Genomic DNA, 144,179 nt, shown 5'->3' with positions numbered 1-144,179 from the left:
TTTTTATGTTTTTGAGGTCGCTGAATCCGAATATGAAATTTATTTTTCTCTAGAGTGGGTGGAACATGTCCAAAAGTCAAATTTTATACAAAAATGCCAAAAATTATTTTTTTTGATTTTTCAAATTTATCTCGCTGTATCTTTGGTCTCTGTAAAAATTTCCTTTTGAAAATTTTACTGTGTCATCTTTGATGTATGTAAATAATAATGAAATTTGTCCAAAATGTTTAAACACATTATAAAAGGAGTTGTTAATTTTTAAACATTTTGTCACCATATTTCGTTAGTTTCATGTTTAGTTAAAAAAGCTGAGTGACAAACTTTACAGTATATAATTTTAATCAACACAGCAATAAAATATGATTCATGAAGAAGTGTTCTGGAAAACTTTAAGTCAAAATATATAATAGGAAAAAAGTTATGTTACTTCATAGACAAGCGGCACACCCCAAAAAACGCTTATATCTCGAGATCCAGGTCACGGTGTGGTGGATGGCTAATTTTGATCATACTTTATGATTTTAATATCAAAAATCGTTTTTTTGTTCTTCTTAAGAATTTTGCATTTTGCGCTTGCGTCATTCTTCTTCTGGACCGGCGAATTTGTCCTCAAACAACTTCTTGGGCCTTTTCTATATATGCTTAGGGTTCTAAGTTTTATAGTGGGGAGAAAAGTCAAAAATACATTAATTATAGCATAGGAATGTTAAAATCATAATAAATTGTATGAATGAGAAATATATATATATATAGATAGAAAAGTAAGCCTAACATTTTTTTTATTGTATCCCTGTGAGCATTCGAGCATCTGGTCAAGTTTGGAGCGCTGTAAAACCTATATAAATAAATAGAATTAAATAATCTTATAGTGAAAATTGTTTGCTGAAAAACCCTCTACAAAATTGATATACTGTTATTTTATTTTAAAATAAACTGAAAAAAAGTTATAACCTCCAAAAGGAAACTTGTTAAAACTTTTTTACTTATTTTTGTTTATATCTTTTTTGTTGGTCACTTGACGATAAAAAGTAATACAAACAAAATTGTAGAAAATTTAATTTTCTACATTTTATGTGCAATTAGATTTTTCGGAGGGTTATCAGTTTACGAGATATAGCGCGAAACCCCTTTGCACCCCATTTCCAAGATGGCGACCGGGGGACAAGGGTGGCGACCCCAAAAACTTGAACTTAAGCTTCTACTGATACCACCTACACACCAAAGACATAAAATTGACTCCTCTAACAAATGCAAGGTCTGGCCTAAAAAATGTAACATTTTAATGGCCTAATTATGTTTACGTTTCTATAGTTAAAAGCAGTATATTATTGTCTTTTTTTGCTATTAGTATGGCGCATCTAGCTGGTAGAACAACTGGATCCTCTAGTTGTTCTACCTTCAAGTGGAAAGTACTATTTTACTATGTTTAAGTTACCAATACCTACTTAATTTTTTTTGTAATTCAGTTTATAAATCGCACCTTGAAAACAAAAGTGGCACTATACTGAAAACATCAATTTTTATTTATAGCGATATCTGTATTACTTTTGACCAAACGCCCTTTTTGCAGAGACTCCTGTTCTAATAGCTCGCATAGTTTCTCCTAGAAGTCGCTAGTGTCACTTTTGACTTTTAGGTGTTTTGTCAAAGTGGTAATTTAAAAGTGGCACTCTGTTTCCGGCGGATTGTTGAGGGAGAAGCACGTCGTGGTAAGTAAAAAAGTGACATTTTTTATTTAGTGCCGGTTTTTACGTAAATTATGTACAGTTATTCTGCCTAGTTAATAAATGAGAAACTGACATTTTAAGTATAGTGTCGGATTTTGAATAACCTAAATGACTAAGTTCTTATTTCTTATATCAACGAATTAAAAATAGCATTTTTCGTTAAGTGCCATTTTTTCTAAGGAGTGGAATGAGATTATACTGGTTTTTGTAACTAGATAAATATCAAATTTAATTTAATGTCAGTCTTTTAGTAAAAATAATAGGACAATCATGCTGTATTTTAATAAATAAAAGATATTTACAGTTTCTCGTGTGTAGTGGTTTTATAATAATGTAACATAAATAACTGTGATTATTTCTTGAAAAAGTCCAAAAACACCATCAAAATATTGCTAAGTGCATAGACTTTTTTGTTTAAGGGGTTATAATCATGGGCAATTCACAGAGTAGAAGTAGAAGAATATTACAATTAGTAGCTCAAAACAGAGGTAGTCAAAATCCAGTACCTGAAAAAATGGAAGAAAAATGCCGAAGTTTAGTTTTTACAGAAAATAAATCCAACCATACAAACATCCCGCAACGACTTTCTTTCGTTTAACAACGAAAACTTATCCAGTGATGACAGTAGTGGCTTTTCACCCGTTTCGGACGATGACAGAACCTACGCACCCCCAAAAAAAAAGATGCCGCAAATATAACTCTTCATCTAGTTCCAGATCTTCATCTTCTTCCAGCTCGTGCTCCTGTTCTACAAGATCTTCTACATGTTCTTCAAGTTCGTCCTCACATTCTTTCACTAAATGTGTAGCTTACGTAGATGAAAAAAATTCAGAACTTTCTAATGAGAACGAAATAATCATACATGAAGAAGTAGTAAGTACAAATAGTGGTGATTTGACGACAATTATAAATGAAAATAATTCAAATTCTTTTAACGAGGATTTTAATGAACATGTTATATCTAACGATATTGGTGATGAGTTGCTAACTACAACAGATAATGAAAATGTTCGGATTGCAAATAATAATGTCGTGGAGGATATTCCATCCGCTGTTGGAAATAGGATCGACAAACCTAGGAAACAAAAAAATTGAACGATATGCCAAAACTGCTAAGTGCCAAAAAAAGTGTTCCCAGCTAAAACTATAAAAAGTTCTTGTGGATTAAGTTGTCGCCTGAAATGCCCAGAAAAAATTAATGAGGAATCAAGAAAACGATTATTCCATGATTATTGGGGAATGGCTTCGCTGATCAGACAAAGAGAATATATCGCGCGTAATATAGAAGAGATCCATCCAAAGTATCAATACAAGAAAGCAGATTCGACCAGAAAGTTAAAAAGTGCGTTCTATTTTGATATCAATAGTACTAGAAGCAAAATAGGTAAAACATTTTTTTTAAATACATTAAATATAACAGATAGATGTATCAGAACAGTTATTGAGAAGAAAAATAATATGATTGGTATACTAGAAGGTGAACAGGGAGGTAAACATGGAAAACATCGGAAAGTGCCAATTGACTTGACAGAAGGAGTAAAACGTCACATCAATAATATACCTCGAATTGAAAGTCATTATTTGCGGAAACAAACAACGAAGGAATATATAGATGGCGGAAAAACCTTAACAGATATTTATTTTGATTACAAGAAGACTGTATACAACAAAGATCACCCCATGTAATGATACACACATATCGAAAAATATTTAACGAGGAATTTAATATTGGGTTCTTTGTACCAAAGAAGGATCAATGTGAGCAATGTACTAAATACAAGATTGCTGAAGGTTGTGAAAAAGATGCACAAAAAGAAAATTATGAGCAACATTTGGCTGAAAAAGAAAAGAGTCGCGAGGAAAAGTCTAATGAAAAAGAGAACGTGTCGCACAGTTTTATTGTGGCATGTTATGACTTGCAAGCAGTAATGCCATTTCCAAATGGTGAGGTATCAACTTTCTATTACAAGTCTAAAGTAAATTGCTTAAATTTCACTATCTCTGAACTCAAACAGGACAAAACTGAATGCTTATTTTGGGATGAAACACAAGGAAATCGCGGAGCTAAAGAGATAGGTAGTTATACTTTAAAGTATCTACAGAGAAAGTCTCTAACTACTGATGAAGAACTGAATGACATATTTTATTCTGATAACTGTTGTGGACAGCAAAAAAACCAGTTCATTATTGGGATGTACATACATGCTGTCCTAAATTTAAAAATAAAATCTGTTACCCACAAATTTTTAATACGTGGTCATACTCAGAATGAAGGAGACGCTGTACATTCTTTGATTGAAAAACAAGTCAAAATATGTCTTAAGTCAGGACCAATATACGTACCTTCACAATATGTTTGTGTTATTCGAAGCGCAAAAAAACAAGGGACACCTTTCGCTGTAAATGAAATCAGCTATGGCGATTTCTTGGATATAAAACAATTACCGGTTCCGAGGCTGAATAAGAGCGTAGATGGCCAAGTTGTAAAACTGTCTGATTTAAAAGTCATCAAAGTTGAGAAAAACGAACATAAAGAGATAAAAACTAGCTAGAAAACATCTTACTTTGATGATTTTAAAGAGCTTGACTTAAATAAAAGAACCAATAGAAATAGTCGTCTTTCAGAAATCAAACCTCTGTATCAGCGTAAATTGGATATATTACAGAGAAAGAAAGATGATGTAAGAAGTCTTATTGATGCTGGCTTAATTCCCAAGTATTACAAATCCTATTATCAAAGTAGGTTTGGATAATATTTAAGTTTTTTAATTATTTTAAGTTCGAGAAAATGTTAAGTTTCATTAAATATTATTAATAGTTTGTTTACTTTTACCACATAAACGATTTTTCTTTTTAATATGACACAATTTTATTTTATTTTTCTCTTTTTTTATCATAAGGTAAATATTAACTTGACTTTTTATTCTAATAATCATAACTTTTATGTAAAACAAAAGTGGCACTATAAGGAATTTTTTTTAAAGATTTTTTTTCTAGATTATTAGTTACATTATTAAGTTGCCTTCTTCGGTAGAAACTAACTGTACTTTAATCAAACTGTTGAATAACATTAATTATAGTATTTGTTCGAAAAACTTTAAACGGTCATACTGAAATATATACATTTTGGGATAATGTCACTTTTGTTTTCAAGGTGCGAAATAATGTTTTTGTAAGAACCTCCACCATTTTTTAAATATGATGCATGCGTTCATAATGTTCTTAGAAAAATAAAATAAATTTTATTTGGAGCAGTATTTTATTCTACAGCAGTGTGAATAATTACTGCGTAGTTGATGTAAAAAACAAACAGTGACATAAGACAAATTCATATTGAAAACAAAGGAGAATAGGCCACGGCAAAATACAGCATGTCAGAGTCTACATTAGGGTGGGTCGAAAAAAATCGATATTTTTTTTTCGGATCGTAATACCGCGGAAAAGTTGCTAAATGGTATGACTAAAAAGGGGAAAAAATATTAAAATTATCGGATGTTATCTTCCGTTCGCGCATAAGCTCTAAAGTTTTGAAAAAAATAATTTTTTTTTGAAAATTTGTAATAATTTTTTTTTACGATATTTAATATGTAATAGTGAAAAATTTCATCTACGACACACTAATAAAGTAATATAAAAATACCGGTATTGCACTTCAACATCTTCCGTTCGCGCATGGACATCCAAATATAGCCAAAATACAAGAAAATCGGATTTTTGTCCTATTTTCTTTTCATGTATAGTTACAGATATCAATAATGTAATACCTAATATCTGATTATACATGTTCTGATAGTTAAAGAAAAAAATTCAGACGTAATTAGGCTTGGTTTTTCGATCGCGCACAGCGATACAAAACTTACTGTCAGCGCCACTAGCGGGTCAACGACCCACGCCGCGTCACGTGATACCCCCTCTCCGCTGCAGGCAGCCATTACACTGGTCCGCCGCGCAATTTTGTGTGCCAGTCTGCTGTTGTCTCTTGAGTGCGGTGGATGTGTTGCGTAGTGTGTGTTCCAAATTTCATATTTTGGTGTAGTTTTTTGAACAATTGTGCAATGAATGATGGCATTATCAAAGACAGTGATCACTAGACAAGAATTCCAGTGTCCGTTTTTCGGTACACCAAGAGACTTGCCGCCTAACAAGCTCCCTATAGGAGAGGACGTTCTTCGATGTATATCGAATGAGAGGTATAATTTAGCAGTTAAAGTAAACAACAAAAGAGTTAGTTTTGGACAAGTAGCCAATACAGTAGCTGGCAAAATAGTGTGTTTGTACAATAGAGCATCAATTCCCACCGTAAGTGATAAGAGAGTAGTACAACTGTTGACTGCACTGCATGACAAGTATTATAGTTTAAGAAAATCTCATACTCGAGACAAAAACAAGGAAGTCTTTAAGAGAAACCTTGATGATTTTAAGAAAAAATGCTGTTTGCTTTTTGACATTGCGGCATGCAAATGCCCCATTGCCCTTGAATGTACCTGTCATAAAACATCGGATCAATGCCAGTGTATCTGCTCAATAACTTGTACTTGTGAAAAGCTTAAAAAAATACCTTTACTTGAGCTGAAATTTATCTATTCACTACGCACTCACGGCATTGGCAAAATTGGAGGTGTGGACTTAAATGAAACAAAGAAACGTGCCAAATCTTTACAGAGGAAATCTCGTTCCAGCTGTCCAAAACCAAAAGTAGATGTCCAAGTTTCCGAAACTGAACAACGTGATGAATCCTTGACCTCCAGTGACGATTGCAGTGACAGTGACCAAGAATTCATACCTGAATCTCCAAAAAAGAAATCCGGTTGGCAAATGAGGATTAACCTTAAATCTACTGCATTAACTAGTGATCGTTACGGTGTTTCCGATCGTGCTACAGCAGCAATAGCCTCAAGTGTTTTGCAGGACGTTGGCGTGGTAACTAATAGCGACAATTCACAAGTAGTTGACAAGTGTAAAATAAGAAGAGAAAAACACAATGTTAGGGCTGATTTGTCCAGTTCTATAACAGAAAATAAGCTAATTGGGCTATATTTTGATGGCCGTAAAGACGACACTATTGTGGTACAAGAGGCACATTCAAAACGATTTAAAAGAGTGGTAAAGGAGGAACATTACGTGCTTATACAATAACCTGGTAATATATTTCTGGGTCACGTGACCACGAATTCAGGAAGTTCAGAGGATATTGCGACCTCTATTATATCCTATTTGACAAGCAATGACATTTCTTTGGACGAATTAGTCGTTATTGGCTGTGATGGCACCAATGTTAACACCGGATTGAAAAACGGTATAATACGCCGTATTGAAACACACTTAGGTAAGCCTCTGCAATGGGCAGTTTGTCTTCTTCATTTTAATGAACTACCCTTCCGCCATTTATTTCAGTATTTAGATGGTAAGTCGACCGGGCCAAATTCTTTGAAAGGACCGATTGGTGGGAAATTGATCAAATGTGAAACACTTCCAGTAGTGCAGTTTGAAAGTATTGATTGCCAAATCCCTGAGATAGACAAAAAAACTCTTAGTAAGGATCAGAAGTATTTGCTGGAAATATCAGAAGCGATTAAATCAGGTGAATGCCCAAAAGATTTATCAATCAGGGATCCAGGACCTTTGTCTCACTCAAGGTGGCTAACAACAGCGAACCGTGCTTTAAGACTCTACATTAGTCAAGAAAATCCAACTGCTGAGTTCCAGGAAATAGTAATATTCATTCTGAAGTCATATATGCCGATGTGGTTTTGTATTAAGAAGACCAAACTTTTTACTGATGGCCCTAAGCTCGTGCACCAATGTATTGAAACCTCAAGATATCTTAAAGATGAACTCAAAGCTGTAATTGACCCAGTTATAGAGAGAAATGGGTTCTTTGCGCATCCAGAACATGTTATGATTACTATGACTCAAGATCCCAGAAAACATATAAGAGAACTGGGCCTCCGCCGCATCATTAAGGCAAGAGAAAGAGACCAAAAGAGGAAAACAATTCGAACGTACGTGGCACCTAAGCTAAACTTTTCCGCAACAGACTACACGGAATTAAATTATTGGACAAACTGTGAATTTTCTTCGCCGCCTCTATTGAAAGATGTCACTGATGATGAATTGAAAACCTACATCAAAACAGAAGAAGTACCGAAGTGGGAAATCCTATCACAGAAGATGCCAGTCCATACTCAAGCAGTGGAGAGAAGCGTCAAGTTGGTGAGCGAGGCTTCTGCTAAGGTTTGCGGATCTGCAGCTCGAGACGGGTACATAAGAACGACACTTAAGTCAAGGTCCACGATGCCAGCCTTTGATAACAAAAGACAGTTCAAACTACCAGACATGTAATCTATTCGTAAGTGAAATATGTACTTTGTATTTATTGGATAATACATCAATAATATGTTGAAGCTTGTATATATTTATTTTTCCTAAGTCCACATTTTTGGAGTTTTCAACACTTTTTTGCTATTTTTACAGCCCATGCGCGAACGGAAGATGTTAAAACTCATTACCAGTATTTTTATATTAATTCATTAGTGTGTCGTAGATGACATTTTTCCCTATTACATATTAAATATCGTAATAGAAAAAATTATTAAAAATTTCCAAAAAACTTTAATTTTTTCAAAATTTAATCAAACTTTAGAGCTCATGCGCGAACGGAAGATAACATCCGATAATTTTAATATTTTTTCCCCTATTTAGTCATACCATTTAGCAACTTTTCCGCGGTATTACGATCCGAAAAAAAAATATCGATTTTTTTCGACCCACCCTAGTCTACATCCTGCAACATCCACGTCAGTAGTTAAGGGTTCATTTAATTTGCAGCAAATTAACAAATTTGGTGGTAAACTCAATTTATATTTCCTAGTATTCAATTAATTAGAAACATCAACAATTCTAATTCCCTCATATTCTGAACTTCACACACTTAGCAAAACTACCCTTAATGATTATACTGCAAAATACCCTAATCACCTACGAATATATACCGATGCTTCAAAACAAAGTAATATTGTGGGCTGTGCTTTTTATACAGGGTGAGTCAGATAAAAGTCCTATTAGAAATATCTCGAGAACTAAAGGAAACAGAATCATGAAAATTGGAACGAAGGGGTTTTGAAGAGTGATCTCTTTAATGAAAATATTTTCATCGATTTGCTACTTCCGGTTATACCGGAAGTGGCTTCTAAATTCGTTATTTTAAATGGAACATCCTGTATATTTTTATACTTTTGGATTCTCCTGGATGTCTTCTTTCTTAAAATATGAGGTTTTGTAATGTTATACAGGGTAGTTTAAAAGATAATTACGTTTTTTTCTTAATTTCCTAGCAACATTCACACCCTGTAGAATTGTAGTAGTTTGACATCAAAAACTCTATTTATGTTCAAATGATTTTTAATATAGTCTACTATTGTTAAAAATTGTTAGTATAGCTAAATGTTGAATTGTACTGTGTTGACCAACAGGGTTGGTCGAAACCCGGAAAGAGTATTTTCTGAGTTTTCTTAAATGAAACACCCTATATTTTATTATTGTAATGAAATGATATTTTATGCTACTTTTTTATTTCTTAAGCATTCCCTATACCTAACTACCTTAATTTGTGAGTTATTGGTGATTCAAGCCAAACATTAATTTCAACAAAAAATACGTGAAATTTTATTAGGTTGGCCGTGAAAATATTCAATCACAAATAATTTTTCGGAAATAAATACATATTAATCTAGGCTGATCTTTAAAATTGCCAATAATGGTTGAGCTATCAAAATACCCACGTAGTTAACATTCTTGGCGCGATTAACAATTAAGCACAAATAAAAGCATTTAGGTATAGGGAATGCTTAAGAAATAAAAAGGTACCATAAAATGCCTTTTCATTGCAATACTAAAATACAGGGTGTTCCATTTAAGAAAATTCAGAAAATCCTCATTCCCAGTTTCGACCAACCATGTATACTAAAATTTAACATTTAGCTATACTAATAATTTTTAATAATAGTAGAGTATATTAAAAATCATTTTAACATAAACAGAGTTTTTGATATCCAACTACTACAATTCTACAGGCTGTGAAAGTTGCTACGAAATTAATAAAAAAGACGTAATTAGCTTTTAAACTACCCTGTATAACATTACAAAACCGTATATTTTAAGAAAGAAGACATGGAGTAGAATCTAAAAATGTAAAAATATACAGGGTCTCCCATTTTAAAAAACGAAGTTTTAAGCAACTTCCGGTATAACCGGAAGTGGCAAATTGATGAAAATATTTTCATTAAATAGATCACCCTTCAAAACCACTTCATTCCAATTTTCATGATTCTGTTGCCTTTAGTTCTCTAAATATTTCTAATAGGCCAGTTATCTGCCTCACCCTACATACCATCACTAGATGTCAAAGAAAAATTTAAACTGAATTTCAATACATCAATATTTTCAGCAGAAACCATAGCTATCATAAAAGCATGCCAATACGCCGAAAATAAAAATCTAAAACAAATAAACATATTATCCGACTCATTATCAGATTTAGCAAGTTTCTCTAGTCAACTAGACGAAAATTCTGTTATCGTAAATCCCTACATCAAAGAATTAAAGATACTATTATCTAATAATTTATTGGAATATTTATAATCAATGATCTAATCTAACAACTATGCAGTGTAATATAGTATTCACGTAGATTAAAGCTCATATTGGACTCGAAAATAATGAAAAAGTAGTAGTCCTGTCGCCAGGGGGGTACAACGGCCTCGTTAATTCAGATGGACTTACCCAAGTTTTTTTTATGTATTTTGACCCGTAGAACACGAATTTTTTGGGTAACAGTCGATCCGGCTGTCGATAAGATTGTTATAGACAAAGAAGTTGAGGAATCAAATAACAGCGATTTTTCCCAAAACAAAACGATATTTTGTATTTTTTGGGTAATTTTAAGCAAAAAATGTGTTTACAAGTTTTTTCGTAGGATGCATAGTTTTTGAGATAAACGCCGTTGAACTTTCCAAAATTCGAAAATTTTGAAATTTTGAACCCGAATAACTTTTGAATAAAAAATAAAATAACAATTCTGCTTGCAGAATTGGAAAGTTCAAGTTAAATTACACCGGTTTTGATTATTTTCATTGCTGCAAATAAATTATTTTATTGTTAAACAAAGCTCTAAACACATAGTGTTTCAGCGTTTCGACGCGTGTCCGCTATGCATGCTACCTAGAAACTGCCTGTAGTTTTGCAAGTTCTCTACGTGGTCGCGCTACGTTTGATTTTAAATATGAGATGTACTGAAAGCATCTCGTGTAAAACCATACAAAATTACATACTAGAACAAACCTAATATGTAAACAATTTTCACTTGTTTAAACTCGTTTATAGGTACATGCATTACCAGGTATTGCATTGTTGGTAGTTTGAAAGTTGTAATATTAGAAGATAAAATTGCCCATGAAATAGAATATAGATAGTTTAATAAGATGAATAATTTAATTAATTCAGATCTTTGTATCATTTGTGAAAAGAATATAAACATTAAAGTGACTAGTACGGAAAACGGTAGAAATAAAATTATTCAGGCGGCACAAGTTCGCAAAGATGAAGTATATAACAGACTTCAAGTTTTATTAGATAAAAGTAAGTATATTTAATTTTTACTGTAGAAGATCTAATCACTTATTATTGTTTTTTAAGTGACAACATAATATATGATGATAATAAGATATTTTCTTAAAATATGTGACACTACTGTTTTGTTGTAGATACGTTTACGTTCAACTATCATTTGGCTAACTGTTATAAGAAATACACGAATGCGCAAGTTTTGCAGCGGATTCAAACACCAGATTCCATAATAACTGTAGACGTAGACTCGACTATAAAAGAAAAAATAGAACCTGAAGACGATGAACCGAATTCTACGCAAAAACGATTTAAGCGAATAAAATTAGATTATTCACTAGGTAACGGTAATAATAAATGTTTCATATGCAGTTGCAAAAGAAAAACTAACGATGAACATCTACATCTATTGTCTGATCGTGATTTATCAAACTTCATGTTTGAAGCAACTCGTCATCTTCAAGATGAAGCTTTCGTTAACACTGCTGATTTACTTTCTGCTAAGTCATTTTTTGAAAGTAACTTATTCTACCACAAAAATTGCATATTAACATATCAATATAAGTATAAGACTTTCAAACAAAAAATTATAAATTACGAATTACAAATTTCAAATTCCGAAAATGAAGACAATTTTTCTTATGAAGAGAAACCATCAAATTATCATTGTTCTGATTTAAATACATCGAATGATTCCCGCTTTCTCATAATTGAAGTTATTAGGTAAGTCGATCGAACCTCAGTTTTTATTAGGAAAAATTTTTTCCTTAGAGGATATTGCAAAACTGTTAAAGCAAAAACAGAGTGACCCAATAAAATCATCAAAAATTAAATCTTGTTTAATAGATTACTTTGGGGAAAGAATAAAATTTGTTGTACCCACACATAAAAAAGGCACATTATTTCATTGTGACAATATTAATAAAGTGATTGAAGCAGCTTATTATCACGACTGTGTAACTGAATGTGCAACAGATTTTCGAAAAAATTTAAAAGAGGTTAATTTTGAGCTAGAAGATTCTTTCTGCGACGAGACAGATTTGAGATTTTCTTGGAATAAATTAAGTATACCGGTATGTTTTAAGAAATTTTATTCCATATTGTTTGATACAAATATAGAAAATCTCTTAGCAGAAGAAAAATACAATCCATATGCAGATTTATTTATTGACTATTTAGATAGAGATGATTCATACAACAAGAATTGGTTAAAATTGTTGAAGATTAAAAGTTTATATCAGATTATGGTTACTATGATACATGGTAATAGAAAAACTACTCAGAACGTTCTTTTAGGTTTATATGTATATAGTACGACTAAAAGTAAAAATGCTTTAACTATTTTGAACCGTCTCGGTCTTTCTATTTCTTACGATGAAATTCAAAGAATAAGAGTGCGACTGGCATCATTAACAATGCTGAATTGTATAGATGATACGCCAATACCAAATCATTTTGATCGAAATACATATACTACTATTGCTTTCGACAATTTCGATCATAATGAATCGACAATTTCAGGGTTAGACAGCTCTCACGATACCGTTATCGTTCTTTTTCAAAATGAAAATTCTAATTTTCAAGATAGAAAACCAAGGGTCTCAGAAGTAGCAGTGGAAAAACGCCTAAGAGCTTTAAATTCGACACTTAAATGTCAAGAAATTATTAACTACATCAAGAGGAATGAAAAAATTACAATACCCAATGATTTTTCTCTTCATGCAGACAAAAAGGCATTATCGATTAATGATTTCCTTTACACTTTAAATGCTACTGATCTAATATGGTATTTGTTGCGAATGGATTTTTCAAAAAATCGTAATGGTACATCTGACACGCAAACGTGCCAATGTATACCTTCATGGAGTGCTTTTAATTCAGTCGTTACAGAAGATAATCGTTGCAATCAAAAAATTGGCTACTTTCCGGTCATTCCATCTCCTGCAACAGATCCTAGCACAATATATACGTGCATGAAAACTTTTGTAAACATATCCCTTCAATTGAAACAAAAATATTTACCGATATTTTGTGACGAAGGTGTTTATAAAATAACTAGACAAATTAAATTTGAAAATGATAAAGAATTCGAAAATTTAGTGATATGCCTTGGTGGTTTTCATTTGATCAAAGTTGTATTGGCATGCATTGGCAAATATTTGAAAAATAGCGGTGTTGAAAATGTTTTTATTGAGACTAATTTGTTTGGAGCTTATGTAACTGAAAAATTGCTTGAGGGAAGTAACTATGCCAGGTCTGTTAAAGCATTCACGTATTTAGCTGAGGCTCTAAGAAGATTGCAGCTAAAAGAATTTTTCACCGAAGACAGATATTTGAAATACAATAATACTATAAATTATTTGATAACACTTCAAGAAAGCTTTCAAAGTAAGGACAGCAATGAATGTCTACACATTTTTAATGGGTTACAGCCTAAAAGTATAGATTTATTGAAAGATTTTAATGATTTTGTAATTGAAAGATGTGAAAAATCGGAAATGTTCAAATATTGGAATAATGTACTAATTTTAATAAATATAATGTTCGATTTAATTAGAGCAGACCGGACAGGAAACTGGCTATTGCATTTGACTTGTGTTGAAAAGCTTCAACCTGTATTTCATGTAATGGATAGAACCAACTATTTAAAATGGTGTGCAGTTTATCTCGAAGAAATGCTTTCTTTGCCAACCATAGCTAAAGAAGTATACGAGGAATTCTTAAGTGGTAGATTTACCGTTAAAAAATCAGATGTTCCTTATACATCTGTTGCCACGGATCAAGCTTTGGAGCAGTCAATTAATCGTACTGCCAAAGCACCTGGTGGTGTTATTGGTACTACGCGTAAAAAGGAATCTGTTGCTTTGTGGAATTTAACTTATCACGAATTTATTGCTACAAACAATTTTTTTAAAGAGATTACTAATTTAAAAAATAACCAAGAGATATTTGCCCATCACGAATCATCCGAAACTATATCCATTAATTCAGAACTAGCTGTGCAGAAAATATTAGATTATTTACACTGTAAAAACGTCAACCCATTTCATGAAGGCGATCAACCTTTAAGAAATTTAATTACTGAAGAACTTGTACATGAATCAATTCGTCCAGAAATTTTAAATATATTTGAAAAAGGTATCAATCTTTACAGTAATTTTTTTGAAGAACGATTTGTAACTAAGATTAAGCCACTTACTGAAACAGTCAAAAAAAATAATTTACCTGACTTTAAATCCATTCCAAATTCAGAAAAAGTTAAATCAAAAGTAAAAAAGATGACTGCATCTGACACTCAACGTGTTTTAGCTTTAGCTCAAGAACGTAATTTTCCTTTGGAAGAACTCCTGTCATATGAACTTACTTCTCAAAATAAATTATTTGATGAAGATGATTTATTTAAAAAAGAAACTGCTAAAAGTAAGTTAGTACTCGAATTGGAGAAAATTGAAAATTACGATAGAAATGAAATTTTTAATACTAGTCCTGTCGCCAGGGGGGGTACAACGGCCTCCTGTATTCAGATGGACTTACCCAAGTTTTTTTTATGTATTTTGACCTGTAGAACACGAATTTTTTGGGTAACAGTTGATCCGGATGTCGATAAGATTGTTATAAACCAAGAAGTTGAGGAATCACATAACAGCGATTTCTCGCAAAACAAAACATTTTTTTGTATTTTTTGGGCCATTTTAACCAAAAAATGTTCCTACAAATTTTTTCGTAGGATGCATAGTTTTCGTGATAAACGAGGTTGAACTTTCAAAAAATCGAAAAATTGGAATTTTTGAACCCGAAAAACTTTTGACTAAAAAATAAAATAGCAATTCTGCTTACCGCATTTGAAAGTTCAAGTCAAATTATATCGGTTTTAATTATTTGTATTGCCAAAAATGTATTATTTTATTGTTAAAACAAAGCTATAAACACCTAGTGCTTGAGTGATGTTTCAATGATTTCTCATTTAAAATCGAACGAGTACGTAGAGGAGGTAAAAGTGCAAGCAATTCTATTTCTAAGTAGCATGCAATAAAACGCATGTATTAGGCACGGGAAACAGTATGTGTTTATAGCTTTTTTTAACAATCAAAAAATAAATTTGTAGCAATACAAATATTCAAAACAGATATAATTTGACTTAAACTTTTAAAGGCGGTAAGCAGAATTGCTATTTTATTTTTTATTCAAACGTTATTCGGGTTCAAAAATTGCAATTTTTCCATTTTTTGAAAGTTCAACCGCGTTTATCTCGAAAACTATGCATTCGACGAAAAAACTTGTAGGAACATTTTTTGGTTAGAATGACCCAAAAAATACAAAAAAATGTTTTGTTTTGCGAGAAATCGCTGTTATGTAATTCCTCAACTTCTTTGTTTATAACAATCTTATCGACATCCGGATCAACTGTTACCCAAAAAATTCGTGTTCTACGGGTCAAAATACATAAAAAAACTTGGGTAAGTCCATCTGAATTAAGAAGGCCGTTGTACCCCCCCTGGCGACAGGACTATACTGATATAGCTACTTGCTTAGTTTTTGATGTAATGCTTTCTATCAGAAAAGTTACTTGGAAATCTTGTGAAACTTTTACCGATTTAGCTAACAAATTTTTTTTTTATGTAATACAAAAGGCTTCTGCACAAAAAACGCAAAGAATCGACTTCATTTTTGACTCTTATTTCGAGCAGTCAGTGAAATCAACAGAGCACTTAAGAAGATCTAAAACAGAATGTATTATTCTTCACTCTATTGATGATCATACGAAATTACCTAAACAAGAGAACAAATTTTGGGGTTCATCTAGAAATAAAATTTTATTGCAACAATTTTTGAAAAGGCATATTGAAAAACAGACAGTATTAAATAACTATGACATTGTATTTAGTACCATTAATGAAGACCCAAGTACTTCCAATATCATTAATTTAATTGATTCTCAGTTACAACGCAGCGATGTCGAAGAAGCTGACGTGAAAATCATAATTCATATAAATCATGCCGTTTTAAATGGATTTGAAAACATATATTTAATTTCGTCAGATACAGATGTTATGGTATTAGCTTTATTCTTTTTTGAGTCATTCAAAAATCTAGGTTTAAAGGTAAATATTAATTTAATATCAATTTAAAGTTGAGTACATCTACTAAAATGTTGTTACAGACTCTATGGATTCAAGGTGGGTCTGGCAAATGCACAAGAAATATAGCCATACATTCTTTAGCACGCCTTCATGGAAAACAAGTTTGCAGTATTTTGCCTGCCCTGCATCACCTCACAGGAGGTGATTATACTAGTAAAGTGGGCACGAAAGCTAGAGCTTTAAAAGAAAATCCCACCCAATATTTAAAAAATTTTGCAAGAGGTATATATATGTACTATGTAGATATACTTTTTACCAATTATGTTACAAATGATTCTTTCATATATTTAATTTATCAATTATTTTACAGACTGTTCTCCATTTAGTATAGAAAAATGCACGAAGAATGCAGAAAAATTTTTAGTTAACATTACCAAGACTGTAGACTGCAATTGTACCTCATTCGATGAATTAAGAGTTTGGATTTATAAACACAAAAATTCAGTAATAGAAAATTTGCCACCCACTTCCAATTCAATTAAACTTCACATTTTAAGAGCTTTTTATGTTGTACACATTCAGACAAATGTTTTAAATTCAGCTATGGATGAATTAGATCCGACATCATATGGATTTTTTATGGACGATAATTTATTAATGCCACAGAAAGTACATATTTTGATTCCTCCAGCTGAAAAGTTACCAGCTGGTTGTAACTGTTCAGTTTGCGGTCCAAGATGTAACTGCCGCAGGTTGAAAATACTTTGCTGCACCTTTTGTGCTTGCATGAAAAAAAATACTTGCACAAATAAACAGTAATTATTTTTGTTTTTTGTTTTTTATTAACAAATAAAAATTACTTACTCGACAATTGAATTCACTGATGTTTTCAATGCATCTCCAATTTAAAAGTGCCTGAAAACAGGCAATTTCTTCGTAGCTTGCATAGTGGGCACACGTAAAACGCTAAAACACTATTTGGTTATAGCTTCGTTTAACAATAAAAAAATTATTTCTTAGCAATGCAAATAATCAAAACCGGTATAATTTGACTTGAAATTTTCAATTCTGCCAGGAGAATTTCTGTTTTATTTTTTAGTCAAAAATTATTCGGGTTCAAAAATTGCAATTTTTCGATTTTTTTGAAAGTCCAACCGCGTTTATCTCGAAGACTATGCATCCAACGAAAAAACTTGTAAGAACATTTTTTGCTTCGAATGACTCAAAAAATACAAAAAATTGTTTGGTTTTGCGAAATATCGCTGTTATGTAATTCCTCAAGTTCTTTGTCTATAACAATCTTATCTACATCCGAATCAACTGTTGCCCAAAAAATTCGTGTTCTACTTAGCGCAACCACGTAGAGAACAAGTCAAGCACTTGCAAACAGGCAGTTTCTACGTAGAATTCATAGCGGACACGCGTCGAAACGCTGAAACACTATGTGTTTAGAGCTTTGTTTAACAATAAAATAATTTATTTGCAGCAATGAAAATAATCAAAACCGGTGTAATTTAACTTGAGCTTTAGAATTCTGCAAGCAGAATTGTTATTTTATTTTTTATTCAAAAGTTATTCGGGTTCAAAAATTTAAAATTTTCGAATTTTGGAAAGTTCAACGGCGTTTATCTCAAAAACTATGCATCCTACGAAAAAACTTGTAAACACATTTTTTGCTTAAAATTACCCAAAAAATACAAAATATCGTTTTGTTTTGGGAAAAATCACTGTTATTTGATTCCTCAACTTCTTTGTCTATAACAATCTTATCGACATCCGGATCGACTGTTACCCAAAAAATTCGTGTTCTACGGGTCAAAATACATAAAAAAAACTTGGGTAAGTCCATCTGAATTAACGAGGCCGTTGTACCCCCCCTGGCGACAGGACTATAGATCAGTTGGCAAAAGACAGCATTTTCAGTGGCGAGGAAACATTGAATGATATTGGACTTCAAGAATGTAAAACCACAAGTAAAACCAGATTACATGATAACTGGAAACTTCAATGAAATCAATACTGTATAAATTTTCCGACAAGGTATACTCTTTTACATCCGAAAATCATACATCAATATTTTCAGCAGAAACCATAGCTATCATAAAAGCATGCCAATACGCCGAAAATAAAAATCTAAAACAAATAAACATATTATCCGACTCATTATCAGATTTAGCAAGTTTCTCTAGTCAACTAGACGAAAATTTTGTTATCGTAAATCCCTACATCAAAGAATTAAAGATACTATTATCTAATCATTTAGTGGAATATTTATAATCAATGATCTAATCTAACAACTCTAACAACTATGCAGTGTAATATAATATTCACGTGGATTAAAGCTCATATTGGACTCGAAAATAATGAAAAAGTAGATCAGTTGGCAAAAGACAGCATTTTCAGTGGCGAGGAAACATTGAATGATATTGGACTTCAAGAATGTAAAACCACAAGTAAAACCAGATTACATGATAACTGGAAACTTCAATGGAATCAATACTGTATAAATTTTCCGACAAGGTAACTCTTTTACATCCGAAAATCTCGACAGATTATTGGCATAAAAATTTAGATTTTTCTAGACATGATATTGTTACTATCTCTCGACTAAAATTTGGCCATGCCTGTTATCCCAAAATCAATATAATACAGTCGGATTTGTGCGAAAATTGCAATACAATAAGTGACTTGGATCATATATTTTTTGCATGTGATAAATATGTAACAAAAAGAAATTTGTTGAATCTGCAGCTATTGCAAGAAAACGTTAATCCCTATATAATCTGATGAACTTACTAGCTTTGAACAAACCGTCAATCTTTAAGATTCTTCTAATCTATCTTAAGTCGTGTAAATTGAAATTTTGATTATAAAATTAGTCGTGTAAATTAATAATACCCCGTATCCGTAAGTATTCCTACTTAGTATATGGTTATTCACCCTGTACAATCTGGGTGCGAAAAGTATTTTTCCCTTACCTACCCTGGATTGTTTTTGTAATGGATTCGGAGATGGATTCGTAATGGTCTTGGTGTATGGTGAGGCGTCGATTTCAAGAAAGTGTTGCTGGCTAAATGGGCGCAGTTCCCAAAGGCCATAAAAGAAAAAAAATATTCAATTACTTTTTTTTGTTATTAACAAGATTTGACATATAATTTTCCAGTGTGAGTCTGTCCACAGCAGGTTTCGATGTTACGTGAAGATCATAATAGAGAATAGGGAGTTTTTGTGCAGTCAAACACGTATACGTAACGTACCTTTTTGACATATAAGCATGCGCATTAATGGTTGAACTCCCGTATCTCGATACGTATTACCTAATTGAGTCAGGTGCTACGCAAAGGGAGAAAACTGCTATGAGAATAGTGAAAAATGCCCCCAGCGATATTCCAAAAATAAAAATATCATGTTATTTTATATCAAAGAGTATGTGACCAAAAAAATTTAGATCCCTAGACCCTAGACCCACAACTCCCAAAATATTAAAACGTGTTTTTTCGTTGTTTGCCGATGTCTTTGTTTCTGATCATCAAAACTTATTTTTCTCCCATTTTGTAGGATTTCTGATTGCCTATAGCGTAAAAGTTTTTTCCAAAATTTTTGGCACAAAATTCAATGTTTTTTTTTGCTTTTAAAATTTTTAAACTTTGTATAAAACAAATATTTAAATAAATATATTATTTTTTATTGAGTGTCATATTATCTCCTTGGTTTTTTTTCAGATTATGATAGGTGGGGTATCATAGTCAAAATAACGAAAAACCTTTTTCCTTTACCACCTATTTTCTTCCACCGTTTTGACTCCTGATTCAATTTTAAAATAATTATCATTCTTATTTTCCCTCAAATATATCCCAAAATAGATCAAAAAAATTTTTGAAATTCAAATTTTTTAACGCTTTTGAACTTTTTTACATAGTGTGTTTCTTAATAAGTGTGACTTAAGAGATTTACGGACGTTTCGCCCCCGCCGTTTCGCCCCCGACCATTTCGCCCCCGAACCGTTTCGCCCCCGAACCGTTTCGCCCCAGAACCATTTTGCCCCCGGGACTTTACCTAACATTTTTAACTAAGTATATTCAAATGGGAAATAAGCCACAATTTTACCTAAAAATGATTTTATTAACGTTTCGACGCCCAAGTCGGGTGTCGTTGTCAAAATACAAAATAATACTAAATAAACAAAAATGTTGTTGCTTAGTAAAAAATTCTTCTAATAATTTATTTAATCTGACTCATTTATATCGGCAATTCAGACACGTATTATACATTTTAAAGTAGACGACTTTAAAATGATATTGCCAATATTGATGAGTTGCGTTCCTGGGACGACTTTACTAAAAGATAGTTCATTCGATTACATGAAATCAATCCCAACTCAAGAATATCCGCCACAAAAAATCATAGCATGTGATCTGTCTTTAAAAAGACAACCAAATGCAACGGTGGCACTGAAATTCTCGCGTTAGAGATTACATAGTAAATCACGAGGGAAAACCAGGAAAAACCTCGTGATTTTTAACTAGTTGCATTGAATTATAAATACAATGTTAGTACTGCCGTGCTAAGCCCAAAGGCGGTATCTAACATTTGATAAAATGGTGGCAAAATCGATTTCAAAATTGAGTGATAAAATTTTGGCCCGTTAGGGAATTATGGAATAGCTAATAGTTTTTATGCATAGATATATGTGTCAGTTTATTAACGGAACCATTAATTATATTTTAAAATAAAGTTTTATAGAAAAAAAGGTAGATACCGCTAAAACGTCTTATCAAAAATTACTATAAAACTAAGCCTATTAGCGGTATGTGGTTTACAGTCAGGGCCTATTTTACCACTAGGCCCATGAGGCACCTGCCTCGGGTCCGCATTTTAATGGGGCCCGGAAAGATTACTAAAAATTTTTTTATTGCAATAACAAAATATATTTTCAAAATTCTTTTATTTCATTCATTTAAAATCGCATTGGGCCAATTAAGCGAAGATTCAAACCAAAGAAGGATGGCGTCAGTTGGAGCAAATGATTTATTAGGGAAAATGAATAGCTACCTTCGTTTATTCTTATGACGACGATTTGGAATAAACTTTTGGACAGAATAAATGTAACCAGTAAAAGCTACAGTAATGTGTGAACTTTACAATAGTTTTATTAAAATAAGACAAATATTTTTAGAAATTTAAAATGAAGCTAAAAAATTATAGCCAATAAGCGTTTCATATAAAGATGAGCTTTCCCGAGAACGGAAAACAATTTTTTGATGAAAATTCAAGAGTTCCCGAAACGATTTTTTTAAAAGGACATGAAACTTTTAAAATAAATAGTTTTTTACCTAAGTATTTGTGATACTTTAATTACGCAACAATTTATAGGAAAAGATGTTTATAATTCAGTAAACGATATTTTTAATATCTTGTTCACAGACAATAGTGAAACAGTAAACTTAAAAACTATTACTGAATATTATAGAACTATATCGATGTTGATGATTTATTGTAAGAAAGAGTCACATTTTAAAGAAATTTGCAGCACATCTAATATCTTAAAAAATTCGCAAAGTATGATGTTTTTTGATTGAAAATAACATCATATCGACATTTACAAATGTAGAAACGTTGCTTACAATTTATTTAACTATACCTATTAACAATAGCAACTATTCAGGTGAAAAATCTTTCTCGGTACTGTGGTACTAAAAAGAGTAAAGTCGTATTTAAAAAAATTCTCTAAATCAACAAAGTCTCTCATCTTGGGCTATTTTAAATATAGAAAATGATATTTTACAAAAAATTGATATAGATAGTAGGGGAGTCTTCGATGCTAAATTTGCAGTTACTAAAGCGACATGGGGACCTAATGGGGTTGTGAAGATTAGGTTCTAAAACCAAAAAAAGTTGAGTTTTTCATTTTGGTAGGGATTTTCCTTGTGTTACCACGCCATCCGGGGTGGAGCTAATACTATATTATTTATCTATGGAGGTGTCGTGTTTGACACTTTTCAGTTTTTCGATGTGATTTTTATTCCGTCCATTTCGTTTATATTTAGGGCCCGATAAATTGTGTAGTGCCTCGGGCCTGCTTTGAACTAAAATAGGCTCTGTTTACAGTTCTGATAGCTATGAAATCAAAAGCTTTTCTGTCTATTAAAGTTTATTAAATTGAAACAATTAAAGATAATATACGTCAGTTGTTCTCATCATTGTCTGTTTCATCATTTACTACCGGAATTGTTGACCAAAACTCTAGTCTATTTCCAGGAATTATTTTATTGGTATTATAGCCATAGTTTCAAAAGTTATGCATCACTTAAAATTATGCTAAATTTAAAAGAATTATAAAAGAAACGAAATAACAACAAGTATTATTAAATGTTATTATTTTGTTGAGCCACAATATGACAACAACAAATTGACAATCTTTTTTAATTGTCGTTATTTCTGTTTTCCTTCAAGAGTCAATAAATACATGTAGACCTGGATCCCGCGTACCAAAAAAAGTTGATTAATAGCCAACTAAAAATTTCTTAATAGCTTAACGATGTCTAGTCGGGCAAACTTTGATGTATGGGAACACTGGAACAGGAGAAGTTTTAATTGTAGAACAGGTTAAAAATTTGTAGCGTCAGACTACGAAAAATGTTTATGTATTTTGTCGGACAGAACTTATAATTAATTTGATACCATTTCATTAAACGCTCATGCAAAAATCAGACTGGTTTTTATCACTCACTGGGCATTTTAATGAGTGGAACACAAAGAACATGTCAAATGACAGGAGTTATAATGGTGATTAATAGCAATCGAATTTTTGCATGAGAGTTTAATGAAACGGTAACAAATCAATTGGAAGTTCTGTCCAACAAGTCTTAATCTGACGTTCCAAATTTTTAAACTGTTCCACAATAATTAAAACTTCCCCTGTTCCAGTGTTCCCGTGCGTCAAACTTTGTCAGACTAGACACCGTTAAGCTAATAACAGATATTCAGCTTGCTATTAATCACCTTTTTTTGGTACGCTGGATCCAAGCCTAATATTGGTTCATTAATAATAATGTTCTATTTGTGATAAAATATAGACAAATAAATTAAATAGACAACCAAACAACATACCTTGTGTCTGGTACATACAGAAAAAATATTTAGTATTAGAATGGTATTACCTCATAATTATTAACATTTTTTTATAAAATCTTTTATAGTGCGTCTAATAATTTAGCCAGAAACTGTATTCTACGGACTACGGAAAAAAACAGAATCTAGTCCAAATTTTATCAGCTGGTAAACATCTCAGGTTATGCGTTTTAAAGAATTTTATTGTTAAACTCACTTTTATTTTTTTTATAACACAGCTTGATCATTTTACGACACCATATTTTTCGTCCAAGTTTTGTAAATTTAAACTATACTTTTCACTTTCTCTTCTCATCTATTATAATTTGTCAGCGACAAAGGTTTCCTATTTTACGATAATTTATAGAGCTTTAAAAACTTTATGATCGCCGATATCGGCCCAACTATTATTGTTGTGCAGGTTATAATCTCATTTTAGATAAGAAGGATAACCAATAATATAGTATTTGTTATTTCGCAGATTATGTTTGGTAAAATACCGTTAATTACAATAATCAGAGCAAATTTTAACATTTTATTAGTTGTATTGTACAAACTAGTTATATTATTTTATGATTAAAATATGATCACATTGTCTTTCAGACCAAAAGATACCTAATTATGAGATATATGTATAAAAATTTTTAAATATTCAAACTGCTCTACTGAAAAGTTGCTTAAAATGACATAGTGTAGTTTATCTTCGAGGTCCATAAATATTCTCAACAAAGCTCTGATTTAAAAACAAATTTAATCGAACTGATTCATAGTTTTGAATACCATCATTAATTTTTGAACAAATATTTGTATCATTAATCAGGTACCTAGAAAATTTATAAAGGAATAAAACCAGTTAGTAGTCCTGGATCCCACGTACCAAAAAAAAGTTGATTAATAGCAAGCTGAAAATTTGTTAATAGCTTAACGGTGTCTAGTCGGACAAACTTTGATGTACAGGAACACTGGAACAGAGAAAGTTTTAATAGTGGAACAATTTAACAATTTGGCACGTCAGATTACGAAAACACCCCATGTATTTTGTAGGACAGAACTTCCAGTTGATTTGTTACTGTTTTATTAAACTCTCATGCAAAAATTAGACTGCTATTTATCACCAATATAATTCCTGTCATTTGACATGTTCTTCGTGTTGGACTTATTAAAATGCCCAATTGGTGATAAATACCAGTCTGATTTTTGCGAAAGAGTTTAACTAAATGGTAATAAATCAATTGGAAGTTCTGTCCGACAAAATACATGGAACGTTTTCGTAATCTGACGTTCGAAATATTTAACCTGTTCCACAATTATTAAAACTTCCCCTGTTCCAGTGTTCCCATACATCAAAAGTTTGTCTAACTAGACAGATAGAAGCTACTAAAACATTTTTAACTTGCTATTAATCAACTTTCTTTTTGGTACGCGGGATCCAGGACTACAGGATTTTTGTATAAAACTTACGTAAAGGATTCTCAAAAGATTACTTAAAGATGTCCCAAAGCTACAATGCCGTGGAGAGAAATCCTGAGATAGGTAGATTTTTATTTTTAAATTATGACTTTCTGGCATATACATCATACTAGTGACGTCATCCATCTGAGCGTGATGACGTAATCGATTATTTTTTTTAATGAGAGTAGGGGTTGTGTGGTAGCTCGTTTGAAAGGGAATTTAATTCTGTATTCACTAATATAAACATTAACATAGATATTTATACAGGGTGTCCAAAAAATGGTTTTTATTAAATTAATTTACACAAAAAGAAGAATGTAAGCAATTTATTTAATGCAAAATATATTTTACTACTGTCAGATTAACGGATAATAATGTTTATTTCACAAATATAAATATTGCGTGTAGCTTAAATTCAATATTCAAACTGCTGAGATGGGTGGGTGACAGTTTTAACAATTCGAAAACAATTTAAGCGAAAAACAATGTTTATTTGTCAAATAAATATTTCTTTCTGTTTTATGGCAGCACTTAAAATGTATTTTGAAACAAATGGATTTACATACATCCTTCTTTTTGTCTCAATGTACTTTAATTCAAAAAACAAATTTTTGGACACCTGTATAAATAATTATGTTAACGGTTACATTACTGAATAGATAATTAAATAATATTTCAAATGAGCTATCACGCAACCATTATTCTCATTTAAAAAAATCATCGATTACGCTATCACGCCGAGATGGATGACGCAACTAGTATGATAATGACAAAAAGTCATAATTCAAAAACAAAAGTCGACCTGTCTCAGGATTTCTCTCCAAATTCCTCCCTTCTCGAGATTATGAATTTATTCCTACTCAAACGTCTTCACTGTATATAAAGACTTTAAAACTCAATTAAAAAAAAAAGAAATATTTTTTAACTATGAAAAGCTCTTACCCCCTAATTCAAGACATAAATTATCCACTTGGCCCAGAGTCATAATATCATCCAGGACAACATAATTGGTTAGTTCTTGAAATACTATAAACAAAAATAAAAATAAGTTTCAATAGATATAATAATCTCGAAACGTTCTTACCATCCTCGCTAATTACTTCTCCAATAGGCTGTATTGTACTTAATAACTGGGCATCAATATTATTAGAATTATCTGGCACCTCTAACTGACATTGCGAACCACTAGTTGTTAACTTTTTAGAACTTTGTTCAACTTCATTTTGTTGAAATTCATTACCTAATGAATTATTTTGCAAAATATTTTCTACGGTGTTTTCACTAGCGGAATAATCCTGGCTTTTACATAGCAATAAAGCCCGTTTTAAAATGTTTCTCGATCTACTCGACATTGCTAGGAAGGCACAAACGTAATAAAAAATTAATTATTTTCTGTTCAAACCAAATCACTTTTTAACTCGCCAAAACACACCAAAACGAACTCTGCGAACAACTCTCTTAACTAACACAATATAAAACACAATATAACACAATATAAATAAATATAACTCTGTAAAGTTAGTCCGAATTTACTTTGTAATACTAAGACGATTTGGCGGTTTCTAACTGTAGGCGTGGCGTTTTTGAAAGTTTATTAGGGGTAAGTGCAATATGCTAAGGTATTTGGGCGGAAACTGTAGCAGATACCTACAAAACGCCATAGTATTTAACATTTGCCGCCAAATGGCTTAGTATTTTAACCGAAAAGTGTAGAAAATTACAATTTTATTTAAAATATAATGCTTCTACAAGTCAAAAGACTTTGTAAATATATTCTAAATACTCTCTCTTAACTAAAAATACCAAAATCTCATTTTCGATAAAAAATCAGTTACGGCCTTTGGGCTTAGCACGGCAGAGTAATACATTTACCTATAGGTAATTTTTTTGTTTGTTTTTCTTAGAAGTGCTTTGTTACACATATTTATAGTAGGTAGACAGGATTAATACATAATTGTTCTCAGAAATAATTTTACATATTTACTTACACAAAGGATTTTGTTCTCAGAAAACTAATTTTGCCTTACTTACAATATACGGATAAAGCAATGACTTCTAAGAAAAACAAACAAAAAAATGATCAATAGGTAAATGTATTACTAACATTGTATTTATAACTCAATGCAACTAGTTAAAAATGTTAGGTAAAATCCCGGGGGCGAAACGGTTCGGGTGCGAAAAGGTTCGGGGGCGAAACGGCTGGGGACGAAACGGCGGGGGCGAAACGGTCGGGGGCGAAACGGCGGGGGCGAAACGGCGGGGGCGAAACGTCCTTATCCCGACTTAAGAAGGGGTACAGTACATGAAAAAATAATATGTATAAACGTATGTCCGCAAATGCTTCGTTTCCGAAATACGGGGTGATGCAATTTTTCTTACAAACATTCGATTTCTTTCTCGCTCTAAACTCTAAACTAAAATCCGTTGAGATATCCAAATGGAGTTTGGTACATTTAAAGGGGTAGTACTTTTATATTTTTTGATATACAGGTAAGAATTTTTTAAAAGAAAAACGACAGAAAATCGATCTTCCCTTTTTTCATACGACGCGACGCATCGTTTTCATAAAAAAAATTTTTGGTCGAATACTCTTTGATGTAGGACTATTGCTGGGGATATTTTTGACTATCTTAACGGTCTAGACCATTTATTTTGCATTTGTGTCAATTTAAATATTATATTTTAGCTCTTAACTGCGGTTTTATTGTTTGCAGATTGGCTCAAAGTGTTCAAGCATTAATTTCAACAGGAATATTTTTCACCTTTATGCTCCAATACTATGTGCCACTCGATATCACATGGAGAAGAATGCAACCTTATGTGCCGAAAGAAAAAGAAAACTTAGTACAAGTAATATGGAGAACCATAACAGTTTCCTTCATAGTGGGAATAGCGGCTGCAGCCGGAGATAAACTAGGGCCCTTAATAGATGTCATGGGAGCAATATTCTTCTCGACTTTGGGAATATTTATTCCAGCTACTTTGGATATTGTTCTATATTGGAAAACTTGGGGCAGATTTTATTGGATTTTGCTTACAGACTTTCTTTTGATGGGTGTCTTTGTGTTCGGTTTAACGGCAGGAACTTATTATGCTGTTCTTAATTTTATGGTGTAGACTAGAATTTTAAATACCTACGCAACATTTTTATATATTTTTTTTAATGTTGTAAAACATTGTATCTATATACTTTAATAGGACATAATACTATAAATACTTGTCAATGTTTAGTTAAAAATGTATTATGCAATTTGGTAGGTACTACATATTCGAAGAATCATTCATCACTCTCTTTATATGTTTGTGTACAACACGATGGCTTCCCTAACTACATTTCTCTAAAAGGCTGTATTTTGGCTCATCTTCTTCTTCTTCAGATACAAATCCACTAATGGATGTTAGCGATCACATTTTCCATTAACTATCTGTTTCTTGCAATGTGTATCAGAGATTGTATGTCGTTAATCCCTGACCATTGCCTTATGGTTCGGACCAGGACATTTTCTTGCGTCCTATTCCTCTCTTGCCTTCAATTTTACCCTGGATTATAAGTTGAGGGAAATGGTATTTTTCGTTTCGCATGATGTGACCCAAATACGCCGTTTTCCTTTTCTTGATGCTTTCGAAAAGTTGGCGCTCTTGGTTGATTCTTTTAAGGACATCTAAATTTGTGACTTTCGCTGTCCATGGTATCTTTAGGATACGGCGATAAAGCCACATTTCGAAAGCTTCTAATCTGCTTATATCCCTAGTTTTGAGTGTCCAGCCCTCTATGCCATATAGCAGAACCGATCACACGTAGCATTTAGTAAACCTTAGTCTCATTGTAAGATCGAACTCTGAACAGGTAAGTACCTTCCTGAATTTTAGGAAAACTTGACGAGCTTGCTCAATGCGACATTTCACTTCCCTGTCCGATGCCCAGTCTTCAAAAAGCCACGTTCCGAGGTATTCAAATTTGCTCACTCTTTCAATGAACTCAGTATTCAATGTTATGATGGAGTTTTAAAATGCATCCAAGTTTCTGGAGATGATCATGAATTTGTTCTATTTGGTATTAATCTCTAATCTCATTCGCTTACTGTATTCTCCGATTATAGTGACAAGTTGTTGAAGATCTGCTATTTTGTCACAAAATAAGACAGCATCATCAGCATATCGTATGTTGTTGATCAATACCCCATTCACTTTGATTCCCATCTCTGCATCTTCCAAAGACTCTTAAAATATGGCTTCCGAATAATAGTATGGTATAACTAGATCCAAACCCAGACATCCAAAGTGAAAGTTATCCTCCAACACCAAATTGTTCGATATGGTCCACATAATGTTCAGAAAAAAGTCACACCATTTTGAGCGTCGGGTTTGGGGGGAGAGGGGAGAGACATCGGTAAATTCGTAGTTTTTTAAGTTTTTCGTCAATATTTCTAAAACTATGCGGTTTAGCATGAACAACTTTCCATACAAAAATGTTCTACATTAAATTTGAAACAAAAAAGGCTCTATGCATAATCCTTCTAAAATGAACGGTTCCAAAGTTACGAAGGTAGTATAGTCTAATTGGTCCAAAAAAGGCCTAACCCAGACATTAAATGTAAAAGTTTTCCTCCAACACCAAACTGTTCTATATGGTCCAGATATTGTTCAGTAAAAAGTTACACCATTTTGAGCGTCCGGTTTGGGGGAAGGGGAGATGGGGGAGAAATCGGTAAATTAGTAGTTTCTTTAAGTTTTTCGTCAATATCTCTAAAAATATGGTTTAGCGTAAACAATGTTCTATACAAAAATATTCTACATCAAAATTAAAACAAAAAAGGTCCTATACATAATTGTTATAAAATCAACGATTCCAGAGTTACGGAGGGTGAAAAGTGGAGGTTTTCGATACTTTTTATATTTTTGGACAATTTTTAATATTTTTACTGATTGAAAGAAATTTTCTTGAACAGGATTTGCTATTTCAGTGGCCAATGGTATGCTAGTGATAATCCATTGAAGAAACGTCAACCTCACCACCCAAAATCATCATTAATTGCCCAAAAACTATGAAAAGTATCGAAAACCTCTACATTTCATCCTCCGTAACTCTGGAACCGTTGATTTTATAACAATTATGGATAGGATCATTTTTGTTTCAAATTTTATGTAGAACGTTTTTGTATAGAACATTGTATACGCTTAGTTTAGCTTAAACATAGTTTTCGAAATATTGACGAAAAACGTAAAGATACTACTAATTTACCGCCTTCTCCCCCATCTACTTCCCCAACCGGACGCTCAAAATGGTGTAACCTTTTACTGAACAATATGTGGACTATATAGAACAATTTGGTGTTGGAGGAAAACTTTTACTTTGGATGTCTGGGTTAGGCCTTTTTTTGGACCAATTATACTATACTAACTCCGTAACTTTGGAACCGTTCATTTTAGAAGGATTATGTATAGGGCCTTTTTTATTTCAAATTTAATGTAGAACATTTTTGTATAGAAGGTTGTTCATACTAAACCTTATATTTTGAGAAATATTGACGAAAAACGTAAAAAACTACGAATTTACCGACTTCTCCCCCCTCTCCTCCCCAAACCCGACGCTCAAAAAGGTGCGAATTTTTTTTTTGAGCATTATATGGAACATATAGAACAATTTGTTGTTGGAAGATAACTTTCACTTTGGATATCTGGGTTATGTCATTTCTTGAATCAATTCTATCATACTATAAATTTAATGTTAAATAAAATAGGGGAAAGCACACATCCCTGCCGAACACCCCTTCTTGTATGTATGGGTCTGGATATAGAATTGTCTATTTTTAATTGTGCTGTCTGATACCAGTACAGGTTCTCAATGCATCTTATGTCTTTTTGGTCTATATCAAGCTTCTTGAGGATCTACATTAACTTGTGATGTTGGATACGATCATGCTTACGTTTATGCTTTTTGGTAATCTAAAAAGCCCAGGAACACGTCATTCCTCTGACCGTAACAATTTTGGACCAACATCTGTGTTGCTACTATTGCTTCTCTTGTTCCTAAACCTTGCCTAAACCCAAACTGAGAATCACTGATGTCCGATTCACATTTTTTGTATAATCTTTGATGTAGTATTTTTAAGAATATTTTTAAAGTGTGACTCATCAGGCTAATCGGTCTGTGATCCTCACACCTTTTTGCATTGACTTTTTGGGTAGGTGAATAAATGTAGAGAGCAACCACTGTTGAGGATAGCAACCAGTTTTATAAATAAAATTAAATATTTTATGTAGTGCTGAAATTCGCCTTTCATCCAGCAGTTTGAGTATTTCTGAAGGAATTTCATCTGGTCCAGGTGTCATTGTTTTTTGAATATAATATTGCGTTTTCTATCTCCTCTTTAGTGATTGAAGGGCCAGTCAGCGGGTCGTCTGTATAAACTTCACTCATGGGTCTTTCGTCATGAAAGAGCTCCTGGATATAGTTCTCCCATATATGAATTTTCTCTTTTTCACCTAGCACTATCTGGTTATCCTGATTAACTGTGGTAGTTGGTCTTCATTTTCTGTATATTCCAGCAGTCTCCTTAAGCTTTTTATGTAAATTACGGTCGTCGTGCTGTCGTGTAAATGTTCTAGATCGATACATTTTTGCTTAAGCCATTCATTTTTTGCTATTCTTATCTTTGCTTTTATTTGCCTATTAATGATTTTATACATATTGCTGCCATCTGGGTCATTCTTGTGTCGTCATTTTGGATCATACCAATACCAAATTCTATTTATAGAAATATTTTCCTGTGGGATCTCCCGCCAGGTCTTTTCTTTGTCCCCTTTCTCCTAATTTCTTCGAAAGCATAAAACTCGGATACGTTTCGTATTGGGCAATTCTCATTTGAGCATTAAACATTATGAACATCCTTTAATTATCTTTACATACTGTCTTTCTCCTATACTCGTTCATTGACCTTGACTTTTTGTAACATATTTCGAGGGTATACCAGCAGAACACACTAAGTCAATTTTTTTAGTTATTCAACTATTAATGCAGTCGTATATAAAAAGGTATGCTCTATATACTGCAAAGACACACTAAGTCGTACTTATTATAATAACAGAAAAAAATTTAATACTAAATCAGTTTGATTGTTTCATTTACTAGCAGAATGCATTAAGTACTCTTAATGCAGTCTGCTTGTATTATTTTTGCGAAAACCGAACATACAACACTATATTAACTTTGACTTAGAACATTCTGGTTGTACAATCTGTATACCTATAAAAAGTCTCCAATAGAAAAATGAATGGAAATGTATAATTGCATTTTAAACTGCATAAAATGTATCCAAAAGTGCATAGACATATCAAGATAATTAAGGGCCAGATTTTGTCACTCGGGGGCTTTTGGGGTCGCTGAATACGAATTTTGTCACTGCTAAGGCACATCATCTTCTGGAGTTTAGAGGGTTTTCGGCATTAAATTGATGCAAATAGATTACTCAGGGAGTCTTTGGGTGTGCTGAAGACGAATACACGTTCAGAACGGACACCTGGTGTCTGTGGTCACGCCATCTTCGAAGTTTCGAGGTATTTCGGCACTTAATGCAAGCAAATAGATTACTAGGCGGTTTTTGGGGTCACTTAATACGAATAAGCCATCAGAGACGAATCCGGACCACCTGGTGCCCAAGGTCACTGCTAAGGCATGTTACCTTATCGATTTTGGAGGGTGTTTGTTTATCGGGGGTCGGTTCTGATGTATTCTTATTCAGCAGTCCAAAAAACCCTCGAGTAATCGTTTGCATCAATTTGCCGAGAACCCACGAAACTCCAGATCATGTGCCTTAGCAGTGAGCCTGGGCACCATGTGCTCCGGTGGTCGGTTCTGATGGCGTTAGCGACAAAAGAACCATCGAGTGACAAAAACTGACCCTCGATACACTTATTTGGATATGTTTATGCACCTTTGGATGCATTCTTTGCACTTTTAAAATGCAAGTATGCATTTTCATCTATTTTTCTATTGTAGATTTTTTTCTGACATCATCTTGAACACAATTCAAAAAGTTACAAGTTTCTATGTGCAGTATTTAAAAATCCTAAATGCCCTGGTCTAGATAAAGAAGACTAATCATATATTTGCTTTTTGTATTTTTTGTATCTAGTAATTAAATTTCTGAAAATTTCTGTTATTCTTTTTATTTTATTTTCAAGAGGATTTTTTTAATGCCGAAATTCTAGTTGTCTAGTTTATAGGATAAAACATTAAAATGGTAAATGATACAACCAAAATTAACATTAAAATGGGATTAGTTGTGTGTCTACTTGTGTAAAATAGTAATATTACGAACAAGCAGAATGCACTAAGTCATTTCATTATTTATTTAAAAAATAATTACTAATTAACCAAAAACAATAACTGTTGTTGTAATATACCACATTCTTTAAAATACCATTACTATTTCTACACAAGAAATAGAATTAAACTAAAAGTAATACTTTTTGTGTAATTTTGATTTATATTTAAAAATTTTACTAAAACTTAATTTTCTCAAAACAGTGATTTTTGACTTAGTGCAATCTGCTCGTATACCCTCGATTTATTTTTAATTTTTTTCCGTCCACTCATCTTAATATTGCTATTAGACAAGGCGAAAACGGCGGGTTCTTTGGACAAAATATGCCCATGAGATTTTTTTGCATAATCACATTCGTGAGACATTCCCAAGAAGTCGCCTACGCGAAAAGTGGTCCAAAGTTTTTTTTAACAATTTTTTTTAATCAAATTGCAAAAATTTATATTTTTTGCCAAAACAATTTTTTTAGGTTTTTTGGACCATTCTGGATAAAAAAGGTCTCTTATAATTATTTTTCTCTAAAGTTAATAGTTTTCGAGGTTTTTTTTTAAAGTTATTTTGCAATCTGTTGAGTGTCAACAATAAACAAAAGTAATTACATTGACTAAGGACAAGAAAGATTTTACCCACTGGCAAAATCAAAAGTACAATTTTTATAAAGTTGTGTACAAAATAATTACATTTCATAACTACTAACTCATTAGTTTAAAAGTTTACTCTAAATGGTAAGTCCAATGGTTTGAACCTCTTTAACCTACGCTGTTCTTGGGAATTGTCTAGGAGGTTAAGTGCAAACTGGTTTTTATGATCCTCCAACTTGGCAATGTAAGCAGCGCTACGTTTTGTGATGACTTCTTGTACTGTATCAGTTTTAAGGTCTCGATGAATAATTCTGTTGTTGATGTACCAAGGTGCATTAGTGATGGTTCTGAGGGTTTTTGATTGGAAGCGTTGGATGATTTCGATGTTGGAGTGACTGGCTGTTCCCCATAGTTCCAACCCATATGTCCAGATTGGCATAAGTATTGCCTTATAGAGCAGCAATTTATTATCCAGAGATAGTCTTGATGAACGGCCCATTAACCAATACATATTTCTGAATTGGAGACCTAGTTGCTTTCTCTTGGTCCAGATATGTTTCCTCCATGTGAGACTTCTGTCCAAATGAATACCAAGATATTTTACCTCGTTGGCTGATGGTAATTGGTGATTGTTTAAAGTTACAGGAGGACAAGTTCCTCTTCGTGTTGTAAATGTAACTTGAATAGATTTTCCTTCATTCACTTTAATTTTCCATTCCAAAAACCAAATTTGTACTCTGTCTAGATACGCTTGAAGGATATGCGAGGCATAAATAGGGTCTGTGTGTGAGGCTAGGATTGCAGTATCATCGGCAAATGTTCCTAGCATCATTTCTTCTGTAAGTGGTATCTCCTCTAGTGGTTCCTGAAGAGTTGGAGGTATATCTGCGGTAAACAAGAGATACAAGGTAGGTCCCAGCACGCTACCCTGTGGCACGCCAGCTTTGATAGAATAGAGTTTGGAAATTGCATCTTGGTATTTAATAAAGTAACACCTACCTGACAAATATGACTCAAGAAGAATGTAAAAGCTGTGCGATAATGTCTTTTTTAGCTTGTATAGGAGGCCTTCATGCCATACCTTGTCAAATGCCTGCCTAACGTCAAGAAATGCCGCTGAACAGTACCTTTTGGCCTCAAAATCAGCATTTATATGTTTTACCACTCTGTGAACTTGTTGGATTGTTGAGTGATGGGATCGAAATCCAAACTGGTGGTCTGGAATTAGATTTTTGATCCAGGGTTCGAGTTTTTTTACTAATAGTTTTTCGAAAACTTTAGACGTGATTGGCAAGAGGCTGATTGGCCTGTACGATGTAGTTTCTTCTTGAGGTTTCCCCGGTTTTAGAATGGTTATTATCTGAGACACTTTCCATTGATCAGGAAAGTAACCTAAGTTTAATATGGCATTGAATATAAACGTTATAAGTTTTATGCATTTGATAGGTAATTCTTTCAATACTTTTCCACTGATCAAATCGTACCCTGGAGATTTTTTATCGTTTAAATTATTAATAGCCAAGATTACTTCGGACGATTTAAATTTCGGAATAGGCAAACTCATTTGATATGGACTTTGAAGAAATGAGAATACGTCTACTTCCACAGGTGAATTCACTTGATTGGGAGTAAATACTTCGGAAAAATACTCTGCAAAACAACTTGCTTTCTCTTGTGCACTACGAGCCCATTCTCTGTCCGATTTTCTAATTGGAGGTGACGGTTTCTGGGGTTGTTTCAGTTTTCTCGTGGCTTTCCATAGCGAATAATCGGTATCTTTAGTGGAATCTAAGTTTTCCAAGTAGTACTGAAGTGATTGGTTTTTGAGATCTTCGAAGAGCTTATTTAATTCCCTTGATGCACTATTGAATCTACGCTTATCAGCAGGATCTCTGGTCTGTTGCCATCTTTTCCTCAGTCTTCTCTTTAGCAAAATTTTTTCTTTGACAACTTGTGGGCAGTCATTTATTATGCATTTATTTTGTATTGTTGGTGTTGCTTGCCAGGCAGCTGATTTGATATTTGTAGTTAGTTGTTCCACAGCAAGAAAAATGTCCTCTTTGGTTTTTAGTGGAATGTCTAGAGACACCTTGTTCTCCAGGATAGATCTGAATTTTGGCCAGTGTGTGCGTCTGTTATAAAGTGAGGGGGATATTTCTTTAATAAGTACCTGGGTTCCAACTGTGAATAGTATAGGCGAGTGATCAGAAGATAATTCGTAGCATGATGTAGCTTTTATATTAGACCTAGGGATGTTCTTAACTACAGCAAAATCGACCAAATCGGGGATTTTATTTCTGTCCGAGGGCCAGTATGTTGGTTCGCCGGTTGATGAATAATCCATATTATTTGACTCTATGATATTTAAGAGAACTCTACCTCTCGGAGTGATTAGTCTTGATCCCCACCTGGTATGTTTGGCATTATAGTCCCCTGCTGCTATGAAGCGGCTCCCAAGTGAATTGTAATAATCTTTAAATTGTTCGTTTGTGATAGAGTGTCGTGGGGGGCAATACAGCGCAGATACTGTAAGTGGTCCATCCCAGTCTTCAACCACAATATTGGACGCTTGAATATGATTTGTTTGGTACTCGCCAGCATTATGATGTTTTATTGTATTTCTAACTATAATAGCAGAGCCTCCATGTGCTGATCCATCTGGATAATTAGTAGTATATATAGTATAGTTTGGAATTTTAAGGTAACTTTTTTGTGTAAAGTGAGTTTCGGATACTAGCAGTATATCTATTTTATGAAGGTGTAGAAAGTATTTGATTTCCTGTGTATGTTGTGATAAGCCATTGGCGTTCCATGAAGCTAGTTTTAGAAACGCCTCCATCTTAGGGTTTTTTAGCAATGAGAGCGGTTAAGAGGTTTAACATTGTGCTCATTTATTCTACCAATTGTTTGATCATATTTTTAAGTTCGAGCATGTCAGTGAATTGTTGAAGACTGGGAGCTGTATTTGATGGTATTTGATTACCAGCGGTTGCTACCTGAGCATAGGTTACATTCGGGACTACTAAGTGTTGATTTGTTTGGACAGGCTGACTTGTTGGTTTGCTTCTCAGTTGTGGAAATGCTCTTTTTTGCAGCTCTTTGTGGACTAAGCACCCACGATAGTTTGCTGGGTGATTTCCTTCACACAGCACGCATTTCACCTGGTTGTTTCTTTCTTTGTAAGAGCACTGATCAGATCTTTGGTTACCCGCGCATTTAACACATCTTGGAGAAAGGTAGCAAAAATTTTTGGTGTGGCCGTAGCGTTGGCATTTTATGCACTGAGGTACTACACGCTTTTTATGTGGAGGTTCAAAAATTACTTTATAGTTCAACAATGAATCGATCTCATATATATCTTTGTTATTCTCGGCTTGTTTTAGTTCAACGTAGAACAGTGGTAATGGCTTTTTAGTACCTGATTGACGAATGTTATTGATATTTATGACTTCGTGCCCTACGCTTTGGATTTCCGCCTTAATTTCGTTGATATCTGTAGATGGATGTACATTTCTTAGTACAACTCTGAATGAGCGATCTTCTTTGAGTTGGTAGGTATGAAATTCAGTATTTTTGTCTTCTAGTGCTTTTGTTATGACAGAGTAGTTTTCAAGGTAAAAGCATTTTAAAATTGAAAAAAAAATAAAAACGAAAAATGGCGATTTTCAAGGCTTAATAACAAGGCTTAAGTTATTACTATGAAAGTCAGAAAGTAACTAAATCAAAGTTTTAAGCCCCCCTACCAGATCCTGAAGAAATTTTTGTCATTATTTGATTACCAAGCTGTTACATTTAAGTAAAAATAATGAGCGCAATGCACGTATTAGGCGGCCGTCCATGATGAGTGCGAAAGAGATGCCATTCAGGCAGTCCAATCGCGCATCTCACTTGCACTCACATTTTCAGTCGCGTCAATACGATCTTACCACTCATTATTTAATAATTAAAAATAACAGCTTAGTAATCAATTAATGACACAAATTTCTTCAGGATCATGAAGGGGGGGCTTTAAATTTGATTTAGTCACTTTCTGACTTTCATAATAATTATTTTTAACCGAGTTATTAAGTCTTGAAAATGGCCATTTTCGCGTTTTTCAAATTTTATTGCTTATAATTGCTTATAACTCGAACACGATCAACTTTAGAGAAAAATTATTATAAGAGACCTTTTCTGTCGGGAATGGTCCGAAAAATCTAAAAAAAATTCTCTGGGCCAAAAATATTGATTTTTGAAATTTGATTAAAAAAATTGTTAAAAAAAATTTGACTACTTTTCGCATGGGCGACTTCTTGAACTTTATTCTGGGGTGTCTCACGAATGTGATTATGCAAAAAAATCTCATGGGAATATTTTTTCTAACGAACCCGCCTTTTTCGCCTCGTCTATATTGCAGCTACTATAGACCTGGATCCCGCGTACCAAAAAAAAGTTGATTAATAGCAAGCTGAAAATTTGTTAATAGCTTATCGGTGTCTAGTTGGACAAACTTTGATGTACGGGAACATCGGAACAGGGGAAGTTTTAATTGTGGAACAGTTTAAAAATTTGGAACGTCAGATTACGAAAATGTCCCATGTATCTATTTTGTTATCTAATTGATTTATTACCCTTTCATTAAACGCTCATGCAAAAATTAGACCGCTATTACTAGCCAACATGATTCCTGTCATTTGACATGTTCTTCGTGTTCCACTCATTAAAATGCTCAGTTGGTGATAAACACCAGTCTGATTTTTGCATGAGAGTTTAATGAAATGGTAACAAATCAATTGGTAGGACAAAATACATGGAAGGTTTTCGTAATCTGACGTTCCAAATTTTTAACCTGTTCCACAATTAAAACTTTCCCTGTTCCAGTGTTCCCATATATCAAAGTTGGACCGACTAGATACCGTTAAGCTATTAACAAATTTTCAGCTTGCTATTAATCAACTTTTTTTTGGTACGTGGGATCCAGGTCTACTATTTTGTGAATGTAATAATGTCGTGAATTATTAGGCACAATGTTACTTTAAAATAACTTTATTTTGACATTTCAATTTTAACTTCTGAAATAGTTCTCAAAATACAAAACATTAATAAATAAACAAGTTTTGTTTATGTTACTTAATAAAAAAATACTTCTAATAATATTATTTTTTTGACTCAGTCATATTGACAATTATTAAGACAACGATGGAACATCGACATCGACCGTCCATATGAGGTAGCTGAACCTCATGACATATGACATACCCCATCTCATGCGAGAGCCAAATGGTGCCCGGTGCTTAATAATGAAGTATTTATAACATCCCATGTTACTTAAAACAGGTTTTGTGTATGTATTCAAGACTGTATCATTTTAAAGAGTTTTTACCCATATATTTTCAATTCAATTTGGTGGCTTAGCATGTGAACATTTTGTTCAGCACTGATGATGATCTGCATTCAGATCGAAAACGTTTTGTATTTGTGATGTAGCCCTTTTTAGGGAATTTTTAATAAATTATATACCTTCCATAAAGGATTTTACTTAAATTTGTTGTTTTATTGACTTCCAAAAGGTATTTGATCATCTTATGTAAGTACTCAATATTACAGTTGAGTCCGCGAATCTTTACCCATGCGTCATCATTTAAAGCATACGAAATAAGTCGATGATAAGTCGGAAATTGAAATTTACTAAACGCATCAGCAAGTGACAGTAAGACTTATTTCGTATGCTTTAAATGATGACGCACGGGTAAAGATTCGCGGACTCAACTGTAATTGAAGTTCTAAAAATCACATTGGCTTGGACAGCAGAGACGTTCGCATAATTGCAAATTTGTATTGGAATCAAACAGCCTCAGTTTTAGTAGACGGTCAAAGGCTCTTAATATTAACAGAGGAGTACAGCAGGGATGCTCTTTGTCGCCCCTGCTTTTCAACGATAACTCGGAAAGAATTTTTAGAAATGTACTTTCTGAAAAACAAGATGGAATAATTATTGTTAACGGTGAGGTCATCAATAATTGGGGATATACGGACGACACATTACTCCTAGCTACTACTCAAGAAAATCTGCAAACATTACTTGATAGTGTCGTTGAGAGTTATAAGGAAGCAGGTCTGGATCTGAACATACGGAAAACCAAAATACTCGTAATAAGTAAACAACAGAATATAAAACCGTCTATATTTGTAAATAATTCCAAACTTGAGCAAGTTGATCAAATTGTTTAACTGGGATATCAATTAAATTGTAACGCAGAGAGTCACGGCAAAATTAGATCTAGGATAGAACAAGCCAGAGCCACTTTCAGAAGAATGTCCTAGGTATTATGTAACACAGACCTAACATTGGCATTGAGGATCCGCCTACTTCGCTGCTACGTGTTCTCGGTCTTACTTTATGGTGTCGAGTCCTGGACTGTAAAGAAAATCGATTTAAATCGGCTTGAGGCTTTTGAAATATTGTGCTATAAAAGAATTTGAAAGTTTCTTGGGTGAAGAATATTCGAAATTCCACACTAGAATCTATATTCCAATTCATGTTCCAATACTAGAACATCTCAGCAAGACTACTGAGATTATAAAATGCACCAAGAAAAGAAAGCTGGAGTATTTCGGACATATAATGAGAGGTCCCAAGATAGGTCGCTACAAAATATTATGCAAGGGAAAATAGCAGGCAAACGCAGTCTAGGACGAAGAAGAACCTCATGGTTAAAGAACTTGCGAAATTGGTATGGTGTTAACACAAGTATGCTATTTAGGGTGGCAGTAAATAAAATTAAGATAGCTATGATGGTAACCAACGTTCTGAAAGGACGTGGTACATGCAGAAGAAGGACTTGCGGATGGATATAAGTGAGCAATTAGATAAACAGATTGCTAGTGTAAGAACTTATATTCAGATGCAGACTGAGGCATCTACTATAGATCGCGCTATTTGCGCAGTAGATGACACAACATCGATCCAACTGATGAACCAGAAATTCGCATAAGCCATCTTACTAGGCGCGAAAAAATGCGCACCTGAATGGGTAAACATCTGCACGGGCGACATCCCAATGAAGTCAGTCAAGACAATGTCGACAATATAGCGTCGAACTATTAATTGATATCAGGAACGATTTTCCCTGAAACAGAAGGTTCCTTAATCATCATTCAGAATCAGGTTATATCAGCAAAAATTGCGTGAAATATATTTTCAAAAACCCTCAGATCCAAAAAGACCAATTCCGATATGAATGTGAAGCCCAATAAACTATCTAACATCTTACCGGGGGCTGCCAGGCATTTGCTGCTACTGAGTATAAGGAACTGAATGACTTCTCTAAGTAGGAAAGATAATTCATAAATGGATAGTTATCAAGCTGAGACTTTTCTAAACAAAGCATCTCCCATATTATTAATACATTCCTGAGACTATGCTTGAGAATGACAACTACAAGCTATACTCTGACCATACTGTGCTCACAGACTAAAGAGTGGCACTTAATAGACTAGGGGCCGGTTGTTCGAACGCTAATCAACATTGATCATTATCAAATACTTAATGACTGTCACAACTGTCAATGTCAACTTTGGTTGGGTTGCCGAAAACGTAATTATTGATGACAATTATGAAATTAGTTAATCAATTATGTTAATAATTGTTATGTTAATTGGCTAACTAATCTCATAATTTTAATCAATTATGTTTTCAGCAACCCAATAAAAGTTGACATTGACAGTTTTGGTGACAGTAATTAAATATTTGATAGTGATCATTGTTGATTAGCGTTCGAACAACCGGCAATAGATCTACTATTATTTAATAAATTAATGAGACCAATAATACTTATTGATGTGGATATACCTAACAACAATATCTTGCGTGTTAAATGTAACGAAAAAGTACAGAGATCTGGAATTCAAATACGGAAACAATGTAGGATGGTGAGTACCCAGAAAATGCCGATTATTCTTTCTACCACGGGAGTAATTCCAAAGAACCTCCTAGAAAACATAGAAAGGCTGGGTGGCTATAAGGCCATGCAGAAAGCTGTACTACTCTCGACAATTTTTGAGAGATACTCCGATATCATGTTACCTAGGGCTCGTTAACACGAAAAGAGTCTCACCAGGGCCCTGATTCTAATAATTGACATTTCGACTCAAAACACGTCGAAATTAATATGGCGACATCGAAATGCGACTTAGCTAGTCTTGTGGAATTCAGTGAAACTAACTAAAAGAACGTCATTAAAGTTCGATATATCGAAAATAATTTCAACTGCAAAAATGTGGTTCAAAGTTCATTTCGAGTCGAAATGAATGTGACATGACTGACTGGACTGGGAGAAATGAGGTTAGGTCTAGTTTAGTTTTCGTGTTTTGTTTGCTTCTTGCAAGGAAAACTTTTTTATTTCATACACTGCATTTATACAATCTACTCTATATGTATACAAAGTAATAAGTAAATAAGTAATAAGGGTTACTGGCGCCTTGTGCAAAAAAGAATTTTGGCGCCCTTTAAGGCATTTTGGATCATGTTTTTTTATTAATTTTTTTAAGGTAGGTAGGGGCTTGAAATAAAGTAAGAAACTGAATTTTAGAAGTCATATTTATAGTCCATTCACTCACGGTAAAATATTACAAAACCTCCTAATTTTAAAGAACTGCTTGGATCGACATTTAATTTAGCATGTACATCATAGCTAACATGTAAAAGAAAAAAGTGATATTGTGCCGTAGTGTGCTTAGTGTGGGATTTTTGTTGAAGAATGAACATATATTCACTCGCAAATAACACGAAAAGTATTGACTTGGTGAAAAGCTCTATAGAACCAAAGTTGCGTAGAATAAGTCATTCTATCCAATTCAGGATGTTTTTTGAACGTATGTTTTTTAACCCCCGAGAAGGGGTGAAACTCACCCCCAGGGGAAAATCACACATCGACACAATATCACTTTTTTTTTCATTGACATGTTAGCTATGTGTGCGAAATTGCATGTCAATATAAGCGGTTCGTTAAAATTCACAGCAAAAACCGTTAGCAAATGGATTATTTTTTGTAGACTAAAATATCAAAATGAAATAAACAGAACAAAATCATAACAAAATAAATTAAAATGCCTAACTTCTGACATGTTCTAGCGCATAAGAATCAGCAGTAACTGGATCCCACATAACAATTTCATGTTCTTAGTAGATTCATAGAACATAATTTTCAGAAAAAGTATATACTGAGAATATGCGTAATTACCATTGCGAATGTGCAGAGCACATACTGAGTATATACTACATTACAGTACTTAAACGTTCTATGAATATACTTAGAATGTACTACCGCACTTCTTTTCAGTATATACTAAGAATTTACTTTTTAGAACATTCCAAGGACGTGCTATAAACCTTCTATTTATATACTTAGAACGTACTACCGTACATCTTTTTAGTTTATACTAAGAACGTACTTTTTAGAATATTCCAAGGAAGTGCTATAAACCTTCTATTTATATACTTAGAACGTACTACTACACATCTTTGTATTAGAATAATATATTTTTAAGGATATTCTAAGAAAGTGCTGTCAAGTGCTATATTGCTCAGAAGTATGTTTTCAGCATCACCTAATCTCACCTTAGGTTCTACTGGTTCTACCAAATACCTATTATATTTACATATTTTAATGGCAAATGAGAATGTAGTTAGTACCTACATTCTGCAATATTAAAAAGTAAGTACATATTTATAAATTTTAGTTATCTATATAAACTATTATATTATAATATTTAGCTAAACTAAACTAAGTATGAGTAACTAAAATTTATATACTTATATGTACTTACTTATATGTATTTATTAAATAATATTGAGTTACCAAAATAGATTATACTTATTTTGAAGCACCGCAAACAAAATAAAGGAGATTAAGTATGTTCTTTAGTCCTAGTACTTTATCATTAGTCTTCATCCTTATACTGTGACACTGCATAGATACAATTAATGTCTATTTTCGATTTCATATTTTACCGTTGTTCAGGTAAGAAATGGTCAGAATAAGACAAAACGGGGTTAGGGGGATGGGGGATATGTATTGTGGAATAACATCGGTGCACCGGTGGTTATAGTGTTGCCAAACCGAGGGAAATTTCACTTTTTGCTGGAATTTTCAACATAAAAGGTGATAAAGGAAAAAGTTAACTCAAAAGGGAATTTTTGTTCCAGTCCAAATTGTAAAATATTAAGAAAATCAAAATATTTGAAAATAATTAAACACATCTTCTCAGATTTTGTAAACAGGAGGGAATTTTTTTATAAAAGGGGGAATTTTTAAGGTTGACGGAAAAATTTTACTCGACGGTTGGCAACACCAAAGCCGTGGGTTTTGGCCATAAATAAGGGGGTGGTTTGGCATGCTTTGGTTCTGGAATGGCCCGTATTGAATTGAATGTACCTAAATTCAAATTCCAACGATGTTATGGTAAATGGTAAAGTTATTTCAATTATGAAAACGAATTTTTAATAATAAACGTTAATACAATTAATGTTTAAACTTTTTACCATACAACAATTTTGAAATGAAATTCGTCCAATACTACCTACATACATAAATTTTATTAATTATTCTAAAATATAACGAAGTTGATAATCTATAAGGCTAATATTATTCATACTTCCTATACATTATTGCTATCCTATCCTATACTATAATTATTTTTAAGATATTTTAAAAGTATCTACTTATAAGTATGTGTTAAGAATGTACTTATAAGTATGTGCTAAGAATATTCGATAAAGATATATTCTAAGAATAGTATCATATTTTTAATGGTTTCTTCAATGTCAAAAAAACGTCAAAAGTGAAAATCAATATTTTAAATTTCTCCGAAGAAAATATTGGTTTTTAGCGTTTTTTTTTTCATTAAAGTTCTACTGTAGTTCACCTACGATTCAGACGTGTTTATCGGCAAGAGTAAAACCAAATTAAACAGTAACCGATTAAAATTGTGTCTTAAAATAGTTGTTCAAATTTGGTGGTATATAAGGAAGTTTGGATAGAGTGTTCAAAACCAATTAAATGGACCTGCAAGTCGGGGGGAAACCCCCTGACCCTGTACCCCCAGATATACCTCAAAAAAGATAAGTTTAATTAAAGATGTAAGTATGGATATTTATCCAGTCGGACAGGTGACAACCTTTAATAAAAATAGCATTTCCAATGAAAATAATCCGGTAAGTACTGATAATAATTTATTAATTAATCAAAATTCGTCAACAAATGATAAAATCGACAATATTATGTCAAAAGAAAGAGAGGAATTTTTGTATGTAAGTACTGATTTAGGGCCATACCATATTTATGTTGAAAATAATACAGCTGAATTCAAAGGCAAATTAAATGCTTTTAAAATCGGAGATATAATTCTCTCTAACTTCCCGCAAATAGACAACAAAATTATTAGTATTGATTCTATAGGTCGGAATAGGATTAGAATCAAGTTTAAAGATTATAAATCAGCGAATTTTCTAATAACTCATAAAAACGATAACATTTTTGTTAAAAATAACTTTATATTGTACATTCCAAAATTTATTCTTCATAGACAGGGCGTCATTAGAGATATTGAACAAGACTTTTCGGATGCGTATATAAAAGATAAAATAAAACCATTTGCTCAACATTGCAATTTTGAAGTTTCTAACGTCAAAAGAATAAACCGTAAAGTAGAAAAAATTACAGATGAAGGTAAGTCAATAGAATATGTAGCCACTAAGTCTTGCATTGTTACTTTTAAATCTCAAATTTTGCCAAAATATATTTCTATTAATAAGGTTATTAAGGAAGTAGAACCCTACAAACAAAAGGTATTATTATGTTACAACTGCCTTCGTTTCGGCCACCTAGGTAGTCAGTGTAGAAGTAGACCGAGATGTAGTAAATGTCAGGAATCCCACACCACAAAAGATTGTACTAGTACTGACTACCTACCACGTTGCTTTAGCTGTCAAGGAAATCACCTTACAACTAATTTATCTTCTTGTCCAGAATTTAAAAGGCAAAAAATTGTGACGGAAACCATGTGCTCTTCCAATGTTTATTTCTTTGATGCAAATAAACAGGTCCCAAAAAATACATACGCCAACATAGTCGCTCTTAATACCTCTGCCATGGAAAATAGTGTAATTTCCTCGACAAATTATCCCCAACGGATTCAATCTGGACTTACCCCATCTAGCATAATACAGTCTCATTCTTCTCAACCCCAATTCTCGCAGACCCAGAATTTACAACCCAAATCGTATAAAAATAATTTTACTAATTACATGTTTTCTTCTCCTACATCTTCAAGCCCAAAAAAAGGCACAGGCCAATTAGCCCTAATCCCATTGAAATTTCAAGACAAGAAATTCTTTCTCAACCAAACTCATCTTTTGTCTCGGGAGGAATTTTTAATAGTCAACATTATTTAAAAAACTCAGTTGGAGTAAAATCACAATCAGAGGAATTAAATTCAACAATAAGTTTAGTTTTAGAAGTAGTTCTCAATATTATAAATAATATAAAACATACAAACAATTTTAATGTATCAGAGTCAGAAATAGTTCAATTAATTAGTAATCATGTAAACCAACCCTTGCCTTCAAATTCGCAGACATCACAAATATGAATATGTTGCAATGGAATTGTCGTTCAGCAGTAGCTAATAAAGTAAATTTAGAATATCTGCTATATCAAAATCAAATTTCCATAGCATTACTCTCAGAAACCTGGTTTAAATCAAAATACTATTATAATTTTGACGGGTATGGTGGAACTGCCATTTTATTAAAATCAAACATAAGATGTGAAGAAATAAATCTTAAAAATAGACATCCTTTCCCTCATAAATGTATTTCAGTTCAAATTTTTCGAAACAAAAATCCTATTACTATTGTCTCAGTATACATTGAACCAAAAACCCAGATATCTGAAAGACAATGGTTGGAATTATTTACAGATATTCCTAAACCTTTTATTATTGGTGGCGATTTTAATGCCCACAGTATAGCATGGGGCTGTGAAATTGAAGACAATTATGGTAAAAAACTTTTAGAAACTATTGATCATTGTAATTTGATATGTCTGAATGATGGGTCGCCCACATTAGCAACTAGTAACAGTCCATCTGCTATTGACTTAACAGTTTGTACTCAAGATATTTCAAATTTTTTAACGTGGAATGTCTTACAAAGTCCTCATGGATCCAATCATCTTCCGATTATCATAAACATGGAAACAGATAATACAACTTCACTTCCAACTGAAAACTTTCACAAGATCTGGAATCTTAACAAGGCCGATTGGGACTTATACACCTCTGTACTAGAAGCTGAAAATTCTCCCGGTAATTATCAACAGTTAATAGCAAACATCAATAAAGCAGCCAATTTAGCAATACCGAAGTTTTCATCTAACGTCATACATAAGAGACAAATTTCAAACCAATGGTGGTGTGAAAGTTGTAAAACTGCTGCTGATAACCGTAAAATTGCATACGGAAAATATAAACAAAACCCTACAAGGAATAATTTATTTGAATTTAAGAGACTTGATGCTGTCGCAAAAAAACTCTTCAAGCAAAAGAAAAAACAGAATTGGATAGAGTACTGTGAAACCCTTAATTCCAAAACAAACATCAGTGAAGTATGGAAGAAAGTAAACGCCTTTAAAAACCGCAAACAGTCCAACAAGTTTCCAATAAATCCAAATTCAAGCTGGCTAGATGAATTTCATAATAAAATGTCTCCTCAGTGGGTACCTTCCCAATATTTTCCAGAATACAGCGAAACAGTTTCAAGGGATAAGTTTGGCTTAGAACAACCATTTAAATTGTGGGAGTTAGATCGAGTACTTAGTCAACAAAATAGCAGTGCTCCAGGTAAAGACAATATTTCATATTCCATGATATACCATATACCACTTCAATATAAAATATCATTATTACATATTTTTAATGAAATTTGGAATGACACGTCACAAATTCCAGAGAGTTGGAAGGAATATATTCTAATACCTATTAAAAAACCTGGAAAACCAGAAAATTCTTATAGTTCATATAGACCAATATCCCTAGCTTCTTGCTTCCTAAAGACGTTAGAAAGATTAATAAAAAATAGAATTGAACACTGGTTAGAGCAAGAAGATATTTTCCCAAAATCTCAGTATGGATTTCGAAAATCAAAATCAACTCAAGATGCGATAACTTCCTTAGTCTCATCTATACTAATAAACTTTACTGACAATGCGTATACTATGGCTGCTTTTCTAAATGTCTCTTCTGCATTCGATTCCGTTAATTTGGACATTATGTATAAAAAACTAGTAGACATTGGTTTTCCCATCAACTTAGCTAGATTTCTGAGGACACTGTACACTAATAGATGGACGGTTTTAAAAATCAACAATTCCATCTCCACTCCACGTCTTACAAATATAGGACTACCACAGGGTAGCATATTAAGTCCAATGTTATATATTTTATATAATATTGATTTAGAAAATTGTATTAATAGCACAACAAAGATTATTCAATATGCTGATGATGTAGTCGTTTACACATCCCACAAATCATTGGATATATGTAAAAATAATTTTAATGTCTCAATTAAGGCTGTTCTTAATCACTATCAAAATATTGGTTTAGCAATATCAGAATCTAAAACAGAAATTTGCATTTTCTCCAGAAATCGTCAAATTCCACAAGGTTATTTGGCAGTAGGTCAAATTCAATATCCTATTAAAAATTGTATAAAATATCTCGGTACTTATTTAGACAGAAAACTTCTATGGAAGGATCACATGCATCATATCATAAAAAAGTCTGAAAATGCAATGAATATTCTAAGAGCCTTTTGTAGAACTAATTGGGGTGCCGATCCAAATATAGCACTTTTATTTTACCGTACTATGATTCGTCCTATTTTCGATTACAGTTGTCATCTGTATGGAACTGCTGCAAACACACATTTGAATAAATTAGAAATACAAAAAAATAAATGTCTTCGACTTTGTCTAGGATATTTGAAGTCTACACCCGTTAATATAATGGAAGTTGAGGCGATAGAACCACCCCTGGAATTTCGACGACAATTTTTAAGTGATAAATTTATTACTAGAACCATAGGAAAAAATACAAACTATCTGCAGGATATACATAAGTTATCAATTTTAGATCTAACTCATAAATATTGGACAAAGAAAAAATGTCCCCTTCTTGTAGATAGTTACTTGAAAATATCTCAATACCGAAGTACTTTCTATACTTATGAAAATCAAGTTTCACCTATGTATTCCCATGTATTAGAAGAAATTTTCTCAAAACAAATTAATACTTTTTTTATGGATATTAATTTAAATCCAGCCGTTTTTCAATCATTTATACTTCATAAATGGCCACATTATCAGTTTTACTATACAGATGGATCCAAAGTACAAAACAAAGTAGGATGTGCAATAATCAATATTCAAAGTGGATTTAAAAAATTATTCAAATTGCCTTGTGAATCATCGATATACACCGCTGAAATTATAGCGATACTTTTTGCTTTAAGACACATATTTAGTAACGAACCCTATAGCTGCATAATATTTACAAACAGTAAGAGTGTCGTTGATAGACTAACTAACGTACATAAGTACCAACAACTCAATCATATAGAACTGGAAATTATGACTCTTTATATTAAAATTGCAAATTTAGGAAAATACATCATTATTTCATGGATAAAGGGACACGCAGGCATTAGGGGTAACGAAATAGTAGACAGGCTAGCCAAATCCGCTCTAGAAATAGGCGTAGAACTTCCCATGAACTTACTACCCATTTCGGATATTGATATTATTAGTAGACGACACCAAAAAGAAAATTGGCAAAGGTATTATCGAAACACGAGAACTGGTAGTAATTACAAACAAATGCAGCCTGAAATTCCCATTAAAAGATGGTTTCATTCTGTATCAAATCGCCATTTCATAAGAGTTATAAATAGATTGAGATGTAATCATGCTCTTACCCCCCTTTATATGTACAGTTTGGGTCTCACAGAGTCACCTAACTGTGAGTGTGGAAAAGAAGGTGATCTACTACATATTCTCCTCGAATGTTCACATCAATCAGTAAATATAAACAAATTTTATGATAATCTTAATATATTAAAAATTCCACTTCCCGTCTACCTGAACAAATTGATATTTTCTGAAGATATTAATATATTAAAAACAATTTACGAACATATCAGAAACTATAAATATAGATTGTAGCAATAAAATTTACCCTGTATTTAAGAAATTTTGTTAAAACAAAGCAGGCATGTTTGTTACAAGTTTGTTTTGTGACAAGTTTGTTTTGTTGTTATTTTGTTTTAAACCCTGTAGATTTAAGTAATTATTGTATATTATAATTGAAAAAAGAAAAGAACAAAAAAAGAGAAAAGAAAAGAAAAAAACAGAAAAAATAAAAAAGCAACAAAAAAAAAGAAAAAAAAAACTAAGAAGATGTAAACCTCCGCGAGGATGAATCGGGTTTACGTCTTAGCGTAGTAAAAAAAAACAATTTATAAAAAATAACAATAAAAAAAAATAATAAAAAAAAAACAAATTAACAATATAAAAAAATGCAACAAAAAATACAAAAAAAATAAAAATTTACAAAAAAAAATGAACAACCAAAACAGAGTATTATTTAGATAATAATTGTAGATAATAATGTTAGTTTGTTATGTATTTAGAGTTAGAAATATGTACAGAAAAAATTCCTCTGATTGAAAAATCAAATTTGTTTGTTTTTAAAATAACAAAATGTCTGGCTAATTGGCACGACCAAGGCCATCAAATTCACTCAAAAAAAAATAATAGTATCTACTTATAAGTATGTGTTAAGGATGTACTTATAAGTATGTGCTAAGAATATTCGATAAAGGTATATTCTAAGAATAAACTTTTACGAATATTCTGAGTTACTACGTACACGAATGTACTCAGTACATTCGGTACGAGAATATACTTTAAAGTATATGCAAAGAACATGAAATTTAGAATGTTTTTTAAGGTACATGCTATGCTTGTACTACGCATATACTAAAAAGAATATACTCCGACGAATGTTGGTAATATATGCTTAGAACATGATACGAACATCATTGTTATGTGGGATGATATTATACTAATAAAATTTCGTGTGTATTTATACGTTCTTCTTATTTAGGTACCGTGTCCGTATTCAGAGCTTGGCCGTCATTATGTTTACAACGTCCGGAAACCCTTCTCTATCGGCTGCTGCACAAAATAATTCTTCTACTGCGGCTCCACACCATTGTCTAATATTAGGCCACCATGAAATTTTCTTTCCATCTCTTTCCCTCCCCTTTTCCTTGTATTATAAGGCGAAGAAGATGGTATTTAGGTCCTCTAATTACATCGCCGAAGTATTCTGTTTTTCTCCTCTTTTTCTCCTATTTATATTTCTCAACTTTTATTTTAAAATTATTTTTGGTTTTTTTTTTGTTTGTTTTTTTTGCAATTTTTGACACCGAGTTTTGGCGCCCCTAGGGGATGGCGGCCGTGTGCATTGCACAGTTTGCACATATGGTAGCGTGGGCCCTGAGTATGTAAGTCAATTAAGGTGAGTTAGGTACGGTCCAGTGACGGTCCTCAAAGTGTTATTGTGGTAGGACGTCTGGGTCTGGCCATACTCTCTTCATTCTTCTTTCAGCAAGTGGTTGGGTGAATAAATTATTTATCAATTCGTTGGTGTGGTCAGTGGTGCGATTTTTATTTTTTATTGAACGATTATTTATTATGTCCTTGATTAGTGGGATGTCCAGATCATCGTGAAGTGTCTGGCTGGATACGTACCATGGAGCTTTTTACTTATCATAATATGGAGTATTTTGGATTGGAATGTTTGGAGTATCTTCGTATTTGAAGGTTTACTTGCAGTGTATAGTATAAGTATAGCTTTGTACAGAAGCAGTTTATTTTCAAGGGGTAACTGAGACCTTTTGTTAATTAGCCAGTTCATATTTTTAGTTTAAGATCTAATTGTTTCGTTTAGTTTTAATGTGCGTTTTCTATAAGAGTTTTTCATCTAGATGCAACCCAAAGTATCTGGGAAACTTGAAGTTTTTATAGAAACTTGAGGACATGCAGATTTTCTTGTTGTAAAAGTAATTTGTACTGATTTGTTGGCATTAACATTTATTTTCCATTGCTTAAGCCAGTTTTGTAATTGGTCTAAGTGATTTTGTACTTTATGTGATGCTACATTAGGGTCGACATCCACTGCTAAGATTCCCGTATCATCGCCAAAAATAGCTAAGATGGTATCATTTCTGGTTGGAACGTCGGCTGTAAATATCAGATACAGAAATGGGCCGAAAACGCTACCCTATGCTACGCCAGATTGTATGATGTGGTAATTTGAGTAGTTGTCTTCAATCTTGACTTGTAAGTATTGGGCAGTAAGATACGATTTTAGAATAAAGTATGGTTGGTCCGTTGTAATTTCTGATGTAATTTCAGTTTATAGAGGAGACCTTGATGCCTTACCCTATCAAATGCCTGTTATATATCTAGAAACACTCCAGCGCAAAACTTTTTCTCTTCAAGAGTTGTTTTAATTATATTTACTATTCTGTGGCATTGTTGGATGGTTGAATGTTCACGTCTAAATCCGAATTGGTGTTGTGGTATAATTTTGTTTATGAGAACAGCTTGCTCGATTTGATGTAATAGCAGCCATTCTAATACTTTCGACATTATTGGGAGTAGGCTTATAGAGCGATATGAATTTGCTTGTGTTGCGGGTTTACCAGGTTTCGGAATCATAGTAACTTGAGCCATTTCCCATTGTATTGGAAAGTAGTGAAGACCTGGGGCCCGTTTCACAAAACTACAAGTGTTGTTAGTAACAATTGTTAATATTCAGCACTTGTAATCACAAGTTGTTAATAACTAGCGTTTCACAAAAAAAATATTTAACTTGTTCGTTACATGTGTAAATTTGTCAGCAACAAGTTTACTTCACGCATGTTAGTTACAAGTTTGTAAATAAACATAACCTTAAAATAGTTTTGTTGACAATTTACTAGTTAAACGTCAGTCGTTATTTATAATTCTGTGACAATGTCGCAAAGCGTCTTAAATGGTACTAAAATTATAATTTTAAAAGAGATTAGAGATAAGAAAGCAATTCTTTTCGGCAGCTTTTCCGACAAATTAACAAAAAAAGACAAAATAGAATGTTGGAAAACTGTGCACCAAAAATCCACCAGTTTAGGGCTTGTGCCTCCAAATAAGGGTTGGACTTACAGCCGTGATGTATTTTGTCAAAATTTAAAGAAAACAACAATGGTAAGTGTTAGCGTTTAATTTGCCAAAGTGTAAGCGTATCTGAAACTTTTTTTCGTATCGCAGAAGAAAGTTGATAACAGGAGGAAAACTGGTTCAGGTGGAGGCACAGATTCTAAATTTACAGAAATGGACAATGTAGTTCTCGACATTCTTGGGCCGGATAATCCAATTCTGTGTAGTCTCGGCATTTCCGAAACTTGGGAGCAAGATCCTGAGAAGGAGCAAGACCCTGAGAACGTTGAACAAGAAATAGAAAATTCAAACCATTTGCAAGATCACGGTGCAACAAATAAAATTAAAAACACTAATGTGTTTATTTCTACTGGGAGCAGCAGTGTACCTACTGCATCTTGTGCAAAAAGGAAAAAGTCGAAAATATCTAATGAAAATGACCCAATTGACGAAGCACTAATCGATTTAAAGAAGAACAAATTACAACACCAAATTGAAATCCTTGAAAAAGAAAGTTATCTAAAAACATTAGAGATTTTAAAACTAGAACGGGAACTACATGTGACCCCTTCAAAATTCACTGCATCGTTCGATTCTGCTGTAACCTACCTCATAAATGTAGAAGAGTCACCTACCAGTGAAAGAGTGGAATATTCGACCATTGTTTGAGAAGTTATGTTATTGTTATATTTGATTTTTTAATTAATTATAAGAAAAACGTTTTGTTTATAGGAATTATTTCTTTGATTTTTAATTCATTATTATGCTAAGTATTTGTTAAATGTTTTGGAAATTATTTTTTCGTTTAAATAAAAAGTAAATATTGTGTATTATTCTATATTTATTTATTTTATATTCTTTATTGTTTTAAAGTTACACTGGAACTAGTTTCTATTTCTAAAATAATTTATTAACTCCTGTTGTCTTTGTCTTGCTTTCAAAGAAGCTGGTTGTCCGGCTATTTCGTTATCGTCTTCCATTTCTTCATTATCCATTTGTCGGTTTATATTCATTCTCTCCCGAGTAATGTTATACAGCGCTGTGCAGCATTTGAAAACATTGGCTGCATATACTGGATTCAAACGAAAGTAGTTAAGACAAGGAAATTTCTCCTTTAATACGCCTAAAGCATTTTCGACTAAACGCCGTGTTTTCTTATGTGCTCTGTTGTAGGTAGCCACAGCCTCATCCACATTCACCTCAATTGGGGTCATAAGCCAATCTAATAGAGGGTATCCAGAGTCACCTAGAATTATTCTATTTGGAATTGGATGCCAACCAGCTTCCAGTCTCTGAAAAAGGGTGCTATTTCTCAGAACTCTCGCGTCATGAACACTTCCCGGCCAATTTGCACTAACATAATAGATTTTCAAGTCTGGTCCACAAACAATCATACAATTAATAGAGTAATTTCCATTACGATCAACAAAAGCAGGTTCGTTTTCAGTTGGAGCATCTATTTTAATAAGCGTCCCATCAATACAACCTATAACTTGGGGAAATCCTGCTACTGCAAAGAATTCTGCAGTCGTATTTAAAATATTTGCCGGCCAAGCAACAACTTGATGAAATTTTATTTGGTTAATTGCGTGTACCACTTTTTTTACACATCTACTGACACTTGCTTTGCTGACCCCATGAGTATCTGCTATGACGTGATATTGTCCTCCACTGCCTAGCCAGTGTAATGCTATACACAATTGCATTTTTGTTGCCAGTGCATAAGAGCGATTCGTTGGATGCGCTAAGACAGGTGCAATGTCTATACGAAGTTGTTCCATTTGTATAGAAGTCATCCGAAACGTTCACTAAACTCGTAAATTGATGGAAAATCACTATTAATCCTTGGTCTGAATATTCTCCTCCTTCTTCTTTGAACAAATACCTTATTTTCATTTTCTGACGAAGAGCTGCTACTAGACAACATTTTTCCTACACTTATTACACTTGTCAAACCAACTACCTACCTTCAAAGTTAGGTAGAAAATGTTTAGTTCACTACAACTGTCAACTACAAACTTGTAAATTATTCTTGTGTTGAACAAGTAAATTGTTGGTAGCTTACAAGTAATATACTTGTAAAATTGTAAAATTGTAAAATTCACTAGTGGTTACAAGTGAATACTTGTGCATTCGTGGAACACTAATAACGAGATATTTTGCCAAACCTGTAAGAATTTCATTGTAACTGACAAACGTGTAGTTTTGGGAAACGGGCCCCTGGTATGCTGTTGTATATTACTGTTAATAACACCACTGCTTTTCTCCGTAGCTTCTGAAGTAATTCTCCTGTTATCAAATCATAGCCAGGGGCTTTCTGAGGATTTAGCATTTTTATTTGTTGTCGAACCTCTGTCGGAGTAAAAGGAACCTCTGTCGAACATCTGTTAAAGAACACTGAAGCAACAAAAAGTATTAATATGGCTGCGTTTTATGGACATCTGCTGATTTTGGAAGAGTGGATAGATATCCAACGTTCACGACGGAGGATAACTGCTACGGGATACTAAAAATCCTTTTTCACTAAGTGATTCTCAATTTAGGGAGTTATTCCGCCTTAATAAACAAGCTGCAAGTTATTTATTAAGGGTACCTAACGGGAGAGTAGGTATACGAGATAACGACGATGTTGTGGGACATTATGGAGACCTAGCATTCAATGATAATGGTGAACGAATAATAAATGTATGTAAGCAGTACAATTTAAAGGTTAGCAATACATTCTTCCCACATAAGCGTATACATCAATATACGTGGACACGGCCATCACTTAACCAGAAGTCTATAATTGACTTTGTTATTACAAGACAAGTATCGAAGGAAGTGGTTAAAGACACAGTGGTAAGAAGAGGGGCTAATTGCGGGTCTGATCATTTCTTAGTACGGTCAGAAATAGTTTTCCCCTTCTTTAGGCAACTACACCCCTGCAATGCTCAAGGAAAAAGTAATGATATAAATATCCCACAACACAATATACACCTCACTAGAGACGAGACTATTAAAAAGTTATATGAAAGTAGACTTCAACAGCAGCTGGAGAATCGTGAAGTGGTGGATGACTTGGAAGAAGAATATAATAATTTGTTAACAGCGTTACATCAAGCCGCCAATGAAACCTTTGGACAAAAAAGTACAACGAAATACGATCCGCTCTGGATGTCTCCTGAAATAGAAGATAAAATAAAAGAAAAGAACAGGCTTTATAATACTTGGCTATCAAATAGTACACAAGAAAATCGAATAAAATACAAAACCATCCAAAGGCTAGTTCGAAATGAAATAAAGAAATGCAAGAATGAAATGTGGTCTAGGAAGTGTGCTGAAGTAGAAAGCAAATTAGGTGGCACCCAATCGACAGAAGCCTGGAGACTATTACGAACGATGAAAACTAATAGAACAGATAGACGCCCATTCACAATCCGAACTCAAGACTGGAAAGAATACTATCAGGCCTTACTTAGTGAAGATCGACAAGAATTTATAGAGCAGGAGAGACAGGTTGTACGTCGAGAAGAAGATAGCCTTATAATAACTAAGGCAGAACAAGTTAAAGCACTTAAATCGATGAAAAACTGCAGGGCTCCAGGCCCAGGAGGAATCATGACAGAGATGATTAAATGTGGAGGGAAAATGCTTATAGAACGTTTAACTAAGTTAATGAATAGATGTGTTGCAACAAATTATTTTCCTCGAGAATGGAAAATCTCCTACATTTCGAGCATCTATAAAAAGGGAAAACATAGTAATTCTTCTAATAATTAAACGTCTAATTACAGACGCCTTTGTGTTAACAGTACTATTAGTAGACTATTTAGCAGAATAATAAAGAACAGATTAGACGTAGAGACAAGAGGGAGAATAATTGAAGATTAAAATGGTTTTACGGAGGGACGCTCATGTGTGGACAACCTTTTCTTCATCCAACAACTTATAGAGAAAAGGATGAGTGTAAATGAAGAAACCCACATTGCCTTCATAGACTTGGAAAAGGCATATGGCTCCGTCCCTAGAAACAAGTTGTGGCATGCCCTTGCTGAAATGAAAGTGAGTCCGGCTATTATACATACTTATTATCAAATCATTGTACAGCGATAATGTAGGATATGTCAAGATTGTCAAACAATTATCTGAAGGGATAAAAATAGAAAAAGGACTGACGCAAGGCTGTAGCTTATCACCGTTGCTATTTAACATATACTTGGAAGTCGCTTTAAAAGAATGGGAAAGAAGTTGTGGACTGATGGGAATCATGATCGGAGATGACTGCCTGTTTAACATTCACTTTGCTGACGATCAAGCAGTACTGGCACAAGATTCGTATGACATGGAATTCATGTTAACCGGCCTGTATTCCAGTGGCGGCTCGTGATTTTTACAATAGGGGAGGCTATACCTAACTGTAAAATATCTAGACAAATTTGCATTAGCAAAAAAATGCGCCAAAAAATGTAAGTTAAGGCACCATTTTTTGATCATTTTTTATTTACATTTCATAATATCATCCTCATTCATAATTTCATGATATCATATCATTTTAAAAATAGTTAGCCTAATTGTAAAAGTTTAATACCAAAGTTTGTGTCGTTTAGTTGTTAACAAAGCCATCTATTTGTAAATAGATACATATGCATATCAAAATAAATACAGATTTGAAGTTTTGCAGTCCATACATAATGAAGCTTCAAATTTTTTAAGATACTCAACTGAATTTTTTTAATTCTAAACGCGGCCTACTGCGAATTCAAAAACACGATAAATTACCGATATTTTGCTTTGAGTTAGAGATATCAGAAAAAGTTATTTGAGCAAGTTGTTCCATATATTATTATAATCCCACATACCAAATTTCATTACAAACTTCGCACTTTTAGATTTTTCATTATTTTTTGTCAGGACCCTAAAATTCGTTGTCCCGAGACGCACGCAACCACGCAACGGAGCCGAGAAGCTACTCTGCCTCCCTTGGTATATCTCCGGGCAGCGTGTGATGGCACCGTAGATGCCACTGTTAGGAGACCGGGTCTCCTTAAACGCCTGCTGCGCTACACGGAGCATTAGCAACGGAGACTGCTGGGCTTCTCGGCTCCGTGCTCCGTTCATGCATCTCGGGATAATCCAGGGTCCTGCCTACAATAATATTTAATAAAACTGAGACGCGATCATGCGTTCTAATGTTAATGCTCCGTACGTATGGATAATTAGTGATAATATGGAATTTACACGTTGTATAATAGTGAGAGTGATTGTTGTTTTCGCGATTCATGATAAACAAAACAGTGTAGAGTGTGTAAAAAATTTATGGGGAGGCTGAGCCTCCCTTGCCTCCTCTGACGAGCCGCCACTGCTGTATTCAGCCTACAAAAAATGGGGATTAAATATAAATATAGAAAAAACAGAATATCTAGTCGTGAATTCTGACGCCCACTTTGAAATCCTAATAACAGAGAACACATCAGTTAAACAGGTGGAAGAATTCAAATATCTGGGAGCTGTAATAAACAGAGAAGGCCTACGCAACAAAGAAATCCAAAGACGAGTTGAACAAAGTAGGAAGGTAGTAGGCTGCTTGAATTCCGTGTGGTGGGATAAAAATATATCCAGAACTACAAAATTAAGAATAGGGAAGTCATTTGTGGAATCGGTGCTAATGTATGGAAGCGAAGTGTGGACATTAACAGTAGAGTCCAGAAGAAGAATCAATGCTGTGGAAATGGACTACATACGTACAAGTGCTGGAATCTCCCGATTGGACAGAGTACGTAAGAAGAAGGATGCAGGCACACGATATAGCGGTAGACAGGCTCGAGAGAAGAAGTCTAAAATGGTTCGGTCACTTACTTAGAATGGACGACCAACGATGGCCAAAGAAACTACTGAAATGGAAACCCCCAGGTAGGAAGAAAAGGGGAAGACCAAGACTATCCTGGAATGACACGATAAGGAAGGCCATGGAACACCGAGATTTGGAAGAGGAAGATGCCCAGGATAGAAATAGATGGCGGTTAGGGGTGGGGATGCGGCGTCAGCCGATATGACACCCCGTATATATATATATATATATATATATATATATATATATATATATACTAAATTTACAATCAAGATGCAGTAGAAATAAACAAACCAAGACACTTTAAATGCTACTACTAGGAGCATTCCCGAATCATAATTTACAATGTGTAAACTTTAGAAATCATGATTTGGGATTTGCAATGTATATACATTGTAAAATATGATTTGGGAGTGCTCCTAGTAGCATTTAACGTGCCTTGGTTTGTTTATTTGTACTGCATCTTGATTGTAAATTTAGTATAGAACCGTATTTGGAAGAGAGTGGTTATGCCTCTAGGATACCCAAAATATTTAGGATAAGTATTACTAAGCTGCATTAAATTTAAAAATGTATTAGGATATGACCACTAAGTGAGACAACAATATACAGGAGTTAAGGTAAATGGAACGCCAATTAACAACATTAGATATGCGAACAATACTATCATAATAGCGTAATTATCGATAAACATCAAGAAAACTAAATTTATGAGGACGTCAAAAATCCAAAATAACAATAAAAGTCTGATGATTAAAGGTAAAACTTTAGAACATGTTGAAAACTACAACTATCTTGGCACATTAATTAATCACAGAAACGATTACTCCAAAGAAATCAAAGTCCGAAAAGAGAAAGCAAGAACAAACTTCAATAAAATGAGAAAGGTACTTTGTGCAAGAGAACTGAAATTAGACTTGAGAGTTAAGCTGGCAGGTGTTATATTTTCTCGACTCTTCTTTGCTGGATAGAAGCATGGACACTTAACGCGTCGACTACTAAAAAGTTGGAAGCATTCGAACTGTGGCTGTAGGTATAGAAAAATCCTGAAGATATCATGGACCGTTGAATTTATTTAATTCAAGATACATTTTACTGAACGACTGAAATCAGAAAAAATGTGGAAAAACTTCCAAGAGGCAGGTGGCTGGCGTTAGCTGGCTTGAACATTGAATTTAAGCGAAAAGCAATGCTTATTTGTGAAATAAACATTTCTTTTCTGTCTTCTAGCAAAAATGAAATGTATTTTTAATTAAATAAATTACGTTCTACGCCTTTCCGTTTTCAATTGCCACTCCTTTCTATTGTGGCAGTCTTCCTCTCTTAAATTTCTTTTCGACATCTCATTGGAGATGCCCTTTATCCATGTAGTTGCTGGCCTTCCTCGTTTTCGTTTTCCTGTGGGGATCCATTATGACACTTTTTTTGGGATCATTCTTTCCTTCATTCGTCTTACGTGTCCGTACCATACTAGATGTTGTTTTTCGATGTCATAATCTATTATTGTTCTTTCTATTCCTGTTTGTTGTCTATTGTCGTCATTTTTTATGTCTTCTTCTCTTCTTCTTAGCCTTCTATCGTCCACGTTTGGACATAGGCCTCTCCCAACTCCTTCCATCGGTCTCTATCCTGAGCAACATATTTCCAATTCGTTCCGGCTACTCTTTTAATATCATCAACCCATCTCATCTGTGGTCTTCCTCTCGGTCGTTTACTTTGGTAAGGTCTCCAATGTTGTATCGTGGCATTCCAACGTTGGTCTTTTTGTCTAACAGTGTGGCCTGCAAAGCTCCATTTAAGTTTGGCAACTTTTGTTGTTATGTCCTCGACTTTTGTTTTTGATCTTACCCAGTCGCTCCTCTTTTTATCTGACATTCGTATACCTAACATTGCTCTTTCCATAGCTCTTTCTGTTGTAGCTAGTTTATTCATATTTGCCTTGGTTAGGGTCCAGGTTTGACACCCATATGTCATGATAGGAAGGATGCACTGGTTGAACACTTTGGTCCTCAAATATTGAGGTATTTTGCGGTTCTTAAGTATCCAACCAAGTTTTCCAAATCCTGCCCATGCTAGTCTTGCTCTCCTATTAATTTCCGCACTTTGGTTTTCTTTGTCAAGTTTCAGGATTTGGCCTAGGTAGATATATTCCTGGACATTTTCTATCTCACTGCCATTTATAGTTATGCGTCTGGGGTCATCTGTGTTTGTCATTATTTTTGTTTTCTTCATGTTCATTTTTAGACCGACGTATTGGGAGCTGCCTGCGAGTTCCTCTATCATAATTTGCAGTTCAATTAATTTTTTATGTATTCTAGCCTAAATCTTCGTGCCGGCCTTCTCCAAATATTCATCTCAGTGGCTAGTAATTTATCTTTGTACTTTTTTGATAATTACCAGACTTCAGCTCCATATGTTAATATTGGTTTTAATGTTGTTCTGAAGCTATTTCCTTGTGGCATTTTTATAATCAACTATTTTTATGTGGAGTAAGCCACAATTTTACCAAAAAATGATTTTATTAACGTTTCGAACCCCAAAACGGGTTTCGTTGTCAAAATACAAAATACTACTAAAATAAACAAAAATGTTGTTGCTAAGTAAAAAAAATTCTTCTAATAATTTATTTAATTTGACTCATTTATATTAGCAATTTAGACGTATATTATACATTTTAAAGTAGAAGACTTTATCATTTGAAATGATATCGCCAATATTTATGAGTTGCGTTCCTGGGACGACTTTACTAAAAGAAAGATCTGTCTTTAAAAAGAAAACCAAACGCAACGATGGCAGTAAATTTCTCGCGTTAGAGATTCCATAGTAAATCACGAGGGAAAACCAGGAAAAAACCTCGTGATACTATCCCGACATCGTAAGTATTTGGTCTTACATTTAATTTACTTTCAAAAAACTAATACCAAATTCTGACCTTAATATGTTTAAATTATAAATAATATTAATAATACATAGATATACAATAAGTAATACTAAAATATAAAATTTGTACTAACTCGATATGTTATTGATTTACTAATCGTGGTATTTTCTTTCTATTGACTTTCTCTTTCAGTATGGGTAACCACATCCTACTGCATTCTACCGAGGAATTTGCGACACAATTGGTTTCATTTAGCATAATTAGAGCCGCTTCTTTGATTTTGCTCTTTTTACTATCTGATTCTTTCAGGACTATACTTGAATCTCTCCACTGAACTCTATGTTCATTATCCCATGCGTGTTGACATATTTGAGATCTATCAAATTCTCTATTTTTAATATAAGACTAATGTTCACTTATTCTAACGTTTAATGGTCTTGATGTTTCACCTAAATAAAATTGTTCGCATTCACAAGGTATTTTATAACTGCAATTTTTTGTTCTTTCTTGTTCATTGTTAGGTTTAGTTTTAGATAGAATATATCTCAATATGTTTGTTGTTTTGAATGTTGTTGAAATGTTGAATTTATTTCCAATTGTTTTAAGTTTCTCGGATAGTCCTTTTATATAATAGTATTGATATTTTCCTCGTATTATTTCTTGTGAATGTTGTAGGATCCCGATCTAAGTTGTTCTGTTCCATTCGATCCAATCTTGACAATTCCTTATTTATAAACGATAAAGGATATTCATTTTTTAATAAAACATATGTTAACAATTGTTTTTCTTCTAAAAATGAATTTTTGTTAAAACAATTTATTTTGGCTCAAGGATTTAATGATTCCCTTTTTCACGTTGATGTTGTAATTTGATTTGTAATTGAGATATCAAAGGCAAAGTGTTATTGTATTCCTTTTCCATTGTAAATTTTATTGTCTCTTCTTGATGGTTTATAATATTCAGGAATGTATCCAATAATTCTGATCTATGAGGCCATATTGAAAACACATCATCTACATATCTCCACCATACTGTGGGTTTTAAATTTTGTTTAGAAATGATATTAGTTTCGAAATCCTCCATAAATATATCAGCCAATAATGGAGATAAAGAAAAGCCCATTGCTAGACCATAAACATTTTTATTTATTTTAGTAATAGTTTGTATTTTGACAACGAAACCCGATTTGGGCTTCGAAACGTTAATAAAATAATTTTTTGGTAAAATTGTGGCTTATTCCCATTAAAAATAGTTGATTGGTTTTAATATTGTGTTGTAAATTCGTTTTTTATTTTCTGTTCTTATATTTTCCCACACTATCAAATTCAGGGCTCCTATCACCTATTTTTCCTTTACTATCCTTTCTTTAATATTTTCTTCGTTTCGTCCTGTACTATTTAGGTTTATTCTCAGAATATATGTATATTCATTGCAACTTGTAATAATTGTCTCCTGTTCCAGGTTCAGGTTCTCCGTTTCTTCCTTTCCTACGCATAGATATTGTGTTTATTTAATGCACGTTAAATAATTATTGTTTTAATACATTTACATAATACATTTTAATACATTTTTCTACAACCGTGTTAAAAATGCAATTTTTAGCACTCCATACGAGCGTTTTTTTTTTTTTTTTTTTATTTTTTGGCTTAGACTTACCGTCATACTGCCAGACACATAAGGAATACAAGTTATCAAGTTATACAAAACAGGTTTAAAACAAAGATAACAACTAAAAGGTATTAAGTAACACTAAGCTTAACAGCTAAAACTACTAACTACCAAAGGTATTAATTAAAAATGTTTAAGGGAATTATAATGATAATTTGCTGTCTTTTAAAAAGTTAATTAAAGAGTTGTATACATCTACAGAACCAAGTGATAATAAATATAGTATATTCCAAGGAGTTGCTACTTTACATTTTAATAAATCATTTATTAATTTAGATGAGTAAATTGTATTTTTAGAACAACCAAAAAATATATGATCTAAATCACTTTCCTCTTCACAATGCTCACATTTATCATTATCCACAACCTGTATTTTAAATAAATGCTTTGGATAACATGCGTGCCCGAATCGTACTCTAATAATAGAAGTTATGTACTTTCTAGAAGCTCTACAAGACTTGTACCAAGGAAATTTGGGAATATCGGGCTGAATTAACGAGTATCTATTTTGATTCACAAAAGAGTATTCCTTCCACTGGTAGCTCCACTCCCGATGCAGTGTTGACTTGAAAGAGATTATACTATCAGTCAGTGTTATTTTATGTAGAATACTGGTATCGGATGAAACGCTTTCTTTGGCTAATAAGTCGACATACTCGTTATGTTCAAATCCTGCGTGTGCTTTAATCCAAATAAAATGTACATTGATTCCTTTGGTTAAAAGATTTTGTTTAATATGTTTAATTTTATAAATGTATGGGCAGTCTTGGATGTTTGGGGGTCCATATTTACCAAGAGATTTCAATACTGCTAAGGAGTCAGACAAAATTATAATATGGGCGAAATCAAATTCAGCTACATATAGTAAAGCTTCATATATTGCAATAGCCTCTGCTGTATAAATCGAAGTCTCCGGTTTCAGTTTGAATTTCTTTTCTATATGTCCCGATGGTATAAAAAAAGGCGCATCCAGTTCCATCTGCAGATTTAGACGCATCTGTATATAGAGCTATTGACTCATTGTAACTATTCGTTATGGATAAAAGAATATTTTTATTTAAATATATGTTTTCACTATAATTTGGTACAATAATATCTGTAGGAGAAAAGAAAGAAGAATACGCGTAGTTTTTGAATAAGTCGTTCGTTTTATCTATATTTTTTAAGAGTACTATATTTTGATTATAAGCTTCACACAGTAAGGGAGATTTCTTTTTTTTGCCAATATTTATTGGTTAGATCATGGCAACTTAAAGTCACTATTTTTTGGTATAGAAGAGGGTTAATTAAGTATACTTTCATTAAATATTTTTTGGACAAAAAACTTCGTCTTAGATTTAAAGGAGGTTCCAAGGCTTCCAAATATAAAGCTTGTACTGGAGTGGATCTCATAGCTCCTAGACATATTCGTAAGGCTGAATTCTGTAAAACGTTGATTTTGTTTAGTAGTGCATTACTTGCTGATCCATACAAAACACTGCCGTAATCGAGAATAGATCGTATGTAAGCTTTATAAAATAATAAACTTACTTCAACATCCGATCCCCACCAAGTTCTATTAATTGATTTAAGAAAGTTTATTCCCTTATTACACCTGTTCAACATGTCGTCAATATGTAACTTCCAGGTCAATTTTTGGTCGAGTATCATTCCAAGATATTTATTAATTTTATTTTTAAAAGAAAATTTATGCCCACCTAAGGTGATTGTGCTAATATTAGGAAAGTTATGTCTGGTAAATAAACAAACTTGTGATTTACTGCATGATAATTCAAAGCCATTTTCAATAAACCATTTTTTATGGAGACCATAGACACTATTCAAGTTTTCAATGGATTGCTGATATTTCTTGTGTTCTGTGTACAAACAGAAATCGTCAGCATATTGTACAACATTAAATGCAATATTGTTAATAGTGATGTTGTGTAGATCTGCTGTGTAAATGTTAAATAAAATAGGGCTCAAAACGGAGCCCTGAGGTAATCCTTTATTATTAAGTCTAGGGCCTATAAGAGTATGATTATTTTTTAAATAAATTATTCTATTTTTATACAGGTTTACAATGTTAGAAGCAAACTGTGATGGAATATTAAAAAATGTAATCATTTTTTCTTGGAGAATTGAAAGAGAGACAGAGTCATAAGCACCTTCGATGTCTAAAAATAAAGCGGGCACATAACTGTTCCTGGAAAAACTGTTCTGAATGTCTACAACAAGAGTTGTTAAGGAATCTAAAGTTCCATAACCTTTTTTAAAACCATGTTGGTTAGCGGGTAAAGGATTTTGATCCCTTAGCCACCAATCCAACCTAATCTTAACCATCCGTTCGAGAGTCTTCAATATACATGATAATAATGATATCGGTCGGTAAGCTTCAGCTAATTTAGGGTCTTTCCCCGGTTTGGGAATAGGAACGACTATAATACGCTTAAAATCTATTATGCTGTTGCCTTCAATAATTATCTGGTCAAATATATTTAAAAGTAATTGTTTTGCGTTATCTGGTAAATGTTGTATCATAGGATATTTGATTGCATCGTATCCTGGTGAGGTACTAACGCGATTATCAAGGGCAAATTCTAATTCAGTTCTCGAAAAAGGTGTAAGGAGAAAATGATTCTGATCAGATGGAAGCGTTTTAGAATTAATAACATCTAACTGGTTATTTACGTAAGGTGGAGCTATTTTATCGAAAAAATCGTCTACCCATGAATTACTTAGAGGTAATGAAAAATTAACTTTTTTCCTATTCATTTTTCTTGCTTGATTCCAAATAAGACTAGATGGAGTTTGTTTATTTAATTTTGAACACCATGCAACCCAACTTTGTTTGGCCTTTAATTTCAGGAATTTTTTGACACGAGCATTTACTTCTTTGCATTTACAAAAATTTTCAGGAGAAGAATTGTTTTTATAGTTTATTAATGCCTTCTTTCTTTCTGCAACGGATTGATCACATTCCGAATCCCACCACGGAGGGGGAGTCCGTTTGCATTTAAATGGTTTATATTCAGAAATAGATTGTTTAGAAGCTTCATTAATACAGTCAATAAGGAAATTATATTTTTCTTGGGTATTTAAGGATGTGTGAGGTTTTTCGTTTAATAAGGTATCAACAAGCTGAGAGTATAATGACCAATTTGCTTTTTTAATGTTCCACTTAGTACTGGGATAAATGGTATTAGCATTAGTTCCCAAGACATCGATCACAACCTTTATAACGAAATGATTTGATCCCAAGGTATCAAGATCTACAGACCACGAAGTTTTATCAAAAAGGGATGGTGAGCAAAACGTGACATCAATCATGGAATCTGAGTTTCCTGGACTCGTTTGGCAAGTTGGTTGTCCATTATTCATTACTACATAATCTAAATTCTGAATTGTCTCCACAATTTGATGGCCTATATTATCATTTTTATATGAGCCCCACAAATAATTATGTGCATTCATATCTCCTCCAATGATACAAGGGTGTTTTAGTTGAGAAAATAACTTATCCCAATCTTCGGTTTTGGTTTTAGTTTTTGGGCACCTATATACAGAGAGTAAACTTAAATAACTTTGTTTATAGTTGATTTTAATACCACAAGCAAGCAAGTCTTGAATATAATTTTTTTTAATTGTTATGCGCTCAAAAGGAATACCAGTTTTAATTAAAATAGCAACTCCAGAATAGCCGTCATGGCGATCTTCGCGTATCACATTATAACCTCTATAAATATATACAACATCCCGTTTAAACCAAGTTTCACTTATTAAAGCTATGTCAATATCTTCGGTTATTAAAAAGTTAATAAGGCTGTTTTTGTTAGCAACAGCTGATCGAGCATTCCATTGTATTATTTTGAGTTTAGATTTGTTCGTCATTAGATGAGTTATTTTTTAAAATATTATCTAGAACATTATTAATACCTTTGGCTAACAAATTCATGTCAAGTGATTTTGCCTCTTCTAAACAATTAATATTTTGAATAAAACTTGAGAAAAGAAGTACTAAGGAATCTACTAACTTATTTTTATCATTGTCTGTATTAGGAAAACTTTCCTTATTTAAGGGAGGTAAAGGTTGAGACGGTCCAAATCTGAAAGGGATGAGATATGGTGTAGGATCTTCGGAAGTTGGAGATGATACTTTTCTTTTTTTATTTGCACTATACTCAGTGCTTGATGTACTACAGCTTGGTTGGCTAAAACTTTTGGGTTTCTGTAGGTGAGGCCTCAATGGCTTGAAATAAGGAGATGTACTAACTTCAGAGGAGTTAGTTAATTTTGGAAATTCTTTGTCTGAATTTGACAATATTTCAAATCTGTTATTAGAAATAAGACCAGAAAATGATGAGTCACTCAAATTTTTTGCCTCCAAATATGAGATTTTATGTTCAATCATGATATTTTTTATTTTTTTTTTGATGTTCGAAAAAAGGACAGTTTTTAGAGATCGATATATGCTTATCAGTTTTACAGTGTATGCAATACTTTTTTGTTTCATCACATGTATGTATGTCATTTTTAATTTGTCCACATTGTATACAGTATTCCTGTGTACCTTTACACTGTCTAGAAATATGTCCATATTTGAGGCATTTATAACATTGCGTCACTTTACCCAACAATTTTTCCACTTGGAAAAATACATAATTTATCACAACATAGTTTGGCAAACAATTGCCTTCAAAAGTAATTATAACATTACGTCTAGGGACGTATTCTGTATTTCCATCCTTTTCTACTTTCCTGTGCATTCTTTTAATATCAATAATTGGTGAACTAGAGCTCATATATTTTTTCAAATAGTCAATATTATATTTGGTATCAACATCGCGTATCAGTCCTTTGATTTCCAAGAGGTGATTTGGAATGTACGCTTTTAAATTATCGTCCTTTAAGTGACTATTATTGACTAAATTGTTTGCATCCAAAATAGATTTGAGGATTACTTTAACACGGTTTCTTCCTATACTTTTAATTTGCTTAATATTATTAATCTTTAATTTTTGATGTAAAATATCTGCAACAACCATTGGATGCAAACGGGAAATATTCTGATCATTGGTCTTCTCAACATAAACACAACAATTTTGAAAGTCGTAACTATTACAATTAATATTAAAAAGTTTTACCTCCCTTGTAGCAGAAGAATTTGTGGTGATAGTTCCTGTATCCATGTCTTGATTACTATCACTAATAACTTCAGCAGTATTTAGTTCGCACACTGGCGTCTTTTTTATATTCTCCCCCATCTGGGGAGAATATTTTCACTTTTGTATCACTATTCTACAATATGTAAATGTTTTTACCCACGATGAAATTTAAATGTTTTAATTGTCACAAAAACTGCGAGCTGAAAGTCAATATTTAGGTACGTTTAACCATGGCCAAATTTTAAACTGTTCACACAAAAGTTAAACACCGTGAAAAGAAGCCTAGGCTGTTTAACCCATAGGACTGAAACTTCTTATCAATGATAATTAAAACCACTATAAAATTAATTTAAGTTAAACTACTAAAAAATTAATTTTTTCTGGAGCTATTTTAGATGCAACCGTATTTGACGTTTATTAATGCATACGAGCGTTAAAAAGGCTATTTTAAGGCACTAGTGCTTTAAAAAATTTTAAGGAACTGCAGTTCGTATTGACCGTATATGCAATTTTGATGTAATGTCAAAAAAATATAAAATTGGAATGTCAGTCAAGTTCAAGTAAAAGTTTTTGTAGATATTGTCCTGTAATTACGTTTGTAGAAAAAGTATTGTATGATATGGGTGTCAAAAAGTACATTTTTAAGGCACTCATGTGAATTGCAGAACTCGCTATCGCTCATTCTGCAAACTTTCACATGCGTGCCTTAAACTTTGAACGTGTACTTTTAAAACTTATATCATAAATAACTATTAAGAGTTATAATACAAATTTTAACAAGTCTAAATAATTATTTTTTAAGTTTTGTATTGCAGTTGCAATACTCCTTAAAATAGAGTTTGTTGATTTTCTTTCATTGATGGGTTTTTCTAGTTTGCTGTCAATTGAGTCCATTATCTGGTTCAGCACTTCGCCAATTTAAACAAATCTACTTGCTGCTTGTTGTACTGGAGACATTTCTGATTCAACTAAAAAAATATAAATATATTATTTAAAAAAAAAAAGGACTTGACAGGTATCAAAGTAGGTACTTCTTATTGAAATACGCTTGTTTTACCTTTTATTCTCTAAATAATTCAAAAAGCAAATATTTTACCGAAAAAATATTCTTAGCAAAAATGTAGCTTATAAAATAACTAGCTACGGTTTACAAATAAAGTCTGTTAATCCAGTAAAAGCAAAGTTATAGCTCATTCGTACTCTTAAAAAAATTCGAACATAAAAAATTAAACAATTTTCGGGAAAAACTTGTAAAGTGGTAAAGTGCTTCAGAAAAAATTCATTTTTGTTTTTTTATAAAATTTGTAACATCAAAAATAAACGAGTTACGCTCAAAATAAAGTTGGTTCCTTTTTGCTAAAAAGAAATGTTTTTTTTTGTAAGCATATATGAACAATCAGAATTACATATTCTCTGAGTTAATTTGATAACAAGTACAATAACATACATCAATTATAGTATTGTACACTAATATGGCGTTATGAGGTACGGTTTCACCTGTTTCAGTGAAGATCTATGGGCCATAATCCTCGCAATCTTCTTTTGTTCAGTGGCTGCAGTAGTGGTAATATTAATTGGTTGGGGTGGCCTTCCAATTTCTCGTGATGTCTGTTGGCTCTATCCTGAATTACTGTGCTGACTAACGGGATGTTTAGGTCTCTATGAAGGGTTTGGTTGGAAATGTACCACGGGGCATTTGCGATGGTGCGTAGAATTTTTGATTGAGTTCTTTGGATAATTTTTGTATTTGATTTGCTGGCACAACTCCATAGTTCTATACCGTACGTCCATATAGGTTTGATGACTGTTTTATAAATGAGCAGTTTTTTCTCAATTGAGAGTCGAGATTTTCAACCTATAAGCCAATTAATTTCTTTCACTATCAACTCAATTTGTTCCTTCTTCTATAAAATGTGTTGTTTTGAGTTTAATTTAGAATCAAGATGAAGCCCCAGGTATTTGACGATATTCTGTTGGGGTATGTTGAATTGATTAAGGCTAATATTTGGGCATTGGTCTTTCCTTAGTGTGAAAGTTATGTGTTGACTTAGTTTCATTAGCTTTTATCTTCCATTTCTTTAACCACTGTCCAATTTGGTCTAGGTGTTCTTGGAGTTTTAATACTGCAGCTGTTGGACCCTCTTCAGTTGCAAAATTGCTGTGTTATCAGCGAAAGTTCCAATGAAAGAAATGGTGAAAATCTCCCCGTATTTAGCATCCTAAATAAAATGAATCGTTACCGCTTTACCATTTACTTTATATGTATGTATATTGTTAGTTTATACGATCTGTAAGTTTGACCGGTTCGAAGTGCTTATTTAAAAAAAAAATTGGTTTTATAGTAAAAAAATGTTTTCTAAAAATATTGGAAATTGCCCTTTTTTTAAAATGACTTAAAAACTATTAGTGATACAAAAATTCTCAAAGAGTAAAAAAATGTAGGTTTTATAAATATGCCAGTTTCATTTGGTTTTCCTGTAAGACAAAAATTGGTTAGGATATGGCTGTTCAAAGTTTGCATACACTCGTAATTGGTGACTCGTTCAAGCCCTTTAAACTATAACCCTTTTAAAAATAAGCTCTTTAAACCAATAAAATTTGCAGATTATATAAAAAATATGTAATTTTTTTGTAAAGCAGTGACGATTAATTTCATTTAAGATGCTAACACGGGGAGATTTTCACGATGTTTTTTGCCAAAAAAGGGGGCCAAATTTATTTTGACCTTATCACGCCTAATTTTTAAGCTAGAAACTTTTGTAGAAAACAAAAATAAGCCTTTTTTAAATACTATATAAAAGTTTTAATGGGTTGTTCCCAAAAAGTGCTTCACTTTTTCACGTTGAACTGTTGGATTTGGAATTTGACGAATAAAAACGTATTTTTCATGAGCTACAACTTAGATTTTGCTAGATCTATAGACTTCACGAATACAAAACTTTTTCGTTTTTTTCTATGCTACATTTTTGCTAAGAATATTTTTTTCGATAAGATCTTCCCTTTTTGAGCTATTTGTAAAAAAACGCCTGAAAACGTTTTTTTTTTGTCGAAAAATATACATTTTCAATCGCAAATAACTCGAAAATTATTGACTAACGAAAAAAACTTTATAGAACAAAAGTTGCTTAGAAATAGTCAATTTATCCATTTCCGTAGTTAAAACGCGCGTTTTTTTCACCCCCGAGAAGGAGCGACTCTCACCCCCCAAGTAACAGCAACCAACCGCACAAGTTCAACTTTGAAGTGGAGGGTAAGTAGAACCTAAATACAAATTTTCATGCAATTCGGAGTTGATCCTGAAAATTACTCTGTATAGTCGTATTTCCCATTCATTTATTGGGCTATAGTGGCACAAGATCGAAACAGGTAGAAAATTATAAGGGAGATCTATGTCCAACAGTGGACAAGCGAAGATTGAATGATGGCTGTCAAAAAAACCTTACCTAACTCTGGTTCACTGTCAGATATACCAGCAGTAGTGGTGCTCATGGTGCTGCTTGATGGTTGGTGATCATCAACATCTACCACAAACCACAAACTTTGGGGGTTGGTTAACATACTCGGTGTCCAGAAGATCATTATTTGAGCTATCTAATCCAAATGCGATTACGTCTCCAATGATCATTACAATTTACAGCTCAAAGTCACTTAAGACCTCTTTTAAAGGTTGGCCAACTTCGGTTAGGGTCATGCTATCTTTGATTGTACTTGTCTTTTGTTTACTTTATTCGTCAAGTCAATCCATACCTATTAACAAAAAATAAATATAATATGAAATATGTATTTTGTCTTATGATGTTTAAAATTTTAAAAATAAACAGAAAAAGGTTTTCTCATTATAAAGTATCTACAGCGTTTATGCTCAACTCAAAGTATGTACTTACTTTTTGTCATTTTTGGCTACTTTTTTTGGACCCATTTACACCATTTACTGTAGCTGTGTATTTAAAATCTACCACATAACCTTTTTTCCTTGCCGTCATGGCCAAGGAGTTTGCTCTTGGCAAAATCAGCATGGTCCTAGATAAAAGACACCATAATTTCACAGACAATTTAGTTCCACCATCACCGGCTGCCTCTTGAACATTTTCTTTCAATTCTAATTCGAAGTATAATCCACACCTTGATTTAGCAGCTCAAATGACAATGACAAATGAAAGATAAAACGTAAGCAAACATTCAACAAACGTTGTGTCGTTGCGTAGCCAATAAACAAGAGGACCGACCCAAATTCTGAGCAGTGCCAAAATGATGAAAGTAAATATTAGCCCAGTCGGGATTCCATTTGACCTTGCATTAGGAGCTGCCCCAAAAAATGTCGACTGAATTTTACCGTTGCGTTAGCCGCCATCTTGATTTTAAACGAGAACCGTTTTTGCTCAATATCTCCGCCATTTTCAACTTTTCGACAAAAAATATACAAACTGAAATTGTTGAAAATGTGATTTTCTATAAATTCGTTTACTATAATTTTTTTCGTGCGGTCCATATTTTCCGAGTTATGGGGAAAAAACAATGACAGTTAAAGCATAATTATTGATTTATTGAATTATCTCGTTTATTATTACTTTTACAACAAATTTTAACCTATAAAAAATGAATAGAATTAAATTTTGTACAATTTTGATTTTTTCATTTTTTTGATAAAATCAATATTTAAGGTAGTACGTATGCGGTAAAGGCGCGAGCGTAAGACCCGATTGATTTTAAAGCAATTGTTTTTGTTCAGTATCTTCCCCATTTTCAACTTTTCGACAAAAAGTGTAAGGACTGAAATTGTTGCAATTACGATTTACTACAATTTTTTGAGAGAACCAGTGGCGGGTCTAAGTGGGGGGAATGGCAAAATTTTCCCCAACGGGGTCCAAAATTAAAAAAAAATCTTGAAATATTAAAATACGTTAGCTGATATGAAACTCAATTATCTATAGACAAATTCAACCAATAAAACCCGCTAGTTAATAAAATTAAGTGAACTTAATGAATATAAGTTAATATAGTATTTTTACTACAAAAGCGATATTACGTAGGTCAAAATTTTTGACGTAAGAGAACTGTCAAAACATTAGAATGTGACTTTTCATTATTGCCATGTTTATTATAAACATGGCAATAATGAAAAGTCACATTCTAATGTTTTGACAGTTCTCTTACGTCAAAAATTTGGCAATAATGGCAATAATGAAAAGTCACATTCTAATGTTTTGACAGTTCTCTTACGTCAAAAATTTTGACCTACGTAATATCGTTTTTGTAGTAAAAATACTATATTTATGTATTGTTATATTTCTATTTGATATGAAAATTAAATTTTGATAATTATAAACAAAATTCAATTTAATATAAAATATTTTCAATTTTCTCAACCACGGGCATATAAATTTAGAACAACCTGTATACAACAAATTGTTATATTTAATGTTAAGAAGTGATTAAACGAAACTCGGGACAATGCGCTTAGAACAAACAAAGTGAATGGCGCGTACCATTATCGTTGTTCGCGGAAGGTTCGATCATTAGCCTATGCTAAATAAAACTCAAGTGAAATCGATAATAGGTCATTATCGTTGTTCGCGGAAGGTTCGATCATTAGCTTATGCTAAATAAGACTCAGTTGAAGTAGATAATAGATCATTAAATTTTGTAATTAGTAGAAAGTAATTTTAGAATGGGAATTAACTATTTTTCTTTTGAAATCCATTAAGCATATTTAGAAAGATTAAAAATTGGTTTTGAGGAATACTGCGAATGAGAGTTGGTGGTGGAAGTTTGATTTGTGAATCTGGAAGGGATATTTAGAAAGTAGGGGAATGAATGACAAATAGAGAGCAGAATGTTTTGAGCTGTCGAGAAGTGAAGTCCAGTAGTAGACGGTAGTGTACGGAGAGTGAGAAAGCCGGTGTAGTTCCGTGAGTGTGGAGTATCTATCGTGGAACGAGAGGTAGGCCAGGTTGAGAGTGAAAGAACCTCCTTGAGCCAAGAGTTCCCGGTAGCTGTTTGCAGTTTCGAAAAAGGTAGAACACAGCATCACGACAGAAGCAGGAAACGAGAGCTATACGAGCTAGTTTCAGAGGAGAACATTACTGGAAGCCAGGACGAGGTTTTGATTGCAGCCAAGGATAGCAGGAAACGGGTTTTGTGTGAAGACATTCTCAGTTCACCAGAAAAAGGTCAGTCTCATTTGTTTGGACATGAATGTATGGGTTTTTCGTATTAAATACCACATTTAAAATTGAAGAAACATAATCAATAATATCAGAAAAGCTTCATCAAACTTAAATAGAATTGTTGCTAATAAATCATAATAGTTAAATGTTAATAAAAACTTTCAATTGGAAACCAAAAGGAAATAAGATTCCCATGTGTAAATGTTATGTTTAAGAATAATAAGATATAGCAAATATTAAGCAGTGATTGCCATTTAAATAAAATAAACAATATTTTGATTACAATTGTAACCCATATGTGTTATTATTTTACTCTTTTCTTTCCTATCCCGATTAGGAACCATTGAGAAATACTTAGAAGCCACGTAAGTAAGTAATTAATTTTATAAAAAGCCCTGAGATTGAAAACATATTGATATGTGATCTGGTAAATTAATTAGATTATTATTAATGCATTGATTAAATTAAATGACATATAAAAATATTATCTCATATCAATAATCAAGATCACATCAACTGTCGTCCAACGTGGAAAGCATGGAAAAGTATTTCTAGTGGCAAATTTGAAGGATAGAAAGAGTAAAGCCGGTATTTGAAAATTTATATGCCTGTGGTAAAAAGTGAGATACTTACATTTGATAACATAAAATTTTAGATCTCTTTAGGTACAAATTTACATAACTGATTTAATATTTTATTTTTACGATATTTACATTTGATATATTTATTGACAATTTATAATATTTGGGTGAGAAAAAGTCGTCTTGGTAACATACTAGTAAAATTTCATATTTGGCGGGGACAGTACTTCTTGAAAACAAATGTCTGTGACAAGAAGCCAAAGCAAAGACAACGAAAAACAAAAAGAACATTCAGACCAAGAAGATATTTTAGACACGACAATCATGGCATCAGAACAGCAAGAATTATCAGGAATAGATAAATTATTACAACTAATGCAACTCCAGTCACAAAAAATGGATAAAATGCAAGAAAATTGGCAAGAAACAACGAAAAGAAAAATGGAGTTAATTTAAAATTTGTGGATGGATTTATCAACGAGAAACCAATTAAAATTATGATAGACACTGGATCTGAAATAACATTGGTCAACAGAAAACTAATAGAAGAAGTTAACTTAACAAATTTAATTTACAAAATACCTAGGGTAAATTTAGTGGGCGCAAACAAACGGACATTGGAAACTATAAATGAAGGCATACGAGTAATGGTACGACTGGGTAAGAAGATGTATGCACTACAATGTGTAATAATGCCAAACATGTCACATGACATGATAGTAGGAGTTGACGAATTGGCAGAAAAACATGTAGTGATAGATTTTAAAAATAATACGATGAATATAACAGAAGAAAAAGAAGAAGAACAGGACAAGGAACAGGAGAAACAAAATACGGACGAATCAGGTAAAGAACAAACAGTGGAAATGAATTTGGCAACGAAGCAAGGACAAAGAAGAAAAGGGAGAAAAAGTCAGAAAAAGACAAAAGAAAATGAAACCTGTGGCTCCTCAAAAGAAGAGTTGAGCCCAGAAGAAGAAAAATTGAGAGTATCAAAAGCAAAAGAAAACTGGGATTCCTCAAAAGAAGAGATGAGCTCAGGAGAAGAAGAAATAAAGCTAACCAATGAAAGCGAAAAAGATATGATCGAAACAGTGGCATTTGAAGAGGAGGCATATGAAAACGAGGATGCAGAATACACGGTAAAAGTATGTGAAAAATCTGAGGAAAAAGACAGAAGATTGATATGGGAAAAAGGGAAAAACAACATAATAGCCGACACTCTAACACAGGATGAGGACACTGAAAATAAGGAAACAATTACTCTACAGGTGGGACTAATTAGAGTAATACAAGAAGAAGGGGTATAAGACGTAGATTAAAGTAAGGAAATATACAGGGAGTTGATTTTGCCTCGAGAAAATTTATTTAAAAAATGCAGATAAATTTTATCGAATACAAGGCGGGGATTTGTTATATTTCTATTTGATATGAAAATTAAATTTTGATAATTATAAACAAAATTCAATTTAATATAAAATATTTTCAATTTTCTCAACCACGGGCATATAAATTTAGAACAACCTGTATACAACAAATTGTTATATTTAATTTTAAGAAGTGATTAAACGAAACTCGGGACAATGCGCTTAGAACAAACAAAGTGAATGGCGCGTACCATTATCGTTGTTCGCGGAAGGTTCGATCATTAGCCTATGCTAAATAAAACTCAAGTGAGATCGATAATAGGTCATTATCGTTGTTCGCGGAAGGTTCGATCATTAGCTTATGCTAAATAAGACTCAGTTGAAGTAGATAATAGATCATTAAATTTTGTAATTAGTAGAAAGTAATTTTAGAATGGGAATTAACTATTTTTCTTTTGAAATCCATTAAGCATATTTAGAAAGATTAAAAATTGGTTTTGAGGAATACTGCGAATGAGAGTTGGTGGTGGAAGTTTGATTTGTGAATCTGGAAGGGATATTTAGAAAGTAGGGGAATGAATGACAAATAGAGAGCAGAATGTTTTGAGCTGTCGAGAAGTGAAGTCCAGTAGTAGACGGTAGTGTACGGAGAGTGAGAAAGCCGGTGTAGTTCCGTGAGTGTGGAGTATCTATCGTGGAACGAGAGGTAGGCCAGGTTGAGAGTAAAAGAACCTCCTTGAGCCAAGAGTTCCCGGTAGCTGATTGCAGTTTCGAAAAAGGTAGAACACAGCATCACGACAAGCAGGAAACGAGAGCTATACGAGCTAGTTTCAGAGGAGAACATTACTGGAAGCCAGGACGAGGTTTTGATTGCAGCCAAGGATAGCAGGAAACGGGTTTTGTGTGAAGACATTCTCAGTTCACCAGAAAAAGGTCAGTCTCATTTGTTTGGACATGAATGTATGGGTTTTTCGTATTAAATACCACATTTAAAATTGAAGAAACATAATCAATAATATCAGAAAAGCTTCATCAAACTTAAATAGAATTGTTGCTAATAAATCATAATAGTTAAATGTTAATAAAAACTTTCAATTGGAAACCAAAAGGAAATAAGATTCCCATGTGTAAATGTTATGTTTAAGAATAATAAGATATAGCAAATATTAAGCAGTGATTGCCATTTAAATAAAATAAACAATATTTTGATTACAATTGTAACCCATATGTGTTATTATTTTACTCTTTTCTTTCCTATCCCGATTAGGAACCATTGAGAAATACTTAGAAGCCACGTAAGTAAGTAATTAATTTTATAAAAAGCCCTGAGATTGAAAACATATTGATATGTGATCTGGTAAATTAATTAGATTATTATTAATGCATTGATTAAATTAAATGACATATAAAAATATTATCTCATATCAATAATCAAGATCACATCAGTATTTTATGCACTTAATTTGGTTGGTGTTTCATTGGAAGTTTCAAAAATTGTATAAAATATAATTCTCTTTATTTTTGTTGTTTTCACCCATTTTGAAAAAATGTGAAATCTTTGTATTATCCACGTCCGTCTGTCCGTCTGTCCGTAACCACAACTCCTCCGGCAATATAGCAGCTAGAATGACAAATGAGGTGTCAAATGAAAGCTGATAATCCAAGGATGGTACTAAAGGTGAGATATTTGACCTTGGCGGTCTGTCCGTCGGTCTGTACGACCGCGAATATAACTCCTCAATCATTATACCAGGTAGAATGACAAATGAGGTGTCAAATGAAAGCTGATAATCCTAGGATTGTACTAACGGTGAGATATTTGACCTAGGCGGTTTGTGCGTCGGTCCCTCCGACCGCGAATATAACTCCTCCGTCATTATACCAGGTAGAATTACAAATGAGGTGTCAAATGAAAGCTGATAATCCAAGGATGGTACTAAAGGTGAGATATTTAACTTAGGCGGTCTGTACGTCGGTCCCTCCGACCGCGAATATAACTCCTCCATCGTTATACCAGCTTGAATGATAAATGAGGTGTCAAATGAAAGCTTATAATCCAAGGATGGTACTAAAGGTGAGATATTTGACCTAGGCTGTCTTTCCGTCGGTCCGTACGACCGCGAATATAACTTCTCCGTTATTATACCAGGTAGAATGACAAATGAGGTGTCAAATAAAAGCTGATAATCCAAGGATGGTACTAAAGGTGAGATCTTTGACCTTGGCGGTCTGTCCGTCGGTCTGTACGACCTCGAATATAACTCCTCAATCATTATACCAGGTAGAATGACAAATGAGGTGTCAAATGAAAGCTTATAATCCAAGGATGGTACTAAAGGTGAGATATTTGACCTAGGGGGTCTGTGCGTCGGTCCGTACGACCGCGAATATAACTTATCCGTCATTATACCAGGTAGAATGACAAATGAGGTGTCAAATGAAAGCTAATAATCCTAGGATTGTACTAAAGGTGAGATATTTTACCTAGGCGGTCTGTGCGTCGGTCCCTCCGACCGCGAATATAACTCCTCCGTCATTATACCAGGTAGAATGACAAATGAGGTGTCCAATGAAAGCTGATAATCCAAGGATGGTACTAAAGGTGAGATATTTAACTTAGGCCGTCAGTACGTCGGTCCCTCCGACCGCGAATATAACTCCTCCATCGTTATACCAGCTTGAATGATAAATGAGGTGTCAAATGAAAGCTTATAATCCAAGGATGGTACTAAAGGTGAGATATTTGACCTAGGCTGTCTTTCCGTCGGTCCGTACGACCGCGAATATAACTTCTCCGTCATTATACCAGGTAGAATGACAAATGAGGTGTCAAATAAAAGCTGATAATCCAAGGATGGTACTAAAGGTGAGATATTTGACCTTGGCGGTCTGTCCGTCGGTCTGTACGACCGCGAATATAACTCCTCAATCATTATACCAAATAGAATGACAAATGAGGTGTCAAATGAAAGCTTATAATCCAAGGATGGTACTAAAGGTGAGATATTTGACCTAGGGGGTCTGTGCGTCGGTCCGTACGACCGCGAATATAACTTCTCCGTCATTATACCAGGTAGAATGACAAATGAGGTGTCAAATGAAAGCTGATAATCCTAGGATTGTACTAAAGGTGAGATATTTGACCTAGGCGGTCTGTGCGTCGGTCCCTCCGACCGCGAATATAACTCCTCCGTCATTATACCAGGTAGAATGACAAATGAGGTGTCAAATGAAAGCTGATAATCCAAGGATGGTACTAAAGGTGAGATATTTAACTTAGGCGGTCTGTAGGTCGGCCCTCCGACCGCGAATATAACTCCTCCATCGTTATACCAGCTTGAATGATAAATGAGGTGTCAAATGAAAGCTTATAATCCAAGGATTGTACTAAAGGTGAGATATTTGACCTAGGCTGTCTTTCCGTCGGTCCGTACGACCGCGAATATAACTTCTCCGTCATTATACTAGGTAGAATGACAAATGAGGTGTCAAATAAAAGCTGAGAATCCAAGGATGGTACTAAAGGTGAGATATTTGACCTTGGCGGTCTGTCCGTCGGTCTGTACGACCGCGAATATAACTCCTCAATCATTATACCAGGTAGAATGACAAATGAGGTGTCAAATGAAAGCTTATAATCCAAGGATGGTACTAAAAGTGAGATATTTGACCTAGGCGGTCTGTGCGTCGGTCCGTACGACCGCGAATATAACTTCTCCGTCATTATACCAGGTAGAATGACAAATGAGGTGTCAAATGAAAGCTGATAATCCTAGGATTGTACTAAAGGTGAGATATTTGACCTAGGCGGTCTGTGCGTCGGTCCCTCCGACCGCGAATATAACTCCTCCGTCATTATACCAGATAGAATGACAAATGAGGTGTCAAATGAAAGCTGATAATCCAAGGATGGTACTAAAGGTGAGATATTTAACTTAGGCGGTCTGTACGTCGGTCCCTCCGACCGCGAATATAACTCCTCCATCGTTATACCAGCTTGAATGATAAATGAGGTGTCAAATGAAAGCTTATAATCCAAGGATGGTACTAAAGGTGAGATATTTGACCTAGGCTGTCTTTCCGTCGGTCCGTACGACCGCGAATATAACTTCTCCGTCATTATACCAGGTAGAATGACAAATGAGGTGTCAAATAAAAGCTGATAATCCAAGGATGGTACTAAGGTGAGATATTTGACCTGGGCAATCTTTCCGTCGGTCCGTAGGACCGCCAATGTAACTCCTCTGCCATTATACCGGGTAGAATCACAAATGAGGTGACAAATGTCAAAGTTTAGTAAGAATGACTCAACATTAGTAAATTCGACATTAGTCTTCCAGTTCTACTTTCGATTACTTTTGGTGAAAACCTAGGACTTACGAAGTCCAATTACTTGTTTATGTACAATTATGTCGTAAAGTTAATAATAAATGAGACAATTCAATAATTATGCTTTCCCTCCGCTTCTACTATTTTCCTCATTAGCTCAGAGAATATTGATCGCATAAAAAAATTGTGGAAAAGAAATTGTAGGGATTTTATTTCCTACCGTTCTTGTAGAAAAGTTGAAAATGGCGGAGATATTAAGCAACAACGGTTCTCCTTTAAAATCAATATGGCGGCTAATGCAACCGCGGAATTCAGTCGAGATTTTAAATTTACACTACTATTGATCTCCCCTAAAGGATAGAATTATAAAATTTGGGGCAGCTTGGAAAAAAGATTCAGTTCAGTAATTATGCTCCCTCCACCACTTTTTACTATTTTCCCACTTAACTCGGAAAATATCTACCGCATGAAAAAAATTGTTAAAAAGAAATTGCAGGAAATCATATTTGAAACAATTTAAGTTGAAAATGGCGTAGATATTGAACAAAAACAATTGCTACAAAATCAATCAGGTCTTACGCTCGCGCCATTATCCCATACATACTACCTTAAATATTAACTTAAGCAAAAAAATGAAAGAAACTAAAATTGTGTAGAATTCAATTCTCTCTATTTTTGTATAGTAACATTTTTGTCGTAAAACTAACAATAAGCGAGATAATTCAATAATTATGCTCTATTTATATATAACTGTCACTATTTTGCGCTATAACTCGGAAAATATCGATGGCACGAAAAAATTGTAAAAATAGAAATGATATAAAATTACATTTTCAACAATTTTGGTCGTTACACTTTTTGTCGAAAAGTTGAAAATGGCGGAGATATTGAGCAAAAACGGTTCTCGTTTAAAATCAAGATGGCGGCTAACGCAATGGCGGAATTCAGTCGAGATTTTAAATTTACACTACTATTGACCCCCCTAAAGATTAAAAAAATAAAATTTGGGGCAGCTCCTAATGCAAGGTTAGGCCTGTTATTCGTCTAACCCGACTGGAGTATATCTCCAGTTGTAACTAAAATCGAAATGAAATTAATCTAACTGTGACTAACTGATGCTTTAAATAGATTAGTTGTTGTGGAGAACCATTTCTTCAGGTTCTTTAACCATGATATTCTTCTTCTCCCAATTCCTCGCTTTCCAGATACTTTACCTTGAAGGATTAACCATAATCTGTATTTAGTGCTGTTTCTTATTATGTGTCCGAGATACTCTAACTTTCTCCTTTTAATGGTATACATCACCTCTCTTTCTTTCCCCATTCTTCGTAATACGGTCTCGTTGGTCATCTTGTCCGTCCATGCTACACTTAGGATTCGCCTGTATAGCCACATCTCGAAGGCTTCAATTTTTTTCTCCATCGCTTCAGTGAGTGTCCAGGATTCAACTCCGTAGTATAATATTGAGAAGATATAACATCGCAGATGCCTTACTTTTATCTTCAGATTAAGGTTGTGGTTTTTAAAGAGTTTGGCCATGTTATTGAATGCACTCCTAGCCCTCTCTATTCTACATTTTATTTCTTGTGAGTGATCCCATTGTTCGTTTACTATTGTTCTAAGATAGGTACACTGTTTTACTCTGTCCACTGGTGTATTCTTGATAAGCAGTTGGGCGTCTCTAATTTTATTTTTGCTGGTGATCATAAATTTAGTTTTTGACATATTTACTGGTAGTCCAAATCTTTCACTTACTTCATTTATTTTGTTTATTAGTTGCTGTAAACTGTTTAAACTGTCCGCAAAAATAACGGTGTTGTCTGCAAAACGGATGTTGTTCAGGCGTTCTCCATTTAGGAGTATTCCATGTTCGCAATTTTCCAAGGCTTCACTAAATATTTCCTCTGAATATAGGTTAAATAATAAAGGTGAAAGTATACAACCTTGCCTAACACCTCGTAGAATCTGGATCGCTTCCGTTGGTTCATCTCCAAGATTTGTTCTTATTGTGGCTGATTGGTTCCAGTAATTTTGTATTATACTCCTGTCTTTATCATCCATTAGGGCTTTTGTTAGAACATCCATCATTTTTCGGTGTTGAACTGTATCAAATGCTTTTTTGTAGTAAACAAAGCAGGTGTAAATATCGCAAGTCAAGCATCGCTCTGCATCTTTAAAATAATACCTGTAGACTAAGTGCATCTCTTGTACTTACGCCTTTCATGAATCCAAACTGTGTGTCTTGTATTCTCTCTTCGCATAGCTTGCACAAATTCTACGATGTATAATTTTAAGAAAAAGTTTTAATGTATGGCTCATTAGACTTATTAGCCTATATTCTCCGCATTTTGTTGCTCCCTGTTTCTTAGGTAAGGTAATAAATTCTGAAACTAGCCAATTTTCTGGGATATCGCCTGTGGCATAGATATTATTGAAGATTTTACATGGTATTCTTAAAGTAAATTCTTAGTAATTGATCACCAAGAAGTTTAAGAAATTCAGATTGTACTCCGTCTGGTCCTGGAGCTCTCCCTTCTTTTAGTGATATCATGGCTGCTCTTATTTCTGCCACATATCATAGGTGGTCCTGTTTCCGTAGGTATTGGGGACTGGTTCTCCCTCTTAACAAAAAATAAATTTCGTATGTAATTTTTCCAGGTATTATTAATACTCTCTTTGTCCACGATTATCTCTCCATTGTCATTAACAAGGTTAGTTATTCTTCTGTTTTTACATTTGCCTGTAATTTCTCTTACCTTCTTATGTACGTTGAAGTGGTCGTATTTACTTTGTATAATTTCGATTTATTGGCATTTTTTCCAGTTATTTCTGTTTGGCTTCTCTGATCTTTCTCTGTATCTCTCGTTGTGATGTTTTATACATGGAGTTATAGTTCTTGTTTTTCCTTCTTTCTTCCATTAGTTGCAGAATCTCAGTCGTCATCCTTGTCTTATTCTTACCTTCTTCGTTCTTCATAAAATTGTCTTTAATGTCGTCTATTGTTTTATTAAGAGATTATATCTTATCTTCTGTGCTTTCTGTGCTGTCACGACCTAGTCGCTGTTAAATTTCAACATCAAAATGAAATAAACAAAATCTACTTTTTATACATTCCAGTCAAACCCGCTTATTAGAGTACCGCTTATAGGAATATCCCGGATTATGGAATAAAAATTCGAGGTCCCGAAACGTTTCCATTTACTCCTTAATATATTTATCCGTTTATTGGAATAGGATTTAGTAAGATGGTATCGCTTTATAGAATATTCTTCATATCAACGAATAAATTTTTACCTACAATTTCCTAAAAATTTAAATTATGTCTGGTATTACGGATTGTCGACAAAGACCTCGAAGGCCTTTAGTGCTGTTTAATATATTTTTGGGGTTTGTCAAGTAATACCTACACTTTATTACTTTATTACTTTGTTATGAGTACGAATTCAATCGTGCGCCGACACAGGTCATAAAATAATTTCATTTGTCTGCAAATTTCTTTACATATTGCCGCCCATTTGCCTGATATAAAAACATTTTTAGAAACAGCTAATCTGCTATCCTGACCGCTCGTAGGTAAGAAGTTTTCTGAAGGGGTACAATCCAATGGAAATTTTTGTAATTTCTATAATTTAGAGCAACAACTAATTAGTGGTTTATGTAACAAAAAAAAACAGTACAATCACCTATTATTTTTCTTTCAAGACAAAATAAGTAACTCTTTTATATGTATTTTAATAAGAAAATATTTACACATCTATATTTATATTGTATACGTTTCATATTAATTCCTCTATGTATCCACATTATATAATGCAATTTGGTTTTTAATAAATAAGTATCTAATAGTTACGCTACTGTATCTATTATTGACATAAAAAGACCTAAAACCATATACATATACATGATAACATAGTTATGTACTATCATTACGTACATTCAATACATTTATTTCGGCTAGCTACCAACGATCGGTTATTAGAATATACCGGTTATAAGAATATTTTTACTTGGCACGAAGGCTATTCCAATAAGCGGGTTCAACTGTATAATATTTTAACAGTAGGTTGAGATTCAGTTTGTATACCACTGCATAACAGCAACATAACTACTAGTCCAGGGCGCATCTCTTTTGAGATGGACGTTGAGAGGTGACTCAAATTTTTTTGCAGAAATTGTTTGAAAATAACTCAAATAATAATATTTGAGTTATCCTCCCACTCAAAATGGTCCGGAACATTGTTTAAATAATCAAAATGTCAAAATATTAAGGAAAAATTCGATATTTTTATTGGTTTTTTGATTATAACTTTTAAACTGTTCATTTCTGAGAAAAGTTGTACGGACATAAAAGTTGCGTAATTAAATTTCCTACAATATAGGATTGGTTAAAAATTTAAAAAAGTCACCCTTGTTGCAAAATAGCAATAATTGCGAAAAAAAAAACATACAAAAACAAGTATTTGCATTTTACATTTTTCAACCATTTATGCTACACTTAGGACCTTCATATTTTACCCAGAAAAACTTTATGATATAGTTAAACAACACTGTAAATTTTATTAAGATCGGTTTAATAGATTTTGCAAAACAAATTTTGCAATCCAGGTTTCGCAAGAAAAAATTCATTTTTTTAAAATGTTGCAAGACTGAAAATAAGGCAGATAGCAAGTTGAATTTTTTTTTGCTTATAGAAGTGTATTGTACCTTTCATTTTCAATTTGCAAAATTAAAATCGATTATTTACCACGGCGTCAGGAAATTTTTTAAATAAACATTAATTTTTGGTGCTACGCGCAGGGCAGCGGTGTTCGATTCACACAAGTTGATTTCCACCAAAATTTCTTCCAATCTTTATCTAATATATTATTTTATTACTCTATATTTTGTTGTATTTTAATATTTTAATTCCACAAAAATCAAACTAATTTTATTATTGTTTGTGAAATATTGTTTAAACAATTGCATATGTTTAAAAATATTAAACTTTTATTCTCTAAATTAAAATATATGAACAAAGAAAATTTTTGTTAAAAAAGTGTTATTTCAAAGGATAGAGTATGTGTTTTTATTTTGCAATAAACAAATTTATTTATTTATATCTAAATGTAATAAAAATTAAAATGTATCAATCATTATCAAAGGTCATTGGAATGCCCAATCAGAGCAAACTATCCGCTGTCCTGCGCGTAGAACCAATAATTAATGTTTATCTAAAAAAATTCCTGACGCCGTGGTAGTTAATCGATTTTAATTTTGCAAATTGCTAATCAAAGGTACAGTAGACTTCTATCTGCTATCTGCTTTATTTGCAGTCCTGTAACATTTTGAAAAATGAATTTTTTTGCGAAAGCTGGATTGCAAAATTTATTTTGCAAAATCTATTGAACCGATCTTAACGAAATTTACAGTACTGTTTTACTGTATTATAAAGTTTTTCTGTGTGAAAAATAAAGATCTTAGGTGTAGCATAAATGGTGGAAAAACGTAAAATGCAAATACTTGTTTTTGTATGTTTTTTTTTCAATGATTGCTATTTTGCAACAAGGGTGACTATTTTTTAAATTTTTAACCAACTCTATATTGTAGGAAATTTAATTATGCAACTTTTATGTCAGTACAATTTTTCTGGGAAATGCATACTTTGAAAGTTATAATCAAAAAACGAAAACAAAACGAATTTTTCCTACATTTTTTGACATTTTGATTATTTAAACAATGTTCCGGTCCTTTTTGAGAGGGAGGATAAGTCAAATATTATTATTTGAGTTATTTTCAAGCAATTTCTGCAAAAAAATTTGAGTCACCTCTCAACGTCCAAATGTATTAATATTTTTACAGATGCGCCCTGGTCTATATTGCTTTTCCATCTAACACCCGATCATAACATACAGATACATTTTAAATATATTAGTGTAGGAAACAAAGGTTGAACCTTGCAAAATGGACACAAGTCCGGTTTTATTTTTTTTTCTGGTATATCAAGGGGTGCTTATTATAAAACTAACTTTTTCTGAAAAAATTTCGCCCCGGAACCTCCCTTTTCACCCCTTTAAAGGGGGTAATTTGTGGTTTTTGCGGAACGTAGCCCTTCCTGTAACTTTTACAAAAAATTTCTTTTATAGAAATATGAAGAGGACTATATTTTCTACGATTTACTTCCAACACCATATCTCTGTCATCCACCGTTTAGCGGGGGTGGCGCCCTAAAATTGACAAGTTTTTAAAAAAGATTTTTTTAAAAATATATATTTTTCCCTAACTGTAACGGAAATTAAGAAGAAATTCTGCGGCGATTATTCACAAATAATTGACTGATTTTTTGGTATAGGTTTCACTTAAGGGTAATTGCCGTTTTCTTAATTACGGGGTGCTACATTTTAAAAAACCTCTTTTTATACCATCTGAACCGTTTATGCTAGAGTAAAAAGACTTTCAGCGATTACCCATGTACTGGTGCTATTTACAAATGTGTATAATGCACCCCCATTTTTTCCCCGGAACCACCCAAAAAAAAGAAGAATTAACAAATAAATTGATTTTCTTGGAATCCTTCACACACAATGCCCTTTATTAATATGCTTCATATATCATTTTGTGCATGTTATTATTACCCATGCATGGACACCAAAAGCAATTTCCTAGTGTAACCCCTGTAGCAAAAAAAAAATAAATAAAATGGGGTGTTGAAATTTTTTTTTGTTTTTTGCTTTTTGATCTATATGAGCATATGCTTCATCAATAGTGCTTTTTAAAAATATATATGGTTATTGCAACATCTCTGCGAAAACCACCCCTATCCTTGAAAATATACTGCAGAAACTACCCCAATCCCTTGGCGAGCATGTTTTTACGATTTTCTCATTACCTATGTATTCTTTTTAAACAAAACTTATACAAGGTTAAAGACCACTATTTACTCTAAAAATTATGTCCTATTCATTTTTTCGTATAAACAACCGTTACGGCACAGTGGCGCCGTAAACCTCATATATGCTTTGGTGGGCTCCAGTTTTTGTTTTTTTTTCGTCATCTGTTCGTTTTATTGATAAAGTACTTATGCAAAATAAAACAACACAGTGTAACCTACAAATTATGACTTATGCACATTTTACATTCTTTGCTCCCCAAAGCCACAGTGGTGGCCCAAAATAAATTTTTGCATATTTTCGCCACCTACATGCATTTTATTGCATTAATGCTACCTTAACAGCACAATATTTACCCTTAGGTGGTCGCTACGCAGTGGCGGATCCAGGGAGGGGTGATGGGGGTGATCATCTCCCCCCTCTCAATCCAAGTGATATTATATTCAAAGATTATAAAAATATTCATTTATTTTTATAGAAATTTAACCAATTGGCACCCCCTCTTAACGATGCTGGATCCGCCACTGTCGCTAAAGCATAAAAAGTCATTCTTATAAAAATAATATTAATATAATATAAGTATTTCTATAAAAATAAATGAATATTTTTATAATCTTCAAATATAATATCACTTGGTTTGAGAGGGGTGGGGGTGATCGCTCCCATCACCCCTCCCTGGATCCGCCACTGCTTAGCGACCACTTAGGGGTGAATATTGTGCTATTAAGGTAGCATTAACGCAATAAAATGCGTGTAGGTGGCGAAAATATGAAAAAATTTATTTTGGGCCACCACTGTAGCTTTGGGGAGCAAAGAATGTAAAATGTGCATAGGTCATGATTTGTAGGTTACACTGTGTTGTTTTATTTTACATAAGTAGTTTATCAATAAAACAAACAGATGACGAAAAAATAAACAAAAACTGGAGCCCGTCAAAGCATGTATGAGGTTTACGGCGCCACTGTGCCGTAACGGTTGCTTAAACGAAAAAAATGAATACGACCTAATTTTTAGAGTAAATAGTGGTCTTTAACCTTGTATAAATTTTGTTTAAAAAAAATGAATAGGTAATGAGAAAATCGTAAAAACATGCTGGATAAGGTATAGGGGTAGTTTCTGCAGTATATTTTCAAGGATAGGGATGGTTTGCGCATGGATGTTGCAATAACCATATATATTTTTGAAAAGCACTATTGATGAAGCATATGCCTATATGGATCAAAAAGCAAAAAACAAAAAAAAAATTCAACCCCCCAATTTATTTATTGTTTTTGGCTACAGGGGTTGCACTAGGAAATCGCTTTTAGTGTCCATGCATGGGTAATAATAACTTGCACAAAATGATATATGAAGCATATTAATGAAGGGCATTGTGTGTGAAGGATTCCAAGAAAATCACTTTATTTATTAATTCTTCTTTTTTTTTGGGTAGTTCCGGGGAAAAAATGGGGGTGCATTATACAAATTTGTAAATAACACCAGTACATGGGTAATCACTGAAAGTCTTTTTACTCTAGCATAGACGGTTCAGACGGTATAAAAAGGGGTTTTTTAAAATGTAACACCCTGTAATTAAAAAAAGGGCAACTACCCTTAAGTGAAACCTATACCAAAAAATCAATCATCTATTTGTGAATAATTTCCGCAGCATTTCTTTTTAATTTCCGTTACAGTTAGGGAAAAATATATATTTTTTATAAACATCTTTTTTAAAAACTTGTCAACTTTGGGGCGCCACCCTTGCTAAACGGTGGATGATAGAGAGATGCTGTCGAAAATAAGTCGTAGAGAATATAGTCCTCTTCATATTTCTGTAAAAGAAATTTTTTGTAAAAGGTACAGGAAGGGCTACGTTCTGCAAAAACCATAAATTACCCCATTTAAAGGGGTGAAAAGGGGGGTTACGGGGCGAAATTTTTTCAGAAAAAGTTAGTCTTATAATAAGCACCCCTTGATATGCCAGAAAAAAAATAAAACCGGACTTGTGTCCATTTTGCAAAGTTCAACCTCTGTTTCCTACACTATATAATATTTATAAATATTACATATTAGATATATAGACTATAAACTATTAAATTTTTAAATTACTCTTTGGCTAACAACTGCTCATAAATTAATTTCTTGAACTTAATTTATAACTTGTTTATTTGTCACTAGAAAAATTTATAACATTGTAGGACAAATTATTTATATTGCATGCTTATATGAATACAAAAATAAAAAAATAACTTTAACATCGAAGTAAAAACTCCTGTTGAATTCCTACTCCTGTCCTTAACTAAGAAAAATAGGTAAATTATTATTTGACAGAAATTGAAAATTTGACCTGTAGAGGGTGATCCAGTGATCACCCTCTTTACCTAAATTAAATTGAAACAAGTTAAAATAAAAAGGCGCGTTTATACGTATCCCAGTAACAGGCGCCAGTCACACTGACACGACATCGCTGGCATGGTAGTGGCATCACAATTTTTTGCGCCAGTCCAGCGCTGTCTGTCAGCGCTGTCTCGAATAGAAAGGTGGTGTATTTTTCATACCATTGGCATTCCAGTGAGACTGGCGCCAGTTACTTGATACGTGTAAACGTTCTTAATAAAACAATAGACGACATTAAACACAATTTTATGAAGAAGGTAAGAATAAGACAAGAATGACGACTGAGATTCTGCAACTACTGGAAGAAAGAAGGAAAAACAAGAACGATAACTTCATGTATAAAACACTACAACGAGAGATACAGAGAAAGATCAGAGAAGCCAAACAGAAAGAACTGGAGAAAAATGCCAAGAAATCTAAATTCTACAAAGTAAATACGACCACTTCAACGTACCGGCGCACATGGGTTCGCTCCCAACCCCTATAAAACCACTTTTATTGTACACGAGTTCGCTCCGAAACTCATACCCGAAAGTTAAGTTATGACCGAAGGGTTAGGTCTTCCTACCTGAAGCCGGGAGCGAATCCATGTGCAGCCCAACGTACATAAGAAGGTAAGAAATTACAGGCAAATGTAAAAACAGAAGAATAAATAACCTTGTTAATGACAATGGAGAGATAATCGTGGACAAAGAGAGTATCAATAATACCTGGAAAAATTACATACAAAATTTATTTTTTGATGAGAGGGAGAGCCAATCCGGAATACCTACGGAAACAGGACCACCTATGATATGTGGCAGAAATAAGAGTAGCCATGTTTTAAACTTCTTGATGATGAAATACTAAGAATTTACTTTAAGAATACTATGTAAAAACTTCAATAATATCTATGACACAGGCAATATCCCAAAAAAGAATGTGTGTGTACTTTGTACGCACGTAAGAAGTTATACTTCTATTATATGATTTAAACGAAATTAATATACTTTTTATTTATATTTTATTTAAATATTAAACTAATTTATACTTACTACTTCTCAAACATTTTTATTAGAACAGTGCCAAAAATTAAAATAATAAAAGAATAAAACACACACAAACACATTAAACAAGCCACAAATGATGTCTGAACATTAATTGTCCAAAATTTTTTTAACTAAATACGTATTTTCTGGAAATACAATTATATAATAAATATACTTACAATCATAAAATGTATTAAAAAAAACAAAAAAGAAAGTTTCTATTGGGACTCGAACCACCGCTGATAAGAGCGGTTGGTATTGGAATTCATTCGCCTTCTCCGCTTAGCCATGGACACTATGTGTCATTATTTGCGAAGATCGACTAAGTAAACAGATTAAACTTGTGATATTTTGATATTTTGAAAATTGATCAAATTATTTTAATTTTGACTTGAAATGATTTAGAATTGAAAAAATACAAAAAAACATAGAGTAAAAAACAATATATTAGGTGAATATTGATATAAATTTTGATGGTAAACAAATTATATAAATAAAAGTATTACATACTATGTATTTTGGCAGATCAAATAGGTAGGTTTATACCTATGATACATTAACAATTATTACGTACCTGTTGCTTTTAAAAACTATTTAAAAGTCACTACAATATTATAAACTTTTTTGTTTCTGTCCTCACAACAATAAAACTAATATATTATTCATTTGTTTACCTTTACCTTTACCTCCAAACCACAGCTGCCATATCGGATAATTTTTGACATGTCATTTGAACATCCAATCAGAACAAAGTTATAATGCGCATGCGCCGGGCTGATAGGTTTTAACATATAAAAAAATCACCCTCTATCGCCGGTAAAGAAGTATAACTTCAAAAATTGGCTAGTTTTAGTTATAACAGATTATTCGAATCTTCTTGCTAGGTCCTTTACTTTGAATCTCGTCAGGAGTCGTATATCATTATGGTCATAAGTGAGGTTGCTCGTTAACTCGTTTGGATGAGGTTCTAGTCTCTTGGAATATTTTTTGTAATATTCTGTTATTGCTGTTTTTATGGATGGCACATGGAGGTCTTGCTATATCACAGGGGTGGGCAAAGTGCGGCCCACGGGCCGCATGCGGCCCTTTAGACATTTTTTTGCGGCCCGAGGAGAAAAAGTGAATTATTTTCATTTCAAGATTTTTTCTAATTATTGCTAATATTGATAATTAAATATAGATAGATAATGCAGCTATTAATATTATCACTTTCGCAGCGGGTGAATTCTCCGCAAATTTTCAACATAACGCGGGCAATGGTTTGGATTTTCGGCACAGAGATTTATCGGCTCCCTCAATGAAATCCATGAAATTTCAACAAATGAAAGTGATAATTTTGAAGTAGTCAGGAACTGTGTGGAAAATTTTGAATTAACCCGTAACCACCTAGTAAGAGTAACAACTGGCGGAGCACCAAATTTAAGAGGAGCAAATATTGTAACGTTGAGAAAATTTAAAGATTATGTTCCACAGTTTCCAGAACATGATTTATTATTCTTCACTACATAATCCATCATCAGATATTGTGCAAAAATGTTTTGCAAGTGGACAACGTCATTTTAATTATAACTAATATTGTTATGTTAAGGGCCGGTTGTTCGAACGCTAATCAACAATGATCATTATCAAATATTTAATTACTGTCACCAACTGTCAATGTCAACTTTATTTGGGTTGCTAAAAACATAATTATGGATTACAATTATGAAATTAGTTAATCAATTATGTTAATAATTGTTATGTTAATTGATTAACTAATCTCATAATTATAATCAATTATGTTTTCAGCAACCCAATAAAAGTTGACATTGACAGTTGGTGACAGTAATTAAATATTTGATAGTGATCATTGTTGATTAGCGTTCGAATAACCGGCCCTTACTGTATTAGTTCAATAGGATTAAATCATCGTGAATTCAAAGCATTTTTGGAAGTGTTAGAGACAGAACATGCTGATGTCTTATACCACAACCAACAATCATATTCGATAATTAAGTTTAGAAAAGGTTCTTAAAAGATGCTGTGAATTAGGGAAGGAAATTATTTAGAAATTAAACACTGCTACTTTGCTAAATGTATAAGTGTTGATCGCAAAATGAAACTTTTGTAATGAAATTCAAACTATTCATTGGTCATATAAAAAAAAAAAAAAAGAATAACTAGTCCAATTATTTCCCAATAATTTTGTTTAGTCCGGATCTGGATTATTCTTGTGATTAGAAGTTGGGTGGTTTGGATTTTAAATGAGAGACATCTTTGTCAAATATCAAAAAATATACAAGGTGGTTCTAAAGCTATGCTTCCAGAATGACATGGGCAAAATTGATAAAACACCCTGTAACTCAGTTATACAAATCATTGAGGCAATAAATGTAGTATATCTAGAATCGCCTTAGTGACCTCTATTCACAATTTAAGTATTCCTGTTTCTCAATGAAACACCCTGTATATTTGGGCAAATATTGTGCTTAAATAAGTGCGAATGTGGTATAGGGGGGTACGGATATGGTTTGAACATTTTGAAATTTTCGATTTATTTCAAAATTTTCAAAAATATTTTCTGAAAATTTCAGTTTGACCGTAGGAAAACTACCAGAAATACAGCATGTTTAATATCCCTACCTTCGACTCGCTTTGCAGCAGCTTGTTGAGCGTAGTGAGAAACATTCAACAGCTGTTCCATTTTCTTTTGTAAATTACTCTGCGATTTAAAAACATATTCCGGTATGCATCACTTTACGATTTGACAGACAGAAGAAATTGAAAATAAAAGTTGTCAAAACTAAACGCGTTTTTCTAAAAACTGCTCAATTGCTTTTTATAGGCGGTGGACATTGTAACTCAAAGTTCCACCTGAAAATTTTTATATATTTTCTTTAGACATTTCGTGAGGTAACAATAACAAATGTGTTGATTTTCACTATTTCGGTATTTTCACTTCTGAGTGATATCAAAGACGCAAAAATCGTCAAAACTAAAAAAAAAAACTCGACAGTGTTATCTCGAGAAACTCATAAGCTAATAAAATATTTTTGAATTTTTTGTTTCATATGATCCAATAACGAGTTCTGATGTTTACTGAAAAATTCATTTTGTTTAGGTGTCGGTAAAAATTTGCCACCGTTGGCTTATTTTTCAATAATTTGGTCTTGAAACATTTTTTACTCACAATCGGTTAGTAATTTATGGATTTCTAACCTTTGAAGTAATCATGAAGCGACTTATTACTTACTTTACTTTCCCAGCTAGCCGGGAAAGTACTTTCCCGGCTAGCATCTGTGACTTTTCTACCTGCAAATGTCAATGTCATTTTTGATTAAAAGATGGTTTAGAAAGAATAGAATCCACTCAACATTTATTTAATTAAGAAACAACAACAACAATAACAAAAAGAAAACTAATTGGAATTATAAATATTAATATTTACATTGGAATTATGATTACTATTAACGGTTAAAGTAAGACCGTGTTGCTCAAAATTATGAGTTTCAGAAATAGATGATGACGTCGACGTTTCTGGATTTTCTACATGAGACAACATATTAGCAATTTTTATTTGTCCATGTAATGAATTCTCCACATATCCCTCTGCTACGGTGTTGGATTTCCAATCCCCCAACGTTTTCAACTGTAGGATGTCTCCACCTGTATTTGCTAATAATGTTGCTGAAGTACGTCTAAAACAATGTCCTGTAAACCTGTTAACATTTTCCAACTTTAAATAAGTTGCTATTCTTTTGGGAAAACTTCCTACAGCATTATGCCCAAAAGGCTGTCGTGTAATTTTACCAAATCTTATTTGTAAAAAAAATCTATCAGAGTCAATGTTATTACGAAGGTCACAGCATTGCCTTATTATTTTTATCCATTCCGATTTTGTAATTACAAATGTACGGGAAGAGTAGGTTTTTGTGACAGGAATCACTATTATAATTCGATTTTCTAAAATATCCAGGTTACTTATTTTCATTTTTAAAAGTTCATCGCACCTACAGGCTCCGGAAATGCCAATAATTAAAGCAACCTACAAAAATTTCATATAACATATATTTAATATGCACTTAATAAATTAAAATTACCTTTTGAGGAATATATTCTATCGGGGCATTGTTTAAAAATGTATCGATGTCTGCTTCAGAAAAAACACTTGACTTTAGCTTGCTATCCTACATTCTGCCTTTTCAAAAATGCCCGCAATTTTGCGTATTTACTAATATCAACATTATGCCTAAAGTTTAATACTGCTCGCAACATCGAATATCTTGACCATAATGTGGAGGCTTTACTTTGTTTGCTCATTTCACAAAAATAAGCAAGAAGTACCGTCTCAGAGATATGCTGCACACCTTTAGCCACGCACCATTTACTGTATAGTTCATAGGTGTTTTTATACCTCTCCCTGCTTTTTTCAGGAATTATTCCTTCAGTAGCTCTCTCTGCAGCTACCCGCAGTTCTGGTGGCGTACATTCAAATTCACTATCAGACATTTTTGTAAAATAAACACAATTTGATTATATGTACAATTAATGGCGTCGTGTATCGCCTAAATGTCAGACTCAACAAACTTGTTTTGTTACCTAGCAACGATCTCACAGGTTACTTAAAATAATTCATCTTATCACATAATGGAAATGGATACAGATATTTGAAACGAAATTATTATTGGTAGATTGTGAGTATTAGAAATCCGTAAACTACTAACCCATTGTGAGTAAAATAGTATACAAACCTCGCGGGAACTCATTCTAGCCTCGCGTCTGTAGTTTACCTCGGTGCTTCGCACCTCGGTAAACTACCTTGCCGCTCGGCTGAAAGAGAGTACTTTCCCGCTAGGTATGTAATATACTATTTCGGATATTCTTGGAATTGCACTGAATATGCTTATTTAATTTAAAAATAAAATAAGTCTACCATAGTTTCAAACAAATTTACAAATTAAAAAAAAATGGCTTAACATCCCCCCCCTCCCCAAAGTTAAAAATTCGAAAACATTGCGGCCCTTGGTAATAGACCAAAAACCGTTTGTGGCCCTTATTGAAAAAATTTTGCCCCCCCCCCCCTCGCTCTATCACATAATTTGGCACGTACCAATGGGTATTCAGCATTGTTCTAGGGACTTTGTTCTGGAATTTGTGCAGTGTTTCTAGGTTTGTTTGACTGGCTGTCCCCCAAAGTTGGATACCATAGGTCCACACTGGTTTTAATATAGTTTTATATTTCAGCAGTTTGTTTTCAAAAGATAGTTGAGATTTACGACCGATGATCCAGTACATTTCTCGGAATTTTTTCTCGTAAAATCGATTTTTTTAAATATATCGAAAACTATTAGAGATTTTTTATTGAAAATGAACATGTGGTATTATTATGGCAGGAACATCTTAAAAAAATAACAATGAAATTTGTACACCCCTAAAAAATTTTACGGGGTTTTGTTCCCTTAAACAAACTTTTGTGTTTTCAATTAAATTATTATTGTGGTACCATTAGTTAAACAAAATGATTTTAAAACTTTTTGCCTCTTAGTATTTTTTCGATAAGCCAGTTTTTATTGAGATGCGGCTTCTTTTTTAATATATTTACATACAAATTTTATGGGGGTGTTGTTCCCTTAAACCCCCCAAATGTTTGTGTACGGTCCAATTAAGCTATTATCGCAGTACCATTAGTTAAACACAGTGTTTTTAAAACTTTTTTGCTTCTTAGTATCTTTTCGATAAGGTACCTTTTATCGAGAACTGGCTTCTTTTTTAATATGGTTCAAAGTATACCTAAAAATGTAAATTATAAATAAATGTTCATATTATGAGGGGTCTAGATGCAAAGCCGGACATTTCCACTTTTTGGTCAAAATTAGTTGAATACACCAATGTAATCTGTGATTAAAGATCTATTATTAACAATTTGATAAAGAGCAAAATTGGACAGTTCCTGGTAGTAATTCAGTGTGAAAGAATTAATTCAGATGCAAAAGTGTACTTTTCCTCCAATTTGAGATAGGGAACAGTAAAGTTGTAAATTGTTTTTTTAAGTTTACTCAGAATGACATAAAGTGGAAATGTCCGATTTTGGATCTAGACCCCTCATATTACCTTATACTTATCCATATACAAATATGTGGTGGATTTGAAAAATATTCAAAATATCTCGATAAAAACTGGCTTTTTGAAAAAGTACTAAGAGGCAAAATAGTTTCAAAAATAATGTGTTTAACCAATGGTATCAAAATAATAATTTAATTGAAACGTACACAAACGTTTGGGGGGGGGTTTAAGGGAACAAAACCCCCATAATTTTTTTCTGGAGTGTACAAATTTCACTATTATTCTTTTTAAGATTTTCCTACCATAAGAATGCCACATATCCATTTTCAATAAAAAATCTCTAACAGTTTTAGATATATTGGAAAAAATCTATTTTCATTTTGTAACTTCAAAGGGCTGTAACTTTTTTATGTGCACATTTGTACTAATGTAAGTTAGGTTTGATCCAACTATTTTTGTTCCCACAATATGTGATTTAATTTATGACCTGCATTTTTGTTACACCCTGTATACATGGCCCAATAAAAATTAAAACTAATATCAAATAATTTTACATCTCAATGGAAAAAAATACATTTATATAACAGTATTAATAAAATCATGGCGCTTTTTTGAACGTATATTAATAAATTTATGGGGTGTATTTGGGGAGCAGTGGCGTAGCAGGTACTCAAACAGTCAATATGTCTCAAATATCTAACCAAGCTTTATCCTATGTATCAGTAGCGAAATCGATTCCACGGCCATTATTTCCAACCAAGAGAAACTGTTTCTTAAATTCGCAAATAACCCAAAATTTCTGTACAATATTGAAGGAATGGGTATTAAGGGTAGGATGTTTTTCTATGTTAATAAGAAATTTTCCCTAATCTATAATTCCAAGATAAAATTATTATTATATATACCTGCTGATTGGGAACTAATACATACCTGTTAATCTTCGAGCCGACCTGGGGGGTTTTTAAAAATGTACCTGGGGTATTTTAAAGGAATAAAGGATTATAGTGAGCCGAGATGGTAATACCCCATATACATATATTATGTCAAAAAATCATAATTTAAAAATCGCATAACTTTTGTATTTTACATTTTTTTCTAATTCTGTAAATAAAGCAGTTTACAGGAGGGGTCAAAATATAGTGAATAACCCTGTACATTGTAATTTTGTTGTAAGATTTGTACATCGTTTCTATTAATATTTTAGAGAATGCTGTGTTACTAAGTATAATATTCTAAATCTAATCCATTTCTAGAATTTGTAGCAACTCTCAATACGTAAATATATTAGCTATTTTCGGTGTGGACATTTTTTACCCACCTTTGGGCATACATGGAACATCAATTCCCCAGACGGGAAAACCGAAGCATTCAAAAATTCGCTTCAAAACAACTTTCAAACCCCTAACAATCCGAACTTTGATCGCATATTTAAACTCAACTCAGAATTCATAGTCAGAAATACTCTCAACTTTCACGTTCCGGTCCATGATCCGATCATGGACCCTCTCATAGACAGGGAAACGGAGAGCTTTTGCCACCAAGGCAAAAATAGCGCTCCCGGACCTGATGGCATCAACCGAAGATGCCTAAAAAATCTTTCTGAGAGTATTATCCCTCTTCTCACAAAAATTTTCAATGCATGTCTCAAAAAGAGCTACTTTCCTACTCCTAGAAAAGTAGCCAACACAATCATGTTACCAAAAAAAGGTAAACCCCCCACCGACGTGGAATCCTATAGACCAATCTCTCTCATAAACACTCTGGGAAAAGTCCTTGAGCTAATCCTAAAAGAGAGGCTCAATGAATTTCTCTAAACCCACAACATCATACCTAAATATCAATACGGATTTAAACACGGTAAATCTACACAACATGCATTGATTGACTTCACCACTAAAATCACCCAAACCATCAACGATGGTTCATTCGCCATAGCCACTTTCCTCGATGTACAGAAGGCTTTTGACCAGGTCTGGCACGACGGATTTGTTCGAAAGCTAATTGACATCAGGCTTCCACTACAATTTACAAAAATTGTACACTTTTACCTTCACGACCGAACTGTTAGAGTGAAAGTATGCGACCAAAAATCAACCCCATGTACTCCATAAGCTGGAGTTCCCCAAGGTTCAGTTCTAGCTCCACTGTTGTACATATTCTACAACAGTGATCTTACAAATCAAAATATCCCAGGCACTCGTCTGTTTCTCTATGCTGACGACACGCTACTCACAACAACTGCTCGATACAATCCACAACTCATTCACAGAAGAGCTCAGGCTCTGTTAGACGCGGTCGATGAATGGTGTTGTAAGTGGAGAGTTACGCTGAAAGAGAACAAAACAACAACAATTGTGTTTCGCGGCCCCTCTGTGTCACAAAGAATCATTAGAAATGAAAACGACCAATACCCACTGAGACTGATGGGAGAAAGGCTCGTGCTCAGCCCGACTGCAGCCTATTTGGGAGAACTGTTCACCAGGACCCTCAACTGGGACGCAGATCTAAAGGCCTTTAGATAGGGTAAGGAACCGAGCCAGACTTCTCAATCCTCTCTCAGGGAGAATTGGCAAGACACACAAGAAAACTCTCATCCAAACTTACAAGACCTATATTCGACCAGTCATTGAGTACAAGGCAGGTCTCTACTGTCTTTTAAGTAGAACACAAAAAGAGAAGTTGCTGCGTTGTAGAATCTTGCCTAGAGCAAACTACGAGCACCGGAGATACCCATCAAACGAAATCCATAACCTTTCTATTATCCCCACAATTATCAGTAGTAATTGCACAAGAGCTCTGAAATTATTGAATTTTTCCCGAGTGACACTTTGACAGTTTTAATTTCATTTATTGATTGGAATTTTAGTATAAACGATTTAACCAGTTGGTAATATTTGATTTCATTTTATAAATTAATGTAATAATATTATGTTTGCTATTTCTTGAAGTTTCAGTAAAAAATAAAAAATTACAATACCTACTGTATTTTTTTGAGAATAATTGTGTAAAGGTAACTTGAAAAATCAATGAAACAAGACAAAGTGGTCAAGTGCGTCAAAAAATAGTGTAACAGTGGGATATTTTTAAATGCTAATAATAGTAACAAAATTAATAGTTGAACAATAGAATTGGTGAAATACTAGGATAAGCTGAAGAAAAATAAAGATATTTTTAAAGAATATTACAAAAAATAAATACAATACTAGGACAACTTCAACACTTAGCAAAGAAAAATTGTATATATCACAAATTTTTAAAATGTAAGAGGAGGACATGTTACAAAATCTCAGTTTATTCTCATTATTTATTATTTCAAATTTTCATTTGAACTCTAAACACACTCAAGAACAAATAGGTCACCGACACCATAACATTTAAGAAACAATGCCATAAACTTATATAAAATATTTTTTTTTCATACTTTCTATGCAGGAAATTTAAAACTCAATTTACTCGAAACTATATTTTTAAGTTGTCTTAGTATTGTTCTAGTACGACGATATAATAGGTATTCAAAGCGAATTTATTTGTTTATTCATGGTTCAAATACCTTCGTACCTGATATTTCTGTGTGGATCAAGGCATCCAGAATTGGTCATTGATATGGGAAAATTATTATGCTCAGCATGCAGTAAGTAAATACAAAGGAAACCTAATAGTTATTTATGATTTAAGTGTCAAAAGTACACGTTTAAGGCACGCATGTGAAAGTTTGCAGAATGAGCGATAGCGAGTTCTGCAATTCACATTAGTGCCTTAAAATTGTACTTTTTAACACGCATATCATACAATATTTTTTCTACAAATGTAATTACAGGAGAATATCTACAAAAACTTTTACTTGAACTTGACTGACATTCCATTTTTATATTTTTTTGACATTACATCAAAATTGTCTATACGGTCAATACGAACTGCAGTGCCTTAAAAATATTTTTTGCACGATTGATCATTTTTGACTGTTTACCGTGACAGATTTTACGTCAGTAGGTGACATTTACTAGCAACTCGACGGTAAGTAATCCAACTCGACGGTAAGTACTCCAACTCGACGGTAAGTAATTCACTTACCGTCGAGTTAAAAAATCTCTTAATTTTAATTTATTTTTTGAAAGAATAAAGAAAACTAACGAATTATTTATTAATATTGAAACTTATGGTACAATTTGTTAAATTATTTAATGAAATCCCACTTGTTTGGGCTGTGGTTTCACTTCTAACAGAAACTCCTGCAGAATCGCATACATTAGTAGTATTACTAGTATTGCACAATATTTTTTCGGCAAAATATATTTTATTTTGAAGAGAATCTTCTACATAGCTTTCTGCCACTGTCGATGAACGCCAACCTCCATATGACGCTTGAATCCGAGGACATCAACACCTTTATTAGCCAAAAGCGTTGCTGATGTCCTCCTGAACGAATGGCCAGTATAGTTCTCGGGATTAGGCAAATTTAAGAATTTGGCAATTTGAGAAGGCCAGCCCCCGATTGTCCCTTTCCCTATTACTTGAGCACATCATTTTCCTTTGGCGTATCTTAAGAACAAATGATTTGATTTTATTTGTAATGGACGAAGTTTTATATACTTTTGCAGAATTTCTAAATATGGAATTTTATCGTTTGGTTTATTAACGACTGTAAAAGTACGCTTTATGTTCGTTTTTGTATTGGGTACTTTTACAATCATTAAACCATCGGTTTGTTGGATGTCATTCATAGTAATATTATATAATTCTTCTCTTCTACAGGCACCAGATATTCCCAATATCATTGCGACCTACAAATTATGAAAAAATCTTCATTAGAGTATTTCTTTTACCTAAACTACTTTATATTACCTTGTGAACTAGAAATTCTTCATCCGGTGCTTCCATCAGAAATTTTTCAAATTGCTCCAGTGTAAAAATGCTCGCTTTCTTAGGCCTATAGCCAACATTTTTTCTCTTCAAATACGCGATCAAAGTTGAAAACTTGGAAATATCAATGCCATCATAAAAAAAAACGGTGGATTTAATCATTGAATATTCTGCCCAGAGGCTTCCAGGAGCTTTAACTGCATATGTCTTTGAACGAAATATGCCAATAGAGTGTTTTCTTCGATTCTAAAATTCTTGCCTTCGCACCATTTTTTAAAACTTTGATAGGTATTTTGATAACGGATTTTGGATTTTTCGGGAATAATTGCGGAACACCCTTCTTCCCAAGCCCGTTCAATTTTTTCAAATTCACTTTCGCTCGTATTTTAATTTATAATAATCAAAATTGTACTTAAAATTATTGACAACTAAATAAAAACTCAATTCTCCATTGTTGTTATGCACCCTAGTTACTACCTAACAACCAAAGTATCTATCTTGATAAAATGAATGAAACTAGTCAATATGACGAAAATGTTTAATTTTATAATTTATAACGGTATCAATCGTGCAAAAAACGTTATAAGCATGTCGAACGTTAAGGGTAACCGATCTCAGACAATTGTCTTCGATCGGTATAAAACCGTTACCGTTCTCCATACTTAATATACTATTAAAGCACTAGTGCCTTAAAGTAGCATTTTTACCGCACTCATGGAGTGCTAAAAATTGCATTTTTAACACGGTTGTAGAAAAAATATTTTAAATTGCATAAAAATAATCAGAAAACCAAAAAATATACATTTTTAACTTAATAGTTATTTATGATATAAGTGTTAAAAGTACACGTTTAAGGCACGCATTCACATGAGTGCCTTAAAAATGTACTTTTTAACACGCATATCATACAATATTTTTTCTACAAACGTAATTACAGGACAATATCTACAAAATCTTTTACTTGAACTTGACTGATATTCCATTTTTATATTTTTTTGACATTACATCAAAATTGTCTATACGGTCAATACGAACTGCAGTGCCTTAAAAATTTTAAAGCACTAGTGCCTTAAAGTAACATTTTTAACACTCGTATGGAGTGCTAAAAATTGCATTTTAACACGGTTGTAGAAAAAATGCTTTAAATGCTAAAATAAATAATAAAATTATTTAGTTTACTGTAGGAATTTTTTTAAAGATTCCATGCGAAAAAAAATTCCAAATAGTCCAGCATTCCAAAACTGCTTTACACACCGGTAAAAAAAATAAATTAGAATCGGGAGAGAAATAGCAAGATTCGATATCTAGGTGCTTAAAATCAACTAATCGGAAATCAAGTAAGCAAGAGACATTTAACCGTTATTATTTGTTTGAAGCATTGTTAAGCTAAAATATATTTTTGTCCAAATTATCAAACGAAAATTTGCGAATATTTCTTGGAAAATACTCTAAATGAAATATTCAAAGTGAAAGAAGCTTAAAAAGAAACGAGGTCGATTCTGTGGTATATTCTGCGGTACTGAATAACATAAAATTAGAGACAATAGGAGACAATTATTTTTATGTGTGTGTGGATGAAACAATTGATTCTTCTGGACGTTACATCGCACAATTATTAATCGGATCTCTTAAAAATGGGCAAGCTTGTAAATCGCATTTAATTGCTTCCAAGAAGTTGAATAAAACCAACGCACTAGGTAACAGTTTTAAGGTTTTTGCAAGACAGTTAACAATTTTTTCCTTCCTTTAGCTGTTCCCAACGAAAAAATTTTATTTTTCTTTCAGATGCTGTACCTTACATGGCTAAAGTAGGAAGCAATTTGAAAAAAAATTTATCCGTTATCGTTTAGTACATACAACTGGCCTAGCACATGGTTTAAATAGGGTCGCAGAAGAAATTAGAAATACATTTCCTCTTGTTAATAATTTTATCTCAAATATGAACAAAATATTTCTTAAGGCACCTATAAGGTATCAGTTGTATAAAGAACATTTGCCGAATATTCCTCTTTCACCGAAACCTATTGTTACTGGATGAGAACTTGATTAGAGGCTGCAATGTTTTATGCAGAAATTTTTGCTGAATTGAAGCCAGTAGATTCTTCCGAACCACTTATACTTTTCAAAGAATTGGTGAAAAATAAAATAGTATCTACCACAGCAGCTTTCATACTTAAAATATTATGCACATACATCCATGCATATTTGACACAAATAGTACATGCATATACATACATGCATATTTGACATAAATAAATGCATATACATGCATATTTGACACAAATAATATGCATATATATGCCCATATATCTTCCTTTTCAGCCTGAATATTTGCCTGACTTTGGCAATAAGTAATAAACTAAAGAAGGCTGCTAACGTGTATTAATCATTAAATAATACAATTTTTAGGAAATCAGAAATAGATAACAAAACTAAATCCAGAGTATATAACACCATAGTTAATCAGATAATGACATATGGGGCACAAACATGGATTTTGCAAAAGAAACATGAATCAATGATAAACGCGACCGAGATGAAATACATGAGAAAAATAGCTGGAGTTACGAAGTTTGAAAGATTTAGAAATGAAGATATAAGGAGAGAGCTGGAACAAGAATCGATAATGAGGAAGATCGAAAACAAACAATTGAACTGGTTTGGCCGCATAGAGCGACTGGAGCAAAAAAGGCTAACGAAGAAGGTACACGAAGCGAAAATGGGAAACAAAAGAAAAAAGGGGACACCGAGGAAGACATGGATGGACCGAATCCACGATATAGGTGAAAAGTAATACATGCCTATAAGAGATATGAAGTAGCTGGCCACCAATAGAAGTGCATGGAAGAAATGGATCAGAGGCGGAACCCTTCATTTAACGCCCTACTAAAGGGTACTAAGAATTATAAGAAAGAAGAAGAAGTTGATTTATCGAGAAGAATTAAACGTTTATTGTACGTAATTTCTATAAAGCAAATTGAGATATCAGGATTGAAATATCAAGATGAGATACCACGCCACACTTATTTCGTATTATTAATTAATTATTTACTTAATATTTTGTTTACATAACGGATTAAGATACTTTCATCATTAATGTTTTAATAAAAATATCAACTGCGATCAATATTCAGAATATTGTTGGTAATCAAACGGGATAATAACATGACGTACTACTACGAAACTATTGTATGTTATTTTGTAATATTAGTAAAAAACATTATTTTTATTTAATAACACTGTCATGCGTCATTTTTGAGGCCCGTACTTTTATATGTGATCTTTTATACTATTTCATGCGTGTTGAATTCAAAGCTGCAAATCATTTTTCTCAAAATCAGGTTTATTTTCGGAATGTCAAATTTTCGATGAAATGACAGAGCACAAGAATTAGGATAATGGTTATTGTTTGAAACCAGATTTTCATTTTAAAAAAATTTACACAAGAAATTCAGCTATTCATTTAAAGTTACCCTTTTACAATAGCTCCTTCTCCTTTTTTTCTCCTTCGTAAGGATGTAGTGGCGTCATGTAATTTTTTTAACTATTTCTGTTCAATTATCTCCACCTGTGCATGTTGTTTTGCTTCGGAGAATGTGTAACCAGTCATTTTCTTTATTTGGTCCGACCATCGCACTGGAGATCTTCCTCTGAATCTTTTGCCCGCTACGTTGCCTTCAACTATCATTCACTCCATGCCTTCTCTTCTTCTAGTTATATGTCCAAAATATCTCAGGATATTTTGGTTGATAGTTGTGGTGAGTCTAGTTTTTATATTAAGTTCTGCTAGAATTGAGTTATTTCTGCGATGGTGGTCCATGGTATTCGCAACATTCTACGGTAGACCCGTTAGGAAATATCAATGATTGAACAAGGCGTAATATTGTGTTCTTTATAATGTCAGTGTTCTTCAATATTTTTGTGAGTTTGGTTGTTGCCGATCTGGCCATTATGACGCGTCGACGGATCTAAGTAACAAGTTAAAATAGCTATTCGTTAATAAATCATCGTTTCAAAGAATTTCTGGAGTGTTTTTCAGTTGTAATGTCTCTCTTAAGACGCCAGCAATAGTCAGCGAGTATATTCACATCCCAGAGGTCCCGGTATTTCTCTTCCACTGAAACGAAATAAGCGATCGACTACCCCAGCTAATTGAAACCATATTCGAAAATATTACCTCAATCATCTAAGATAGCCATCGCTACACCCTCAGCCTAGCTCAGTCTCTCAGGGTGTGTGTTCGTATTGTCCTAATCTTAGAAATGAACTATGAAAGTTTGGAATGAAAGCAAAAAAACAGTATTTTTAACTAATCATGTTTATTGTTCATAAAAATATAATAAAAATACTTATGACTTAGTAAATTGCATTAACAAATATATTCAAATTCTTGCCAAAAACTAACAATTCTGGATTATACTTATGGCTTTTGGTAACTGATGGTAACTTCTTGATGTTGAATGGTACTGCTGCTGATTCTGCAACGGGCTCTGGGGTTGTAGGTGTTGTATTCCACCAGGCCTATGGATGTTGGTCGTTGCAGTTTTGGTGATGTGGGTGCAGCATGGATGACATGTCCTCGTTGTTATATCGCCGGCGATTTGAGAGTTGTTGAAACTCCCGGAGGGAGAACGGTGATCTTATTCCAAAAACTAGAACAGTAAAACACATATCAACAATCAAGAAGATAAACCAACGTGTGCCGTCTGCTATTCTAATCGTCAGAAAAAGTAGCAGATGACAAGAATAAATGAAATGAAATGTAGATGAGGAGAATAGTTCAAACTTGATTACTAAATGTGCGTATATGTAAATTAAAAAGATATATTTAAAACTAAAATATCAGAAACCATCCTTTTGACATTGGAAGTTAGATATAAAAATTTTTAGAAAAAGCCGTTAGATTTAGAAATGTAATTACAAAAAAAATAATTAGAATAGGTAGGTACACAACTCACCCAAGAGAATGAAAGTCTGGAAATACATAAGACCTTATGGGCTCATCTCTTTAAATAGATAATTTTTCCCCGTCCCTTCCATTTTCATTTTGTGTCAGCGGGTAGGGATGAAGTGTCACTTTCATGACAGTGCGACGTTTGAAATGACGACCAAGTACTATGAAGTAGCAGGCATGTTGGGTATTGAAAGGCAAATACTTACAGAGTAAGAATATACAGGGTTCGTTCAGTATGTTCAATTGATGATTTAAATGAAAAGCAAGTGACTTGCTGTTGCATTTAGTAAATTTCAATTTCCGACTTATCATCGAATTATTCCTTATGCTTTAAATGATGACGCACGGGTAAAGATTCCCGGACTCAACACTACACACATCCAAACTTATATAGAATCATCTGATATTTTACTATTCCGTGCGAATTTAAAAAAAAAAAGAACACACGAAGTCAAACAATATTTATTTTAAAGCAATTTAATAACAAAGAGGTACAATTAAATAAAACAATAAAGTATTTAACAAACAAATTGAAAGTAGTTGTTTTAAAGTCAATAGCATACAAAATTTCAATGTAAAACGAGTAATGTGTAACTTGTTTTTATTTATTTTTTTTTGTATTTTGTGGTAGTCAGTGTTATCACCTCTAGTCCTTATGCAAGCTTCAGTTTGCGTGGGCAAGTTCCTAATCAAATTATCAACATTTTGTTGTGGTAGGTTGTTTCATCCTTTAAAAGCAGCTTGTACTAGCAGTGTGGTGTTTTGTGGATTATCCCGGCGAGCTCTAATGTTTCTTTTAAGCATATCCCACAAATACTCTTCAGGATTAAGCTCGGGTGAGCAAGCAGGCCACTCCAAACAAGGAATACCTTCTGCTTCAATGATGTCTGTAGTCACTCTAATGGTATGTAGAGGTCCATTATCATGCAATAAAATTAAATTTTCTCCTGTTACACCTCCCCAGAGCCTGACTACAGGTTATTAACATACCTGTGAGCAGTTAAAGTTGATTGGATGAAAAGTAAAGGAGTTTTTTTACGGATCACAATTCCTCTCCAGAACATTATACTTCCCCTTGTATATTTGTGAACTGATCTAACAGTTTTCGTTCTTGCTTGTCTTCCTCAAACTCTAAGTACACGATTTCGTGGGTCATCTGATTTTCCATCTGATTACATTAAATCCTGACTCTTTTTGAAAATAGCACATGTTGTCAATTCCCAATGTTGTTCTCAATTTACAGAGGCGATCAATCTTGTGCTGCCTGGATAACTAGGGAACCCATAACTGTTTCCTACTGTATACTTCTTGGTACGAACTCTTCTTCTTATCGTTTCAACTGAAACAGTTACACTTGTAGCTTCCAAAAGCTGCCTTTGGAGCTGCAGGTGAGAAATGGTTGGGTGTCTTCCAGCTGATTGGACAATTAAACGATCGTGGAGAGCCGTTATTACTTTTGGCGACTTTCCCTTGCTTTATTTTTGAGCTTTCCAAGTTCCTGTTAGCTAGCATATGTTTTGGAGAGAACGCCCTGTATTACGCCTAGCTCTGCAGCTATGTCCATCTGAGAACATTACTTTCTCCACAAGACCAATAATCTTTCCTCGTTGTAAGTTGTGTAACCCCACATGAGGTATATTTTCGTTTTTGGACGCAAAAGTTAGTTTATTTATTTTCGTTCAACTTGCAACCCAAGCAAATAATCTATACCGTACCGGGCTGTTCTATCCGATTGTCTTATATATTTGTTTATTTTCAATATCTTCTTCCTAATCTTCGCATCAATAACAAGTTTTTGCAAAAGAAATAAATATTACTTTGAAATACATGGTGATTTCCATATAAGTTTGGGTGTGTGTGTATATATCTCACACGAATATACATAGTTTCTTTGTATCAAAATTTTCATATTGGAAATATAATAGATAACTACTATGCGCTTTAATTCAATAATATAGGTACTTTTTTTTCAATTTGAGATAACAAACAAATCTGACCTCATTGGCAAGCACAAAATATACAAATTCACCTTGACCTCACAAAAAAATTTTAAACGCAGGCTAGTGTAATAACTCGTCAATAAAATTTCCGGGTATTTTATCTTCCATAATATTATTGTTAAAAACATTTCAATATTTTATTCTGTTTTAAGTTTATATATTTTTTAGCGGTAATATTTGAAATAATGAGGGGCCTATTATCAAACTCAGCAGTCTCCACCATTTCCACTTTTGAGAAAACCGTAAATGAATCTTCCATGTAAACCAGCGTTATATAGTTTAGAGGTTAGGACAGTATGACTCACTCTGTCCAATGTCTTGGAGATGTAAGTATAGATGACATCAATCTGATAATCTGATCATACAGTTCAAAAGCATCCGACAAAAATTCTTCTAAAACTAATAGGTAGGTTGGTAGTAGTAGAACGTCCCGGAATAAACCCGTGTTGGTCGGAAAGATTTAGCAAAAACTGAAATATTAGATATGGTTCGTTTTAGTTTTCAATATTTCTTCTATTATGGACTGGGGTGTCACTTTTCTTGGGGGGTGGAGGAAATGCGGAAATTCCCCCAACAGGGATAAAATTAAAAAAAAATTAATGAGACATAAAAATATATTAGCTGACATGAAACTTAAAATATCGACAGACAAATTCAACCAATAAACCCGCTAGTTAAGTAAATTAAGTGACCTTAATGCATATAAGTTATTATTTTTATTTCTTTTATGTAGTTTGGTTGGTGCTTCATTGGAAGTTTCAAAAATTGTATATAATATAATTCTCTTCATTTTTGTTTATGTATAATTATGTCGTAAAGTTAATAATAAACAAGACAATTCAATATTTTTCCTTCCCTCCCGCTTTCACTATTTTCCCCTTAACTCGGAAAATATTGATCACATAAAAAAATTGTGCAAAAGAAATTGTAGAAAATTGCATTTTTGTCCAAAAGTTGATAATGGCGGAGATACTAAGCAAAAACGGTTCTCCTTTAAAATCAATATGGCGGCGAACGCAACGGCGGAAATCAGTCGCAATTTTAAATTTACACTAAACTAGAAGTCAAACAATTAGGACTACACGTCATAGATTTAATGACATCATAACCCAACGGTACAAACTTAACGGCAAACAAATTTAACAAATTTTTCGAAATTTTCCAACATATATTAGTTTTTTCGCTACCGTCACGTTTGGCACGGCAGCTCTGTTGCCAAATAAAAAACACTTTCTATTTGTTAAAGCTGCTTCAGTCTACACTAAAGTTTACTATAGACCATTCCATGGTGACGTCATTTGACAGCGACTGATGGGCAAAATATTGTAAACAAACTAGGTTAAGTGTAGAAAACCGTTGTTTAATTTAAGAATATGATTAAAATACCAGCGTTTTGTTCAGTTTGAAGGTGTTCCGGTAAAGGTAAAAGAGATAAAGTAAGTTTTTTTTTATACCAGCCGCATTTAAAGACCGAAATGTTTTAAATCACTATAATCACAATACACTGTAAACAGAACGACGATATGGGCCAAGAAAACTGATTTTCTGATTATACCGGGTTTTTGCATCCCCTACGAGAGTGTCCTATATCCAATATTTGAAATTTTTGTAATTAAAACCACAGATTTTTTATAATAAAGCGAGAAAATGGCAAAACTAACACCAAAAACACAATTTTTGCCCCTCAGCAACGGTGTCGAAAGTCACGTGACCTGGAATGGTCAATTGCTCTCCCCTAAAAATTATCATTATAAAATTTGGGGCAGCTCGGAAACAAGATTCAATTCAATAATTATGCTCCCCCCTTCTCTTTCTATTATTTTCCCGCTTAACTCGGAAAACATCAACGCACAAAAATTAAAAGAGAAAAGTAAAATTTGGGGCAGCTCGGCATACAAGGTTAGGCCTGTTATTCGTCTAACCCGACTTAGTCCAGGGCTCATCTGTTTTGAGATGGACGTTAAGAGGTGACTCAAATTTTTTTGCAGAAATTGCTTGAAAATAACTCAAGTAATTATATTTGAGTTATCCTCCCACTCAAAATGGTCCGGAACATTGTTTAAATAATCAAAATGTTAAAATATGAAGGAAAAAATCGATTTTTTATTGGTTTTTTGATTATAACTTTAAAACTGTTCATTTTTGAGAAAAGTTGTATGTACTGACATAAAAGTTGCCTAATTAAATTTCCTACAACATAAAATGGGTTAATAATTTAAAAAATAGTCACCCTTGTTGCAAAATAGCAATACTTGCGAAAAAAACCTTACAAAAACAAGTATTCGCATTTTACGTTTTTCAACCATTTATGCTACATTTAGGACCTTCATATTTTACCCAGAAAAACTATAACATATAGTAAAACAACACTGTAAATTTCATTAAGATCGGTATAACAGATTTTGCAAAATAAATTTTGCAATCCAGCTTTCGCAAAAAAAATTCATTTTTTAAAAATGTTGCAGGACTGAAAATAAAGCAGATAGTAAGTTGAATTTTTTTTTGCTTATAGAAGTGTACTGTACCTCTCATCTGCAATTTGCAAAATTAAAATCGATTAATTACTACGGCGTTTTTAAATAAACATTAATTTTTGGTAATACGCGCAGGACAGCGGTGTTCGATTCACACAAGTTGATTTCCATCAAAATTTCTTCTAATCTTTATCTAATATAATATTTTCTTACTCTATATTTTGTTGTATTTTAATATTTTAATTCCACAAAAATCAAACTAATTATATTATTGTTTGTGAAATACGGTTTAAACAGTTGCATATGTTTAAAAATTATAAACTTTTATTCTATAAGTTAAAATATATGAACAAAGAAAGTTTTTGCTAAAAAAGTGTTATTTCAAAGGATAGAGTATGTGTTTTTATTTTCCAATAAACAAATTTATTTATTTATATCGAAATGTAATAAAAATTAAAATGTATCAATCATTATCAAAGGTCATTGGAATGCCCAATCAGAGCAAACTATCCGCTGTCCTGCGCGTAGCACCAATAATTAATGTTTATTTAAAAAAATTCCTGACGCCGTGGCAGTTAATTGATTTTAATTTTGCAAATTACAAATAAAAGGTACAGTATACTTCTATAAGCAAAAAAAATTTCAACTTGCTATCTGCTTTATTTTCAATCCTGTAACATTTTGAAAAAACGAATTTTTTTTGCGAAAGCTGGATTGCAAAATTTATTTTGCAAAATCTATTTAACCGATCTTAATGAAATGTACAGTATTGTTTTACTGTATCATAAAGTTTTTCTGGGTGAAATATGAAGGTCCTAAGTGTAGCATAAATTATTGAAAAAACGTAAAATGCGAATACTTGTTTTTGTATAGTTTTTTCGCAATTATTGCTATTTTGCAACAAGGGTGATTATTGTTTAAATTTTTAACCAATTCAATATTGTAGGAAATTTAATTATGCAACTTTTATGTTAGTACAACTTCTCTCGAAAATGAATACTTTTAAAGTTATAATCAAAAAACTAAGAAAAAAATTGAATTTTTCCTTCATTTTTTGAAATTTTGATTATTTAAACAATGTTCCGGACCTTTTTGAGAGGGAGGATAACTCAAATATTATTATTTGAGTTATTTTCAAGCAAGTTCTGCAAAAAAATTTGAGTCACCTCTCAACGTCCAAATGTACTAATATTTTTACAGATCCGCCCTGGTCTAACTGGACTATTAATTTAATACGAATTTATTTAATTGTTTACAATTTCAAAACAAATTCTTTCAATGTTCTGCAGTATTTCGGAGAATGTTTAATCAACATTTGCCAATAATAATAAATGCTTGTATGTTAGTATTTCGCGATATGGATATTCCGTTTCAATTCTAAAAAAATATTGCTGATTATTTCATTCATAGAGATTCTGGCAAATATAAACTTACAAAAATACAAATTACAGCGATTATTTCATTCATAGGAGATTCTGACCAATAGAAAGCTATAGAAATCTAAATTAAACTGATAATTTTTGATAATTTCCCGTCGTCAAGTATATTACGTCAGGTGCCCTTCGTTGCTACGAAAAAATACATTCAGTGATATTAATGACAATGACACTTAATGTTTTAAAAATTATAAAATTGATGACTTTCAACCGTATAACAACTATGTGTTTAATTGTACTAATTTGTACTTACATAAATAAATTACAATAAAATTTTGGTTTTGAACAGTTTTATTCATGAAATAATCGCAACAAATTGCACTCGATCTCTAAAATTAATATAGAATTTTAGAGCTCTTGTGCAATTACTACTGATTATTTCATTCATAGGAGATTCTGACCAATAGAAAGCTACAGAAATAAAAACTAAAGTGATAATTTTTGATAATATCCCGTCGTCAAGTATATTACGTCAGATGCCCTTCGTTACTACGAAAAAAATACATTCAGTGACATTAATGACAATTAATGTTTTAAAAGTTATAAAAGTGATGACTTTCAACCGTCAAATATTTATAACAACTGTGTATTTAATTGTACTAATTTGTACTTACATAAATAAATTACAATAAAATTTTGGTTTTAAACAGTTTTATTCATGAAATAATCGCAGCAAATTGCACTCGGTCTCTAAAATTATTATCCAATTGTTGCCCTCGTGACACTTTGACATAAAACTGTCAAAGTGTCACTCGGGAAAAATTCGATAATTTTAGAGCTCTTGTGCAATTACTACTGATTTTTTCATTCATAGGAGATTCTGACCAATAGAAAGCTAGAGAAATAAAAATAAAACTGATAATTTTTGATAATTTTCCGTCGTCAAGTATATTACGTCAGATGCCCTTCGTTGCTACGAAAAAATACATTCAGTGACATTAATGACAATTAATGTTTTAAAAATTAAAAAAGTGATGACTTTTAACCGTCAAATATTTAGAACAACTGTGTATTTAATTGTACTAATTTGTACTTACATAAATAAATTACAATAAAATTTTGGTTTTGAACAGTTTTATTCATGAAATAATCGCAACAATTTGCACTCGATCTCTAAAATTAATATAGAATTTTTGCACTCGTGACACTTTGACATAATTAAAACTGTTAATGTGTCACTCGGGAAAAATTCAATAATTTTAGAGCTCTTGTGCAATTACTACTGATAATTTTTGATAATTTCCCGTCGTCAAGTATTTTACGTCAGATGCCCTTCGTTGCTAGGCAAAAATACATTCAGTGACATTAATGACAATTAATGTTTTACAACTTGTCTCAGAGAACAACAAGAAACAGGTTTCTCGAACTCTTAAAAATTATCGATTTGTTTTGCCCTCGTGATACTTTGACATAATTTCACTCCCCTTTGAGTCGTGAAATTAAAATTATCAAAGTGTCACTCTGGATAAAAATCGAAAATTTTAGAGCTCTCGTGTAATTACTACTGATAATTCAATTAAAATGTTTCTTTCTTGTTGAAATTATTTAACTAATGTAGACAACAATTTATAGACAACAATTTATAGACAACAATTACTGAATAAAAGTCTGTTTTTTAACAATATACAGTCGAAAAAATGAAAGAATACCCATGAACGAACATATAAAACACGCTGTATTTTCCTGTCACCGTGTCACAAAGAAAATTGTCCAGTGCAAGTATATGCAACAATAATTATTACATGTACTTGCGCTGGCCAATTTTTTGTGTGACACGGTGACAGGAAAATACAGCGTGTTTTATATGTTCGTTCATGGGTATTCTTTCATTTTTCCTACTGTACATGGTATTAAAAAATCTTTTAAACAAAGCGATCAAGGTATTGGGACCGTGCAAGTTCGGAAAAGCGACACCTGGTTTGATAGCTCAACAACATTTTTAGCACGTTTATTTATATTGGCCAATTATATTAGTCCTGCTTGCTGGACAATTGTCAAGGCCATAGCCCAAAAAAATTATAAGAAGAAAAAGTAATATTAAGGTTATGTTATTAAAAGGTAAACAATTGTATGTAGTAAATAAAATTAATTATTAAAATGCACTAGTACAAGCAAAATACAATTAGGTAATTAAATTCACTTTTATATAATAATTGCATATCATATCAATATTGTTGAGCAACATATAATTTTTCTTCTCTATTGACAGTAGCTATGAAATATACGTCAATTTGACAATTTCCATTGACAATGAATTATTTAAGAAAGTTGCAAGATTTCTCCGCTATTCGCGCACAATCGTTTCTCGTATCCCCTCCAAGTACTTGCACAGGGCGAATAGATCAAACTCAGAAAAATTATGGGTTGAACTAAGAATAACCAGTTCAATTAACTCCTCAATAATATCAGTTTTTCATATATTTTATTCTGTTTGATTAGAATGCTCAAGACATTTCTTCGTTAATATATTAAAATTCGTTTCGCTTTGTCCTAAGTCTTTCTACCTTTAGGTGTAAGGCTGGTGAAGTTGACTTTGGCATTGTAGTCTCCGTGCTTTCCGATCTTTTGTTAGATTTCTTGCACTTTAAAATGTCAGCCTTTCTTCTCAATTTCTTTTTTCTTTCCTGATTTCATCTACCCACATAACTCTTGGTCTTCCTCTTTTGTTTTCCCCCTGCACTCTCGTTTCTCTCATTCGACATTCTACACACCTGCCCGAACCATCTAAGTTGACCCTCTACTATTTTTTCATTTATCGGTTGTAGTTTTAGGTTTTGTCTGATAGTTTCAATTTTAACTATTTATAATGGGAAATAAGCCACAATATTATTAAAAAATGATTTTTATTAACGTTTCGACACCCAAATCGGGTGCCGTTGTCAAAATACAAAATACAGTGGAACCCTGATAAGTCGGCCCCCGATAACCCGGAAGTCCGGCTAACCCGGACCGACTTTCATCAGATAAACATTTTGATTTTCAATATTTTGTATTTTTCAATTTAATTGTGGCTTATTTCCAATCAAAATAGTTAATTATCAGACAAACCTTTCAACAATAAAAATGTATGTAATATAATATTTGAGAGATAATGTGTACTTATGTATGTAATTTGAACTATATGATATTAAAAATGACTCATAGCACACGCCGCAGAAACAACAGCCACCTGTCTGTAGTATCTATTCCTTTTTATTTCAAACTGTCAGCATTGTTTAGGAAAGACTATTTAAAAAATTCTTTTATAAACAATGGTCTTTAGTATTGTGTGTCTTGTATTGTTCCCTTCCATTTGCTTACGTTTGGGTTTGGTGTTTTATTTTAGTAATTTTAATGAGTAGGTACTGTGCATATTTATAAATATATTTCATGTTATTTCAATTCTAACGGAGTTTATCTGTAAGTATACCGTATTTTATTAATTTTTACCATCTTCTCCGGCTATCTCGGATTTTCGATAACCCGGATCGGTCGCGGTCCCGATTAATCCGAGTTATCGAGGTTCCACTGTACTACTAATATAAACAAAAATGTTGTTGCTTAGTAAAAAAATTCTTTTAATAATAATTTATTTAATTTGACTCATTTATATCGGCAATTCAGATACATATGATACATTTCTAAGTAGAAGACTTTAAAATGATATTGCGAATATTCATGAGTTGCGTTCCTGGGACGTATCTTTATACTTTATATACTTTAAAATGTATCATTTGTATCTGAATTGCCGATATAAATGAGTCAAATTAAATAAATTATTAGAAGAATTTTTTTACTAAGCAACAACATTTTTGTTTATATTAGTAGTATTTTGTATTTTGACAACGGCACCCAATTTGGGCGTCGAAACGTTAATAAAAAATCATTTTTTAATAATATTGTGGCTTATTTCCCATTATAAATAGTTAAAATTGTAAAAATGCCACAAGAAAATAGCTTCAGAACAACATCTGATTGTTTCGTTTCGTATTTTGTCGGTTTTCTTTCTGTTTCTTATTTTCCTCAAGAATCTCATTTCCATAGCATTGACTCTGTATTTTTATATTCCCATCAATATCCATGTTTCGCTACAATACATGATTGTTGCATTGTTGGTCTAACTACTGATCTAACGACTGCCGTTTTTACGTTTTGTTAAAATTGTGTTTTATAAAGCACGTAATTAGGTACACTTGTAGTCAGATAGGTACAGTTTAGAGGCCATTAAATAGTTTACACCCTTACATCTAGTAGCCGATTTTTGAATTGTCAAACCTCGTTTAAACGCACATTTTACGTAAAAGTTACGTAAGAGCCTAGGCGCAAAATTTCGGAGCAATGCTTGTTAAACGCATTCATTTTTTTTTCGAATTCTGAGAAAACCATTAAATATTTTTGAAAAATTTTAACGCAGAATGAAAGATTACATTATTACCGAGGGCTGAAAGTCCCTTACAATAAACACAGAGATTTTTGAATGAGATATTTAAAATTAAAAATCACACTAAATTTTCTCTTCCTTTTCACCCCTGTAACTTATTAAAATAAACATTATAGAAATTTTCAAGAACTTTCGACCCTCGGTAATATTTTATGTCTTTCATTCTACGTTTAAATTTTTCAAAAATACATATTAGTTTTCTCAGGATTCGAAAAAAATGAATGTATTTAAAAAGCATTGGTCTGAAATTTTGCGCCACCGCTCTTAATTACTAGTGACTGAGCCAAAATAGGTTGATTAAAAGTAAAAAATCAACATAATAAAATATGTCTATTTAACAAAATGGAAATTATAGAATCAAGTTTTTCGAAACGGAAACAAAACGAAAAGGTACGAAACGTCATAACAACGTAACCGCAAACATGTCGTCCCTACCATTTCCAACTATCGAATGTGAAAAATCGGGTTTTTCAGATTCGATACCTTGCCCTCACATTATACGTGATACATCTTGTGGCAAATTCTCGTTATTGTAGCTTGATTAGGAGCGCAAGAAATCTGTTTAAACCATCGAATATGAACATTTTTTCATTTGGTTGACTGCAAACTGACGAAAATGGTTATATTCGATATTTTGTTTTGCATAAATATAACTAATACTAAAGGTATATTTGATCAACGCTAAATGTCGAATGTGTCACATTCGTTAGTTTGTGTTGTAATTTATTCAACAGTTATTCAATTATAATCTGGAAACTGTCGAAAATGTTAAACTGCTGAGAAGAATAAAATGCACGTGTTTACAATTAGTGCGAATTCTGTTTCAGTATCGCATCCAAGAAATTCTTGTGAGGCAGTTTATGATTTCATTTTAACGGATTTTCATTATTTGATTATACAGTTATTCGCTATTATACCCAGCAAACAGACCGACGTGTTAATTACGTGAATTTTGGGCACATTTGTCACCAATATACGTAAATTGTTTACGTGAATTTCACGTGAAAATTTGGTAGGAATGTCGCATTGAAAATGCGTCTTTAAATTACGTGAATAACTCGTCTTCAATAGACGTGTTATTTACCTTAAATAGCAATAAAATGTTTCGGGAAATTCAGGTTGCAAATACGTGTTGATTAACGTATCTTTTAGAGAATGTATATATTACTTAGTATTCACGTGAAAGATACGTCCTCGGTTCACGTAAATAATTCGACCTTAATTAACTTATGAATCACGTAATTATTATCGTCATATTATGATATAAATAAAACAAGCATATAAAGTATTAACCATGTATTTATTTAGTAGAATTTAGCGACTTTAAAACATTTGTCTTGTATAATTATTATACAAGATAATGAACCAAAAATGGTACTGACCTAAAGAGACATTAAAGAATTTGCCAACACAAAACACAACACAGGTCACTTTTTATTTCGAGGAGGACACTTCGACACTTTATTGTTTTTTCTAATTGCATCATCGGCACTTCAACCCTCGAGCAGTGAGGTAAACGTTAATACGAAAGACATCATTATAAATAAACCCGCCTAAAATAAAACGAGAGAAATAAAGCTCTTCACGTTTCACTTTTTGTTGTGTGAGTGTGAGAAGAGAAATGTGTTGTGAGAAGCTGATATTAGAGGTTATGATCATCGATTATAAAAATCGATAATTTTTAAATTACAGTTAAATTATTCTTTTATTTTCTTTTTGTTTTTAAATTTCTTCTACTATTAACTAATTGGTCTTACTAAAAATCTATTTCAATACCAGAATAATATAAAAAAATAATCCTATCGAAACGTATCTATTATTCGATAAATCGATTAATTTAGTTTTCGAATCAACTATGTTAGTCATGTACCGTGGTCACGTGATATTATTTATGGGAGGAGAAAGGCTTGGTAGTACGTCATCACCGCGCGCGATTTGAAAATTAGACTCAACATAATTTTAGCTCCTGTGATATTTTTAAAGAAAAAATAGCAAAAATCAAGGTTGGATTGAAATAGTTACTCTAAATGATTTTAAAAGCGAAATCATAAACTTTTGTTTAAATATTGGTATTATTTACATTACTTTTACGTGAAATAAATCTAATTTTTCGACGTCCATAAAATACAGTGAGTAAAATTCAAGCGGTACGTATTTAACCAACACCGTTGTAAAATTTTGTTTTCCAAATTTTTCTCAAAATTTAACCAAAGAAAGTTATTTCTGTTTCGTGATTATTACGTGAAATAAACGTACCTTTGCGATGTAACCAACATTCACACCTATTATAAAAAACATGTACTATATTCGTCATTATGATTTTATATTATTCTAATGTGAAACATGTATAAAGCAAGCACTAAATATATACCTATGTGAATTATTTGACACTGAAATACGTTTTTTCCCGTCATAAATCACCGAGTTACGTATTCGTTGAAATTTGCCGTAAATTTAATGTAATCATCACGTAACTGGGCTCAAACCTGTTTGCTGGGTATATTCGCTACTTTGAATCATCGGACCGAAACAAATCTTTGACTAATACAAAAAGCAAAGTAACGAATGTGATTTTTTAAAAAGAAAAGTATGATAAGCAGTTCAAATTTGTTATCAATCTAACAATGATTAAAAATTACATACAAAAAAAAATATAAAAATTTTCCCATTTGTCAATGCGCTCATTTAGGAGTCTCTAAGAATGAGTTATTTTGCTCTCCTGAAAAGTACCACTTTCACATTCGATAGTTGGAAATGGCAGGGACGATAGCACAAGTACGTACATAAGACAAACTAAGTACGTACTGATGGGACATAAAGTATGTACAATGTACGTACTTTGCTGTACGAAGTAAGTACTTAATACGTACATAAGACGTACATTTTCCAAATTATGGTACATACCTAGTACGTACTGAAGGTACATACCTAATACGTACTGAAGGTACGTACCTAGTACGTACTGAAGGAACGTTCCTAGTAGGTACATATTGAAGGTATGTACGTAGTACATACTATACAGTGATGAGCGCATTAATAACCGGCAAAATAACGCAAAAGATGGAAAACATATTAAGTTGTGAGATAAAAAGAGATGAACCTAGTGGAGATGTTAAATTTAGCGATAGTAACTTGTCGATTGACATTATATTGATTGTTTCCCACCTGTAGATGTATCGGACGATTTTGAGAAATGCCACTGTCACAGTGACAGTTTTAGTTGACATACTCCTCTGATACGTCTAAAGGTGGGAAACAATCAATATAATATCAATTTATATGTTACTATCGCTAAATTTAACAACTCTACTAGTTTTATTTCTTTTTATCTAACAATTAATATGTTTTCCATCTTTTGCGCTATTTTGCCGGTTATTAGCGCACTCATCACTGTATATACATATTATGTACATACTATACTTACACACTTATGATGATTTATGTAAATAAAAGTAAATATAGGTGAATATATCTTTATTATTAAAAAAAAAAATAAATTCAATTTTTATTCTGATTCCTTTTCCTTGAAAGTTTTTAAGCGATCCCCGGCTCTCCTCAACCCTCGTCCAATTTTTTGCTACGCCACCTTCTTATCACTACATTTTTGACTTTTTATTGTAGCTTCTATAAAGAAAGAATATCAAATTATAAAACTGGATAATTTTGATAAATAATATTTTATCACAACCATCATCAACTGAAGCATTAATTAACCCATGGAAATACACCCATATAAATAAATAATACTGCTAAATGTATGTCTTCCTTGTGTGTCTCCGAAAATCAATTCATTTTTGCAACTGCTCTAAATATTTAGAAATTTAGAAGTGGGTTGTTTTTTTACAATAATTTAAAAAAATCTGTTTTAAGACTGATGTCCCTCTAGTACCTTTAAATGGTTTATTTTAAGCCCAATAAATTATAGTTAAATGTATAGTACATAATATCTTTGTTACATAATGAATTTAATTACAGTCAAATGTAGTTTAAATACAGTCAAATTTATGCAGTGCGCAAATGAAAATTCTCCGTGTCAGGAAAACAAATCCTATTAGTGTAAACCCCTTCAATCTCACATTTACTGCAAGACATGTAACCAGATTGACCTTTAATACACGTAATGTATGCTTTAGCAGGAGCATCACAAATAAAACCTTTAATTTTAATAAAAGTTCTACTTTCATATTTCATACCATTATTAATTATTTCTATGGCATCTTTTACAAATTTTTCTAAAAATAAATTACAATCTTTGGGTTTCTCATAACCGTGATATATACCAACTGTATCAACTGGCCCCTGTTTCGAATCATCATCATCCAACCAATTTACGTCCACTGCTGGACATAGGTCTCCCCAATTGTTTCCACACTTCACGGTTTTGTGCTGATTTTTGCCTGTTTTTACTAATCCGCCTGATATCATCTGTCCATCGTGTAGGCGGCCTTCCTCTACTTCGTTTATCTTCTCTTGGTCTCCACTCCATCAGCCTTCGTGCCCATCTTGAATCTTTCAGCCTGGCGACGTGTCCTGCCCAGTTCCATTTGAGCCTGGTGATACGTTCTACAACATCTGCGATACCGGTTGTTTGTCTGAGATCTTCATTTCTTATTTTATCCCGTAGAGTTACGCCCAGCATGGATCTTTCCATGCGCCTTTGAGCAACCCGCATTTTCGACGCTGTTGCCTTGGTTAGAGTCAGTGTCTCTGTTTCGAATACAAACTGCATAAAATTGGACACACTTGACTGGATGAACTTTTTGAAAGTGGAAGACCATCTATATTAATTAAAATTTCTACAGTATCAAGACACTCTTTTCCAGAATACTGAGACAGTAGTTTTTGCAAACAATTTCTCAATCCAAAGTGAACATAGTGACCGGAATTTATTGGTTGTAGAATAGTTTTCCTTGGAGTGTGTAACAGAGTTCTAACATCTTGGGGTAATTTAGGATGATATGCTTTTAAACTATTTAACAGGTAATTAATAGCCACATGTGTAATATTATGTTTACAGCACCATTCTGATAAGCTACTGGTAAGACTTTTAATATATTATGTAGTATCCTCCGTAGTATCACTAATATATTTTTCATCTTCTAATAATATATTCTCATATTCCAAACAGAGTGTGTCCGAAAGAGAGTGTGGTAATGGATGATGTTCTAAATTTTCAAAAACATCCATTGAATTATCATTAGTGTCTGTCATATTAGTCTGAGAGCTAGTGAACCCTCCGACTAACGGTCGTCCTGTAAGGCTAAAAATTTTTCTAGTGATAATTCATAGCACACCAAGGCTAAAAACCATGACCTGGCAGGCCTCAGCGGTGCACGTGTATATACCAGGTGAATCGAAAAGTGCAAATTTAGGGGGTAAAATAAACTTTCTCCTGTAAGGTTTAAATTTAAGTATGTGTTTTAGTAAGTCATTTAGAAGAAATGTGTACAATGACAGGCGATTCTGAAGAGCATAAGACCTTGCCAGGCGAGGGGAAAGATTAGGGGTTTTTCCTAAAATTATTCTTTTTGCATCGAACAAATTTTTTTTAAGTTTTTTGTATCATTTTAAACAGAAAACGTCTTTAGTGATTTTTCTCTTAAGTTAATAGTTTTTGTTATATAAGCGATTGAAAATTTTGAAAATGGCGAAATCGGCCATTTTTAACCCTAAATCTGACATTTATCTAAAAATTTCAATGTTTCCACGGTACGTAGATATTCTTTAAACATTTATTGATGAAATCCCGAAGAGTTTTTTGCAATAAAATATCGAAAACCCCTTTGTTTTTTTAATTGCTAATCAAGCGTGTGCGACACTGTAGTATAAGTGAGGACGTTTGAGTTTGCATAAATTCATTATCTCGAGAATGGGCAAATTTCAAGAGAAATCCTCAGACAGGTCGATTTTTATTTTTGAATTGGGACTTTTTGGCATATATATAATACTAGTGACGTCATCCATCTGGGCGTGATGACGTAATCGATGATTTTTTTAAATAAGAGTAGGGGTTGTATGATAGCTCATTTGAAAGGTTATTTAATTCTCTATTCGGTAATATAAACACTAACATAATTATTTATACAGGGTCTACAAAAAAAATTTTTCTTCTATTTGTCAAATTTAATCAAAGTTAATTTAATAAAAAAAAATTTTGTGTACACCTTGTATAAATAATTATGTTAATGTTTATATTACTGAATAGAGAATTAATAACCTTTCAAATGAGCTATCACACAACCCCTAATCTCATTTAAAAAAAAATCATCGATTACGTCATCACGCTCAGATGGATGACGTCACTAGTATTATATATATGCCAAAAACTCCTAATTTAAGAATAAAAATTGACCTATCTGAGGATTTCTCTTGAAATTTGCCCATTCTCGAGATAATGAATTTATGCAAACTCAAACGTCCTCATACTACAGTGTCGATTAGCAATTAAAAAAACAAAGGGGTTTTCGATATTTTATTGCAAAAAACTCTTCGGGATTTCATCAACCAATGTTTAAAGAATATCTACGTATCTTGCCAACATTGAAATTTTTAGATAAATGTCCGATTTAGGGTTAAAAATTTCCGATTTCGCAATTTTCAAAATTTTCAATCGCTTATATAACAAAAATTATTAACTTAAAAGAAAAATCACTAAAGACATTTTCTGTTTAAAATGATTCAAAAAACCTAAAAAAATGTGTTCGATGCAAAAAGAATAATTTTAGAAAAAGCCCTAATCTTCGCCTGGCAAGGTCTTATGCTCTTCAGAATCGCCTGTCATTGTACACATTTCTTCTTCTGAATGACTTAGGGCCGGTTGTTCGAACGCTAATCAACATTGATCACTATCAAATACTTAATTACTGTCACAACTGTCAATGTCAACTTTGGTTGGGTTGCCGAAAACATAATTATTGATGACAATTATGAAATTAGTTAATCAATTATGTTAATAATTGTTATGTTAATTGACTAACTGATCTCGTAATTATAATTAACTATATTTTCAGCAACCCAACCAAAGTTGACATTGACAGTTGTGATAGTAATTAAATATTTGATAGTGATTAATATTGATTAGCGTTCGAACAACCGGCCCTTACTCAAACACATACTTAAATTTAAACCTTACAGGAGAAAGTTTATTTTACCCCCTAAATTTGCACTTTTCGATTCACCTGGTAGATACACGTGCACCACTGAGGCCTGCCAGGTCATGGTTTTTAGCCTTGGTGTGCTATGAATTATCACTAGAAAAATTTCTAGCCTTACAGGACGACCGTTAATCGGAGGGTTCACTAGCTCTTAGACTATACCCATAGTTTTATTATCTAAACTAGTATTTCACTTTTCACTGAAATATTAAAACTAGATATTTTTTGCACATTCATTTCTTTCAATCGTTTCAATTGCTTTGTAGCATTTTAGTTAATGTTTATTATTTGATGACATGATACCTAAATGAATTAATAATTGTTAAATAAAATTACCTTTTCATTCACCAATATGAAAAAAAATTCATATTTGAAGTACAAAAACAAGCAAAACTTATGAAATGTTATCTTAAAGGTATCTTAAAGTTTACCAAATGGTTTTGTTTTAAATATACTTATTTTTTATTTAATTTTATTTATCTAACTTCCTCACCCACAAAATACATTTTTCAGTATGACTATATAAGTTAAAAAACACTCACCTCAATAAGATAACAGGAAACGACACTATATAAGCTCCAACACCAAAAATAAGTAAGAAAAATCTAAATGAAACTGTCTTAATTATCACATCAAAACTGTAGGTACTCGAGGTGGAAAGTTCCTAAGCAAATAAATTAGGTTAGGTTAACGGTTAACATAACCTAACATAATAAATAATAAATATACTTTAGCTCTTCTTTTTCTTTCTCATGGTACATACTTAAGACGTAATAGTACGTACTCTTCTGTACGTACTGGTAGGTACCCCAGTGTACGTTCTTAAAACGTACATTTTACATCATGTACGTACAATTTTGGTACCAAAATTGTACGTACTCAAAACGTACTGTGCTGTTTGAGATAATAGGGAGTTTTTGTGTACACAAATACGTAAACGTAACGCATCTTTTTGACATATACGCTTGCGCATTAATGGTTGAACTCCCGTATCGCGATACGTATTACCTAAGATTACGGGCTGGTACGTTAGGTTCATACGCATCCCTATCGAGCCGAAAGTCACCGAATGCACACGAGAATCTTGCCCGATTACCTACCAAATGAACATTTCATCAGCGTACTACCTGTTTATAAACATTTTAAGGTTATATTGGTTATTGGTTTAGTCTATTTGAGTAAAATTATTCTGTGTTTGTAATTGGAAATTGGAGCTTCATAATAGATTTAAAATTTTATTGTTTTTAAGTTGTCTATTAATAAAGCAAAACAAACAAATCTTGTATTAATTTAAGAAATACAGTGATCACCACAATAACCATACAATTTCATCATTCATTTATCTTTTTTTACATTTGTATATTAATTGTATATTGTGTGAACATTGTTTTATTTTTTTTAAATGTCAACGGAATTTAAAAATGACTTTACGATTTGCTTTACGTTACGTTAAGGCAGTTACAAAAACTACCTATTTTAACATTCATCCTCTACGACACGTTAGTTGCTTTACGTATACGGAGATGCGTACGTTACGTAGCAACAAAAACTCCCTATTATCCCATCGCTATGGGACAACGTAGTGAGGCAACCAGGGATGCAAATGGAGCTTTCGGCTTCGATCGGGCATGCCCGGATGCCCGCAGGCGCAGGATATATAAGGACGCCGTCCAAATCCTCTGAGTTTGTTGGGAGAAAGGCTTGTCGTTAGCCCGACTGTGAACTATTTGGGAGTTCTGTTTACCAGGACTCTCAACTGGGACGCAGATCTAAAGGCAACTTTAGATAGGGTAAGGAACAGGGCCAGACTTCTCAACGCTCTCTCTGGAAAAATTGGCAAGACACACAAGAAGACTCTCATTCACACTTACAAGACCTTTATTCGACCCGTCATGGAGTACAAGTCATGTATCTACTCTCTTTGCTCTAGACAAAAACAAGAGAGGTTGTTGAGGACAGAGCGCAGAGTCTTGCGTAGATGTAACTATGAGCACTGGCGATATCCCTCAAAAGAAATCCATAACATCTCGAACATCCCCAAAATCACCGAGAGAATAAACTCTCTGAACAGGAACTTCACAATCAAAGTAATCAACGGCCCCCCTTCCGACACACAAGAATCTCTCAAATGTTCCTGTTCATCTTCCGGCCACGTACTCTACCGAAAGCCCAAACGCAAAAAGATTCACGTACCGTCCGCTCTAATGCAAACATGCATTGACGAACTCCCGGTAGAGTACGAAAACATCCTTGAGGCTACCCCGTTAGCCTACCGTACCCACCTCTAACATTTCCTCTTCCCTACCCCGAACAGGGAGAAGTTGGTTTTTTGCGGTTTCCCAACTTCATTGCACAATTATACCTGTTCGTCCCAAGAAAATAGCCGCAACTATTTTCTCCACTCGAACGCTCACTGTCCACGCTGCGCTCAAAGCCACCTCCTGACCGCCGACGAGGGACGCAGGTTCGCCTGTCGTTGTACAATGGTTTCTAGGGAGACTGGTCGAGAGCAAAGCACGGACAGTACACGTAAATGTCTATGGAACCAACAACAATCCATCAAACTTTCTTCTCTGTTGTCTTCTGGCCCTCTGGACACCACCGTCCGGCATAACCAAGGATCCAAGAACACCAGGACACGGTGCTTGCCCCAGTGTGTTTTTCGGACTGTTTGCTTTTGCTGCCAACACTAAACATTCACCACAAACCCTGAAGAGGACAAAATCCTAAACGGGGAATCACATTGTATGCATTTCTTCTTAACATTATCAAGACAAGCAAATCAAAACAATGTAGTAGTAGTTGACGCGGCAGTTAGTGTGTAGTGATGTTGATTATAGTTACTTTCGAGTAATCGTTACAAATCGTTACTTTTGTATAAAGTAATCATTTACAGTATTCGCTACTGATTACTTTTGTATTTGAGTACCGGTAATCATATCGAGAATCGCATTTCTCAGTATTTCGTATAAGATCCGATATAACAACGACCTTCACCGATCTATTTAATGGATAGAAATTAAAAGAAATGTAATCTATTATGTTAAAAATTATTTAAAGCAAGGAGTGACCGACATAATTATGTCCAGACTAATTAATAATTAAAAATGAATTTTTTTTATAAATTCTCCTAATTTTTTGGCCCGGGCAGATATTACTTTAGATTTTTGGATCATAACAATAAAATATACATATACCAAGGCATTTAGAAAAAAATAAATGATTTTTAGGGAAATAGTGAAAGAGGAAAAAGTTTTCAATAAAAAAATGGGTGGAAATGTATAATTGCAGTATAAAATACATCCAAAAGTACATAAACATTCATCCATGATTAAACTGAAGAGCATAGGACTCAATGAGTCTCTCTGTCTTATTCCGCTGCCTATATCTATAGATTCTGTAAGTTGTCCATCTATTTTGACTTCCATTTTGTTGTTTTGGTAGATGTTTTCAATAGTTTTTATGATATCTAAGGGAAATTCTCTATTGTACAGAAGATGGATTACATCTGTGAGTCTTAACTCTACTAAATGCTTTCTTCAAGTCAATCAGACATAGAAATGCTGGTCTATACTCTAGTGATTTCTAAGTAATTTGCTTCCAGTACGAAAACCCTGTTGTTCAACTGCTAAACTTATCCTCTGATTCATTAGGTCTTGTAAAAATTTAGTTGTAAGTTTCAGGGTAGTATTTAACAAGTTGATACCTCTGTAGTTTTCTGGCTGCTTTCTATCTCCTTTTTGAATAGTAGAATTAGTTCGCTTGTTCTCCATTCTTCCGGTATTTTATTGTGTTTTATGATTTTTTTAATTACTGTTTTTAATTGTTCTGTCATTGCTGCTCCACCCATTTTTCTATTGTAGACTTTTTCCAGGCGTCATACTAATCCTAAATACAATGCAAAAAGTTGCAAGTCTCTAGGTACCTACTATGTATATTTAAAAATATATTTATTCCTGTGCTTTTAGTGTTAAATGCCCTGGTCTAATAAAAACAATGCCATACCTACATGTAAAATTAAAGTTGATGAGCATAGTCTAGAAATATTATCATTTCTACATTTTTTCCGGTCAATCTCAGCTAGGTATTTTTGTTTCTAGTCCTGATAAGAATAGTGTGTATTTATTATTAAAATCTAATGTGTTGCATTTTTATTTTCAAAGGAACAAACATCTATGAATTATCTACCTCGACAAATCGTATTTTATCGTATAGACATCTGTTTCTGGGTGCATGCTTTGTTAAATGATTTACCTCCCTCTGTTTCAGCTACTTCTCATCGCCCTGTAATCCTGTAAAACTCTTCATAGTCTTCGCCCTTCATAGATAAAATTTTAGTTAACTGTACTGATACCGAACATTTGTCATAATACCGGTCCAATTCCGATATCAACCGATTGTAGATACAATACTCAAATAGGTACTCGCTCTGATACGACTGGTACGAAGTACCGATGTAATCAGAGTAATCAAAGTAACAATTTGCCTCTCTGTATAGTAATCGTTACTTTCGGTATTCGTAAGTAACGAGTACTTTGTAACGAATAGTTACTTTTTCAACACCACTATTAGTGTGATGTCATCATCGTGTTAACAATGCAAAATTTGACGATTGAGGAGCAACGACCCAAGTAGCAATTTTACGACCTGCAACCAATTTTGTCCTAATGAGACGTTAAATTTAAGGACAAAATTGGTTCACAATAAGCCTTAACCAAGGACAACGTCTGTTTTTCCTATGGACCAACGTTGCTGCTAATAAGTAATATAATCTGATGACCAACCGACATCGGGAATAAGGACGTCAATATTATTAGGATAAGGTTTGACGTTAAGCTGACGTCGGTCTTAACCTATCTGTAGTATAAGTGCAATTAAGTGGCATACATCAACGACTACTCAACGTCGGGAATTACAACGTATTTTTTAGGATAGATGCCAACGTTCAGAGGAAGTTGGTGTTTTATCGAGTATAGTAGAAGTATTTTTCGGGAAGACGACAACGACAATGCAACGTTGAGAATACCAACGTTAATTATTAGGTTAAGGTTTAACGTTAAGCTGGCGTCGGGTATAACCTCTATACTACAATGTAATTTACTGGAAGACATTTAACGACTGCTCAACGTCGGGGATTACTGAGTATTTATTATTATCGAACTATATTTATATATATATATATATATATATATATATATATATATATATATATATATATAGTTTATATATATATTTATATATATATATATATATATATATATATATATATATATATATATATATATATATATATATATATATATATAAATGAAAAAACGTCAAAACTGTCAACATTCAACTGAAAAATAGTTCCTGAAAATTATTATTTTATTGGTGAAAATAACACATTTGAGAAATTCTAGTTTAAACATTCAATCCATTAGCACGTTCCGAACACGAACACATAAAAAAAATTAAGTTTAAACAACATCCAAGTGGATTACAGATAAGTGATTTGTCCTAGACCATAAAAACAGAAGGACTGTTCTTCTATAGAAAACCATTGCAAGTGTTGTTACCTTACAAGTAAACGACAAGGTAAAGAACATCACATCATTTAAAATATAAAATTTAGATTCTTAGCATATAAAAATATTTTATATTTATGTCATACCTATAAACGTCATATACAGTCAATTGAAGAATAATTCAAGAGAATTGTTATTTTATTGGTGAAATAATATACATTTTGGAGAACACCTAATAAGAAACTAGGTATGAGCAATATCTAGATGGATTGTAGATGGGTGATTTGTCCTAGCCCATAGAAGCGGAAGTTCTATTCCTGTGTGGAGGACTTTCTCGGGTATTGTTGCCTTGTAAGTGATCCACAAGGTAAAGGACTTTATTAACTTATGATAATATGACACTTAGCTCTATAAAATACAGTAGGTTGTTTTGAGAGATTGTATATTTTATATATGGTTTCTTAAACAAACTTGGCATAATGGGCGACAGCAATACAAAGAAATCTTCCATTAGTAGTATAACTACTAGTGGAGGCTTTGACACTTTTCTTTCGTCACAAGTAGACGAGGGGTCAAATTATAATGTTAGGAAAAGCGTAGAATTAAGTGGAGGAATTGATTTAAGTGTAGGTCTAACTGAAAAGGTTATAACAGAAAATAAAATAAAAGACTTATTTGACTTCATTGAAGGGGAAATGGACCTCGGTAAGAGAATAAACAAAACAGGAAAAGATACACTCAAAACAAAACTTATGTCCTTAACTATAGAATTAGCCAATATGGAAGGTCAAATTAAAATTCTAAAAGAAGAAAATACTAGACAAAGAATTGAAAATGAAGACTTAAGAAATAAAATAACAAAAATGCAGGGAGAAAAGCTATCGTATGCAGATATAACTGCAAAACCTATAAATTACAAAGCTGATAATAAACAATTAATTGAAACAAACAAAAAGATAAATACTCTGTTCATCACCAGTGAGACTGCACAGACTGGAAGGAAGGTGCAGGAAGAATTCACAAAACTCTTAGATCCAAGAAAAACAAAAACAAAAATTAATAAAATGAGAACCACTGGAAAATTTTTAATAATAGAAACTCCAACAAAAGAAGATTTAGAATCTATAAAAAATAATGATAAAATAAAACAAAATTTTAAATGTGAATTACAAAGAAAAAGAAAACCCTTAATAATTATGTATGATATATCTAGTAATGAAAAAGAAGAAAACATCAAAGAATGCATATATGCACAAAATTTTGATGATATTCCAAGGGAGGAATTTGATCAGAATTTTAATATAAAATTTAAAACTGGACAAAGAAATAAACCTACTGTTCATTATGTAATAGAGGCTTCACCTCAAATCAGACAAAGATTGATCTCAAATAAAATTTATGTAGAATTTACAAGTATAAACTCAAAAGACTACTTAGTAGTACCAAAATGTTTAAGATGTAATGATCTGGGACATGTAAGTAAACACTGCACCAAACAGACAGTGTGTGGTCACTGTGGTGATGAACATGAAAATAGAAATTGCAACAAAACTAACCAACCCAAAATTTGCGTACCTTGTAAAAATAGAGGTAAATTATGTAACAAAGATAAAAAAGAATGTCCAACATATAAACTACTTCTAGAACGTTTAGTTCAGAAAACAGACTTTGGCACACAATAATTATGAAAATATATAAAAATCAAATAAATATTATATCAAAATCTAAAATAATACAAAATCTAAATATCATAATGTATATATATTTTGACATTCAAATATATGTATATAATAATTTATATCTAAATAACCTAATATATAAAAGTCTCTGTAATACATTGGTCAAAAACAAAATCAAAGAGATATCAAAGCATACTTTAACTGCTCTTTATATAATACATTGTATCGGATGTGGAGTACGGAGTCAGGAATATAAATATCTTTTAATCACTAAAGTATATATAAAAATCAAAATAAGATTAATGAAAATTAAATTAATAGACATTAAATAAAATATAGATGGCTAATCATTCATTCAAAATAAATATTGGACAAATAAATGGAATGCGTAGTGCAACCGTAATACATGAAATAACGAAATTAGCAGAAGAAAAAAATCTTGATATTATATGCATTCAGGAACCATACACAAAATTGAATAAAGTCCCACACATGCCTATAACTGCACAATGTGCGAGCGTAGGAGATAATCCTATGGCTGTAACCATAATTTTTAACAAAGATATGAAAATTCTATTAATAAGTCAATATAGTAATCGACATTGTGTATGTTTAGAACTTCTAACTAAGGCAGGGAAAATAATTATCGCGAACTTGTATTGTCAGTTCAGTGAAGACATAGACGATTACGTGGAACAGATGAGAGCTATATTCATAGCATACCGAGACGAACGAGTTGTGATTGTGGCGGATGCTAATGCTAAATCAGTATTATGGAATTCAAATCAAACAGATCAGAAAGGTGCATTAGTTGAAGAGATGATAAATGAAGTTCAACTAATAGTTCATAATAAACCAGGAAATCCACCAACTTTCCAGAATAGAGCAGGTGCATCTAGTAACATAGATATAACTCTATCGAATATCGCAGCAGCAAACCTAGTTCTAGACTGGAAAGTAGTTGAACATGCAACAACAAGTGATCACAATCTCATAACGTTCAATTTGAGTAACCTACAGCCACGTAATATGGAAATGTCTTCGTTGAGGTACAATATAAGAAAAGCGAATTTTGAACTACTTAGGTCTGAATTCCGTGCACCACGTCTGATACAAAGAGGAGAAAATATAAATACTGCGACAAAAGAATTAACTAAAGCAATTAGAAAAGCAATGGATACAGCAATTCCAAAAATATCCAATAATAAAAAAGTAAAAACTTTGCCTGGAAGGAAAACCTCACGAGAATGAGAAGCAGAGTAAGATATGCGCGAAAGCGATATCAACGAAGTAGTATCTTTCTCGAGAGGCAAATACTTCTAGGAGAGTATAGAAGATTAAAAAACGAATATAAAGAAGAAATAAATATAACGAAAGCGAGAAGTTGGGAAGCTTTTGTTTCAAGACATTTAGAATTAGATATGTGGGGTGTCCCATACAAAATTGTATCTAAAAAACTTAAATGTCCAACAATGCTTTCTACTTTACAAAAAGCAGATGGTTCATATACAAAAAGTTGGGAGGATTCAGCTGATACACTACTAGATGTATTACTACCTCCTGACGACTTAGAAAATGAAACAATAGAACAAAAAAATATTAGAACACTGATGATACAAGAGTATGAGATACCAGAAGAAAGACAGTTAGAAGAATTTACTGAAGAAGAAATATATGAATGTATGAAAAACATGAAAAGAAAAAAGGCTCCTGGGCCAGATAACATTCACGTAGAAATTCTTCAGGCACTTTCAGAGTACTTAATACCTATACTCACTTCTTTATATAATGAAAAATTACTTTGTAAAAGACTAAATCAAATAAGACACGAAACTGGACTTCATCCAAATCAATATGGCTTTAGGGAAGGAAAATCAACAGAAGATGCTATTAATAAAGTTTTTAATATAATTGGGGGGAGCACAAAGAAGTATGTTTTGGTGATCTTTATAGATGTTTCTGGAGATTTTGACAATTTATGGTGGCCGGCATTATTCGAAAGACTTCGACAGATGCATTGCCCCAGAAACTTGTACGGAAGTTTCAGAAACTATTGTCAAGACCGATATGCCAGCTTAAGTTGTCCAATGGATAAAAAGACGAGACATATAACTAAAGGTTGTCCACAAGGTTCAGTCTGTGGACCTATTTTTTGGGACATAATGTTACAAGAACTGCTGGAACGGTTAGCTGTGGATCCTGAAGTTCTAGGGAGCATAGCGTATGCGGATGATTTGCTGCTTATCATAGATGCTAATTCAAGAAGAGAACTAGAAATAAAATCAAATGGAGTACTTGAAAATATAAATGAATGGATGAAAAAAGTTAAACTAACTATATCAGAAACAAAAACAACATATAGCCTTATAAAGGGAAGACTTGACAGAAATCCAAGTATACAAATAAGGGGGAAAGCAATAAAAAGAACAAAAATAACTAGATATCTTGGTATCATAATCGATGAACCAAGACTCTTTACAAACCATATAAATAGCGTCTGTGAGAAGGCAGCGAAAGTCATGCATTGCATTGCAAGCCTAGCACAAAGGGAGTATAGAATTCCGTTCCAGCATATGCCTGAGTACGATACTTGCCTCAATTGTAGGGTACGGTGCAAGTGTATGGGCACACAGACCAACAAATAATACAAATATTGAAAAACTGAATAAAGCACAAAGAGGTTTCCTTGTTAGAATGACAGGAGCCTTCAGTACTACAGCAACATCAGCTTTAACAGTATTGACTGGTGTAATGCCCATGCACTTGGAAACACAAAAACGTGCATGTAGATATTGGCAAAGAAAAGAAAATTATGAAAAAATAATACAATTAATGGGAATAGAAATCAGAACAAAAAGAGAATTAGAAGAAATATTAAATAGAAAATGGCAAAACGAATGGGATAATTCCCCTAAAGCAAGACGTCTCTATAATTTTATTCCAAATTTAAATAATATACCAAATTATTTTAACTCTGAGGCTCACCGAAATACCATTGAGAATATCATAAAGTCGATTAGACCTGCACTTAAAATTATTCGTGACTATTTTTAGATGAATAATGCTGGCATTTCTCATCTGAGAATGAGAAATGGGAGCACTTTTATAAAAATTATATGTTCAAAAAAAAAAAAAGTAATAATTTATACTTTGTTTATTAGTTTTTGTTTAGTTGTTATTATTTGTTCATTAGGATTGTTTATTAGAATTGTTTACAATTTGTAGTTTTCATAATTAGTAGTAGATTAGGGCTATTGTTAATTAGTCAAATAGAAAAAATTCTTAAAGTAATAATATTGTAATAAACTACTGTAATCCCATCAGGAAACGACCTGGATTAGTCACAAGAGGCCAGGTAAATTGTATAGTACTGTAAATAAATAAATAAATAAATAAATAAATAAATAAATAAATAAAAGTATCGAACCCAACGTTCAGGAGACGTCGGATGTTTTCTCAGTAGGTATATGGTAGATTGCTGCGTGTACTTGCGTGAAGGTGAGAACGACAATACAACGTAGGTAATAACAACGTAGTACTTAACCCTTAAATACTAACATCTTAAATCAATGGCGTAAACACTAACTAACCGCCTGACAGACGGGTTTAACATTTTAGTGGTAATTTTTGTTTTTGTTAAACATTTTAATGCAAAAAATTATCTCGATGACTTACTGAAAATATTGATTATCTAAAAAACAAAGTAATTAATCTCGTTTTTCTGTATTTATTAAAATAAAAGACATTATAACAAGAATGGAAGGATTGTTTGTGTAATTTTTTACTCCTGACAAAAAGTGTGATAAAAATTAAACAAATTAAAGAACCGTAATAAAAATTTATAATCAAGTTAAACAAATACTAAGAAAAATGAAAATAATAAGGTTTTTAAAAAATGCTAAAACAAAAAAAAACTGACAGGTACTACACTTAGTACAGTGTAGCAATGGTAGTCAGTGACAACATTTTCATCACAAATTGATTCCACTTCTCTTATGTCGTCTTCTACCTCATAAAACCCTTTCAAAAGAGTTTCCTCGGGGTTATTATTCCCTTATTTGATGTTTTTTGACGAACTGGGGCACATTATGTGTAATGACGAACTGGGCACAAATCCTAACACCCCGTCTATTAGACGGAAATCACACTTTGAGCCTAAATATCTTTCGAATAAAAACCTGCAGCAACTTGCCGAATTCAGTACTACTAAAGAACAACCCAACTTGAAAAGTCATAAACGGGTGACCTTCAAAATTTTCTAGGAATAGAAATATCGCACTTTCGATAAGCGATGCCGTCTGAGAGACGGGGTGTTAGTACTTAAGGGTTAAGTAAAGTTGTATACGTTAACCTGACGTCAAAGTTTTTTTTATAAGATACCTGTAATTTACTAAAAAACGTCGACGACTATCCAACGTCGTAAAGTAAATTTTCGACAATTGGTTGTTTTCCAACTACAAAACGACGTAAAAATTGCGGCGTGTTCACGACGACGACCGGTCGTCGGGAGTCTGTCGTCAAGATCAGGTTGTTTGCGCTTACTTTAGGACGTATTAGGTATACCAATAGGTAAATTCGAGGTGTGCAAGGTAAAAATAGGTTATACTAAAGGTCGGCAGGGGGTGTCCTTGTCCAAATCAGTTAAAATGTAGTGCAATTTAGGTCGCGAGTCAAATCCGCCATTAATGAAAGATCGCCCCATTTTTTGAAACATAATGTTTGGCAATCTTTTTGCTAGCTGTTAATGAATATTTGATTTTAATTAACGAATTTTGTTTATATATAAATCGAGGATAATTTTGTATGGGTCTAGACATAATATATGTTTTTTTTATTACGATGGTTATTTCTATTTTTACCGTTTTGTTCGATTTAACCTGTAAATTTCTGAGGCGCTTTCAGTTTTTAGCAATTTTTATACCTAGTTTAACAGTACACCTCCTTGCGTTTGTAAATTTTCGACCGCATTATGCAATGAGGCAGATGATTAATAAAATAATTATACAAGTCACTTAGGTTATATTCTGAATAGAGTAGGAACCTACTTAAATAAGTATCAACAGGCCGTCATGCATCTTAGTTTCTGATGATTTTATATCCTCCAAGATTATTAACCTATTTGGTAAAAATGAAGTGTGTCGGCCGTACTTCTGTGGTAGAGAATTTTATACTATTACTTTACAAGACCAAAGTCTTAAAAACTAACGTAATTTGACCATAAAATATCGAGCTGAGAAGTCGAGAGGGGGACGTCGAGGCAACCCGTATTTCTATTCCCCACTTAGGTGCAAATAGCGGTTTTCTGACCGTCGTCGCAACGTCGCGTATTAACGTTGGGGCATTTAATCCAACGTTAAGACGTCGTAATATTACGTCCAATTGCTTCTTGGGGAGGCGTTCTTAGGCGACAGATGTTAAACGGGCCGCTATTTATCGCCGGCTATCCTGTATTTTTTCGAACGATAGAAGCGCGCCGATGCCATGCCATACTGACTGGAATGAATCGTATATCGGCAGTCGAGTATCCACCCGTGCTCCATAGGTTTGGCAACACTGATCTCCGTAAGCGTAACGTTCTATTCTTGACGTGAAACAAAGTATAGTGACCGTATACGGGAAGACTGTATATCCGACAAGTTAGAAAATGGACTGTCCGTTCTCGTTCAAGCAGCGAGAGCTTGGTTGATTAACCAAGATCTGGCCAGGGAAACACGGTTACCACGGCCGATCTCATCGACAAGGTGGACGACCAAGTGAGAAGTGATCGACCCCTGCGATTTTCATGTGTTTACGGCCTTTGACTAGGTCTCGTTACGGCCACAGGAACAACGGTGTAACCAGAATTATCCTAAGAGGGTGGGGGTTACAATTACTGGATGGTCTCTGGAGGATATGGAATAGTAATAGTGTTAAGCGTATAGAGCTCAAAGTGCATCCAATTAGGGGTGGGGTTATAACCCCCAAACCCACCTGGTTACGCTTATGTACAGGAATTCTGGTAACAAGGAATCCTTCGGCTCATTAATCAGTGGGACCGTTGTGATCATGTCAATGAGGAATACTTTGAATAAAGACTTCACGTATATTCACAGTGTCGTTTCGTAACTTTTCATTTGAACAAACTAATAAATATGTAAAATAAGAAAATCTACGGTTTCGTTTTGATTAAAATCTGTCTTTCTCCATCCACCGATAGCACTATTTCTAGGTCTACCTGCTGTCAAGGAGGCTCTAAGGAAGACAGATTTTTACCATTCCGACCGTAGATTGTCGATATAAATTAAAATAATTTATATCGCAGTATGGATAGAACGCCCTCTAACGGGGAATAAGCGAAATGAATTTCGACTCAATTCAAGCTCTCTGCTTAACCCAGGTATAACATACCAAAAGGCACCGCCAGGAAAACATTCCACTTTGCGGTTCAGAGAGCCCATATGAAACGAGTCTTTGTACTCTATGCAGAGTATGGCATTAACAAAATAAGAAAATCTACGGTTTCGTTTTGATTAAAATCTGTCTTCCTCCATCCCCCGATAGCACTATTTCTAGGTCTACCTGTTGTCAAGGAGGCTCTAAGGAAGACAGATCTTACCATTCCGACCGTAGATTGTCGATATAAATTAAAATAATTTATATCGCAGTATGGATAGAACGCCCTCTAACGGGGAATAAGCGAAATGAATTTCGACTCAATTCAAGCTCTCTGCTTAACCCAGGTATAACATACAAAAAGGCACCGCCAGGAAAACATTCCACTTTGCGGTTCAGAGAGCCCATATGAAACGAGTATTTGTACTCTATGCAGAGTATGGCATTAACAAAATAAGAAAATCTACGGTTTCGTTTTGATTAAAATCTGTCTTCCTCCATCCCCCGATAGCACTATTTCTAGGTCTACCTGTTGTCAAGGAGGCTCTAAGGAAGACAGATTTTTACCATTCCGACCGTAGATTGTCGTCATTTCGCTTATTCCCCGTTAGAGGGCGTTCTATCTATACTGCGATATAAATTATTTTAATTTATATCGACAATCTACGGTCGGAATGGTAAAAATCTGTCTTCCTTAGAGCCTCCTTGACAACAGGTAGACCTAGAAATAGTGCTATCGGGGGATGGAGGAAGGCAGATTTTAATCAAAACGAAACCGTAGATTTTCTTATTTTGTTAATGCCATACTCTGCATAGAGTACAAAGACTCGTTTCATATGGGCTCTCTGAACCGCAAAGTGGAATGTTTTCCTGGCGGTGCCTTTTGGTATGTTATACCTGGGTTAAGCAGAGAGCTTGAATTGAGTCGAAATTCATTTCGTTTAATAAATATGTATTGTTATGATCTGCTTTCTCTTACTTTTATAATAATTAGTATTTATTTAATTAATTAGTCAATTGTCGCAAATCATACATAAAATTTAAAAAAAATCTCAGGTAGCCTTTTTATCATACAAAAAAAATAACTGAGTTATCTTAGGTTATACTTATCCTTTCTCGTGGTTTCAGTATCTCTTAGTTGATCCTTATCGGGATAAAATAGGAAAAGGAAATAAATAGAAATACCATAAATAAGCACATACAAATATCTTTTATTATCAAAAGCAATACTCTGAAAATTTATCAATTAAATCCTGTGGGCATAACTGTCCCAATGAAATTCTTACCACATAAATTAATTTTAATTTAACAAATATTTATCGGTTTGTTCTTGATAACATTGATAAAACAAACTAAACAAACAAATTTAGGTATTCGCAAAACTACTTATATTTCCTATTAAATTTTTGAAATATTATTTTGAAACTATTGACTGACCTTTTGATTCACACAAAATGATGTCTCCTCTTGACCCAAATAGCTCTTCCTTGTTGATTATGTTAGGCTATCCATCAAAGCCCTCTCCGCTCTCAGCATCAATCCAGCAGCATACCAGCAACTAATTCTCTAAAACACGAGCCAGGCCTCTTTTGACCAGTACTCGTTAAAAAAACTCCAAAATTCTCTCCTCTCTTTCTCACAATAATATTCTCTACCTTGGGTTTTACAGAATCAAAGAGGTATTTCTTCTCAATTTGATCTGTCTCTCGTTTCACTTTTCAGCTACACTCTTCAATATCTAACAACCACTGGTACTTGCTTCTGAACCGTTCACGAAAACTTTGACTGCTCTTCTCCGATGTCGGTCACATAATAATCTCCTTTTCCCAACGATCTGAACATTCAACCTTCTCTCATCCCCATTCCAAATTTTCATTCGAAAAACCCATGCATCCTTCCAAACAAATACTTCTACTCATGATAATTACTTTTCGGGAATTCTACAAATTTACTTGGGGCTTAAACAAAGAGTCTTAAAATTCCACCTTTCTCTACCTTATTTTTCTAAATATAATAATTAGCTGTGGCTTTTGGCCTTGCTCGTAACAAAGCAACCATTTTAAAATTATAATCCCGACATAAATTGTCTATTCACATCATTTTATTTACTAATGTCTTTAATTCTTCAGGGAAAAACTCATTAAGGATAAACCCACTGCTTAAAAACTAACTTATAATAAATAGTTACAAATCAATATACAGGGTGTATCAATTATGTGCCAGCGTTATATTACAAAAAATGAAAAATTTTATTCTATCTTTGATTGACAAAATGATACACAATAGTATATTGAATAATTGGTGGAACCGTTTGGGACAAAATTCGGCAACATACCCAGACATTCATTGACACATTCAAATATTAGCATCTATTGCTTTATTTTATTTTTAATTTCCCAATTTATTTGCACGAGCCGCATCTAATCTTAGCGGTCCTAAATATAGCTTTTTCTTTAATAGCCCAGTAAATTACCGTTTTTGGGTGTAATTTTTCTAGTTACGACGGATTTGCTTGAAAATTTGGATTTATCTCTTATCCTCTACTTCATTATTGAGCTTGAGCCCACGGTTATTTTTACTATGGGGGTTAAAGCCACCCCTTCTCTGGGGTGAAAAATCATACGTTCAAGATAAGTCCGGAAATGGATAAATTGACAAATTCTAAGCATCTTTTGTTCTATAGAGTGTTTTTCACTAACTCAATACTTTTTGAGTTATTTGTGAGTGAAAATGTATGGATATGTTTCAACAAAAAAACACGTTTTAGACGGTTTTTCGTAAATAACTCAAAAAGTAAGTTTTTTATCAAAAAAAATATTCTTAGCAAAAATGTACTCTGTAGAAAAACAAAAAAAAAAAATATGGATTTATGAAGTCTATGGATCTAATAGAAGCAAAGCAAAATAGGTTCTTATTCGCCAAAATTCAAATCGAATATTTCAACGTGAAATAACCAAAAAGTGAAGCACTTTTCGGAGATAACTCATCAAAACCTCTTAAAGTATTTATTAGAGCTTTGTTTTTATTTTTTTTATAAAATTTTCTAGCTTCAAAACTAGTAATCTAGATTAAAAAACAAATTACGCTCGAGATAAAATTGTTCCCTTTTTTGGCAAAAATGATCGTGAATATCTCCCTCTAATTAGCACCTCAAATTAAATTAATCGTTACCGCTTCAAAATTTACTTTATAAATGTAATGTTTATAATGATCTGTGGGTTTTACCGGTTCAAAGTGCTTATTTAAAAAAATGGTTTTATAGTTTAATTTTTTTTTAATTTAGAAAAAATGTGATTTTGTCAAAATAACTTCAAAAATGTTAGTGATTCGAAATGTATATAGGTTTTGCGTCTTTGAATATTTTAGATGGCTTTGGTTTTCTGTAAGATAAAAAATGGGTAATATATGGCTGTTCAAAAGAGTGTTGCCCAAAATTAGTCTTTGTCTTGCAGTCTTGGTCTTGTTCTTGCGTTTTCGCAAGACCAAGACCAAGACCAAGACCGCCTAATTTGAGCAAGACCAAGACCAAGACTTACCCTGCAAGATTTGAGCAAAAACAAGACTAAGCCTGCAAGACTCTTGCGTCTTGCAGTTAGAACTGAGGGTCCTTTTATGAATTATATTAGTTCGGGTATATTCTTAGGTACTCTATGAGAAGAAAAAAAAATTGTAAAACTGGACTTATGTGCCTTACGAACAATACCATAAACAAACATATATTCTTCGCTCTGAAGGTAATTGTCCAGGTTTTGAGAATAGCCGACCTCTATTCATAAATTAATGTATCGAAACTTTTTAAAAATATGTCATATGCTGATAGACAATGTACCTATCTAATAAGTAGTTCATTTTTTTCCTTAATTAGTTTTCTAGAAATTTAAACACCACAAATCATATGGATATATAGAATAATAAGACTATTGTGTATATTTTTTCTGCTGAGTGTGATTACGATAACGAGACAGATTAATAACAGATAATGCCGTGCCGGCTATATCGTGTAACCAAATACCCAAATATTTAGTAACGATATACTGTCTACGAGGCATTCAACAAAAAAATATTTACATGGAAAACAAAAGGACATTTATAGCAGTTTTTTCTGTAGGTAGTTAAATTAAATTGTTCATTTGTTTTATCAATAGACTGTTCTTTTTTTACTCTTTGGTTGATATACACTACTTCAAGAAATTAACGCACCACTTCAAAAACGGATCATTTTTGGTGTCTCGAATTTCCTAAACTTGTTCGATTTAAGTGGTTGATAATTTAATTTTTTATTTATTTGATTTTAATAATATAGCCTTATTCTGTATAAATATCGCTGTAATAATATTGTTTCTAGAGAGGTAAATTGTCATTGTATACCGGGTGTACCAATTAAACTGTATTTTTTTTTCTCAAAGTTCGCATCACCCTGTGGAATATTCTAGCATTTATAAAATATTGAAATTAAAACCCAACTATAGCCTCATATTTTCTTAACATTTTTTTTATTCATTCGCTTATGTTGGATAATAAAATGTTAGGTACTTTTTTAACTAGCCACGTTTTTCATCAATACAGGGTGTTTTTAAATAGGTATGTCAAACTTTAAGGGGTAATTCTGCACGAAAAATAATTTGACAGTTTGCTTTATACATGTATGTTCGCAAATGCTTCGTTTCCGAAATAGGGGGTGCTAAAATTTTTCTTACAAACTGACGATTTATGTATTGATCTAAAACCGGCACAAGAAATTTGGTGGGTTTTAAGAGGTAGTTATTACGCATTTTTGACATACAATTAAGAATTTAATATTCACCATTGGCGCTCATACGGGTAACATGACCCGTTTGTTTAGAATTACCCCTTAAAATTTGCCATACTTATTTAAAAATACCCTGTATTGATGAAAAACATGGCTAGTTGTTAAAATACCTAACTTCACTGTTATCCAACATAAGCGAATGAAAAAACAAAATTTTAAAAAAATATCCGACTGTAGTTGGGTTTTATTTTCAGTATTTTATAAATGCTAGACTATTCCACAGGATGATGCCAACTTTGAGAAAAAAACACAGTTTGATTGGTACACTCATTAGTACCGAAAAGGTATCCGGTACCTATACAACGGCAATTTAACTTTTAGCAACAATATTATTACAGCGATATTGTTAACGAATAAGGCTATATAATATTAAAAAATCACTTAAATCAGACAACAGGTTTAGGAAATTCGAGACATCAAAATGACCCATTTTTAAGGAGGTGCCTTAATTTCTTGGAGAAGTGTATAATTCTCGGTTTGATATTCGGTACCAAAATGAGAACTGGCATAACATATGAAGGGCCAGGGGAAAGAATGATAAATGTCTATTTGCAAGCATTTTCGGTAAAATGAGAAACAAAGTTACATATTCATTGTTTTTACCCCTTGCGTCCAATCTTGTGACGTGATTTTAAGACGATTATCATATTTATTTCCCCTTGTTCATTCATAGGTTGATAGTACTCTTTCTAAACTAACAGATTGCACAAAAATCTCGAAATGACCAAAAATTGACATTCATCTAATTCCATCTGACCCTTCATATTGTGCACATCTGTCACCGAATTGAATGCTTTTCAAATTACACATTGTTAATGGCAAATACTCGAAAAAATACGTAAATTCCTAATAAACTTTGGTTAGTTGGAACATAGACACGGATCGCCTAGATCGTAGGTTCAAACCCCACCCGGTGTCAGTTGTTTAGATATTTATTAATTTGGTTGGTCTTTACTATGGCTGTGATATTAAAGCTTTTAAAATTGACCTACTCTGTATGTTGTTTTAAGATATGTAATAGGCTAATGGGC

Source organism: Diabrotica virgifera, chromosome 3 (assembly GCF_917563875.1).
Source record: "Diabrotica virgifera virgifera chromosome 3, PGI_DIABVI_V3a".
In the NCBI taxonomy this organism is placed as follows: domain Eukaryota; kingdom Metazoa; phylum Arthropoda; class Insecta; order Coleoptera; family Chrysomelidae; genus Diabrotica; species Diabrotica virgifera.
This window is presented reverse-complemented; position numbering follows the sequence as displayed.